This window comes from Sinohyriopsis cumingii, chromosome 1, assembly GCF_028554795.1.
Source record: "Sinohyriopsis cumingii isolate HCF-2022 chromosome 1, ASM2855479v2, whole genome shotgun sequence".
Lineage (NCBI taxonomy): Eukaryota > Metazoa > Mollusca > Bivalvia > Unionida > Unionidae > Sinohyriopsis > Sinohyriopsis cumingii.
In genome coordinates this window covers 183952743-184096921 of record NC_142961.1, presented here as the reverse complement: position 1 = coordinate 184096921, position 144179 = coordinate 183952743, and the positions used below count along the sequence as shown (strand labels likewise).

Below are 144179 nucleotides of genomic sequence, written 5' to 3'. Positions count from 1 at the left end.
AACAAAAAGGTCTTTAGAAACACTTCCTGCAAAAATAGCGGCTGCTACAACACGGAGGCCGCCACCACTCGCTATAACCGAACCACAAGAACCCTATGTTACAATGGCCGATGAAGAAGAACTAGGTGCTACTGCGAAAGAACCGGAAGAAGAAATACCAGAAGAGGAAATACCAGAAGAAGAAATACCGGAAGAAAAAGAGGGGAATATACCCCGTATTGTACTCAAGAAGAGCACAATAGATGAAATTAGAGGCTTCAGCAGCAGGGAAGAATTAATTAATTTTGCTGCCAACAATTTTGCTAAGAGCATACGAGATAAGAAGCATATCAATAGCGGTTACGAGAAAAATATAAAGTCGTTAAAGGACTGGGCAAGAATAGTGTATTTAGCGAGTAAACATAAAGAAGCATTACCACATCGTGGTGATCCCGATTACGATGAATTCCACAAGGAAGTTAAGAGTATAACACCAAAAAAAGGAAAAGGATACCCTGTTGGTAAAGAATCCTACGGCGTTACCTGTCCTAATAGTGTTCTCAGTGATATATCACGGCTGGAAGTACTAATCGGAGGAAAACGAGCCGGAAGCAGCAGAGGGGGCGAATCGGACATTTTGTCCAATCGTTATTTTGCTTAATTATTACTTTCTGCACTCAACGATCTAGTGTCGTCAGCGCCTGGTAAAAAAAAAACGACGACGTCGTTGGGGGATCGTCGCGTCGTCATTTGGTTTAATTAACACCTTCTGCGCGCCGATTCCCAGCGTCGTCAGCGTCCGGTAAGCACGTCGACGACCGCGTCGATGTCATTGCCCCCTCTGCTGCTAAGTGGTTATTTACAATGAAAATTATTTACAACTAACCGAATATTTGGTCAAGTCCGATACGATATCGTGTCCGAGGATCATGTAAATTTATCGTTATGAATCCATGTGGGGTCGACTGAGCATGACTAAAAAAGTTTCGAAAAACATTAAAGTCCATGTCACCGCCGCACCATGTCTGCCAAATATTTCGTAGCGTGTGTGTATCAACGCCGTTGAATACAGCAAGAATATTGCAGTTATCTCTGATTACTTTTGGAATCTGAGTGTATCGTTGAGTGACATATATCACGTCAGTGTTTTTATGCCTGCCTCTGGAAAATATCCTAGCTGGGTTCTTTTGATTGTCTAACATAACATCATCGTACACGACTAGATTGTTAACGTCGCCATCAATATCATCAATACCCGGTGCATCATTGATATCCGTAATAAACTCAATAACATTCTTTTTAGCGATCGCTGATGCATTCTCGTTGAAATCTTTCAACACCTCGTAGCATCGTTGATCATCTACGCTAGGAGCAACCAAATACAACTTATCCCACTTCATCCATCTCATTATTAAATTGAGTAACAATTGCGTCTTGCCGGATCCAGATGGTCCGATGATAATCATCCGGATCGAGTTTGGTAACGCTGCAACATGCTTAACTGGTTCTCTTGTTTTAGTCGCCGAAAAATCAATTATATTCATATCTCTATACATAAATTATGGATCTATATTGTGTGAAGTGTAGAGTGCGTACTGGCACAAATGATATGACAACCGTTACGACAAGAAATAACAGATCGGCGCTTACTGGTAAGTGTGTACAATGCGGTACAAAGAAATTTAGATTTATTTCTATTAGACCCGGAGATGTTTTAAAAAAAAGCGAGGAGGTGACATCGCAGCCAAATTGGCAAAACTCCCCGGAACACCGTGGGCAAAGTATCCAGGAGAAAAACACCTCCCAGGATATAACTACTGTGGCCCCGGAACACGATTAGATATTAGACTCGATGATCAAAATCAGCCCAAACCCGGTGAGTATCCAATAAACGCTATCGATAAGGCGTGTCATGCTCATGATGTTGCTTACAAAAGTAGCGATCTGCAACAGCGTCATATCGCGGATGTAAAATTAATTCACGCGCTAAATGCTATTCCTGATAAATCCGTCAAAGAAAAATTGGCCTCATGGTTGGTAAAATCGGCTATGAAAGGTAAATTAATGATTGGCGCTGGTAATTAATAACAATCATCCAAGAAAAACGATGGATTCCATCTATTATTCTCCGAGAGGATACTGGAAGGGGAAGGCCGCAATTGGTAAGCTTGCAAGCGCTGCAAAGGTAACAAAGACCACTGCGGCTAATTGGTTATCCAAACAGGCTATATGGCAAATCTATCTACCACCGCCTAAACAAATCAACTTCTCGCGCTTTGATGTCAGCGTACCTAATGAAGTTCATCAGGCTGATATACTATTTCTGCCGCATGACAACGGTTACAAATACGCGCTAACCGTAGTTGATGTTGCGAGTCGATACAAACAAGCGGAACCGTTGAAAACAAAGTCAGCAACTGAAGTAGCCGATGCGTTTGAGCGGATTTATCGAAGAGGTCCTCTGCGCTGGCCAAATCTATTACAAGTTGATCCTGGTAGTGAATTTCGCGGCGCTGTTTTATCAACGCTGAAACATCATAGCGTCGCGATACGACGAGGTCATACTGCGCTACATCGTGATCAGGCAATTGTTGAACGATTCAATCGGACTCTCGCTGAACGGTTATTTGGATATCAATACGCGAAGGAATTCATCCAAGAAAAACGATCTCGTGAATGGGTTAAAAGGTTGCCAGGTGTAATTGCAGCGTTAAATAACGAGATTACCCGAGTAATCAACATGAAGCCCAGCGACGCGATTAAATACGAGTATATACCCGGAAAATTAAAAATAAATAGCGTTTCTAAGCCGATTCTTGGCGATGTCACTGTTAGATATCTATATGAACCAGGAGAGCTTGAAGGCGGTAAAAAAAGGGCTACCGATCCTATTTGGAGTGTTACCACACATAACATATCAACGATAACACGATCAACTGGTAGACCACCGATCTATAGACTGGATTCAACTGCTCCTCAGCGCGGATTTACACGCGAGCAACTACAAGTGATACCTAACGATACTCAATTACCCCCGCGTGGTCTTAACTAGCGCCGTTGCATCTATTACACTCAAGACAGGTCAACCTCACATTGTTTTTGACATGACCGAGACTGTTATCGATCCTATCCACGGTAAATTGGCGAGTGTCTTTATCCGAATAACGCCAACTCATTATACAATTGCAACTCGCGCAGTGATTATTCTGTTGTTGTCGTAGCGAGATTATTAATTCGGCATCAATATCAAAACGCCGCTGTTTTTTTTTATCCTGTTGGCGGTAACCCGAGAGTTTTCTATCAATGACGCTTGCATCGATGGTGACTTTGTCGCCGGCTTCGTCGGTGGCTTCGTCAATAACAATTCTTCGAAGCTGATTTATCCTTCGTACTCTGGACACTGCAAGATAGACTAGATTCGACCATTCGATGCGATTATCAACTATCCAAACAATTGTGTCCGTGATGGTTAGTCCCTGCGAGGAATGTATTGTTGTTGCGTATCCTAGCGTCCACGGGGATTTATCAGCACGTAGCGCGTCCTCGACGACGCTGATATCAACGAGCACGATATCATTCAGCACGAGAATTTGTTTTTCTGTCCGGCCTGGAATTTCAACTTCAATGTTCTGCCGCCGTGTGTCCGCGGGTCTATAACATAACGGCACTGGACGCGTTGGAAACTTTTCCTTATGCAACGTAAACAACTTCCGCTGAAGTGTGTCTCTGACTATCTTTCTACTCGCTACAATCAAATCGTTTGGTCTCCATGTTTCCCAGAATTCATTTAACGGCGTTTCCGGAATCACCTCGCGAATTATTTCACATTGAATTCTATCCGGCTGTAATCTGATTAATTTCTTAACCTCGCGCAGTTGTTCATCAAGTGCTCGGTAATCAGTATCGGTTTCTTCATAATAGTCCACAAAACCCCTTAACCAATCATGTGGACCCTCGCCGACAAATGGTGGTGGTTGGCCATGGTCCCCACACATGATTACCGCTGTATTCGCGCGCAGCAACCACTCAAGAAACATTTGTAAAGTATCTAACGAAACAGTACATATCTCATCCCAGATGATAATGTCGGGAATAAATTTTTCACCCATTCGATCAGGAGTCCACTCACCGCCGCTGTATCGAAAGAAGCTGTGATAAGTAACGGCGTCAACATTTCGTTGTTTTATCTCTCGCGCTAGTCTATGAGTCGGTGTAAGCACGATTATACTTGCCCGCGTTCGAAATAATTCAATTGCCCGAGTCGTCTTTCCTGACCCGCCACAGCCGCTTAAATAAACCGTCTTGTGTCTACAAATTGGATCAGAACACGATGGTGCATTAGACCATTCTGACAATTTATCACCGCGTAAGTAGTTGTTCTCAACGGTGACATCTGCTGACGAGGAATAATCGCGTCGTATTTCATTTTTAATTCTCCATGTACCCCAACTCTCGTCCGGACTAGTAAACTCGGCTACGTTTCCCTTATACGCTACGTCAACATAAAACGAATCAACGGCTACTCTAACCGCGGTATCGGGGAATCTATTTATCATCGAGAATAAATTGATAGCGGCATATCCCAGCATAGACGCCCTCAAATGTGGATACGCCGGGCTGTCTCCATCGCTGTAGGTAACAACTGTACCCAACCTCGTTCCATTGGACAAGAAAGCTGTTTTGCAGTTCACGTATCTATTTTTTGCCACTGTGTCCTTGATTACGAAATCATATTCTGCGTCATCTATAATCAGCCGTGAGCAATATCGTTTGTAGTCGTGGTTTTTTCCACCTTGTGTGAACTTACCAATTATTCTTCTACCGAGATCTTTTGCCTCGCGGTTTCGTTGGTTAAATATCCTCCTGGACCATTCGATGATATATTCCTCGTCGGCATCAATGTTTTTTCTGGACTCGTCAATTATGCTATCTAGACGCTCCGGTTCTGGTAACCAGACTTCAGTCTGTGCCCGGTATGATATAATCGCGTCACTGACAATCAACGAAACTAGCATGCTACAATCAATCATATACCGTAGCAGCGCTATTGGCAGCCATCTCTTTTCAGCCATGTGTCTACCGATCCAAATATAGCAACAGCGATGGAGTCCTGCCGCGAATTCAAATGATACTATGCGAGCGAATCCGGTTAAATCAAAATCAGGCAGTGGTCCATTAATAGCAACACGAGTCATTTCATGACTGGGGTGTCCAAATCGTCTAAAGTACTCAGCGGCGGATCCATACCCGAGAAAACTCGCTGGATAACAGGCAACCATATCAACCGAGATCATAGCGTCGCGGTTGTATTCAGTGTTCCATAGTCCACCGTGATAGTATTCCAAACAACTGGATTGTACATCCGGTAGAAATTCCCTGCGCGTTGGTCTCCACGCATTTTTCCTTGCTGCAACACGAGCTACAACCGATGGAATTGTAAAACAATTTGTTAGCAGTTGTTCATCATGCTCCTCAAATTCTATGGCGGTTTTTTTCATCCTGTTGTGAAATGCTTCAGTGCGATATAATTCACCGTTTGGTCTTACAAACTGATCAAAGGTATCCGCATCGTTTTCAGCGCTGCGAAGTAACCACACTGAGACAGGGTCGTTTTTACACAAGTAGGCAATAGCATCAAATAGTTTCCTCTCCGCGAGAAAACCGTCCTTGGAGAATTGTTCTCCCAGGAATTCTTCGGGTATATACTTTACTGTTCTATCCCGTGGAAATATTGTGATCACGGGCGTCCATGCGTGTTCGTTATGATCAATAATTTTGATTGGGGCTCCCTTCGATTTATACTTCGATTCGTATAATACTTCACCGGTTATCGTTGTAACGGTTATTGGAAATCTCAGCGATGTTTCTAATCTCGCTATGTCGCTGATGGTTGCTCCACGCTCTTTTACGGTTAGTTCCCACTGGTTGATTTTGCTACGTCGTAAATCAGTCAATTTGTTTCCTCGACATGCATTTGTAAAATGCTCTATTATTCGTTCTGCTACACAATTTATCCCAGTTGACTGTTTCATCGGTTTCAGTTTTCCGATATCAGGTTTCTTATTTAACGGGTATATTCCATAAACAACTGCTGTTTCAGGATACGCTCGTTCATAGTATGGTTTGTCAATTCCGGTTAACAACCCCGGCTTGGAGTCGCGGCTGACAGTGACTGTTTTCTTGTCGCTGAGAACTGGTTCAAATTTATCACGCATGATCCAATCGCCTGATTCCACCCGGACAATGAATTTTACTCTGAAGAAATACCTTTTACCGTCAAGTTGTGATATTATCATTGCTGCGCCTTTGTCGTTCATGGTAGCATCAACAATGCCATCAATTCGAAATGTTGACCAACTGTGAGATGCGCCATCACGCTTGAATTCATTGATACAATCGCGTATTTTATTCAACAGGGTTTTATCGTTTATTAACGCTTTTGGTGTGTCCTTGAGGACTCTATCGAGATTGAATTTAATATTTTTCCGGGGCTTAATTGCTGCCAATCTCTCGAACTCATCCATATAATTAAAACAAGTATTTAAATGAAAGAATATAGTATAATGAATCACTGCAAATGGTTGATGATTGGGTCGACAACCCCGTGCAATAAATCATGTAGAGGTGAATTCTGCGGGTATCATTTACAAAGCGTTCGTAATGGTTCTCTTGGCCCCCTCCCGTGCTTGGTTTGCCACGTCGGTGTAAGAGGAAAATCACAGTTGTGTATCAATTGTGGCGGAAAGCGATACAGGGAACTAAAACGCTATTATGACAAGCGAATTAAAAACGCCGTCATTGACCCTACCGCAGACTTCGTCATCAAAACCCCCCAAGACTACGTTGAAAGATTTATAATTAAACCAAATAATAAATTAGACAAATAGTATTATTATACAAATGGACCAAGAATTTCAGCCGCACCCCCTGCTCGTCAATTACGAGGCATCTCGCGACGGTATTGTTAGAAACCGCAGACTGAAGAAGCCGGTTGGATGGAAAAACAATCACGGGTATTTAATGTTTACTGCTGGAGGGAAAAAATATCTCTGTCACAGAATCATCTATGAATGTTTCCACGGGTTGATCAAAGATAGTCTCGTTATTGATCACATTGATTCTAATTATCAAAATAACAGACTGTGTAATCTGCAAGCCATCTCTCAGAGTCAAAATACCAAAAAAGGCCAAACCGGTAAATACCCAAAGAAAGCAAAACCCGTAAAGTCATTTGATACAACAACTCACGAGGAAAAAATATTTCACTCCATGTATGCGGCAGGAAAATACTTTGACATTTGTATCGCCTCAATACAATTTGTTGCAGAACGAGTATGTCAAACAGCAATCTCAAAAAAGACCGGGCATAGAATTCGATTTTCATATATAACAGAAATCAGCGAGTGACGAAGTCACCGTGACAAGGTCACCAGCGCCTATGGCGCTGACAAGGCCACCGTGACGAATTGTCTGTTCCGGAAGAAAACAAAGTATGAACACCTCGGAATTGATACACGGGGGTTTCATTTTTTTTTTATTTAAAAACAAGATGTTTTATAAGAATAATGAATATCGAAGACATCAATAATATATTAACCGAGATTTCAAAATTAAAAAATCAAGGAATTGAATTATCTGATGGTCTCGACAGTGAAAAAATATTATCCGATTATGAAATTATTAACGAGCAATCAAAACGGGGGCGTTTTACCCTGGCCCGCGAGTATTTTTTTATAAAACGATTACAACATACGATCAATGAAAACTTGTACCACAATGACGCAAATGCATTCATTGGACTATTTACTGCCGTTGAAATAATACGAAAAAAACTCGGACGTGTTTATGAACGACGCCGGGAGATTTCTAGTAAGATCAAAAACATTAGAAGGATTATAGACGAAAACTCCGTGGAGCCCCCGATGGTACACTCGGCGGAAAATTAGAAAATTGCGGATCAATTTACAATAATGGTAGGCGAATCACTTACTACTCGGCTAGCCAGAGAGCGACTAGCAGCGCTTAAAAAGTTCATACCGTTACGAGACAGGGTCCGAGAACAACTTCAAACGCGGCAACAAATGCAAACTGATTTTACTGTTGGAAGCGAACAACTGTTTGCCCCGGTAACTAAAGCGACCAAAGATGTTACGGCGGCAACTGTACCCGTTCTTGGTGCGCTTGAAAAGATAGCGGCAGAGACCGAACAAACAAAAAGGTCTTTAGAAACACTCCCTGCGAAAATAGCGGCTGCTACAACACGGAGGCCACCACCACTCGCTATAACCGAACCACAAGAACCTTATGTTACAATGGCCGACGAGGAAGAACTAGGCGCTACTGCGAAAGAACCAGAAGAAGAAATACCCGAAGAAATACCAGAAGAAGAAATACCGGAAGAAAAAGAGGGGAATATACCCCGTATTGTACTCAAGAAGAGCACAATAGATGAAATTAGAGGCTTCAGCAACAGGGAAGAATTAATTAATTTTGCTGCCAACAATTTTGCTAAGAGCATACGAGATAAGAAGCATATCAATAGCGGTTACGAGAAAAATATAAAGTCGTTAAAGGACTGGGCAAGAATAGTGTATTTAGCGAGTAAACATAAAGATGCATTACCACATCGTAGTAAATCCGATTACGACGCATTCCACAAGGAAGTTAAGAGTATAACACCAAAAAAAGGAAAAGGATACTCTGTTGGTAAAGAATCCTACGGCGTTACCTGTCCTGGTAGTGTTCTCAGTGATATATCACGGCTAGAGGTACTAATCGGAGGAAAACGAGCCGGAAATAACTCTCCGGAAATAATCAATGAGGCCGCTGATATTTGCAAGCGGTTATTTGCAGGCGGTATTATGGACATTAATGCATATCGAACGCTCATAGACGAACTCGTGGATGATTAATTGGAAAACTGGTGTTTTTAATAAGGATGATCATACACTACAACCATGATAAACCAGTACTCGTCTACGTGGTAAACTCGCGATTACCTGTTTACCGCGCGTACTATGGAGATGGTCTCGGTAGCACCATTGCGGGGTTATTTACAAGAATGGCTCCAAAAGTAGCGCCGTTAGCCAAACAATTAGGAATGAAGGCTATTGATGTTATTCGTGATAGGGGAATCAGCGCTATTGGAGATGTTGCCGGAAAGGCGCTTTCTGCCGCGCGAGACAAACTAATGTCGTTGGTGAAATCCAGGAGAAAAAAACAGAAACCACCGGTGATGCCATCAACGACAGTGATGCCTGCAAATGTCAGTAAAGTAATAAATAACGCCGTGGAAGAAAAATTAGAGTCGTTGGCGACGACTCAGTCGTTGGCGACTTCGCCATCCGCCGATGCGGCAACCAACGCGCTCATGAACGCGATAGCGGGGAGTGGTTTAAATTCAAAGAATTTACGACGAAAAAATCGCAATTGAAAACATCAACATGATAAATAATAGAATGTTTGCGCGTACCGCTGATCCCGCGTTTGATATGGACGCCCCAGTACGCAGGGATGATTCTGTCCGTGATTATCAATATTATTCTTATTATGCAGCGCAACCTGACCTACGATCGCGAATTGAACTTCAAGTCCAAGATACCAGTAAATATTTTTTGCCGTGTGAAGCGTTTATCGAAATCGAGGGAGAACTCGTGACAAATGCCGCCGATAATGCACCATACGCAGATGACCATCGTGTTCGAGTTGGCTTCGTCAACAACGGTATCATGGCGTTATTTGAGAGCGCCAGATATCTTATTGACGGGCGAGAAATTGAATCAATAGAACGCGAGGTTGATGTTGCAACGACGATAATTGGGTTGGCGAGATACTCGGATGATTATACAAGATCGGCGGGCCCATCTATAATGTTCGCAAAGGACACCACTAATAACGCTGATCATATTCAGTATATCAACGTGCTAGCGAAGGAAAATATCGCAGGTGATCAGGCTGAAGCAGCCAATCCAGATCGCAGAGCAAAACCAGGCGCTGATTTCAATATTATAAAAAGTCTTAACGGTAATTACAATATGGGATTCGCAGCACGAGTAGGAATGTTGCAAGGACCACGCCGACAGTTTTCATGCGCGATTCCACTCCATCACATATTTGGATTCTGCAGAAATGTCAGAAAAGTTGTCTATGGGGCTAAGCATACAATCGCGCTGACGCGAAGGGGCGATGATAACAATGCAATATGGCGTGCTGCTGGCGTCACTGCCGGTAAAGTCGTTTTAACTAAAATGGCATTGTGGATGCCGGTGCTGACTCCATCAGTTACCACGGAAGCACGATTGTTAGCATTTATGGAACAGGGAGGGAAATCGTTGTTGAGTTGGCTAGCGGTAACAACTGATGCTAAAGAGGATAACGTCGCCGATACGTTTACATGGCACCTGGCGTCAAAACAGGGTGTTTCAGCCCCGCGTCATATATTCATAGCGCTGCAGAATAGGGAACGATTGGGTAGTCAAGAACGCAGCCATATGATATTTGATCAATTAGGAGTCAGGGATGTTTCGCTGAGAATAAACGGACAACAGGAACCATCCGAGGATATACAGCTTAATTACGGTGACAACCATGTCGCACGTGTGTATCATCGATTGCTGTCATATATGGGTCGTGATCAAAACGTCGACACTGGTTTGCAAATATCACAACTTGATTTTAAAAACCTGTATCCGATTTATTACTTTTCGTTGGAACATCTTGATTTAACGAGACAATCCGTCGTTGATATACACTTCAGAGCTCGTATAGCCCCGGCTGGTGCCAATTATAGAGCGGTTGCTGTCATTCTCAGCGATAAATCAATGCTGCTAGAAGGTGTTGGTGGACGAATGAGAATCGTTGATGCGCCAGTGGAAAACATGTAATTGAAAGCACAAAACGCGTTTACAATAAAATGTCGTATAGTGTCGTCAGTGTAGAGTTGACTGATGGTCAAGTCAAGAAATTACGATCAAAGTCGGCTAAACAATGCGGGACCACAATAACGCTGAAGCCGTCACAGATGGCGGGTGGTAATCATAAGATATCGTTGACGGCGCGTCAAATAAAACATTTCAATGATGCGATGAAGAATAAAAAGGGTGTTCAAATAGATTTTTCCGCCGCAGCAATTAAAAACATGGAAAGGACCGGTGGGATATTTCCGCTGTTAGCTGCGATTCCGGCATTAATTGCCGCGGCCGCACCAGCAGTGGCTAAGGCGGCGGCGTTAGGAGCCGTTGGTACCGCGGCGGGGATGGCATTGAAGAAGGCAACCGGGAAAGGCTACAAAAAAAAACGACCCGTGGCCGGAAAGGGTCTAAGACTACCGGGAACCCCGTATTCATGGTACTCGGGAAAGGGTCTAAGACTACCGGGAACCGTTTATTAACGCAAGAGTCTATGACTCCTGAGTCAATGACTCCTGAGTCTATGACTCCAATGTCTAATTTTGATTTAATAGACGCCGCAAACGCGCTAGCGATAAAAAACTTCAGAGGTGTTTTTATGAGGGATCAATTGCCGGCGGCACCAAGGAATATTGAAACCGGCATAATTAACCTCGATGGGTCCTCCGGAGCGGGAACTCATTGGGTTGCGTACGCGATTGATCCGCGCGCGATCGTCTATTTTGATTCATACGGGTTAGCCCCGCCGAAAGAGTTCATGCGGTATATCCGGGCGTGTTCAGCCCCGGCGTGTTCAGCCCGGGTTTTTTATTCCACGCTGCCAACACAGCAATTGAGTGACCCACCGATATGTGGCCGTGAGGTATTGAACGTACTCGCGGCGATTTCATCATCGCGGAAACCACCTCATGTGGTTGTAAACGAATACACTAGTGGGGTCGTAGAAGCTCAACGGATTTTAGAGAATAACATTTACAATAACGATGATTGATATTTGGGGACGACCGGTTTCGGCGCTGAAAGAATCCACGGAAACGGCCGCCGCCGACATAAAAAAACTAATTGAGGATGAAATCGCTGATACGTTGAACTTAACCAGTGTTGACCCAGATGAAATAGTTGTATTTCAAGACCGCCAGGGTAAATTGAAATCTAGTAATGTGTCGCTAAATGACGTTTTATTACGACAGCGTGATGCCGCCGAGAACACCATCGCGTTGTATACCGGCGACGGACTACTCAAACCGGGTAGACATATAGTGGAGATAGAGAATACGATAGAATTAATCCAAGACGGTGTTATAAGGTTGAATAGATCAATAATCGAACTCGAAGGGCATGTGAAAGCAACTATCGATAGATTTTTTGGGTACCCGATAGTATTCGAACCAAATCTTGCAACAATAAAAAATACTATTTTGGAGTTTACGACGCTGTCGGGCCAATTTTACACGTTACGAAAAAATGTTAACAGGATCGATGACAACTTTGATAAATTCCTTGGTAAAAAAAATACCAAGCCGGATGAAATCACAATAACTATAAATGATATCACTGCGTATGGACAGGAAATAGAAACAATCAAAACTGATGTTGAAGCGAACAAAAAGGGTGTGGACGCGCATGAACGGGAAATAGAAATAATCGGCGCTAATGTTGCAACGATCATAAATAATGTAGACTCGCATGGACGGAAAATAGAAACAATCAAAACTGATGTTACAACGATCATAAATAATATGGACGCGCATACACAGGAAATAGGAACAATCAAAACTGATGTTGAAGCGAACAAAAAGGGTGTGGACGCGCATACACAGGAAATAGGAACAATCAAAACTGATGTTGAAGCGAACAAAAAAAATGTAGACGCGTATTGGCGGGGAATAGGATTAATCAAAACTGATGTTGCAGCGAACAAAAAAGGTATAGACGTACATACATATGAAATAGGAACAATCAAACTTGATGTTGCAGCGAACAAAAAAAGTATGACCGAGAATACACGGGAAATAGAAACAATCAAAACTAATGTTGCAACGAACAAGAATAATATAGACGCGCATTGGCAGGAAGTAGGAATAATCAGAACTGATGTTGAAGCGATTAAAGACGGGCTACCGAGAGTAGCAGAGCAATTCGAAAAAATAAAAATCCCTCATGAGAACATCATCAACACAGTATACACAATTCGGCATGGATCATTCGATTGGACTCCTACACAGAATACAGTAAATATCACCGCAACTGTTAAGGGCATTTATCGATTGACACTGGTTTCAATGATGCAGTTTAATATATTATCGTCGAGTTCATCCGGGTTTAACAATACAATATCAACAATTATAGACAAGAACGCAACTGAACAGTTTACAATTTATGCCGTTGATAGAAATCTAGCCCGGGCAAACATTACATGGTATGTGGAATTTGTAGCGAATCTAAGTAATTAAAAACACTAGTTCTTTTAAAATAAAAATGACCACCAAGGAAATTGAATCAGAGGTATCACCGACGTCACATCAATATCGATTCGATACCGCAAAAGAATTTTCCGCGAACTTGAAAACGCTTTCCGAACAATACCGTGTAAAAATAAAAAAATACCGTCGTAAAATAACCGCCATCGACGCGGTCGTGTACTCGGTGTCGGGTATAGTAGCTGGCGCCGGTGTTATTTTATCCACGGTGACCACGATAACCCCAATCGCTGTTCCAATCGCTGTCTCCGCAATGACAACAGTTGCTGGAGTTGCCAACGCAATCACTAGGAAGATATCATCGTGTTTTCAGAAAAAACTCAACGAGTATACAGTAAAACATCAAATAGTATCCGACGCATACTCGAAATTATCCGGGTTGATCTCGTTATCGATTGATAATTTGTTCGTATCCGATGTTGAATTCTCCACGATGGTCCAGTTATATAGCTCCGCGATGTCAAAAATCGAGGATTTTCAACTGGAAGCCGAAACCACCTGGTTGTTAAAATTAGACACTAAAAACAACGAATAATAATAATGTCGCTGAACCCCGAAGGGTCTCAATTACTTCAGCGGATCGCGGAGAACACCACTCCGGTACAAACAAGTATGATATCGATAACATCAACGAAACCCGAATTCAGTGTGAACTTCCCATCACCGGTTCCAGTAAAGGAAATAGCGCTGGCAAAATTGCGAGTATATCACAGTTGGCCTAATATCCGAGCGGACGCATTTAACGGACAACAACCTAATAACTCGCTGGTTTTTGCACGGACAAATAAACCCGATGGGACCCCAAACTGGGAGGAGGTTACAATACCAACTGGGTCATACCAAATAGAGCAAATCAATAAAGAATTTCAACGCAGGATAAAATCGATCACAGGAAAGGAATCAAAAATCGCTATTACGGTTCATGAACCGACGTTATCGTCGACGATTGAAATAAGCACACCGGGGTATATGGTTGATATTTATAACAGTTCAATAAGAACCATACTAGGATGGCCTGAGAATCCACCCGCGGACACCCCCCCATCAACTATCCTCAGACACGATAACGGAGATGGTGGTAGGCATATTGCCCCGTACAACGTAAATATCGCATCAGTGATAGCGATCAATCTAGTGTGTGATGTTATCGAAGGGAGTTATCAGGTGGATACCAAGCAATCAAATCAAGCTCAACAGGGGTATATCCTTTATTCGTTTTCACCAACAGCCCCTCCGGGATTTTTGATCATTGAGAGTCCGATTAATCCGGTCTATATGCGATGCCATGATCGGTTTTTAACGAGAATTAATTTCAGACTTACCGATCAGTCAAATAACCTAATTGATCTGCAAGAGGAGGAGTTAGTGATCACTCTGTTTGTAAGATCATTGTAAATAACCACTTAGCAGCAGAGGGGGCGATGACATCGACGCGGTCGTCGACGTGCTTACCGGACGCTGACGACGCTGGGGATCGACGCGCAGAAGGTGTTAATTAAACCAAATGACGACGCGACGATCCCCCAACGACGTCGTCGTTTTTTTTTTACCAGGCGCTGACGACACTAGATCGTTGAGTTGCAGAAAGTAATAATTAAGCAAAATAACGATTGGACAAAATGTCCGATTCGCCCCCTCTGCTGCTCCGGAAATAACTCTCCGGAAATAATCAATGAGGCCGCTGATATTTGCAAGCGGTTATTTGCAGGCGGTATTATGGACATTAATGCATATCGAACGCTCATAGACGAACTCGTGGATGATTAATTGGAAAACTGGTGTTTTTAATAAGGATGATCATACACTACAACCATGATAAACCAGTACTCGTCTACGTGGTAAACTCGCGATTGCCTGTTTACCGCGCGTACTATGGAGATGGTCTCGGTAGCACCATTGCGGGGTTATTTACAAGAATGGCTCCAAAAGTAGCGCCGTTAGCCAAACAATTAGGAATGAAGGCTATTGATGTTATTCGTGATAAGGGTATTAGTGCTATTGGAGATGTTGCCGGAAAGGCGTTTTCAGCCGCGCGGGACAAACTAATGTCATTGGTGAAATCTAAGAGATTTTCAAAAAGAAAACAGATGCCATCAACGATAGTGATGCCTGCAAATGTCAGTAAAGTAATAAATAACGCCGTGGAAGAAAAATTAGAGTCATTGGCGACGACTCAGTCGTTGGCGACGACTCCGTCGTTGGCGACTTCGCCATCCGCCGATGCGGCAACCAACGCGCTCATGAACGCGATAGCGGGGAGTGGTTTAAATTCAAAGAATTTACGACGAAAAAATCGCAATTGAAAACATCAACATGATAAATAATAAAATGTTTGCGCGTACCGCTGATCCCGCGTTTGATATGGACGCCCCAGTGCGCAGGGATGATTCTGTCCGTGATTATCAATATTATTCTTATTATGCAGCGCAACCCGACCTACGATCGCGAATTGAACTTCAGGTCCAAGATACTAGTAAATATTTTTTGCCGTGTGAAGCGTTTATCGAAATTGAGGGGGAACTCGTGACAAATGCTGCCGATAATGCACCATACGCAGATGACCATCGTGTTCGAGTTGGCTTCGTCAACAACGGTATCATGGCGTTATTTGAGAGCGCCAGATATCTTATTGACGGGCGAGAAATTGAATCAATAGAACGCGAGGTTGATGTTGCAACGACGATAATTGGGTTGGCGAGATACTCGGATGATTATACAAGATCGGCGGGCCCATCTATGATGTTTTCGAAGGACACCACCAATAACGCTGACCATCTTCAGTACGTTAACGTGCTGGCGGAAAGAGATACCGCAGCTGACCCACAGGCTGAAGCAGCCAATCCAGACCGCAGAGCAAGACCAGGCGCTAATTTCAATATTATAAAAAGCACCAACAATGATTACAATCTAGGATTCGCAGCACGAGTAGGAATGTTGCAAGGACCACGCCGACAGTTTTCATGCGCGATTCCACTCCATCACATATTTGGATTCTGCAGAAATGTCAGAAAAGTTGTCTATGGGGCTAAGCATACAATCGCGCTGACGCGAAGGGGCGATGATAACAATGCAATATGGCGTGCTGCTGGCGTCGCTGCCGGTAAAGTCGTTTTAACTAAAATGGCATTGTGGATGCCGGTGCTGACTCCATCAGTTACCACGGAAGCACGATTGTTAGCATTTATGGAACAGGGAGGGAAATCGTTGTTGAGTTGGCTAGCGGTAACAACTGATGCTAAAGAGGATAACGTCGCCGATACGTTTACATGGCACCTGGCGTCAAAACAGGGTGTTTCAGCCCCGCGTCATATATTCATAGCGCTGCAGAATAGGGAACGATTGGGTAGTCAAGAACGCAGCCATATGATATTTGATCAATTAGGAGTCAGGGATGTTTCGCTGAGAATAAACGGACAACAGGAACCATCCGAGGATATACAGCTTAATTACGGCGACAACCATATCGCACGTGTGTATCATCGATTGCTGTCGTATATGGGTCGTGATCAAAACGTCGACACTGGTTTGCAAATATCACAACTTGATTTTAAAAACCTGTATCCGATTTATTATTTTTCGCTGGAACATCTTGATTTAACGAGACAATCCGTCGTTGATATACACTTCAGAGCTCGTATAGCCCCGGGTGGTGTTAATTATAGAGCGGTTGCTGTCATTCTCAGCGATAAATCAATGCTGCTAGAAGGCGTTGGTGGACGAATGAGAATCGTTGATGCGCCAGTGGAAAACATGTAATTGAAAGCACAAAACGCGTTTACAATAAAATGTCGTATAGTGTCGTCAGTGTAGAGTTGACTGATGGTCAAGTCAAGAAATTACGATCAAAGTCGGCTAAACAATGCGGGACCACAATAACGCTGAAGCCGTCACAGATGGCAGGTGGTAATCATAAGATATCGTTGACGGCGCGTCAAATAAAACATTTCAATGATGCGATGAAGAATAAAAAGGGTGTTCAAATAGATTTTTCAGCCGCAGCAATTAAAAACATGGAAAAGACCGGTGGGATATTTCCGCTGTTAGCTGCGATTCCGGCATTGATTGCCGCGGCCGCACCAGCAGTGGCTAAGGCGGCGGCGTTAGGAGCCGTTGGTACCGCGGCGGGAATGGCATTGAAGAAGGCAACCGGGAAAGGCTACAAAAAAAAACGACCCGTGGCCGGAAAGGGTCTAAGACTACCGGGAACCCCGTATTCATGGTACTCGGGAAAGGGTCTAAGACTACCAGGAACCGTTTATTGACTCGGGGGTCAATGACTCCTGAGTCTATGACTCCAATGTCTAATTTTGATTTAATAGACGCCGCAAACGCGCTAGCGATAAAAAACTTCAGAGGTGTTTTTATGAGGGATCAATTACCGGCGGCACCAAGGAATATTGAAACCGGCATAATTAACCTCGATGGGTCCTCCGGAGCGGGAACTCATTGGGTTGCATACGCGATTGATCCGCGTGCGATCGTCTATTTTGATTCATACGGGTTAGCCCCGCCGAAAGAGTTCATGCGGTATATCCGGGCGTGTTCAGCCCGGGCGTGTTCGGCCCGGGTTTTTTATTCCACGCTGCCAACACAGCGATTAAGCGACCCACCGATATGTGGCCGCGAGGTATTGAACGTACTTGCGGCGATTTCATCATCGCGAAAACCACCTCATGTGGTTGTAAACGAATACACTAGTGGGGTCGTAGAAGCTCAACGGATTTTAGAGAATAACATTTACAATAATAATGATTGATATCTGGGGACGACCGGTTTCGGCGCTGAAAAAGCCCACGGAAACGCCCGCCACCGATGACATAAAAAAACTAATTGAGGATGAAATCGCTGATACGTTGAACTTAACCAGTGTTGACCCAGATGAAATAGTTGTATTTCAAGACCGCCAGGGTAAATTGAAATCCAGTAATGTGTCGCTGGATGACGTTTTAATACGACAGCGTGATACCGCCGAGGACACTATCGCGCTGTATACCAGCGACGGACGACTCAAACCGGGTGAATCCATCTTGACGATAAATGGAAAAATAAGTACACTTGGCGACAATTATATAACCATGTCAAATTCGTTAAAGGGTTTACGTAGTGAAATTAAATTATATGAAGAACGGATCGTGTTGACGCTAACGCATTTCGACGATGTGCAACACATTGTCAATAGTTTTTTTCGGGGACCCCCGACGGCAACCGAACCAAATCTTGCAACAATAACAAATGCTATTTCGGAACTTATGGCGCTGTCGGCCAATTTACCACCGTTGCGAAAAAATGTTAACAGGATCGATGACAACTTTGATAAATTCTTTGGTAAAAAAAATACCAAGCCGGATGAGATTACAATAACTATAAATGATATCACTGCGTATGGACAGAGAATAGAAACAATCAAAACTGATGTTGCAACGAACAAAAGGAGTGTAGACGTGCATGAACGGGAAATAGGAATAATCGGCGCTAATGTTGCAACGATCATAAATAATGTAGACTCGCATGGACGGAAAATAGAAACAATCAAAACTGATGTTACAACGATCATAAATAATATGAGCGCGCATACACAGGAAATAGGAACAATCAAAACTGATATTGAAGCGAACAAAAAGGGTGTGGACGCGCATACACAGGAAATAGGAACAATCAAAACTGATGTTGAAGCGAACAAAAAAAATGTAGACGCGTATTGGCGGGGAATAGGATTAATTAAAACTGATGTTGCAGCGAATAAAAAAGGTATAGACGTGCATACATATGAAATAGAAACAATCAAACTTGATGTTGCAGCGAACAAAAAAAGTATGACCGAGAATACACGGGAAATAGAAATAATCAAAACTAATGTTGCAGCGAACAAGAATAATATAGACGCGAGTTGGCGGGGAGTAGGAATAGTTATAACTGATGTTGAAGCGATTAAAGACAGACTACCGAGAATGGCAGAGCAACTCGAAAAAATAAAAACCCCTCATGAGAACATCATCAACACAGTATACACAATTCGGCATGGATCATTCGATTGGACTCTTACACAGAATACAGTAAATATCACCGCAACTGTTAAGGGCATTTATCGACTGACACTGGTTTCAATGATGCAGTTTAATATATTATCGTCGAGTTCATCCGGGTTTAACAATACAATATCAACAATTATAGACAAGGACGCAACTGAACCGTTTACAATTTATGCCGTTGATGGAAATTTAACCAGGGCAAACATTACATGGTATGTGGAATTTGTAGCGAATCTAAGTAATTAAAAACACTAGCTCTTTTAAAATAAAAATGACCACCAAGGAAATTGAATCAGAGGTATCACCGACGTCACATCAATATCGATTCGATACCGCAAAAGAATTTTCCGCGAACTTGAAAACGCTTTCCGAACAATACCGTGCAAAAATAAAAAAATACCGCCGAAAAATAACCGCCATCGACGCGGTCGTGTACTCGGTATCGGGTATAGTAGCTGGCGCCGGTGCTATTTTATCCACGATGACCACGATAGCCCCGATCGCTGTTCCAATCGCTGTCTCCGCGATGACAACAGTTGCTGGAGTCGCCAACGCAATCACTAAGAAGATATCATCGTGTTTTCAGAAAAAACTCAACGAGTATACAGTAAAACATCAAATAGTATCCGACGCGTACTCGAAATTATCCGGGTTGATCTCGTTGTCAATTGATAATTTGTTCGTATCCGATGTTGAATTCTCCACGATGGTCCAGTTGTATAGCTCCGCGATGTCAAAAATCGAGGATTTTCAACTGGAAGCCGGAACCACCTGGTTGTTGAAATTAAACACTAAAGACAACGAATAATAATAATGTCGCTGAACCCCGAAGGGTCTCAATTACTTCAGCGGATCGCGGAGAACACCACTCCGGTACAAACAAGTATGATATCAATAACGTCAACGAAACCCGAATTCAGTGTGAACTTCCCATCACCGGTTCCAGTAAAGGAAATAGCGCTGGCAAAATTGCGAGTATATCACAGTTGGCCTAATATCCGAGCGGACGCATTTAACGGACAACAACCTAATAACTCGCTGGTTTTTGCACGGAAAAATAAACCCGATGGGACCCCAGACTGGGAGGAGGTTACAATACCAACTGGGTCATACCAAATAGAGCAAATCAATAAAGAATTTCAACGCAGAATAAAATCGATCACAGGAAAGGAATCAAAAATCGCTATTACGGTTCATGAACCGACGTTATCGTCGACAGTAGTGAATGGGGACACTTTACGTATAATGGGAATTAGCATTAAAAACACCCTTGGGACACTTTACGTATAATGGAAATTTAACATGGAGAAAAATCGTGGGACACTTTACGTACAAGGGGAATTAACATGGGAATAAATCGTGGGATACTATACGTACAAGGGGAATTTAACATGGGAATAAATCGTGGGATACTATACGTACAAGGGAAATTTAACATGGGATTTTTTTTTTTTAAAAAAGTTTTTTTTAAATTTAAATTTAAATTTAAATTTAAAAAAGGGGTAGGCAATTCAAAGACTATCTCTTTTCGAGAAATATGGCTGGCCCTGAAAAGGGCCTTTGGGTTTATGTTAATATGCCCTTAACATAGAGGGCATTTGCGACATCTTCTTTTCCTCAAACTTCGTCTTACAGCAGGGCCATACATCAGAGTCCTCTTGAGGCAACCTTGTCTCTCTATGTAGACTCTTCTTATCCACAGGCTGCTGTTGGTCCTGTAGACAACGGTCCACTTGGATCGGACATACATGAGCATGTCCGTCCTGAACATCATTGTTGACACAAGGGTTGAAGATTCAACGTCGGTCCACATGTTGAGGCTCCGAGAATAGGTGAATCAATGCAGTGAACGGCGCTTATTTATAGGGACAGAAAGGATTGAAACGGATTGAGTTCATTCACCAATCCAAACACGCGTTACAGAATTCAGTCAGCCCGCATCCAATCCGAAGAGAGCACTCTGTGACGTCACGTAGTCAATATAGATTCGCTAGCGCTTGTGTGCATTCAGTCTATGCGACAGTGATTCAACATGACGGAAACTCAGAAAACGATCCATTGGGGTGCACCAGCAGGGGAGACCGCCCAAGGGAACCCGGACTTACTTTCAGAAGAGGTGAATTGGGATTTTGTGGATTTTCTCTCCTCGCAAGAATTTGTTCCGGAACCTTCGTTACCTTCTTCATTACCGCAAGTGGAGAATTTTAGACAGAGACAGAAAGAAGAATTGGAGAAATTTATACAACGACAAAAGGAAGCGGAACAGGCTTTTCTCCTACAGCAACAGCAACAAGAAGAAGAGGTAAGAAAAAAACAACAGCAAGAAGAAGTAGCAGCAAAGAAACAAGAGGGTGAAAATCAAACGGTCACGGTATTGTTGGACATTTTAGCGGAGTTAAGAAGTCTGAAACAAATGTATCAGACTTCTTCATCACGACCGAAGAGAATACGACCTTCCCGAGCTAAACACGTCAACCCTGTGACTAAGCCTACCTTACCACCCTTAGTGATTTCAACCCAATCATTATCATCATCATCAACATTACGCAGTCCAGAAGTAGGCCTTGGCCGTGGCAAAGGCATAAGGCAGTTAAAGTTGATTGCTTAAACTCACCCTTTCACCATGAAGAAAAAAGGCCCTTTTCAGGGCCACCCACATTTCTCGAAAAGAAATACAATTTCAATTTGCCAATAACTCAAAAAATAACTCACCCATGTTACCCTTATAGTACGTGTCTGTGTATGAGTGCGTGAGTGTAGCTTCTTATTTTAAAATGAAAACTCAAAGACTCTTACCTTATATCATTCATTTATTCTTTTCTCCATTTTTTTACAATCCAATTCACAATTTATAACACAACACTTTAATCAAAAGTTCATTAATTTCTTCTTTTCTCCTTCTTTAGTCTCTCTGTTTTTTGAATTTCTTCACCGTCACACTCTTTTCCTCTTCTTCCTCCTCGCTTTCTTCCCTTCTTCTTTTTTTCTCCTGTTTCTTTTTCTTCACCTGTCTTCTTTCTTCCTCAGAAGAATCCCTCTCTTCCTCTGAAGAATCCCTCTCTTCTTCTGAAGAATTCCTCTTTTCTTCTGACTCCTCTTGTTTCTTTTTTGGGCAATCTGGAGACCAATGTCCTTTTTCTTGACAGTAATAACAGGTATCTTCACTTTTGTCTCTTTTAGTCCCTGTTTTTTTTCTTTTTTGACGGTCTGGACACTCTGAAGACCAATGCCCTTTCTTCTGACAGATATAGCAAGTATCTTGACTTTTATCTCTAAAGGAAGGAGAGTAGTCCGTAGGCTGGTCTGAAGAGAATTTTCTAATGACCCCTCGCAAAGCTCTGACGAAACGTTCCATCTGGTCAGTCTCTTCCATCGTTGTGCTCGGCTTGAGAGTGAAATGAATAGTGAAAGGACAAGACACACACCCTTTTATATATGCTGGTCTGCCAGGACTATAAAGTAGTTTATGGTGTTTGAACTTGAGTCATTTGACTTTTTGCTTTCAAGATGAAACGATCCCATTCATTCGAGAAGAAAGAAGAAGAAGAAAGTAAGAGGCAGAAACGTGATCTATCGCCTCGTACCAGGGCTGAAATCTTGGCACAAATTCATGCCAGTGACTTTGAAGAGGACATGAGTGAACCAGAATCCAAACCCTCTAAACCAAGTTCACCACCCTTTGTCAACCCTGAAAAGTACTATTCCATTCGAGAGACGGAAAAGCGCTCCTCTAGAAAATTTAGAACCACGGCTTACAAATACACGGTGAAGTTTAAAGATTTCAAGGCTGAAGTGCCGTTAGAGAAAGCAGAAGGGTTCATCACTGAGGTGTGGGATTCTTTGCTCACTGCACTCAAGCGACAATGTCAACCCAAAGAAGACGATCGTTTGAGACTTTCCATACAACACGACGGTTTGAAATCCCCTGTTTGGATCGAGTTTAGCACCCCTGCAGAATTAACTGCTTCCAAAGTCATGGACAAGATTCAACACGTACAACAATCTAATGATCAGTTTGACATCACCGATGGTAAAGCCACACTGGACATGACCCACGTCTCTCCTCCTCAAGGGACTGGACGCAAAAAGATGTTATTGGTGGACGACCTTCGCAACACCAAAAAGAGTCTCGTCCGAATTAACAACTCTCATGACCAGATGTGTTTAGCCCGTGCCATCGTGGTGGGACGAACCTATGCCGACAAGAACGACACGGTAGAATGGAAAAGAACCTGGAACACTATTCAACGTTCCCATCTAGCCAAACAACGAAACGAAGCAGAACTCCTGTTACAACAAGCCGGACTGTCCAAAGACACACCCTGTGGCATTCCTGAGATGCAAAAATTGCAAGATACCCTAGCTCCACGCTACACCTTGAAAGTGCACCCTCAAGAAGTACGCGGACCTCTGTTGTTTCGAGGCCAAGACTTTAAGGACGGAAAATACATTCATCTTTATCATCACGACGAACATTTCGATACCATTACCAGTATCACCGGATTCCTGAAATACGGTTATTACTGTGAGAAATGTGACCATGGTTATAACAATCGAGAGCAACACAAGCATTGTGGATCGAAATGCACAGGATGTTTGGCCTCTTCACCCTGTCTGAGCGAAGAACCAGTGCCTTGTTCCACTTGTCTGCGCACGTTTGTCAGCCCTACCTGTTACCAACAACATCTGAAAACGCAAGGTTCACAGAAGAAATGCGCTTGTCAACTGCTAAGATTGTGCCCCGCGTGTGGACAAGGCATACGTACCAATAGTGTCAAGGCACACGTATGTCGAGGAAAGAAAAAATGTCACATTTGTCACCACATCGTGGACTTGGAACACCAATGTTACGTGCAAAAATACCAACCCCCACCTGAGAAAGAGGACGGTCACAAGAAGAAAGGCAATTTCATCTTTTTCGATTTCGAATGCATGCAAGAAACTAGCATTCACATTCCTAATTTCTGCGTGGCTCATCGAGCGTGCGAGAAGTGCATTCAAGAACCTATCTTCAGTCATTGCCCTCACTGCAGCAAGATTCCCGGAGGGCGTGAAAAAATCTTTCGGGGACCCAACACGTTAGCCGATTTTGCCCAATGGGTCTTAGACCCCGTCGACAAGACATGGAGCCAAGAGGACATCGAACGTTACGGAGATTGTCATCGTCATGCCACGGTGATGGCTCACAATTTCTCCGGATACGATGGACAGTTTCTTTTGAGGTACTATACGGAACAAGGCACCGAGCGTCCTAAAGTGACTTTGAACGGAGCCAAAATCATTTTCATGCAAGTGGGACAAGTGCAGTTTAAAGATTCGATGAGTTACTTGGCCATGCCTTTGAGTCGAATGCCTAAAACGTTTGGAATGACAGAAATGGCTAAAGGGTACTTTCCACACTTTTTCAATACGGAAGCCAATCAACACGCCGTTCTACCCCATTTACCTGAAGCTCACTATTACGACCCCGACAACATGCGTACCGAACAACGAGAAGCTTTCTACGCTTGGTACCAGGCTCACGCCTCGGACCCTTTCGACTTTCAGGAAGAAATGCTAAAGTATTGTCGTTCCGACGTGGACATTTTACGGCGTTGCTGTGGAAAATTTCGAGAACTGTTCATGGAACACGGAGGGGTCGATCCTTTGAAAGAAGCTTGCACCATTGCCAAAGCGTGTTCCTTAGTGTATCGACAACGATTCATGCCTGAAAAGACCGTGGCTGTCATCAGCCCTCAAACGACCAACTATGTCAAACGTCAATACTCGGTCAAAGCCCTACGCTGGTTACATTACTTGTGCGACAAGGAAGACAAGTGGATTCAGCATGCCCGCAACGGAGGGGGCGAAAAGACCATCGGAACGTATTCGGTCGATGGCTGGGACTTAGAAAACCCCAAGATCGTGTACGAGTTTAACGGTTGTTTATTTCACGGATGTCCCGTCTGTTACCCTGACCGTGGCACTAAAAATCAGTTTTTGCAACGAACCATGGAAGACTTGTACCAGGACACTTGTCAGCGGCGCCTAAAGTTGGAACAGGAAGGATACCAAGTGGTGGAAATGTGGGAACACGAATACGATCACCGTATGAAAACCGATCCCGAGTTTAAACGTGCCGTGGAAAGTTACAAGCTGATGGACCCCCTAAACCCGAGAGATAGTTTGTACGGAGGAAGGACCAATGCCACCTGTTTGCTGTACCAAGCCGACGAAGAGAAAGGAGAAGAAATCAAATACTTGGACGTGTGTTCGCTGTATCCCTACGTGTGCAAATATTGTCGTTTTCCCGTAGGGCACCCACAATTGCTGACGGAACACATCGACCTGAAAAACATTCGACAATACGAAGGCTTGATCAAGTGCAAAGTTTTGCCTCCCACGAACCTCTACCATCCCGTCTTACCTCACCATTGTCAAGGCAAACTGATGTTTCCCTTGTGCCGTACTTGTGCCGAAACGTGCAACCAAGACCAACCTTGTCAGCACAGCCAGGAAGAACGGGCCTTGACGGGAACCTGGGTCAGCGTAGAATTGTTCAAAGCTCTGGACATGGGATACCAACTGTTAGAAGTGTACGAAATTTGCCACTTTCCCAAGACACAACAATACCACAAGGGTGATCCCAGTCAGAAAGGCATTTTCGCCGACTATGTGGATGCCTTTTTGAAACTGAAGCAAGAAGCCAGCGGCTATCCTTCCTGGTGTCACACTCCCGAAGACCAAATACAATTCAAAGAGAAATACCGGGAACAAGAAGGCATCACTTTAGACCACATCGAGAAAAACGAAGGCAGGCGATCGTTTGCCAAAGTGATGTTAAATTGCTTGTGGGGTAAAATGGCACAACGACCGTGTTTACCCAAGACGGAATATTTGACAGAACCTTCCCGCTACTTCCAGATGATTCACGATAAAACCAAATACATGAAACACGTGGACGTCGTTCGAGAGAATTTAATCTTGGTCAATTACGAAGAAGATCTGGACTTTGTACAAGACGACCCTTTTGGAAATGTCATCATTGCGGCTTACGTGACAGCCCATGCTCGCTTAAAATTGTACGAAGCTTTAGAACTGTTAGAAGAACGCGTCCTGTACTTTGACACGGACAGTTGCATTTACATCCATCACCCGATTCAACATCACCCTAACATCGAAGGAGACCGTTTAGGAGCCTGGACAGACGAACATCCCGACGACAAGATTCTAAGTTTCGTCAGTGGCGGTCCCAAAAATTACGGCTACGAATACCGTGACAAACAAGGAGAAGTGCACACGACGTGCAAAGTGAAAGGACTGACTCTGAATTATCGTACCAGTCGAGTGGTCAACTTTGGGGTATTGAAAGAAGCCTTGCAATCGGGAGAGGATGGAAACTTTAAAGTGACCACCTACCAACCGAACAAGATTGTACGTTTACCCACTCACCACATCGTCAGTCGGCCCTTGGAAAAAGTCTATCAAATCGTGTACCAGAAGCGAGTTCGACTTCCCAATCATTTCACCTTACCGTATGGACACGTTGGTATAAAACATTGGTTGTAAGAGGATAGTTACCCCACCAGAAAGATGACTTCGCCACAGCAAGAATCGAGTGAGAAACCCGATGAGAACTCCAAGTTCAAACCCTATCATTTTCCAGTCTTCTTACCTGACTATTGTGATTGTGCCCGTCGATTGGACACGTTTCAGAAATGGCCTACGAATAGGGAAGGATTACCTTCTTCGCATGTTTTAGCTAGAACAGGATTTGTCTACTTGGGACCTGAGTCAGGATTGGGATACGAGGTACAGTGTTTCGCTTGCGGACTGAAGTTACGAATGGATCTATGTATCTATAAAGATTCAGCTATTCTGGAGCATACTCGATGGTCTCCGCACTGCCCTTACCTTTCTATGGCCTTTCCACCCATCACACTACGGTACAATGTTGACGGTACCTTAGAGACGGTACCTTCCAGAACAGGACATAAAAAACGTAAAAAAGGAAAGATGTACAAGTTGGAGACTGCATTGAGACTAGTATAAAAAGGGGCTATGGTCAAGATCGATAGTTCATTGTGACTACCAAGACCGAACGAACAAGATGAATACTTTGAAAAAGACATCGTTTCAGTTTGGGGATTGTAAAAAAGTTGTATCTTCCTCTAGTGTGACTAATACTGGATGGATAAGACCCATGCATTGCGACGGAAAATGTCCGGAAGGAAACTGCGATTGTCCATGTGGTTACCATTGTAATTGCGTAACGGAGTTTGCAGACGAGTGCGATTGTGAGCCTTGCGATGGGACCGATGCTGTACCTTGTGACCTGAGCGATGCCGTAAAGCATCATGGGAACTTTAGTGCCCCTACCCCTGTCATGGAAAGTGATGCTGTGCGTGTCAAACCTGTGGGATGCGAAAGCGATGCTGCTCGTCCTCTTGGACATTTTACTGGGTTTCGTTTTAAAGGGGAATGTCGACCTTCACGTTTACCTCCCTACGGATGTCATCCAGCCCTGAGCAAACTCCTACCCATGTCACTCAACCCTCATCGAAACGAACCTGTGAAAAACGAATATTCGTTTCCTGTGCGTTTGTCGGAATACTGCGACTTTGAAAATCGTCTTCAATCGTTCAAAGGAAAATGGCCAAAGTATCTGGGAGGACCGACCCCCGAAGAATTAGCCAGAGCCGGATTTTTCTACTTGGGCGAAGGAGATAAAGTCAAGTGCTTCAGTTGCGGTGTGTCACTTCACCACTGGGAACCGCAAGATTCGGCCTTCGTTGAACATGCTCGATGGTCACCGAATTGTCATTACTTACCTTTAGTGGGACCGAGACATTGAAGTAACTTCTTACCATAATCATTTGTTCATGGATACTTTACAAGAGAACATTCGTGCTTTGCCTGTGGAGTTGAGAGAACGCATTTACCGAGAGCTGGTCAAAATACAAGTGAAACGTAAAGAACAATTGCATCCGATACGTCACCGGTGTTTGAACCACTGGTACCTGAAGGCTATACAAGGACTGATTCAATTGAAAGTGTTCCATTGGACAGACATTGATCAACGACCTTCTGGTTATAAAAAGGAATGGTTTGGTATGGACGATTGTAGTTACTACATTGTAAACGTATTGCATCGAATTCCAGAGGAAGAGTTAACGAATTACAAACTTTTTGAACACAATGTCAACTTGGTGAAAGAGGAAACTTCTGAACGAATTGTAATGTGTAGATTAGTGACTCAACGATTTAAATTCGACACTGAAGTGAAACCATGTTTGTGCAAAGAGTACATTTCTTGTGTCAGACCAAAGAGGATTTAGTATGACCTATTCATGGATACTTTACAAGAGAACATTCGTGCTTTGCCTGTGGAGTTGAGAGAACGCATTTACCGAGAGCTGGTCAAAATACAAGTGAAACGTAAAGAACAATTGCATCCGATACGTCACCAGATCTTTAACCACTGGTACTTGAATGGTATAAAAGAACTGATTCGTCAGAAATTCTTTCAATGGTCAGACATTGTTCAACACTTTGAGGTCGCTAATGATCGACATGTTCATAATTATGGTTACTTCGAGATTCACCTACAGCAATACATTGAGGAAGACAAGTTAAAGGATTACCAACATATTTTACGTGGAATCTACTTAGAGGAAGAGGAAACACCTAAACGAACTCTGACGTTTCGGTTACAGTATGCAAGATTTAGATTCCCTACTGGAGAACGAAGATCTCTGGCTAGAAAGTACGTCTATTGCATCCGAAAAAAAGAGAATATAAAAACAGGCTGCCATGCCACGGTTTATGTCACATGTCATCCAACAGATTCCGTGGAAGGAACTCAATGACCATATTCAAACCGTGGATCATTACCATCAATTATTACAAGAACTGTATCCATTCAATTTTGGACGACAAGTGGTGTGTGTCTTAGTGACTTGTTTTCTGGGATTTCGTTTACCAGCCGATTCCTTGTGGACTCTTTACGATCAGTACTTACCACCTCCATGGCCTTAAATGGTCACGAAAAACTCCTTTTGTTCAAAGCCTTGCGTTTTCATCTGGATACTTCTCGACCTCAACAGGAAAAAAAGATTCGTCAACTTTTAGCGACCCAAGACGTGTATGACGATGTGTGTGTAGCTTGTGACTTACACCCTCATTGGACAGATGTTCGTGATTGGAAAAAAGGGGGTTTTGAGGTTTGGACCCAAGAAGTGGCCCAGTATGCACAAGAGTTGTTCAAGGAAAAAAGTTACTTTTCAACCCGTGTTAGTGACGGTGCCAGAAGAACCCGTCACCGAGAACAACCACTCGCTTCAGGACAGGACTGTCATGGACATGCCTGAAAGGTCATTCCGGGAGGACACTTGTGTGACAATACCTCATGTAGAAACTGTAAGAACATTACACACTGTCCCTAGGACATCTTGGTTAACCAAAACATGTTGTACAGACACTTGTTTATATTTCACTTTGATCGCTTTGCTGTGTTTTATATTCCTGTACATCACTATTTGGGTTGTATTTATTTTTGTCTTTCGTATTCATGTTTGAAAAAAAAAAACATTCAATAAACGTGTTCTGAAAAAGTATATAAACTCTTGTCTTGTTTGTTTTCGTGTCACAAGTGACATTTCTCACACCATGGCTACCTCTGCTGTCTCTGCTCCCTCTTCCTCTACTGTCAAAGTCATCGACGAACACTTAGATCGTGCCAGTTGGGAGGCTTTGTATCTTCGCCATCCCTTTAACATGCTCATTGCTGGACCTAGCGGTTCGGGCAAAACCGAATTCGTCAAACGTTTGATCGAACATAAACATCATTTGATCGATCGGCCACCTCAACGGATCGTGTGGTGTTACAAAGAGTGGCAATCGGCGTACAGCCTCTTGCGAGAAAGTCAAGGCGATTCCATCGTGTTTGTGGAAGGCATTCCTAAAGAAGACGACGGCATCGTCTCTGACTCCCGTCAAACCCATTTGGTCATTTTCGACGACATGTTAGGAGAAGACGAAGAAGAAATTAAATTGTGGTTCACGCGCAAAGGGCATCACCGTAATGCCAGTGTCATTTACATCACCCAAAATTTGTTTCAACAAAGTAAAGCCCATCGCACCATCAGTCTCAATGCGCATTACGTGGTCTTGTTTAAAAGCCCTCGAGATAAATCGCAAGTGCAAGTCTTAGCCAAACAGTTAGGAACGCCTTGGCTGACTCAGGCGTACGACGATGCCACTCAAACGCCACACGCCTATTTACTCGTCGATTTGAAACCTACGACCCCCGAGGATTTGCGATTTCGTACCCACTTGTTTCACCACTGGTGCCAAGACGGAGGGCCTGTCCTGTACACGTCTCCGTCCTCGACTTCATTTCACTCCTCCCATGAAAAAAATCTATAAAAACCTCAGACCCTTTTTCGTCAGTCTCACACAGTGTGAACATGACGTCCCTTCAGTCGCATCTTCCCGTCAAATTGATTCGTGCCTTGTATGGCATCAGTCGAGAAAAAGATCCACAAACACGAGCCCGTGTCTTAGAAGCTAGTCTCAAAGAAGTCTTACGATGGTTCACGGTGACGGCACGTCAATTACTCCAAGGAATCATTCAGATTCCTCATCAAACCCAACGCTTTTTCGATCGAAACAAAGTCGCTTTGGTCCAACTGGCCGATCCCCGCATCGACACTCAAACCAAAAAACAAATCATTTTGAAACCTGGAGGGAGCGGTACTCTAGGAGGGGTCATCATTCGCTCACTCTTAAGATGGGATCCTAATGCCCCCAAAGTTATCCCCAAGACAAAAGTTCAACGAAGCCCCAAGAAGAAAAAGAAAAAGACCAAGTCCCCAAGAAGAACTTCTCCAGTGGCGGGACCCTCCTCTTACCAGACACCACCACCATCACCCCGGAAAAAGAAAAGAAGCCCCAAGAAAAAGAAACAGAGAAAAAGTCCTCAAAAAAAGAAAAGTCCACAGAAGAAGAAAACTAGTCGCAAGAGAGGCACTTCGGCCAGGACGCAACCTTACACTCGCAAACCACGACCTGCCACAACGTCTCCGGCAGCCTCACGTTTGTCCACTTCTCCGTTGATGTCACCAGGAACTGAAGAGTACTTGGAGACGTTGATCACACCAAGAACTTCTCCGTTGATGACCCCCAAAAGAACTTCCCCAGTGGCAGGACCTTCCCATTTAGCGGCAGTGGCTGCTGCTCACAAAGTACCTTCTCCCAAAATCAAAGTTCAAGAAAGATCGGGCATGTTACAAAGTTTACTGGATTTGTCCAAGCAAGAACTGGCTCGATTTAGTCCGTTACGTACCCCTGCACGACGTGTCATGCCTGTCCTCAAACTGATACGACGTAAAGACAATCAATGGCGACGCGTTCCAGTATAAAAAAGGCCTGTGACCGAGTAGGGTATCAGTGTTTTTAGGTGCTCCTAAAGACTCAAAGATGTCACCCTCCAGAAAACCCCAAGGAAAGAAAAGGAAAGGACTACCACCACGTTTAGCCAAACATGGGGACCTGTTATCTGTCCTGTCCAAAGCTTCTCCACCCCTACGAAAAAAACTCATTCAAACGGCCTCCAAAGAGGTCATCGATACCGTGTGCGAATGTTGTTTGAACGTTTTGAAAGGCACGATCCCTTTGTCCAAACACCAGAAACAATGCTTAGGCAAACATCGTCACGTTCTTCGGAAAATGGTTCAAAAGAAAATTCCCATTCGTCAAAAAAAGAAGATGTTGGTCCAACGTGGAGGCATTTTACCTCTCTTGTTAGGCCCCATACTGAAAGGAGTCTTGGGAACCATGTTGGGAGGACTGATGGGAGCAAGATAAAAAGGCCTTCGGAAGTCCCAAGATCTCAGAATTCACCCCTGACAACCCCATGGAAGGACGAAAACTAGCTTTAGTGCCTTACAAACGATGGATGGAATACCATCGGTGGCAAGAACAACGCACCCCGCATTTACCTCCCAATCCCAATTTGAGCGAGATGTCCCAGTTACAACACGAATTGCAATCCTTGATGGATCGCCAAGATTTGTCCCAAACAGAAAAATCGCAAAAGTACGGTCAACTCTTGCAACGACTGCAACTCTTTCACCAGAAAGCTTTAGACGAAACAGCTCTACCCACTTTGAAAGATTTTAAGACCTTGATGAAAAGTCCAGCACCATCACCAGTACCAGTACCAGTACCACCAGTACCCGTGACCAAGACAGAAAAAGGAAAAGAAGAAGAAGAAGAAGAAGGGTTTCAAACTCCACCAGAAAAAGTACGCAAGTTAACAACACCACCTACCTCCAGAATTGGATGGATTAAAAAGATGATGGCCACCCCTTCTTCCTCACAAGAGAAAAAGAAAGTGAAGACAGAAGTGAAGACAGAAGTGAAACAAGAACCGATATCCCCTGCTCAGACATCCTCCTCCTCTTCGACACCTATTGCTGGCCGCACACGCAAAGCCTTGCAATCCAAGAAAATACCCCAAGAGAAAAAGAGTAGCCTCTTCCAAGAGTGGGTGCCTTATTAAGACACCAATCCACACAAAAAAATGGAAAAAGTCTTAGCTAGCATTTACTACGATCCCTCCCATCCTGCAGGTTACGCAGGAGTTCAAAAATTGTATCGTGCTGCCAAAACGCGACTGAAAAGTCTCCGTTTACCTCAAGTGCAACGATGGTTACAAGAACAAGCTACCTACACTTTACACAAACCCATTCGACGCAAGTTTGCCAGAAGTCGCACCCGAGTGGAAGGTATCGATCATCAATGGCAAGCCGATTTAGCCGATGTCTCTCATTTGGCCAGCTACAATCGTGGTTACAAATATTTGTTTTGTGTCATCGACGTCTTTTCCAAATTTGCCTGGGTCGTACCCTTGACTTCCAAATCCAGCAGCGAGTTAGTGCGAGCCCTGCAACGGGTGTTGAAACAAAGCGGTCGTCGCCCTCTTCGATGGCAAACGGACAAAGGCACCGAATTTCTGAATCAAGCTTTCCAAAAAGAATTAAAGAAACGTGACATTCATTTTTTTACCACCGAGAATCCCGAAACCAAAGCCAGCATCGTGGAACGTTTTCAACGCACTTTGAAAGAACGCATGTGGAAATATTTTACGCATCACCACACTCTGAAGTACATCGACATCTTACCACACCTGGTGCAAGCGTACAACCAATCTTACCATCGAAGCATCGGACGTGCCCCGCAAGACGTGACTCCCGACAACGAAGTGCTGGTGTTTGAGCGCCTGTTTGGTACGTCCCCGACGAGGGCTGTCCCCAAGAAAAGTGGAGAGTTGACCGTAGGAGATTGGGTGCGCATTGGCAAAACCAAACGCACTTTCGACAAAGGTTACTTACCTAACTGGACGACCGAACTGTTTCGCGTCACTGGACGAGTACATGGCCGTCATCCTGCCGTCTATAAATTGGAAGACATGAACGGAGAAGTACTCAAAGGAACGTTTTATTTGCCCGAGTTACAACGTGTCACCAAAAAAGAAGACGACGTGTACGACATCGAAAGCATTCTCGAACGCAGAACCCGTAAAGTGGGCAAACGACGTGTCAAAGAAGTCAAAGTACGTTGGAAAGGATATCCACCCAGTTTCGATTCTTGGATCGACGCTTCGCAAGTCATCGACTATAAAAAGAAGAAGTGACCATCATGCCCTTTCACACAGCAGCAGACGCAGCTACGTCGACCACTCCTTCTTCCCCTAGTTCTTCTGTGCAAGATTTACAAAAACAACCCTTGTGGGTGTGGTGTGGAGAACGTGTGCCTAAAACGCAAATCGTCTTTTTCTGCCAAATCTTCGTGGTGTATTGTGTCATCGGGGCAGCCATCGCCAATTTGAGTTTGCAACAAGGAGACAAACAATTGTGGACCATTTTATTGAGCAGTTGCATCGGTTACCTGCTTCCCAATCCCTCCCTGAAATTCTCCTCGAACGGGAACGTTGTGTCCAGTGCCAGTGCCAGTCACCACTCCAACAACCACAACCAGAACCCCATTTTGGGCGGAGACACGCCTCTGACATCCACTAACCCCTCGGACAGCCACAGAACTCTAGAATTATGAGTCACCAAAACCAATTTTACTTAACCTTACCCAGTGACAGTTCCATGGAGGTGTTTCCCAACAACACGTTGTGCTGTTACACGGCCAAATTACCTCAAGCCATCCCCTTAGATCACGAAGCCCATTGGGAAGTGGCTTTAGTGGAAATGATTCACCCGACCCAAGTCCACAATGTCATTCCCAATCAAAATTATTTTAAGGTGGAAGTTCATGACAAACAATTGCAAGAGGAGTTGGATAAGATTGGCACATATACCAATAAAACCTATGATGAGAAAACTAAAACGACCACCTACAACTTGTTGATTCCCCCAGGCTATTATTTCAGTGGTCATCATTTGGTCAGCGCCATAGCCTCCAAGTTTAATGGCGTGTTCCATAAAGCTTTGAGTAATGTCCAAAAAAGTGTCACCCTGGAATACCACAAAATAGCTCGTCGCTTTCTGATGAAATTTTCTGAGGGGTCCAAAAAATTCATATCTTTCTTATTTTGTCCTGAATTGTTTGACATATTGGGCGGTGACACGGAGCTGAGGAAGATAGGAGAACAAAAAAAAAGCCCCGAATTACCAGTCATTCATGACAACGACTCTTTTGCGAGGTATTTTCGTTTCCCGGTAGAACTGAACCAGGGACTGAATTTGATCTTCGTGTACTCCGATGTGGTGGAATACAACGTGGTGGGACACACCTCCGTGCCGTTACTGCGTGTCATTCCTTTCAAAGTGGATTCTGCCACAAACGCTGACGAGGAAGGTGGAAACACTTATCACGTCCACCGCGAATTTGTCCATCCTCACTATTTGCCGGTCAGCAAGTCGTACTTGGACACGGTCAACATTACTATAAAAGGAGATTTGGGACAAAATATTCCATTCACCAAAGGAAAAGTCACGGTGAAACTCCATTTTCGAAAACGGTTCTCTCACGACTCGTAAGTCATGTATCCAGTGTACCGAGGGGTGGCTCGACAGCGAGGACACGGTTTAGGAGACATGTTAAAATCGGCCTTTCGTTCGGTGGCCCCAGTGTTGAAACCGATGGTGACACGCGGATTGCACGCCTTGAAAGATGCGGCACTGACACAAGGCAAAGAATTTCTCCAAAATGTCATCATCGACAAACAAAACCCTAAAGAAGCCTTCATGAGGGCTGGCAAAAATGTCTTGCTGCAAACGGGCAAAGACATTTTGGGCCGACGAGACACACCTATAAATGCCCTGCACGCTACCGAGTCAAGCATTCAGCAAGGACAAGGCAGAAAGAGACGACGAAGAAAACACCCTTTCACCAGACTTCAAGCGAGAAAGGCCAAGAAAAGAAGAACCGTTCGAGACTTAGACGTTTTCGATTATTGAGACACAGCAACAACAAAAAATGATGCACCGAGAGTCTTGCGCCTGTTCCAAGACGGAACTGGATCTGTTTGCCATGCCCCCCACCATGATGACCATGCAAGAATCCCAATGGGTGGAATTTCATCCCGTCTCCTCATTGACCGATTCCGCTCCCATCGAGTTTGAAATCAAAGGACAGCCCGAAGATTACATCGATCTGAATAGCAGTTACTTGTACTTGAAAGTCCAAGTTCTAAAAAAAGATGATAAAGGAGTAGAAGACGATGATAATATAGCTCCCGTCAACAATTTCATGCATTCCTTGTTCAGCTCAGTGGATTTGTACTTGAATAACAAACTGGTCAGCAGCAGCATGGATACATACCCTTACCGTGCCTACCTGGAAAATCTCTTGACGTACGGAACAGATGCCAAGACAAGTCATCTCAATGCCTGTGTGCTGTGGGTAGATGACACACCGGACAAGTTCGACGAAATAGATCCAAGCAATGAAGGCTTTGAGGCAAGAGAAAGCAAAATCCTAAATAAGAACAGTTTAGAACTGATGGATCGTTTGCATTTGGACATGTGGTTGCAAGAGAAATATTTGCTGAACGGAGTCAATGTCCGCTTGAGACTGAATCGCAGCAGTACCACTTTCCATTTGCAGGCTGCTGATCTTGCTAAGGCTCCTAAAAGCACAATTTTAGAGGCCAAACTCTACGTACGACGCGTAGAAGTGTTACCCAAAGTAGGTAACGACATCAGTCAAACGTTGAGCAGAACAACCGCCAAGTATCCCATAAGACGTGTGGAAGTGAAAACGTTCACCATTCCTGCTGGACAGCAATCCATGATCGAAGATCATCTGTTCCAAGGACAGTTACCCAAGCGTTTAATCCTTGGTATGGTCCTGAATTCAGCCTTCAACGGAGCCATCAAAGAAAATCCTTTCAACTTTCAACACTTCAACGTGAAGAAAATCGAAGTCAGTCGCGATGGCAAGACCTTGTGTACCCGACCTTTCGAACCTGACTTTGCCAACAAAAATTACTTGAGATCGTACTTGTCCCTGTACGAAGCCACCGGCCAGTTAGGAACCAACACCAGTCACGGCATTGAGTATGACGATTATGACGGAGGCTATGCTTTGTGGGCTTTCGATTTCACTCCAGACCAAGGCAGCGACGAGGGACATTTCCACCCTATAAAATCTGGCCAGATTCGTGTGGAACTTCAGTTTGCAAATCCTCTGCCAGCAACAGTGAACGTCATCCTGTATGCAGAATTCGATAATACCATAGAAATCAACAGTTTGAGAGAAGTCATTCTAGATTATTAGAAAGCCATGGAAGACTGTTATCCCTCTTTACCTAGTGGAGAAACTTTGGAGATGAAATGTAAGGAGACCGTGGAAGGAGAAGAATCTCAAGACAAAGACGAAGAAGTTTTGATGAAGTCGAGATGGCCAGAACAAGAAGCCCATTTAGTCTCCTGTTTTGCCAAACACTTGGTCGACAAAATAACGGAATTGATCAAGAAAAATTGCTATGGATGTCAAAACGATCATCCCAGTCAAATTCAACACGATAAATGCCTGATGTTAAGTCAAGAAGAAAAATTGGACGAGTATCTGGACGAAGCTTGGAGTCTCATCTCGAATAAAGACGTGTTGCACCAGTGGTATAAAGACTTGCGTGAACATTCTTGTCCAGCATTAACCACTCAAGAGATCCATCGTATCGAAGCTCTCCTGAATCAGAGTGAGGAAACAGAACGAATAACCGTTTATTCGTCAGACATTTTCAAGCAAAAAGTCAGGATCGAATTGACAACGTATTATTACCTGTGAAGAAGAAAACAAACACAAAAACAATGGATACCTGGGAACTTTATTACCTTTTGAACCACAGTTCGTATACGTCTTCTTGGAATCCTGTCGTCTGTGCTAAAGATGAACTCCCTCATCGCAAACCTAAAGACCATCAAGCTTACGTGATCAACACGGACGATAGTCATCTCCCAGGAACCCACTGGGTAGCCGTTTACTTTCCTCAAGAAGGCTGTGTGGAATATTTCGATTCGTACGGATTGCCCCCTTTGGAAGACGATATCATCGACTTTATGAGAAGAAATGCTCAGACCACCCGATTCAATAACGTGAAATTACAAGGCACAGATTCCTTGGTGTGTGGACAATATTGTGTGTATTTTCTGCATCATCGCAGCCTGGGCTATTCCTTAGAACATTTAGTGACTCATTTTGATCCTCGTTCTTCTGCTAGAAACGATGTGAAAGTAGATCGATGGTTTTGTGACCATTATGCTTATCTTTTGTCTCAAGCTAGGAAACGTAGTGTCCATCAATGGCCTAATGATTTCCAACAGTGGAAATCACAATTTCATTCACAACGTTGTCAGCCTTGTTTAAAGTAGATTGTATTTGAAGAAAAAAATGTTTGTGATTGGAAAAAATTGTTTGATGTTATAGTGTTGGATTATTGTTAAAAAATGTTAGAGTTGTTGTTTAGTGTTAAGTGATTTTTTGAATAAAAAATGTTGTGTTTAGAAAAAAATGCCTTTGTCTTTTGTTTAGCTATAAGAATGTTGGATTGATGCTCTTTAATTTCTTACTATCCCTCTCATGAACGTTGCGGCTCGAAAACCGTGTGGGGGATGTTTTCCTTCACGTCCGCGCTTTCACTTTAAGAACCGGGTTGTTCCCAGTCTAGCCATCCATTGTCGACTCATCCTCCTAAGAAGATGTGCTCCAAACTAGCTAAGCTCAACGAAGCCTACGTGAATTTGCATAGGGTCAGACACAGTCTGATACCGAAACCAGAAGAAATAGAGAATGTGAGAATGTTAAAAATCACTGAAGACCTGATAGAAGAGCTCTTCAGAGAAGAAATGAACAGGGAGAAAGAAGAATGGACAGAGAAGTACAGACTTCAGAGACAGCAGCAACAGCAGCAACAGCAGCAACAACAGCAACAGCAGCAACCTGAAGCTGACAGAGGCTTTGTCGATTGTCGTATCGACACCAAAGAATTCTTCTTCTCTTTCCGAAGAAGCAGACCTATCGCCAGAAAGTCTATCCTCAGAGGACATCGCATTCTTAGAAACTAAAAAGAATGCCATAACAAAAAAACAAAAAAACAGCCCTTTTCAGGGCTACCCAATACTCTAGAAAAGAAATAACGATCGATTTGCCAATGTGTGAAGGTAGAGTAGTGTGAAAATAAACACTAACTCTTTCTTAAAAATTTTGAGGGTATGTGTTTGTGTGATTGTAAGTGATAAAGTAGGTTGGTGTGGATAGTAGATTAAAATGATGTTTGTTTTTTGGGCTGTTTGAGGTGTATATTTGGGGTTAGATTGGATTGCTTTGCGTATGTGGATAGATTATGGGTAGCATAAAAAAAGTGAGTGAGTGTTTCTTTTAGGTCCGCGCGTTGTTGTTGTTTTTTTTTTTTTTTTTTTTTTTTTTTTTTGTCATGATCTAGGTAAGATGAATTTTATGTTTTTTTAGGGGATGTTTTCCTTCACGTTCGCGCTTTCAGTATAAATTGAAACTCGTTCGGCAGTCCAGCTACCCTTGTTGATTGATCAACACAGCCAGAAGAATGACTAGCAGAATAGTGAAACTGTTAGAACTCCAGATGCACCTGGAATATGCCAGGCGGATAGTAAACGAACTATCAGCGGAGGCTATAGTAGAAGAAGCAAGAATAAAGAAGGAAGAAGAGGAGAGAAGACAGAGGGAAGAGGAGGAAAAGAAAAGAGAAGAGATGATAGTAGTGAATGGGGACACTTTACGGATAATGGGAATTAGCATTAAAAACACCCTTGGGACACTTTACGGATAAGGGAAATTTAACATGGAGAAAAATCGTGGGACACTTTACGGATAAGGGGAATTAACATGGAGAAAATCGTGGGACCCTTTACGGACAAGGGGAATTGAACATGGAGAAAAATCGTGGGACACTTTACGGACAAGGGGAATTGAACATGGGATTTTTTTAAAAAAAGTTTTTTTTAAAATTTAAATTTAAATTTAAATTTAGGCAATTCAAAGACTATCTCTTTTCGAGAAATATGGCTGGCCCTGAAAAGGGCCTTTGGGTTTATGTTAATATGCCCTTAACATAGAGGGCATTTGCGACATCTTCTTTTCCTCAAACTTCGTCTTACAGCAGGGCCATACATCAGAGTCCTCTTGAGGCAACCTTGTCTCTCTATGTAGACTCTTCTTATCCACAGGCTGCTGTTGGTCCTGTAGACAACGGTCCACTTGGATCGGACATACATGAGCATGTCCGTCCTGAACATCATTGTTGACACAAGGGTTGAAGATTCAACGTCGGTCCACATGTTGAGGCTCCGAGAATAGGTGAATCAATGCAGTGAACGGCGCTTATTTATAGGGACAGAAAGGATTGAAACGGATTGAGTTCATTCACCAATCCAAACACGCGTTACAGAATTCAGTCAGCCCGCATCCAATCCGAAGAGAGCACTCTGTGACGTCACGTAGTCAATATAGATTCGCTAGCGCTTGTGTGCATTCAGTCTATGCGACAGTGATTCAACATGACGGAAACTCAGAAAACGATCCATTGGGGTGCACCAGCAGGGGAGACTGCCCAAGGGAACTCGGACTTACTTTCAGAAGAGGTGAATTGGGATTTTGTGGATTTTCTCTCCTCGCAAGAATTTGTTCCGGAACCTTCGTTACCTTCTTCATTACCGCAAGTGGAGAATTTTAGACAGAGACAGAAAGAAGAATTGGAGAAATTTATACAACGACAAAAGGAAGCGGAACAGGCTTTTCTCCTACAGCAACAGCAACAAGAAGAAGAGGTAAGAAAAAAACAACAACAGCAACAGCAAGAAGAAGTAGCAGCAAAGAAACAAGAGGGTGAAAATCAAACGGTCACGGTACTGTTGGACATTTTAGCAGAGTTAAGAAGTCTGAAACAAATGTATCAGACTTCTTTATCACGACCGAAGAGAATACGACCTTCCCGAGCTAAACACGTCAACCCTGTGACTAAGCCTACCGTACCACCCTTAGTGATTTCAACTCAATCATCATCAACATTACGCAGTCCAGAAGTAGGCCTTGGCCGTGGCAAAGGCATAAGGCAGTTAAAGTTGATTGCTTAAACTCACCCTTTCACCATGAAGAAAAAAAAGGCCCTTTTCAGGGCCACCCACATTTCTCGAAAAGAAATACAATTTCAATTTGCCAATAACTCAAAAAAAAACTCACCCATTTTACCCTTATAGTACGTGTCTGTGTATGAGTGCGTGAGTGTAGCTTCTTTTTTTTAAAATCAAAACTCAAAGACACTTACCTTATATCATTAATTTATTCTTTTCTCCATTTTTTACAATCCAATTCACAATTCACAACACAACACTTTAATTAAAAGTTCATTGATTTCTTCTTTTCTCCTTGTTTAGTCTCTCTGTTTTTTGAATTTCTTCACCGTCACACTCTTTTCCTCTTCTTCCTCCTCGCTTTCTTCCCTTCTTCTTTTTTTCTCCTGTTTCTTTTTCTTCACCTGTCTTCTTTCTTCCTCAGAAGAATCCCTCTCTTCCTCCGAAGAATCCCTCTCTTTTTCTTCTGAAGAATTCCTCTTTTCTTCTGACTCCTCTTGTTTCTTTTTTGGGCAATCTGGAGACCAATGTCCTTTTTCTTGACAATAATAACAGGTATCTTGACTTTTGTCTTTTTTAGTCCCTGTTTTTGTTCTTTTTTGACGGTCTGGACACTCTGAAGACCAATGCCCTTTCTTCTGACAGATATAGCAAGTATCTTGACTTTTATCTCTAAAGGAAGGAGAGTAGTCCGTAGGCTGGTCTGAAGAGAATTTTCTAATGACCCCTCGCAAAGCTCTGACGAAACGTTCCATCTGGTCAGTCTCTTCCATCGTTGTGCTCGGCTCGAGAGTGAAATGAATAGTGAAAGGACAAGACACACACCCTTTTATATACGCTGGTCTGCTATGACTATAAAGTAGTTTATGGTGTTTGAACTTGAGTCATTTGACTTTTTGCTTTCAAGATGAAACGATCCCATTCATTCGAGAAGAAAGAAGAAAGTAAGAGGCAGAAACGTGATCTATCGCCTCGTACCAGGGCTGAGATCTTGGCACAAATTCATGCCAGTGATTTTGAAGAGGACATGAGTGAACCAGAATCCGAACCCTCTAAACCAAGTTCACCACCCTTAGTCAACCCTGAAAACTACTATTCCATTCGAGAGACGGAAAAGCGCTCCTCTAGAAAATTTAGAACCACGGCTTACAAATACACGGTGAAGTTTAAAGATTTCAAGGCTGAAGTGCCGTTAGAGAAAGCAGAAGTGTTCATCACCGAGGTGTGGGATTCTTTGCTTACTGCACTCAAGCGACAATGTCAACCCAAAGAAGACGATCGCTTGAGACTTTCCATACAACACGACGGTTTGAAATCCCCTGTTTGGATCGAGTTTAGCACCCCTGCAGAATTGACTGCTTCCAAAGTCATGGACAAGATTCAACACGTACAACAATCTAATGATCAGTTTGACATCACCGATGGTAAAGCCACACTGGACATGACCCACGTCTCTCCTCCTCAAGGGACAGGACGCAAAAAGATGTTATTGGTGGACGACCTTCGCAACACCAAAAAGAGTCTCGTCCGAATTAACAACCCTCATGACCAGATGTGTTTAGCCCGTGCCATCGTGGTGGGACGAACCTATGCCGACAAGAACGACACGGTAGAATGGAAAAGAACCTGGGACACTATTCAACGTTCCCATCTAGCCAAACAACGAAACGAAGCAGAACTCCTGTTACAACAAGCCGGACTGTCCAAAGACACACTCTGTGGCATTCCTGAGATGCAAAAATTGCAAGATACCCTAGCTCCACGATACACCTTGAAAGTGCACCCTCAAGAAGTACGCGGACCTCTGTTGTTTCGAGGCCAAGACTTTAAGGACGGAAAATACATTCATCTTTATCATCACGATGAACATTTCGATACCATTACCAGTATCACCGGATTCCTGAAATACGGTTATTACTGTGAGAAATGTGACCGTGGTTATAACAATCGAGAGCAACACAAGCATTGTGGATCGAAATGCACAGGATGTTTGGCCTCTTCACCCTGTCTGAGCGAAGAACCAGTGCCTTGTTCCACTTGTCTGCGCACGTTTGTCAGCCCTACCTGTTACCAACAACATCTGAAAACGCAAGGTTCACAGAAGAAATGCGCTTGTCAACTGCTAAGATTGTGCCCCGCGTGTGGACAAGGCATACGTACCAATAGTGTCAAGGCACACGTATGTCGAGGAAAGAAAAAATGTCACATTTGTCACCACATCGTGGACTTGGAACACCAATGTTACGTGCAAAAATACCATCCCCCACCTGAGAAAGAGGACGGTCACAAGAAGAAAGGCAATTTCATCTTTTTCGATTTCGAATGCATGCAAGAAACCGGCATTCACATTCCTAATTTCTGCGTGGCTCATCGAGCGTGCGAGAAGTGCATTCAAGAACCTATCTTCAGTCATTGCCCTCACTGCAGCAAGATACCCGGAGGGCGTGAAAAAATCTTTCGGGGACCCAACACGTTAGCCGATTTTGCCCAATGGGTCTTAGACCCCATCGACAAGACGTGGAGCCAAGAGGACATCGAACGTTACCGAGATTGTCATCGTCATGCCACGGTGATGGCTCACAATTTCTCCGGATACGATGGACAGTTTCTTTTGAGGTACTATACGGAACAAGGCACCGATCGTCCTAAAGTGACTTTGAACGGAGCCAAAATCATTTTCATGCAAGTGGGACAAGTGCAGTTTAAAGATTCGATGAGTTACTTGGCCATGCCTTTGAGTCGAATGCCTAAAACGTTTGGAATGACAGAAATGGCTAAAGGGTACTTTCCACACTTTTTCAATACGGAAGCCAATCAACACGCCGTTCTACCCCATTTACCTGAAGCTCACTATTACGACCCCGACAACATGCGTACCGAACAACGAGAAGCTTTCTACGCTTGGTACCAGGCTCACGCCTCGGACCCTTTCGACTTTCAGGAAGAAATGCTAAAGTATTGTCGTTCCGACGTGGACATTTTACGACGTTGCTGTGGAAAATTTCGAGAACTGTTCATGGAACACGGAGGGGTCGATCCTTTGAAAGAAGCTTGCACCATTGCCAAAGCGTGTTCCTTAGTGTATCGACAACGATTCATGCCTGAAAAGACCGTGGCTGTCATCAGTCCTCAAACGACCCACTTTGTCAAACGTCAATACTCGGTCAAAGCCCTACGTTGGTTACATTACTTGTGCGACAAGGAAGACAAGTGGATTCAGCATGCCCGCAACGGAGGGGGCGAAAAGACCATCGGAACGTATTCGGTCGATGGCTGGGACTTAGAAAACCCCAAGATCGTGTACGAGTTTAACGGTTGCTTATTTCACGGATGTCCCGTCTGTTACCCTGACCGTGGCACTAAAAATCAGTTTTTGCAACGAACCATGGAAGACTTGTACCAGGACACTTGTCAGCGGCGCCTAAAGTTGGAACAGCAAGGATACCAAGTGGTGGAAATGTGGGAACACGAGTACGATCACCGTATGAAAACCGATCCCGAGTTTAAACGCCTCGTGGAAAGTTACCAGTTCGTGGACCCGCTGAACCCGAGGGATAGTTTGTACGGAGGAAGGACCAATGCCACCTGTTTGCTGTACCAAGCCGACGAAGAGAAAGGAGAAGAAATCAAATACTTGGACGTGTGTTCGCTGTATCCCTACGTGTGCAAATATTGTCGTTTTCCCGTAGGGCACCCACAATTGCTGACGGAACACATCGACCTGAAAAACATTCGACAATACGAAGGCTTGATCAAGTGCAAAGTTTTGCCTCCCACGAACCTCTACCATCCCGTCTTACCTCACCATTGTCAAGGCAAATTGATGTTTCCCTTGTGCCGTACTTGTGCCGAAACGTGCAACCAAGACCAACCTTGTCAGCACAGCCAGGAAGAACGGGCCTTGACGGGAACCTGGGTCAGCGTAGAATTGTTCAAAGCTATGGACACGGGATACCAACTGTTAGAAGTGTACGAAATTTGCCACTTTCCCAAGACACAACAATACCACAAGGGTGACCCTACTCAGAAAGGCATTTTCGCCGACTACGTGGATGCCTTTTTGAAACTGAAGCAAGAAGCCAGCGGCTATCCTTCCTGGTGTCACACTCCCGAAGACCAAATACAATTCAAAGAGAAATATTACGAACAAGAAGGTATCACTTTAGACCACATCGAGAAAAACGAAGGCAGGCGATCGTTTGCCAAAGTGATGTTAAATTGCTTGTGGGGTAAAATGGCACAACGACCGTGTTTACCCAAGACGGAATATTTGACAGAACCTTCCCGCTACTTCCAGATGATTCACGACAAAACCAAATACATGAAACACGTGGACGTCGTTCGAGAGAATTTGATCTTGGTCAATTACGAAGAAGATCTGGACTTTGTACAAGACGACCCTTTTGGAAATGTCATCATTGCGGCTTACGTGACAGCCCATGCTCGCTTAAAATTGTACGAAGCTTTAGAACTGTTAGAAGAACGCGTCCTGTACTTTGACACGGACAGTTGCATCTACATCCATCACCCGATTCAACATCACCCTAGCATCGAAGGAGACCGTTTAGGAGCCTGGACAGACGAGCATCCCGACGACAAGATTCTAAGTTTTGTCAGTGGCGGTCCCAAAAATTACGGCTACCAATACCGGGACAAACAAGGAGAAGTGCACACGACGTGCAAAGTGAAAGGACTGACTCTGAATTATCGTACCAGTCGAGTGGTCAACTTTGGGGTAATGAAAGAAGCCTTGCAATCGGGAGAGGATGGAAACTTTAAAGTGACCACTCACCAACCGAACAAGATTGTACGTTTACCCACTCATCACATCGTCAGTCGGCCCTTGGAAAAAGTCTATCAAATCGTGTACCAGAAGCGAGTTCGACTTCCCAATCATTTCACCTTACCGTACGGTCACGTCGGTATTGGTCTGTATATAAAAAAGGAACCCTAGGCAAGATCGATAGTTCATTGTGACTACCAAGACCGAGCAAACAAGATGAATACTTTGAAAAAGACATCGTTCCAGTTTGGGGATTGTAAAAAAGTTGTATCTTCCTCTAGTGTGACTAATATTGGATGGATAAGACCCATGCATTGCGACGGAAAATGTCCGGAAGGAAACTGCGATTGTCCATGTGGTTACCATTGTAATTGCGTAACGGAGTTTGCAGACGAGTGCGATTGTGAGCCTTGCGATGGTACCGATGCTGTACCTTGTGACCTGAGCGATGCCGTAAAGCATCATGGGAACTTTAGTGCCCCTACCCCTGTCATGGAAAGTGATGCTGTGCGTGTCAAACCTGTGGGATGCGAAAGCGATGCTGCTCGTCCTCTTGGACATTTTACTGGGTTTCGTTTTAAAGGGGAATGTCGACCTTCACGTTTACCTCCCTACGGATGTCATCCAGCCCTGAGCAAACTCCTACCCATTTCACTCAACCCTCATCGAAACGAACCTGTGAAAAACGAATATTCGTTTCCTGTGCGTTCGTCGGAATACTGCGACTTTGAAAATCGTCTTCAATCGTTCAAAGGAAAATGGCCAAAGTATCTGGGAGGACCGACCCCCGAAGAATTAGCCAGAGCCGGATTTTTCTACTTGGGCGAAGGAGATAAAGTCAAGTGCTTCAGTTGCGGTGTGTCACTTCACCACTGGGAACCGCAAGATTCGGCCTTCGTTGAACATGCTCGATGGTCACCGAATTGTCATTACTTACCCTTAGTGGGACCGAGACATTGAAGTAACTTCTTACCATAATCATCTGTTCATGGATACTTTACAAGAGAACATTTGTGCTTTGCCTGTGGAGTTGAGAGAACGCATTTACCGAGAGCTGGTCAAAATACAAGTGAAACGTAAAGAACAATTGCATCCGATACGTCACCGGTGTTTGAACCACTGGTACCTGAAGGCTATACAAGGACTGATTCAATTGAAAGTGTTCCATTGGACAGACATTGATCAACGACCTCCTGGTTATAAAAAGGAATGGTTTGGTATTGACGATTCTATCTACTACATTGTAAACGTATTGCATCGAATTCCAGAGGAAGAGTTAACGAATTACCAACATCTTTCACACAATGTCAACTTGGTGAAAGAGGAAACTTCTGAACGAATTGTCATGTGTAGATTAGTGACTCAACGATTTAAATTCGACACTGAAGTGAAACCATGTTTGTGCAAAGAGTACATTTCTTGTGTCAGACCAAAGAGGATTTAGTATGACCTATTCATGGATACTTTACAAGAGAACATTCGTGCTTTGCCTGTGGAGTTGAGAGAACGCATTTACCGAGAGCTGGTGAAAATACAAGTGAAACGTAAAGAACAATTGCATCCGATACGTCACCAGATCTTTAACCACTGGTACTTGAATGGTATAAAAGAACTGATTCGTCAGAAATTCTTTCAATGGTCAGACATTGTTCAAAACTTTGAGGTCGCTAATGATCGACATGTTCATGATTATGGTTACTTCGAGATTCACCTACAGCAATACATTGAGGAAGACAAGTTAAAGGATTACCAACATTTGTTACGTGGAATCTACTTAGCGGAAGAGGAAACACCGAAACGAACTCTGACGTTTCGGTTACAGTATGCAAGTTTTAGATTCCCTACTGGAGAACGAAGATCTCTGGCTAGAAAGTACGTGTATTGCATCCGAAAAAAAGAGAATATAAAAAGAGGCTGTCATGCCACGGTTTATGTCACATGTCATCCAACAGATTCCGTGGAAGGAACTCAATGACCATATTCAAACCGTGGATCATTACCATCAATTATTACAAGAACTGTATCCATTCAATTTTGGACGACAAGTGGTGTGTGTCTTAGTGACTTGTTTTCTGGGATTTCGTTTACCAGTCGATTCTTTGTGGACTCTTTACGATCAGTACTTACCACCTCCATGGCCTTAAATGGTCACGAAAAACTCCTTTTGCTCAAAGCCTTGCGTTTTCATCTGGATACTTCTCGACCTCAACAGGAAAAAAAGATTCGTCAACTTTTAGCGACCCAAGACGTGTATGACGATGTGTGTGTAGCTTGTGACTTACACCCTCATTGGACAGATGTTCGTGATTGGAAAAAGGGGGGTTTTGAGGCTTGGACCCAAGAAGTGGCCCAGTATGCACAAGAGTTGTTCAAGGAAAAAAGTTACTTTTCAACCCGTGTTAGTGACGGTGCCAGAAGAACCCGTCACCGAGAACAACCACTCGCTTCAGGACAGGACTGTCATGGACATGCCTGAAAGGTCATTCCGGGAGGACACTTGTGTGACAATACCTCATGTAGAAACTGTAAGAACATTACACACTGTCCCTAGGACATCTTGGTTAACCAAAACATGTTGTACAGACACTTGTTTATATTTCACTTTGATCGCTTTGCTGTGTTTTATATTCCTGTACATCACTATTTGGGTTGTATTTATTTTTGTCTTTCGTATTCATGTTTAAAAAAAACATTCAATAAACGTGTTCTGAAAAAGTATATAAACTCTTGTCTTGTTTGTTTTCGTGTCACAAGTGACATTTCTCACACCATGGCTACCTCTGCTGTCTCTGCTCCCTCTTCCTCTACTGTCAAAGTCATCGACGAACACTTAGATCGTGCCAGTTGGGAGGCTTTGTATCTTCGCCATCCCTTTAACATGCTCATTGCTGGACCTAGCGGTTCGGGCAAAACCGAATTCGTCAAACGTTTGATCGAACATAAACATCATTTGATCGATCGGCCCCCTCAACGGATCGTGTGGTGTTACAAAGAGTGGCAATCGGCGTACAGCCTCTTGCGTGAAAGTCAAGGCGATTCCATCGTGTTTGTGGAAGGCATTCCTAAAGAAGACGACAGCATCGTCTCTGACTCCCGTCAAACCCATTTGGTCATTTTCGACGACATGTTAGGAGAAGACGAAGAAGAAATTAAATTGTGGTTTACGCGCAAAGGGCATCACCGTAATGCCAGTGTCGTTTACATCACCCAAAATTTGTTTCAACAAAGTAAAGCCCATCGCACCATCAGTCTCAATGCGCATTACGTGGTCTTGTTTAAAAGCCCTCGAGATAAATCGCAAGTGCAAGTCTTAGCCAAACAGTTAGGAACGCCTTGGCTGACTCAGGCGTACGACGATGCCACTCAAACGCCACACGCCTATTTACTTGTCGATTTGAAACCTACGACCCCCGAGGATTTGCGATTTCGTACCCACTTGTTTCACCACTGGTGCCAAGACGGAGGGCCTGTCCTGTACACGTCTCCGTCCTCGACTTCATTTCACTCCTCCCATGAAAAAAATCTATAAAAACCTCAGACCCTTTTTCGTCTGTCTCACACAGTGTGAACATGACGTCCCTTCAGTCGCATCTTCCCGTCAAATTGATTCGTGCCTTGTATGGCATCAGTCGAGAAAAAGATCCACAAACACGAGCTCGTGTCTTAGAAGCTAGTCTCAAAGAAGTCTTACGATGGTTCACGGTGACGGCACGTCAATTACTCCAAGGAATCATTCAGATTCCTCATCAAACCCAACGCTTTTTCGATCGAAACAAAGTCGCTTTGGTCCAACTGGCCGATCCCCGCATCGACACTCAAACCAAAAAACAAATCATTTTGAAACCTGGAGGGAGCGGTACTCTAGGAGGGGTCATCATTCGCTCACTCTTAAGATGGGATCCTAATGCCCCCAAAGTTATCCCTAAGACAAAAGTCCAACGAAGCCCCAAGAAGAAAAAGAAAAAGACCAAGTCCCCAAGAAGAATAACTTCTCCAGTGGCGGGACCCTCCTCTTACCAGACACCACCACCATCACCCCGGAAAAAGAAAAGAAGCCCCCAGAAAAAGAAACAGAGAAAAAGTCCCCAGAAAAAGAAAAGTCCACAGAAGAAAACTAGTCGCAAGAGAGGCACTTCGGCCAGGACGCAACCTTACACTCGCAAGCCACGACCTGCCACAACGTCTCCGGCAGCCTCACGTTTGTCCACTTCTCCGTTGATGTCACCAGGAACTGAAGAGTACTTGGAGACGTTGATTACACCAAGAACTTCTCCGTTGATGACCCCCAAAAGAACTTCCCCAGTGGCAGGACCTTCCCATTTAGCGGCAGTGGCTGCTGCTCACAAAGTACCTTCTCCCAAAATCAAAGTTCAAGAAAGATCGGGCATGTTACAAAGTTTACTGGATTTGTCCAAGCAAGAACTGGCTCGATTTAGTCCGTTACGTACCCCTGCACGACGTGTCATGCCTGTCCTCAAACTGATAAAACGTAAAGACAATCAGTGGCGACGCGTTCCAGTATAAAAATGGCCTGTGACCGAGTAGGGTATCAGTGTTTTTAGGTGCTCCTAAAGACTCAAAGATGTCACCCTCCAGAAAACCCCAAGGAAAGAAAAGGAAAGGACTACCACCACGTTTAGCCAAACATGGGGACCTGTTATCTGTCCTGTCCAAAGCTTCTCCACCCCTACGAAAAAAACTCATTCAAACGGCCTCCAAAGAGGTCATCGATACCGTGTGCGAATGTTGTTTGAACGTTTTGAAAGGCACGATCCCTTTGTCCAAACACCAGAAACAATGCTTAGGCAAACATCGTCACGTTCTTCGGAAAATGGTTCAAAAGAAAATTCCCATTCGTCAAAAAAAGAAGATGTTGGTTCAACGTGGAGGCATTTTGCCTCTCTTGTTAGGCCCCATACTGAAAGGAGTCTTGGGAACCATGTTGGGAGGACTGATGGGAGCAAGATAAAAAGGCCCTCGGAAGTTCCAAGATCTCAGAATCGACCCCTGACAACCCCATGGAAGGACGAAAACTAGCTTTAGTGCCTTACAAACGATGGATGGAATACCATCGGTGGCAAGAACAACGCACCCCGCATTTACCTCCCAATCCCAATTTGAGCGAGATGTCCCAGTTACAACACGAATTGCAATCCTTGCTGGATCGCCAAGATTTGTCCGAAACAGAAAAATCGCAAAAGTACGGTCAACTCTTACAAAGACTGCAACTCTTTCACCAGAAAGCTTTAGACGAAACAGCTTTACCCACTCTGAAAGATTTTAAGACCTTGATGAAAAGTCCAGCACCATCATCATCATTACCACCACTACCATCCCCAAGGGTCACCAGAGATGCTACCCCACAAAGACCTGAGGAAGAAGAGATGCGCGAAGTGTTTCAAACACCGTCAGCAGCTCCCATTTCGAGTAAGATTGCAGCATCCTTATTGACCCCGTCCCCCACACCCCAACGAGAAGAAATGAAAGCTTGGGTTAAAAAGATGATGTCCACGCCTCCTTCGACAGAAGTGAAAAAGAAAGAAGGGAAACCAGAAGCGAAAAAAGAAAAGAAGACCAAAGCCATTCCATTGCCACCACCACTACCACTACCTTCGACTTCTACTCCCGTAGCCCATCGGACACGTAAATCCGTTTCCAAACCACCCTTTCGACCCACCCAAAGTAGCATCACCGAAGAGTGGGTGACTTATTAACACAAAAAATGGAAAAAGTCTTAGCCAGCATTTACTACGATCCCTCGCATCCTGCAGGTTACGCAGGAGTTCAAAAATTGTATCGTGCTGCCAAAACGCGACTGAAAAGTCTCCGTTTACCTCAAGTGCAACGATGGTTACAAGAACAAGCTACCTACACTTTACACAAACCCATTCGACGCAAGTTTGCCAGAAGTCGCACCCAAGTGGAAGGCATCGATCATCAATGGCAAGCCGATTTAGCCGATGTCTCTCATTTGGCCAGCTACAATCGTGGTTACAAATATTTGTTTTGTGTCATCGACGTCTTTTCCAAATTTGCCTGGGTCGTGCCCTTGACTTCCAAATCCAGCAGCGAGTTAGTGCGAGCCCTGCAACGGGTGTTGAAACAAAGCGGTCGTCGCCCTCTTCGATGGCAAACGGACAAAGGCACCGAATTTCTGAACCAAGCTTTCCAAAAAGAATTAAAGAAACGTGACATTCATTTTTTTACCACCGAGAATCCCGAAACCAAAGCCAGCATCGTGGAACGTTTTCAACGTACTTTGAAAGAACGCATGTGGAAATATTTTACGCATCACCACACTCTGAAGTACATCGACATCTTACCGCACCTGGTGCAAGCGTACAACCAATCTTACCATCGAAGCATCGGACGTGCCCCGCAAGACGTGACTCCCGACAACGAAGTGCTGGTGTTCGAGCGCCTGTTCGGTACGTCCCCAACGAGGGCTGTCCCCAAGAAAAGTGGAGAGTTGACCGTAGGAGATTGGGTGCGCATTGGCAAAACCAAACGCACTTTCGACAAAGGTTACTTACCTAACTGGACGACCGAATTGTTTCGCGTCACTGGACGAGTGCATGGCCGTCATCCTGCCGTCTATAAATTGGAAGACATGAACGGAGAAGTACTCAAAGGAACGTTTTATTTGCCCGAGTTACAACGTGTGACCAAAAAAGAAGACGACGTGTACGACATCGAAAGCATTCTCGAACGCAGAACCCGTAAAGTGGGCAAACGACGTGTCAAAGAAGTCAAAGTACGTTGGAAAGGATATCCACCCAGTTTCGATTCTTGGATCGACGCTTCGCAAGTCATCGACTATAAAAAGAAGAAGTGACCATCATGCCCTTTCACACATCAGACGCAGCTACGTCGACCAGTCCTTCTTCCCCTAGTTCTTCTGTGCAAGATTTACAAAAACAACCCTTGTGGGTGTGGTGTGGAGAACGTGTGCCTAAAACGCAAATCGTCTTTTTCTGTCAAATCTTCGTGGTGTATTGTGTCATCGGGGCAGCCATCGCCAATTTGAGTTTGCAACAAGGAGACAAACAATTGTGGACCATTTTATTGAGCAGTTGCATCGGTTACCTGCTTCCTAATCCCTCCCTGAAATTCTCCTCGAACGGAAACGTTGTGTCCAGTGCCAGTGCCAGTCACCACTCCAACAACAACCACAACCAGAACCCCATTTTGGGCGGAGACACGCCTCTGACATCCAGTAATATCCCCTCGGACAGCCACAGAACTCTGGAATTATGAGTCACCAAAACCAATTTTACTTAACCTTACCCAGTGACAGTTCCATGGAGGTGTTTCCCAACAACAAGTTGTGCTGTTACACGGCCAAATTACCTCAAGCCATCCCCTTAGATCACGAAGCCCATTGGGAAGTGGCTTTGGTAGAAATGATTCACCCAACCCAAGTCCACAATGTCATTCCCAATCAAAATTGGTTTAAGGTGGAAGTTCATGACAAACCATTGCAAGAGGAGTTAAATAAGATTGGCACATATACCAATAAAACCTATGATGACAAAACTCAAACGTGGACCTACAACTTGATCATTCCCGCAGGCTATTATTTCAGCGGTCAACATTTGGTCAGCACCATAGCCACCAGGTTTAATAGCGTGTTCCATAAAGCTTTGGGGAATGTCCAAAAAAGTGTCACCCTGGAATACCACAAAGTAGCTCGTCGCTTTCTGATGAAATTTTCTGAGGGGTCCAAAAAATTCATGTCTTTCTTATTTTGTCCTGAATTGTTTGACATATTGGGCGGTAACACGGAGCTGAAGAAGACAGGAGAACAAAAAAAAAGCCCCGAATTAGCAGTCATTCATGACAACGACTCTTTTGCGAGGTATTTTCGTTTCCCGGTAGAACTGAACCAAGGACTGAATTTGATCTTTGTGTACTCCGATGTGGTGGAGTACAACGTGGTGGGACACACCTCCGTGCCGTTACTGCGTGTCATTCCTTTCAAAGTGGATTCTGCCACGAACGCTGACGAGGAAGGTGGAAACACTTACCACGTCCACCGCGAATTTGTCCATCCTCACTATTTGCCGGTCAGCAAGTCGTATTTGGACACGGTCAACATTACTATAAAAGGAGATCTGGGACAAGATATTCCATTCACCAAAGGAAAAGTCACGGTGAAACTCCATTTTCGAAAACGGTTCTCTCACGACTCGTAAGTCATGTATCCAGTGTACCGAGGGGTGGCTCGACAGCGAGGACACGGTTTAGGAGACATGTTAAAATCGGCCTTTCGTTCGGTGGCCCCAGTGTTGAAACCGATGGTGACACGCGGATTGCACGCCTTGAAAGATGCGGCACTGACGCAAGGCAAAGAATTTCTCCAAAATGTCATCATCGACAAACAAAACCCTAAAGAAGCCTTCATGAGGGCAGGTAAAAATGTCTTGCTGCAAACGGGCAAAGACATTTTGGGCCGACGAGACACACCTATAAATGCCCTGCACGCTACCGAGTCAGGCATTCAGCAAGGACAAGGCAGAAAGAGACGACGAAGAAGAAAACACCCTTTCACCAGACTTCAAGCGAGAAAGGCCAAGAAAAGAAGAACCGTTCGAGACTTAGACGTTTTCGATTATTGAAACACAGCAACAACAAAAAATGATGCACCGAGAGTCTTGCGCCTGTTCCAAGACGGAACTGGATCTGTTTGCCATGCCCCCCACCATGATGACCATGCAAGAATCCCAATGGGTGGAATTTAATCCCATCTCCTCATTGACCGATTCCGCTCCCATCGAGTTTGAAATCAAAGGACAGCCCGAAGATTACATCGATCTGAATAGCAGTTACTTGTACTTGAAAGTCCAAGTTCTAAAAACGGATGATAAAGGAGTAGAAGAGGATGATAATATAGCTCCCGTCAACAATTTCATGCATTCCTTGTTCAGCTCAGTGGATTTGTACTTGAATAACAAACTGGTCAGCAGCAGCATGGATACATACCCTTACCGTGCCTACCTGGAAAATCTCTTGACGTACGGACCAGATGCCAAGACAAGTCATCTCAATGCCTGTGTGCTGTGGGTAGATGACACACCGGACAAGTTCGACACAATAGATCCAAGCAATGAAGGCTTTGAGGCAAGAGAAAACAAAATCTTAGGTAAAAAGAGTTTAGAACTGATGGATCGTTTGCATTTGGACATGTGGTTGCAAGAGAAATATTTGCTCAACGGGGTCAATGTCCGCTTGAGACTGAATCGCAGCAGTACCACTTTCCATTTGCAGGCTGCTGATCTTACTAAGGCTCCTAAAAGCATAATCCAAGAGGCCAAACTCTACGTACGACGCGTAGAAGTGTTACCTAAAGTGGCAAACGACATCAGTCAGACGTTGAGCAGAACGAACGCCAAGTATCCCATACGACGTGTGGAAGTGAAAACGTTCACCATTCCCGCTGAACTGCAATCCATAACCCAAGATCATCTGTTTCAAGGACAGCTACCCAAGCGTTTAATCCTTGGTATGGTCGAGAATGAAGCCTTCAACGGAGCCATCGCTAAAAATCCTTTCAACTTTCAACACTTCGAAGTGACCAAGATCGAAGTCAGTCGCGATGGCAAGACCTTGTGTACCCGACCTTTCGAACCTAAATTTGGTGACAAAAATTACTTGAGATCGTACTTGTCCCTGTACGAAGCCACCGGCCAGTTAGGAACCAACACCAGTCACGGCATTGAGTACGACGATTATGACGGAGGCTATGCTTTGTGGGCTTTCGATTTCACTCCAGACCAAGGCAGCGACGAGGGACATTTCCACCCTATAAAATCTGGCCAGATTCGTGTGGAACTTCAGTTTGCAAAGTCACTGAAGAAGACAGTGAACGTCATCCTGTATGCAGAATTCGATAATACCATAGAAATCAACAGTTTGAGAGAAGTCATTCTAGATTACTAGAAGTCATGGAAGATTGTTATCCCTCTTTACCTAGTGGAGAAACTTTGGAGATGAAATGTGAGGAGACCGTGGAAGGAGAAGAATCTCAAGACAAAGACGAAGAAGTTTTGATGAAGTCGAGATGGCCAGAACAAGAAGCCCATTTAGTCTCCTGTTTTGCCAAACACTTGGTGGACAAAATGACGGAATTGATCAAGAAAAATTGCTATGGATGTCAAAACGATCATCCCAGTCAAATTCAACACGATAAATGCCTGATGTTGAGTCAAGAAGAAAAATTGGACGAGTATCTGGACGAAGCTTGGAGTCTCATCTCGAACAAGGACGTGTTGCATCAGTGGTATAAAGACTTGCGTGAACATTCTTGTCCACCATTAACCACTCAAGAGATCCATCGTATCGAAGCTCTCCTGAATCAGAGTGAGGAAACAGAACGAATAACCGTTTATTCGTCAGACATTTTCAAGCAAAAAGTCAGGATCGAATTGACGACGTATTATTACCTGTGAAGAAGAAAAAAAACACACAAAACAATGGATACCTGGGAACTTTATTACCTTTTGAACCACAGTTCGTACACTGCTTCTTGGAATCCTGTCGTCTGTGCTAAAGATGAACTCCCTCATCGCAAACCTAAAGACCATCAAGCTTACGTGATCAACACGGACGAAAGTCATCTCCCAGGAACCCACTGGGTAGCCGTCTACTTTCCTCAAGAAGGATGTGTGGAATATTTCGATTCGTACGGATTGCCCCCTTTGGAAGACGATATCATCGACTTTATGAGAAGAAATGCTCAAACCACCCGATTCAATAACGTGAAATTACAAGGCACAGATTCCTTGGTGTGTGGACAATATTGTGTGTATTTTCTGCATCATCGCAGCCTGGGCTATTCCTTAGAACATTTAGTGACTCATTTCGATCCTCGTTCTTCTGCTAGAAACGATGTGAAAGTAGATCGATGGTTTTGTGACCATTATGCTTATCTTTTGTCTCAAGCTAGGAAACGTAGTGTCCATCAATGGCCTAATGATTTCCAACAGTGGAAATCACAATTTCATTCACAACGTTGTCAGCCTTGTTTAAAGTAGATTGTATTTGAAGAAAGGAATGTTAGTGATTTGAAAAAAAATTGTTTGATGTTATCATGTTGAATTATTGTTAAAAATGTTGTTGTTTAGTGTTAAGTGATTTATTGAATAAAAAATGTTGTGTTTAGAAAAAAAATGCCTTTGTGGTTTGTTTAGCTATAAGAATGTTGGATTGATGCTCTTTCATTTCTTACTATCCCTCTCATGAACGTTGCGGCTCGAAAACCGTGTGGGGGATGTTTTCCTTCACGTCCGCGCTTTCACTTTAAGAACCGGGTTGTTCCCAGTCTAGCCATCCATTGTCGACTCGTCCTCCTAAGAAGATGTGCTCCAAACTAGCTAAGCTCAACGAAGCCTACGTGAATTTGCATAGGGTCAGACACAGTCTGATACCGAAGCCAGAAGAAATAGAGAATGTGAGAATGTTAAAAATCACTGAAGACCTGATAGAAGAGCTCTTCAGAGAAGAAATGAACAAGGAGAAAGAAGAATGGACAGAGAAGTACAGACTTCAGAGACAGCAGCAACAGCAGCAACAGCAGCAGCAACAACAGCAACAACAGCAGCAGCAACCTGAAGCTGACAGAGGCTTTGTCGATTGTCGTATCGACACCAAAGAGTTCTTCTTCTCTTTCAGAAGAAGCAGACCTATCGCCAGAAAGTCTATCCTCAGAGGACATCGCATTCTTAGAAACTAAAAAAGAATGCCATAGCAAACAAAAAAAAAAAAAAACAGCCCTTTTCAGGGCTACCCAATACTCTAGAAAAGAAATAACGATCGATTTGCCAATGTGTGTAGGTAGAGTAGTGTGAAAATAAACACTAACTCTTTCTTAAAGAATGTGAGGGTATGAGTTTGTGTGTTTGTGTTTGTAAGTGATAAAATAGGTTGGTGTGGATAGTAGATTAAAATGATGTTAGTTTTTTGGGCTGTTAGAGGTATATATTTTGGGTTAGATTGGATTGCTTTGCGTATGTGGATAGTCTATTGAAGTGATTTATAAAAATTTTAAAATATTGATGGGTAGCATAAAAAAGTGAGTGAGTGTTTCTTTTAGGTCCGCGCGTTGTTGTTTTATTTTTTGTTCATGATCTAGGTAAGATCAATTTTATGTTATTAGGGGATGTTTTCCATCACGTCCGCGCTTTCAGTATAAATTGAAACTCGTTCGGCAGTCCAGCTACCCATGTTGATTGATCAACAGTAAAAATGAGCAGAAGACTGACTAAATTGATGGAACTTCAGATGCATCTGGAGTATGCCAGATACCTACTGAACAAGCTGACTGCGGAGGCCCTTGTGGAAGAAGTGAGAATAGAACAGGAGGAGAAGGAGAGAAAAATGAAAGAAGAGAATGAAAGAAAGAGAGCTGAACCACAATCACAACAAAGAAGACAGAGGGAAGAAGTGTTCACTATTCCGCAAACGGAGGAGTGGGATAGTGAAGCCACTCACCCACCGTCTGCTCTTCAAACAAGTCATGTGAATTGGACTAATGATTGGAGTAGACGTTGTGTCTGTGGTGCCAGACCCGGAAGGTGCCACCATTAACCAGGGGTCTCTGAAGTTTAAAAAAAAAAAACAGCCCTTTTCAGGGCTACCCAATACTCAAGAAAAGAAATAACCATCAATTTGCCAATGTGTAGGTAGAGTAGTGTGAATATAAACACTAACTCTTTATTAATAGTGGAAGTGTATGTGTTTGTGTGTTTGTAAGAGCTCAGGTATGTTTGCGTGAATAGTAGATTATGGGTTTCTTAGCAAATGTGGAGAGTATAGTTAGGTTATATTATATAAAATGAGAAAGTAGGGGGATGTTTTCCTTCACGTCCGCGCGATGTTGGTCATCATCTAGGTAAGATCCATTCTATGTTTCAGGGGGATGTTTTCCTTCACGTTCGCGCTTTTCGTATAAGAACCCACAGTATTAGTTGTTCAAACCATTCTGCAAAGAATACAAAGAAGAAGATGGCGTCAAACCAAATGGACAAATTACAAACCTTGCAAGACGTTTTAGACAACTTAGGAATAATGGAACAGATGCTAATAAGACTGGTTGAAGACCATTATTCCTATAGTCCCCATCGTGTGAAGATGGAAATTAACAATTTAAGGAAAGCAAAGGACAAGATTAGTGGTGTAATGAAAGAGATCAAGGAGGAGAAGGAGGATGAAGAGGAAAAGATAAGAATAAGAACATGGAACGAAAAAATTGAAAAAGAAGAGGAAAATGAGAAGAGGAAGAAAGAAGAAGAGGAGGAAGAGAAGAAAGAAGAGAAGGAGAAAAAAAAGAAGAGAAAGAGTGTTGGAGCTAAAATAAGAAGTTGGTGGAGGAAAAAAAGAAATTAGAAGAAGAAGAAAACCCAAAGGCCCTTTTCAGGGCCAGCCATATTTCTCGAAAAGAGATAGTCTTTGAATTGCCTAAATTTAAATTTAAATTTAAATTTTAAAAAAAACTTTTTTTAAAAAAATCCCATGTTCAATTCCCCTTGTCCGTAAAGTGTCCCACGATTTTTCTCCATGTTCAATTCCCCTTGTCCGTAAAGGGTCCCACGATTTTCTCCATGTTAATTCCCCTTATCCGTAAAGTGTCCCACGATTTTTCTCCATGTTAAATTTCCCTTATCCGTAAAGTGTCCCAAGGGTGTTTTTAATGCTAATTCCCATTATCCGTAAAGTGTCCCCATTCACTACTGATGATGTCGTTTAATATTCCTGAAACAGAGGATTGGGGTGCTGAAGCGAATCATCCTCCCTCTGCGCTCCCCAGAAGAAAGGTGAAAGAAGACTGGGGAAGAAGATGCGTGTGCGGCGCCAGGCCAGGAAGGTGCAACCATTAGATAGGTGCATCTGGAGTTTAAAAAAACAGCCCTTTTCAGGGCTACCCAATACTCTAGAAAAGAAATAACGATAGATTTGCCAATGTGTGTAGGTAGAGTAGTGTGTATATAAACACTAACTCTTTTTTAAGATAGTGTGAGGGTATGAATTTGTGTGTTTGTGTGTTTGTAAGAGCTCAGGTATGTATGTGTGAATAGTAGATTATGGGTTTCTTAGCAAATGTGGAGAGTATAGTTGGGGTTATATTATATGAAATGAAAAAGTAGGGGGATGTTTTCCTTCACGTACGCGCGATGTTGGGTCATCATCTAGGTAAGATCCATTTTATGTTTTAGGGGGATGTTTTCCTTCACGTTCGCGCTTTTCGTATAAGAACCCACAGTATTCGTTGTTCAAACCATTCTGCAAAGAATACAAAGAAGATGGCGTCAAACCACCTTAACAAAATGGAAAAATTGCAAAACGTTATGGACAATTTAGGAATGTTTGAGCAAATGTTGGTTAACCTAAACGAGGATCACTACTCATATAGTCCCCATAGAGTGAAGATGGAGATAAACAATTTACGAAAAATGAAGGTAATCATTAGTGATCTGTTGAAAGAAATCAAGGAGGAAAAGGAGGATGAAGAGGAAAGGATAAGGATGAGAGAATGGAATGAAAAAATTGAAAAAGAAGAAGAAAATGAAAAGAGGAAGAAAGAAGAGGAGGAAGAGAAGAAGAAAGAAGAGGAGAAGAAAAAAAAGAAAGAGAAGAAGAGTGTAGGAGATAAAATAAGAACTTGGTGGAGGAAAAGAAGAAATTAGAAGAAGAAGAAAACCCAAAGGCCCTTTTCAGGGCCAGCCATATTTCTCGAAAAGAGATAGTCTTTGAATTGCCTACCCCTTTTTTAAATTTAAATTTAAATTTAAATTTAAAAAAAACTTTTTTAAAAAAAAAAAATCCCATGTTAAATTTCCCTTGTACGTATAGTATCCCACGATTTATTCCCATGTTAAATTCCCCTTGTACGTATAGTATCCCACGATTTATTCCCATGTTAATTCCCCTTGTACGTAAAGTGTCCCACGATTTTTCTCCATGTTAAATTTCCATTATACGTAAAGTGTCCCAAGGGTGTTTTTAATGCTAATTCCCATTATACGTAAAGTGTCCCCATTCACTACTGTCGACGATTGAAATAAGCACACCGGGGTATATGGTTGATATTTATAACAGTTCAATAAGAACCATACTAGGATGGCCTGAGAATCCACCCGCGGACACCCCCCCATCAACTATCCTCAGACACGATAACGGAGATGGTGGTAGGCATATTGCTCCATACAACGTAAATATTGCATCGGTGATAGCGATCAATCTAGTGTGTGATGTTATCGAAGGGAGTTATCAGGTGGATACCAAACAATCAAATCAAGCTCAACAGGGGTATATCCTTTATTCGTTTTCACCAACAGCCCCTCCGGGATTTTTAATCATTGAGAGTCCGATTAATCCGGTCTATATGCGATGCCATGATCGGTTTTTAACGAGAATTAATTTCAGACTTACCGATCAGTCAAATAACCTAATTGATCTGCAAGAGGAGGAGTTAGTGATCACTCTGTTTGTAAGATCATAGCAGCAGGGGGGGCGATGACATCGACGCGGTCGTCGATGTGCTTACCGGACGCTGACGACGCTGGGGATCGGCGCGCAGAAAGTATTAATTAAACTAAATGACGACGCGTCGACCCCCCAACGACGTCGTCGTTTTTTTTTTACCAGGCGCTGACGACACTAGATCGTTGAGTGCAGAAAGTAATAATTAAGCAAAATAACGATTGGACAAAATGTCCGATTCGCCCCCTCTGCTGCTGCCCCCCTCCACTCTCTGTCAAACAAACTTGTAAAACTATCCACTATCTGTCAAACAAGCTTGTAAAACTATCCACTGTCTGTCAAATTACCTTATTTTAGCATCATAATGCTTTATTACTCACCTCATCAGCTAACCAAATTATTTCTCCAAATTTTGGGAAAGCATCGTGTTTGCGTTACATGGAAAACTCATGCTTATTAACAAAAGATGTATGATACATCAGTGATACACGTCACAAATCTACTTTGTAAGTTAAAAAATCTATGTTGCTCCTGTTTCTATTAATTATTATTTATGATTTCTTTATATATAAATAAGTATACCACACAAGCGTTGCTTTAGGTAAAATATATGTATGTAAATGTATCCTGTAACCTGCCTCATTTCGCTCTGAGTGCGTGCCTGTAGTTTATAGTGTCACATATCACATATGCTTCGTTTAGTATCGCTTTATATGTAATGTAATTTGATATCCATATGTAGCTGCCTTTCTACCATGATGTCGGTGCCACACTACTTTGCTTCGTCGGCTTGGATGTTGGCTATGCGCTCTTGATGTAAATAAGTGCGCGACGGCAACCCAAATGGATCTATCCAATTTATCTGACTTCATGTCCTTTCAGCTTTTAAAAGTAGGAAATAAAGACCCTAATTTAATTTAAAACTGCCAGTCACACTGGAATAGCAGGTAAAACTTAGGCCGATAAATCAGCCCTTCACCTGTGATGATATTGATTTTCGGGTGAGGGTCTGATATCACCTATTCAAGCTGCAATCATCTGCATGCTTTTAGGTACGATGATACAATGTATCTAATTCGGGTTAGAGAAAAAAAAAATGTGGCGAAGCATCTTTCTGGCCCACTGCTCGCCTTGAATGGAATAGCCTACCAAACGGGATTCGAAGAACGAATGTTTAGGAACTTTTACATGGTGTAGCACACGTGGGTAGAAACGACTTTATAAGCATGGCGTATGCAAATGATTCTTTCCTATATTATTACATTGTTTTCAATCTTTTAACTTTACTTAGGTCATTGTGTCGCAATTTTGTAACTGTTTACAGTACTTGCGCCAAGTTTCTAACTTAGTTTTAGTTTTATTAGTTTGTATAAGTGTTTAATTTCGCTCCTATACCATTTTTAGTCGCTGTTTTTATTTATGATCTTTCTGTAAATTACAGCATGGACACAATCCGAGGCATATCTTTGTCTCTCAGCCCAGGGACGAATAATATCCGAGGTTTTCAAGAGCGTTTCGATTGAATAAAAGTGATTACCTTGCAGAGGGAGAAAAAAAAAAAAATCTCACAGAGCCACGCGAGAGTTTAGTTGAACGAGAACAAGTCAACATTACTGACAGTTGTACACAAGTATGGCGTACTGGTTTCACCGAAACAACTTGAAGGCTACAACCCCTATAACCTTTGAATTAAGAGGGGTATCTACAAATGACCAAACGAGAAGGATATTTAGGTATATATAGAATGATACTGCTTATAGGAATTCATGCGCACAATCAATTATAATTGTAGATCACTGTCACATGAAAATGATTCATGTTTGTTTCTTTATTATTTCTTCCTTCCTTTTTTCTTGTAAGCATCAAATTCTGCAAACTTAATTGCATTTGGTTTTGTTGGTTAGGAAGTGGCAGTGTGCTGTGTCTTGACTGGATAGATAAGATCAACTTTATTGAAATAGGTTCATGCCATCAGATATAATACAGCAGACACTGACACATGTTCTTAAAGAACATAACTGTCCACTGTGATTGGAACATTTTAAATTTAAAAAAAAAAAAACAACAACATGGATTCATAAAGTTCCTAAGATTTGTAGACTACTAGCAGGAATCCATAAACTTTGATTCGGATGACAATATTTTACCGATTTCATTTTATGTTGATAAATATTTCAGACTTATTTTGTTTTCATATAGATATCTTGTGTTCGTAAATGGATAATTGTCTTTGATTTGTGCACATCAGTTTCAGTCAAGGTACTGAATTATCCAAAATCATTGATGAGGGTGGTTGAAGTAGTGTTCACTATATAGCATTGATTGTAGTATTTCAGCATTTTACAAAATTGTAAGTTGAACAAAATCTTTAAACTTGTATAATTTGGAATAAAATGTACCGTTCCTTTTTTAATTTCATAAAAGTTATTTCTTTACAGTTAAGTTTTATATTAAAAATGAGAGGATTCCATTGTAGTTTTCCTGATGGTATTTCACAAAACTTCTTAATTTTGCAATATTTGTAGTTTCATCTTGGTGTTATTTTAAAGTTGCTCTTTTGATTGGATCGGTTTATAACACCATATTGTCGTCTTTTATTTGGAACAGCTCATTTTACAACATATTAATATTTCTGATAAATTTATGACTTCACGTTCATATAATGTTTGTAATTGTTCACTTTCAACCATTTTCTGATAAATTTATGACTCCACGTTCATATAATGTTTGTAATTGTTCACTTTCAACCATTTGTCATCATTTTTATCAAGGGGAAGAAAATGTCTGGCTTTCAATATCTGGCTATGTGAGTACTCCCTCATTATAACACTGTCCATGGAAGCCATGGAGTATACCACATGATAACAAAGTGTTATACATATATAATTCTGCTACAGAATAATGAAATGGGATTAATGATAAAGCTCAGCTTATAACAGGAACTGTGCTTTTAATGAAAGGGCTTATAGTGAGGGAGAACTGTAATTATGCATTATCCGTGACTGATGAATTGCTATCTCAGCTTCCCAACAGTGAACTCAGTTATGGACCCTCGTAATGATGTACCGCTAAACAATACTCGAGATTGAGACAAAAATGTAAGGATCAAATATTTCCAAGATTACTCTATCATAGATTACTCTATCACAGGATGAAAGACTTTAAGCAAATAATTATATCAGCACCTTTTGAATATTTTGTGATTGATAATGACCATAAGTTTGCTTGTCCATACATGCATTTATCCATCCATCCGTCATTCATTTTCATTGTAACCTGAACTCCAGCTAGGCTTATTGAGGGAAAGTGATCATAATTGCAATGTTGTTTCTTGATCATGATTAGATGATAGCACATTGTTTCAGATCCTGATGCTGTCCTCAGGGAAAGAAGGGTGGGGGTCATAGGTCACAGTGTTACAACACGTATGTACTCCTTATCACAACTGGAAGTCCATCTGCTCAGTTTGTGGAAGATTGATCATATTTGCATGATATTTCATCAGAATGAGACAATAAATCCTAAATGCAATGGATGGATGTGGTGCAGAAATGAAATGTGTATTTATTTGTTATGGCTTCCATCACTAATTGAATGATTGTTGTTATAGATTCCTGACTTTAACATAATGTTGCAAATTTCATTTCCAGTGAATTAAGACAGAATAGAAACAAGCTTCTCGAGCTACTAACGGATCCCAATCATGAAAGATCGGTGATGGAAAAAGTATCTGGGGATTTCTTTTCACTTCTCTTGGGTCTGATCCAACCATTTGAACAAGGAGAATCAGAAAATAAGTTGAGACGAGCTATTAAATTCAAGTGGACCAACACATTACTTGGCAACTCACCCATGTAAGACCTTAGAATAGATGAACAAAAAGAAACAACATACCTTTCTATGTACAGAATGCCAGATTGTATGATCTCTTTTAACCTGATATCAGAGAAACGTGATAGCTTAGGTGATACAGCGTCAGACTCATAATCCAAGAATTGCATGTTCATTTCATGTTTAGGCTGCCTTGGTATGTCTGTGAGAAAGGCACTTAGCTGCCATTTCCTTGGCATTATATAGCCAGTAATGTGTTATAAGTGTTATTAAAATGTCAGTTATGTTTAAAGTTAAATTGACTTGAAATCTATGGCAAAAGGACAAAGAATATTTGAATATATTTTACACGTTTTGAATCGTAGTTATCCATCAACCTTGGTTGTTGAGTTAGATCTGATGATTAAAGAAAACAAATAAGGGAAAAGATGAAAGTAAAAGGTGTAAATTTTGGAGCTGGGGTAATTTTCATTTGACATGTCATTTGATGTTTGCTCAGGATCTATACCTGAACGGAAAATGTAAGGGAGAAATTCCCCTCCTCCACCCATTTGACAAAATGTGGGTAAAAGTTTCTAAATGCAGGGAGTGGGGTTGGGATTTAATAAAGAAATAAAAGTAGGACATGCAAATGTGATGTGCAGAAATGCATTTGGATGAATTTTTGTCACAGTTTTTGAGAAGTCAGTCCAACAGTATGTAGCTATGAACAGATCCTGCATTATTATTTTTTTAAATCTTCAAATTTACAACCCATCAGGACACCTGGCACTGAAATTATCTTTAGACCCATGGACCTCCATCTGTGTTGTGTGTGATCCTGACTGATGCAGACTGTTATCTCCATCTGTGTTGTGTGTGATCCTGACTGACTCAGACTGTTATCCCCATCTGTGTTATGTGTGATCCTGACTGATGCAGACTGTTATCCCCATCTGTGTTGTGTGATCCTGACTGATGCAGACTGTTATCCCCATCTGTGTTGTGTGTGATCCTGACTGATGCAGACTGTTCCTGACTGATGCAGACTGTTATCCCCAAGCCAATTAAGTTAACAAATAAACATTGGTGTTGGTGGCAAAATAGGGTGTGTGTGTAACAAGTTATCCACAGGACACTTGCTCTTTTCATGAAATAAGCATATTTCTTGCACAGTGCATGCTTCTCAACAACTCTGCTGTCTGACAAAGCTGAAAACGGTATATATTTATGCCACTGAATTGTGTTATTGTGGTGTAACGTACCAGACCAGATCCATTTGAATTATATTTGTTAATGGAAAAATGTATACCAATATCATTTGTAATAGTTGCTTTGATTTTTAAGTCAGATATAGCCACAAACGTTTTGACTCACATACAGTAATTCCCTTAAAAATGTAAACAAAAACAAATAAAAATAATTTTGTTGGAATTTTTTTTTACAGAGTATCCATTCTAATGATGTTTTGGTGATTTACTGTTGGAATTTACTATAAATAAAATAATCAAATTGTAATAACTGAGATGCTAAAAATTATATCATTGACAGTTGTTAAATTTGCATATATCTTTCTCTGGTGAATACATAAATATATTCTGGGATGAAAATCTATAGGGACGGAGGAAACAAGCTTGCAAAATGTATAGACTGAAAGAAGCAACATTGCCTGCATTTTATAATAAAATATAAGTCATGTAGGACCAGGAAGACCAGAAATTGTATTGTGCAGTGTGAATGAAAGATCGCATATTTGAAATAAGGTTCACAAATAATTTGATGATAGTGACAACCATGTTTGTTGATGGTAATTTTATAAATCTTAAATACTGCATCTAAACATCTTGCTAATGAACACAACTCAAAATGAATAAAAGGAAAGATACTGAAAACATGAAAAGCAATATGAAAGTAATTCCTTTGCATATATCATGTTCTCTCTCTCTCTCTCTCTCTCTCTATCTCTCTCTCTGCGATAGAGAGATAGAGACAGTCTGATTAAAATCTTGACTTATTGTAATAAGATCTCAGTTTTAATCAGATTGGAGAGCTGCATAGCTCAGGTAATTAATATATGAGTTGTTCTAATCACAGCATATGTGTTTATCACAATTAATCAAAAACAGAGGGGGTCCCGAGTGGCCGAGTGGTCTAAAGCGCTCTCCGTTACGGATCACTGCCATCTCACCTCTGTCTGCGTGGGTTCGAGTCCAGGATTCGGCCAATGTGGGTATGTGAGAAAGCTTGCCAGTAGCTTCTCGTGGGTCGGTGGTTCTTCACGGGGGTTTTCCTGGGTTCTTCCTCCACCTTTAATACTGGCCGCCATGCATAGCCAATCGTGTGCTGACAAATGGCGTTAAACCCCACAACAACAACAACAACATCAAAAACAGAGAAAGTGAGCAAGTGGATTTATCAAACTGTTTTCATATTATTGAATAGCTCAATTAACATCATAAAATGTATACTTTAAGGCATATTTTTCCTTTTAAAAATTAGTGCTCTTTCCATTTGATCTTGATTACCTTGATACATGTACTTACATGTATTTGAGTGAGTGAGAAACTAGACAAAATTTCTAAATGAAACCAGTGACAATTACATACATTTACAAGAAAGGCATAAAACAATGCCATATAGTATTTAGATCAGACTGATGAAAATATGAGAACTTAATTATTATACTTGCAGGGAACAGCAGGATACTGTATTTGAGTGTGCCTCCATGTTGGTCAATTTGGCTTTGTGGCACACCAAGCATGCCGCCAAGCTTGCAGCCCAGGAACAGTGAGTATTCTTGGAAACAAATTCAATTCTTCATCCCTGAGCACATGTTTAAATACAGTGATATTTATTTTCCCCACACATATTTTGTAAATATTTACACCTTTGTCCATTTAATTAACTGGTATATATATATATATATATATATATATATATATATATATATATATATATATATATATATATACAGATGGAAGCAGATATTTGTATTCACAAAGATCAGTGGTTGGTAAATGCAATATTTTGTTTACTTTGTGCTGTATTTCACCTTGGTAGATGGATGTATCATCAAAGTCTTTTTTAAAAATACGTTCTAAGGCATTTAAAGTATTGGTATAAAGCAATTTTATATACCAGTACTATTGGTGTATCAAATTGTGATCTGCCCACAGCACAATAATTCGTATATATAAACATTTTCGTGAGTGTCTGCAATTGATTCTAGATCAGTGATCCATTTCCACGCATTAATAATTTAGTGACATATGAAAATAACAATAATAAGTAGTAATAATCCCCATTTTCTAAATGAATTTAATATGGTACACATTTTCATCACAATCCTTCTGGGGGTCCCGAGTGGCCAAGTGGTCTAAAGTGCTCACCGTTAAGGATCACTGCCATCTCACCTCTGTCTGCGTTGGTTCGAGTCTCGGATTTGGCTGATGTGGTTATGTGAGAAAGCTTGCCAGTAGCTTCTCGTGGGGCGGGGTTTCCGGGTTCTTCCTCCACCATTAATACTGGCTGCCATGTATTGCCTATCTTGTGCTGAAAAATGGCGTCACACCCTACAACAACAACAATCCTTCTGCTTTCTGTTTCCCCCTCCTCTCTCATGCATAATGAACAAACTAGGCAGAATGGTGGATTGAGAGAGAAAAGTATCTGGGGATTTCTTTTCACTTCTCTTGGGTCTGATCCAGCCATTTGAACAGGGAGAATCAGAAAATAAGTTGAGATGAGCTATTAAATTCAAGTAATTTGAGTATATAATAAGGCTGTTATTTTATGTGTACTGTTTGATATCCTTTCTGATTGGATTGCTAATTTGAGTATATAATAAGGCTGTTATTTTATGTGTACTGTTTGATATCCTTGCTGATTGGATTGCTAATTTGAGTATATAATAAGGCTGTTATTTTATGTGTACTGTTTGATATCCTTGCTGATTCGATTGCTAATTTGAGTATATAATAAGGCTGTTATTTTATGTGTACTGTTTGATATCCTTGCTGATTTGATTGCTAATTTGAGTATATAATAAGGCTGTTATTTTATGTGTACTATTTGATATCCTTTCTGATTGGATTGCTAATTTGAGTATATAATAAGGCTGTTATTTTATGTGTACTATTTGATATCCTTGCTGATTAGATTGCTAATTTGAGTATATAATAAGGCTGTTATTTTATGTGTACTGTTTGATATCCTTGCTGATTGGATTGCTAATTTGAGTATATAATAAGGCTGTTATTTTATGTGTACTGTTTGATATCCTTTCTGATTGGATTGCTAATTTGAGTATATAATAAGGCTGTTATTTTATGTGTACTGTTTGATATCCTTGCTGATTGGATTGCTAATTTGAGTATATAATAAGGCCATTATTATATGTGTACTATTTGATATCTTTGCTGATTGTGTTGTTTAAACTTAGCTGACTTGCAAATGCATTGGCCACTGCCAAAACAATTTATCAACCCGATTTGTACTAGTACAATAACCTATAGATAGATAATGGTTAAGTTCAGTCTCTATAAAACTTGATATAAGCTTTTATCACATATTTTTGATATTATAACATGTGAACATATCACTTAATGTGATTCTGATTGGTTGAAATAAGCCCATGAAATTATTGTGCAGTATTCTCATTACTGATTGGCTGCGATCATGGGAAAACTTTTTTAACCCTGCCTTTTGGAGTGTTATGTTGCCAATGAACATTTTGTCTGCCATTTTTTTTCTTTTTATTCACGAAAGTAATTGGGAAAAAAATGGTCTTGTCTGTCAGAATATGGCCAATTTACGATCGCAGTGACTTGTTATGTCATTTATAACATATCATAACATGACAAATGGATAAAAGTCCAAGACAAGAACGACAACAACAAGTAAAACTAAGGGTATTGCTCAGTTCATAGCGAATTTGTAACATTAGGGTTGGAGGGGAGTGGTAAATCCGAAGCATGGAATCCACCCTATATATAAACTTAGTTTAAATGATAACTTACATAAGCAAAGAAACTCTACTCTGTTCACAGAAGAATGTGGATATAAACCGGTCTCCAAACTGACAGAAATTTATCCAACCACTGCATATTTAATATGTGTTGCAGATCCGACTTGAAATGAAATTTGTTTAACTTACATATTCTGTAGTCTATTGTTACAAGTCAAACACTGCAAATATCCGGTCACAAACACATTGCAGTAAATATGATAATGTATGCATCCAGGAAGCCTTCTTTCAACTGAATATTGCAACAATGTAATGTTTAGTTCTGCAAGTGACATGTTAGGTTACATAAACATGTACCATCTACTGCATTCTAACTGGTACTGCATCAGACAATGTGACATCATGAACATTGGACATTCTGTGTTGAAAAATGATTTTGTCTGTGTAAAATGTTCTGTTTAATTGGAAGGACGCTTGTTCTTTGACTTACAGATTGTAAGAAAAGTATAATCTAGTTTTAAATGTTAATACTAGATCAACTTTGTTTGGGACTGTTTTTTACACACAACAAACGAAAGGTGTAATGTCTGTCAGAATGAACAAAATTATTCGTTCTTCTTTCTATATAAATAATTTTCCACTGAAATCAAAACTACATGATAAATCTCAAATGGTAATGATTTAATATTAAATTTATGAATCTCATTGAATAATGTCATGCTTTTGCAAGCTTTGGCTTTGGCTTGCAAAAGTTGGACATTATTCAATGAGTTTCATAAATTCAGTATTAAATTATTACCCATTTGAGATTCTCTTTGTGTATTACATGTATCAAATTACGCCCAGATTGTCTGTAGCATCAGATCAAGATATGCACATTTTATATCTATGTGGCTGTACAAGCATTGTAGACCAAGATCTACTGGCACATTACGGCAAATAGATTGGGTCTACAATGTTTGAGTTGTGCTTATGTTACTCTCCTACAATTTCCTTCTTCCCGTGGTACTGATTGATTCAGGCATCCAACAATACTATAGGAACACTGTTCAGCTTAGGCAAAGCAATACTGTGAGAGAAAAGTTCCCAATGGAGAAGTCAGAGACTAAGTACATCACATAATGTCATGTGACATTGTATGACATCAGTGCAGGAGTAATGGCCATGGCCACGTATAGAAGATCCCAGTAGTGAGCCAGTCAGAACTCTGGAATTTGTAACGTAAATACCTTAGAGCTTTGATTTCCTGCATTTATGGTTATAGTACTAACATCTATGTCATTTTGTCTACCCAGACCGAATATGGATGATGCCAAGGAGATACACACATGTTTGAAGACAGCAGCTGGAATATTCTATTATGTCAAGGTAAGTAAAAAGTAAGCCTTATATATATATATATATATATATATATATATATATATATATATATACACACCATGAAAAACGTTAAGTAATTGACATAGATTTTGCTTTTTCATACAAAATGTACATGATAGAAACAGAATTTATCATGCTATACAGTTTACTGTAAATTTATAGTTAGTGAAATGGAAGACATAAAAATAACACTTCACTATTTTTCATCTGTAATTAGTTCAAAAGGTGATTTATCAGGCGCAACTCACATTCAGTGTTCCTCATTATAATAGTCTGTGGAATTCCTAGAGTGAAAATGCCATGTAATTAATTACATAAAACACACAAGGGAAGATGATGACTGATTGGATGTGGAGGCATTCCCTCCATCTGCTGGGGTAGTCTAATCACCCCCTGACACTGACCAGTTTTGTTACTATTGTAACTCATCAGAGGGAATAGTTCGGCTTGATTCATTTGTTCAACTGATCATTTTGTTATGTTATTGAGAAGTTTTTATCAGTGATCGTAAATGGAAAATGCTAAAATAAGCACCGTATATACCTTGCATGTATCTATGGTATTGATCATAGTTTTATGATGCAGGTTGGTTTAGAGTTGGAATTAAACTCCACCTATACTGTAACAGGTACTATAAAACTGTTAAGTTTACAATGGAATATTCTAAGGAAAAATCACATTCCTAGATGCTACAGTTATTCATGAAAATAACACAGTAGCATTTGATTTATACTGTAAACCTACAGATAAATATTGTTATCTATGCTATGATTCCTACCATCCATACCACTGTAAAAGAATCTGGTCCATTTAGTCAACTATTAAGAATTAGAAAAAATCTGTACTAAACAGTGTGACTTTTGAGAGACATGCTTCCAGTCAAGTTAAATATTATGAAATGAGAGGCTATTTGACTATGATTGTAACTGAAGCTTTCCTCTATTATTATAACTGAAGCTTTTCTCTGACTATGATTATAACTTAAGCTTTTCTCTGACTATGATTATAACTGAAGCCTGATAGATCATTCAGAACTACTGAAACCAATTTTTAAAAATCTCAGTACATTGCAGTGCAATACTGGCTATCTTCAGATACATTATATATTTTCTCAAACATGCAATTAAACATCTCTGGCCCTTTGTCCAATTGAGTTAACAACTGATTTCCCAAGATCAACCAATATTTGCACAGAGGATTGGTTATAAACTTAGTAACAAACTAATAAGAGCCAAGTTTTCTAGCAAACATCCAGGAAAAACAAATAAAGTATTAGATTGCAAGACTATTAATAGCAGTTTCTGTATGAAAATGGGAAAATATAAAATCTTCAGAAGCACATTTACAAATATCAAATATAAATCAAGACTAAGTGGACCTTGTACTACATGAGCAGCAGAGGGGGCAAACCCTACAACTTGATAGAAGCCTCCAAACACCGAAATAAGCCCTTTATAAAACCCGCACTTCATTGTAAACGCAATTGTCGCCACTCGCTATTGTCTGTCTTCCCCAGAAGGGGCAATCCCTACAACTTCAGTGACTTTGTCGCCGATGCCTAAATAGTGCGATATGTAAACACAGTTGTCGCCGTTGTTGCTGCGTGCTGTTGTCATCGCCCCCTCCACTGCTCTCTAGCTAAAAATTGTATCTAACCCAACTCTCTACCGTGTTCAAGGATCATGTAAGTTTATCGTTACAAATCCATGTGGTTTTGCCTGAGCACGACTAAAGAAATGTTTAAACTTATTTATGTCCATATCACCACTGCACCAAGTCTGATGTATATTTCGCAACTTGTGTGCGTCAACGCCGCTGAATAGTGCAAGAATGTTACAGTTGTCCCTGATCACTTTTGGGATTTGTGTATATCGTTGGGTTACATAAATCACATCTGTGTTGTTATGTCTGCCACGTGAAAATATCCTGGCAGGGTTTCATTGTTTATCCAACATCACATCGTTGTACATGACTAAGTTATTGATGCTCCCGTCAATATCATCAATACTTGGTGCTTCATCAATGTCATGATAAATTCAATAACATCATCACCGCCGCTTATCGATTTTGCATTCTCATTAAAATCTTTTAACACGCTGTAGCATTGCTGATCATCCACAGATGGAGCTACCAAATACAACTTATCCCACTTCATCCACTTCATTATTAAATTAAGTAACAACTGCGTCATACCGCTCCCAGATGGGCCTATAATTATCATTTGAATTGAATTTGGTAGCACCGAGTTATGTTTGATTGGCTCTCGTCGTTTTGTAGCAGAAAAGTCAGTGATCTCCATTAGATATATTATAAAAAGAATATGGATTTATACTGTGTGAAATGTTGTTGTTGTTGTTGTAGGGTTTAACGCCATTTTTCAGCACACGATAGGCTATATATGGCGGCCAGTATTAATGGTGGAGGAAGAACCCGAGGAAACCCCGGAAAGAACCACCGACCCACGAGAAGCTACTGGCAAGCTTTCTCACATACCCACATTGGCTGAATCTGAGACTCGAACCCACGCAGACAGAGGTGAGATGGCAGTGATCCGTAACGGAGAGCGCGTTAGACCACTCGGCCACTCGGGGCCCCTGTGTGAAATGTAAAACACGTACCCCAACTGCAAACATAACAACCACTGCAACAAAAAATAATCAACAAGTGCTTACAGGCAAGTGTGAACGATGTGGCACAGCGAAGTTTAAATTTATTCCGTCAGGTGGAGCGCCGGCGCCGAGTAAAAAAAAAAATAAAAAAATAAAAAAGGAGGTGATATCGCAGCCAAGTTAGGAAAATTACCAGGAGCTCCGTGGGCGAAATACCCAGGAGAAAAACATCTTCCAGGATATAATTACTGTGGTCCTGGAACCCGACTTGATATCAGACTTGATGCCTTAGATCAGCCCAATCCAGGCGAGTATCCGATAAATGCTATCGATAAGGCATGCCATGTTCATGATATAGCTTACCAAAGTAAGGATTTGCAACAGCGCCATCTCGCAGATGTGAAATTAATTCACGCGTTAAATGCCATCACTGATAAATCTTTCAAGGAAAAATTAGCTAGCTGGTTAATAAAATCCGCGATGAAAGGTAAATTAGCGCTAGGTGCTGGTAATTAAGTATAATGGAGTCGATTTATTATTCCCCAAGAGGATCCTGGAAAGGTAGCGCAGCAATCGGCAAGCTTGCCAATGCAGCAGCAGTTACACATGATACTGCTAAGAATTGGTTATCCAAACAGACAATATGGCAAATTTACCAACCGCCGCCTAAACAAATTCACTTTTATTGTGCCAAGTGAAGTTCATCAGGCTGATATATTATTTCTGCCACATGATACCATTCGTCGCCGAACATACAAGTACGCGTTAACTGTAGTTGATGTTGCAAGTAGATACAAAGATGCGGAACCGTTAGCGACTAAAACAGCATCTGAGGTTGCTTCTGCGTTTGAACGAATTTATCAACGAGGTGGTCTACGATGGCCAGATCTATTACAAGTTGATCCTGGTAAAGAATTTCAAGGCGCAGTATCGTCGCTGATGAAGCAACATAACGTTACCATCAGACGACGGCATACTGCAATTCACCGTGATCAGGCAATTCTTGAGCGATTTAATCGAACACTTGCTGAGCGGTTATTTGGATATCAGTATGCGAAAGAATTTATTCAAGATAAAAGATCGCGTGAATGGGTTGCAAGATTACCAAGTGTGATAGCAGCGTTAAATAACGAGATCACTCGAACAACCAACATGAAACCTATTAACGCAATTACAAAAAAAAATATACCTACACAACGACGTGATCTTTCAGCACAGCCAGTATTAGGTAATATCACTGTCAGGTATTTATACGAGCCCGGTGAACTCGAAGGTGGTAAAAAAAGAGCGACTGATTCTATCTAGAGTGTTACCATACATAAGATATCTAACATAACTAGATCCACTGGTAGACCAGCAATCTACAGGCTGGATTCGACTGCACCTCAACGTGGAGTCACATGTGAGCAATTACAAGTAATTCCCGAGGACACACAATTACCACCCCGATCACTTAACTAGCGCTGGCGCCTCGACATCGATTACACTCAAGACAGGTCAACATCACATTTTGTCGTGTATGACCAAGATTGTTATCTTTTCTATCTACAGTAAATTGTCTTGAATTTTTATTCAAATACTGACATAGCATTATACAATTACAGCTCGCACAGTGATTATTATGCTGTTTTAACGCGTTAATAAATTCAACATCAAGATCAAAATCGCGATTATCTTTTTTGTCACTCTGTCTGGTGCCCCAAAAAAAAGAAGAAAACATGAATAACTTACTGCAAAAAGATCAATATGTCATCGAGGAAAATAAAAATTCTCAGTTTAGAGGAGAACGTGAAAGTAATTCAACTGACGGCGGGGGGGGGGGGGGTGTCGTCAAGGATTCTTGCAGAAAACTAACGTCGGGAAGACTCAGATAAACAATATCGTGAAAGATAATGAAACAATTCTGCAGAAGTGGAAAGGTGAAATGGACGGAGAAAGGAAGATTGTTTGAGCCAGGAGACGTTTGTATCCTGATTTGAAAGACAAAAAGAAGCAAAAATTTTGTCAGTTGAACTGGGATATGACGACTTAACCGCAAGTAACGGATGGTTGCACATATTTCAAGTACGACACAATATCAAGTGTTCTGTCATTGGCGGCGAATCAGCTGATGTTAATAATGAAGTTGTCGAAGATTGGAACAAAAGACTAAACGATATATGCAGGGGATATGACAGCAAGGATATTTTTAATGTGATGAGACTGGTTTGTTTTTTAGACTGTTACCAACAAAGTGACGTGATGTGAACTGTAACATACTTATAAAGACAGTTTTAAAACTGTATCAATGGTTATTCATAGCATTCTTTTGCAAATGATGACAAAGTTTGTTTTACATTTATTTCACATCATGCATGTGATTTTTTAATTAAAATATTAAATATTTAAAATTAAATGTACTTGTGACTTTTTTCATATGTATTTACTATTCGCATTTGTCATCCCCCTCTAGAAAGGCCACCCGCATTATAAGGCCACTTCCCTGCTGCATTAGGGGTGGCCTTATAAGAGGGGGACTACTGTATACAGAATGAACCGGTGCAAGTGTCTTCAAGTTGGGTCCGTAATTCCTTGTAATAATCCTGCAGAAAAGAATTCTGCGGGAACCATTCCCAAAGCGTCCGAAGGGGGAGTTTAGGGCCAATACCATGCTTGCGATGTGGTGTTGGGGTTAGGAGTAAAACACAGTTATTGCAAGGTGCGGGGGAAAACGATACCGTGAACTCGAGCGATATTATAACAAAAAAATAACGACATTGCGCTGAAATGTGAGCGTGATTATATAACTAAGATTTTAGACAAATTATAAATTAGACAAATACATTATTATATAAATGAGCCAAGAGTTTGTCCCACATCCTATCATCGAGAATTACGAAGTGAATCGTGAGGGAATAGTCAGACATTGCAGGCTGAAAAGACCAGTTGGTGTTGTTAGTAATGCTGGTTATCTTAGATTTACTGCTGGGAAAAAGGGGTATTATAATCACAGGTTCGTGTTCGAGTGTTTCTTTGGAGAGATCAGAGACGGTCTTGTAATTGATCAGATTGATGGACAAAGACTTTTTATGGAATATCTAATCTACAAGCCATCACACCTAGTGAAAAGTCTGCACGAGGTGGTACTGGTAATTTTGTGAAAATTCCCAGAGCTGTCAGATCTTTCAACATAAGTACCTGTGAAGAGAAAATATTTCAATCGATGAACTCAGCTGCTAAGTATTTTGGTATTAACCCGCGTTCGGTTCAATGCGTGGCAGAAAATATAATCATATCATCATTTTCATACAAGCTTGATAGCTGGATCATATTTTCTTATGTAGATAACTCTGCAGCGACTGTGTAAAAGTCAATGATACATTTATTTCCCCTTGTCAAGGTGATTTCATCAGGAAGTGTTGCGCAACACTCCTTGAGATTGTGCAATACCCAGAGCGGAATAACAATTGAGTCACAGTCTATAACACTTCCGCGTTTACAAGTACAGGTATTTTTCGAATTCTGTGTTTAGATCCAACTTAAATTTAAAATCCAGTTCAGAATTTAAATTTAGTTCTGAAATGTTTTAGAATTTGTTAACTGTGTGTCAGTAGTTATCTATATGATAATTTTTAAATCCTGTACCATCAGATTAGACAGTGGCACAGTGGTAGCACGTTTGACTCTCGTCCCGACTTTATCAAATGCCATGTTCGAATCTCGTCACAGACATACTGTCGATGGTCCCAATTTATAGGGTTTTATAATAAAATGGGGGCTCCAGCAGGGGCCTTGTGTACATATCTCCTCCACATCTAATCGTGGGGGGATATGTACATGGAGCTCCCAAAAATAAACAGTAGCCTTGGATGTATAAAGCTTTACATCACATGGGTCAAAAAGAATGTGGCTAAAAGAACCGATCACGAGGATGCCGAGAAGCTATCAGAAAAGCTCTGTAAGACCGAGATAAAAAAAATCTGAAGATAAAAAAAATCACCTTGACAAAATCAAGGAAGTAAAAAATCTCAAGTCTGAAAGGACCTCGTGGAAACCCATAGGCTAATGCAAGACTCATGATTGATAACCGCTCATCAATGGCTACAGTTTATTTTTTTTCTTTTAAATATATAATATTATATATATGAATTACGAAAATATCAATGATTGTTGCTATTAAAAAATTAGAAGGGCGCGGATTTAATATATCACTAAATTCTGAAACAATTATGCGTTATATTCTTCCTGCTCAGTATCGATTTATAAAGAGAATTCAAAACAATTTGTATAAATCGCTGGCTACAGTAGAAGAAGCACAAATAAATGAATTTGTTTCATTGTCTCGTGCAATTGAAAAGATTAGGCTGAAATTAGCTCAAGAGTATGAAATGAAAAAGATAATAAATAATCGGGTAAGGAAGTTAAAGGATTGTATGTCTGTTGATGAAATCAAGGACGAAGTCAAGGAAGTAAATACCTCACCTTGACAAAGTCAAGCATCAAGGAAGTAAATATCTCACTTTGATTTACTTAGAAGTCAAGTACTTGGAAATGAAATTGAAAGTAAAAAAAATATATCACTTTTTTTTACTGCCTTGATTTTGTCCTCGTTGATTTCATCCTTGATTTCGTCAGCGAGATAGTATTTCCCTTAATCGGCGGGGTTTAATGCAGGAGTGTGCATAATTGAGAATTTGATCTCTGTCACATACAATTGAAATAATATGCTTTGTCTGAGACTATCTAACTGTTGCTGTGTTAGTAAGAAGTCTTCGCTTCCGTATTCGTCAATAATGAATTTAACGTTAATTTCTTCTTGTGTAAATGCAGCCCTAACTGCTTGCTCGAGCGCTTGTTTGTCAAATACAAAAACATTTATGTGGTGGTACATATTTGAGATTTATATAAATCTAATCTGATCTAAGATCTAAATACACGTATATATTTGAGGATTTGATGTATACCGCAATGCGCGATCACAATATGATCTTTTTTTAATACTTGTAGTTGCGTATCAGTCAGTATAAAATCGTCATTACCGTATACATCAACAATTATTTTTTCTTGGGTAACTTTTTCGACAGCTTTATCAAGAAGTTCTTTATTATGTATGAATCATTTTACACGGTGATACATTATATAATATTTGCTTAATTAATTGTCAGTAAAAAAAATATATTTTTTTTGCTTTTTACTAAATTCGCATGATTTTTACTAGTAAACACCCTATCAAAATTGAGAAATTGGTCGATTTCTGTGATTTTTACTAGTAAATTACCTTTCCAAATTGAGAAATTGGTCGATTTCTGTGATTTTTACTAGTAATTACCCAATAAATTTCAGTGAATTTGCCAGCGTTGCAGAAAATATATATATTTTTAAGATTGAAAGTCTTTAGGATTTCACCCTGATTGGAAGTCTATGACTTCACCAGGAGACTAATATGTAGTGTTTCACCTCGTAAATTAAGAAGATTCCCACGCTGGTCTGTCAGCGCGAAATTTATTCTGGTCAGCCACGGATTATGACATCGTAGATAGACCGGATTGATCGGCTCTTGTACAATCAGAAATCCAGGTGGTACATCTTTCGGAGTAAATGAATAAAGAACAAATCCTTGATGGGCTTGATTTGATACTGTTGTGTCCGTGCTGTAACTGCCATCAATGACATCACACACAAGATTGACCGCGACCACTTCGGTTATATTTACGATGCCCGGGGATACATGCCGGCCTTGCCATTCGGGATTATTGTCGTGTCTGAGAATAGTTTGCTTCGGTAGTGTTTTTCTGTATTGTGCGGGTATGTCGTCAAAGAACTCATTGATGATTTTGGTGGTGGATTTTTTTAGTTCGTCTGCGTTGTACCAGGGGAAATTATAATTTGGCAATTCAGCTTCTGTTATTTTGTAATAATCGAGAAATCGTTGTTTATTGACAAGAGTTTCATCGTTAATTATTGCTTGAATTAATCCCTGGTGATAATATTCCATGTCTGATACAAGCTGATTTAATATTTCAATTTGTTTAATGATTTCAGCCAACGATGATATGTGCGCGCCACATGGTTATTTGTGTAACTCAGTGATATATCTTCGGATGGTTCTTGCTGGCCGTTTATTCTCAGCGAAACCCCAGTGACACTAAGTTTGTCAAATATCATATGAGACTTTACCTGATTGTTTATCCGGGAAACATCCTGCAGCGCAATAAAGATATGTCGTGGCACAGAAACTCCCTGTTGTGATGCTATATGCCAAGTAAATACGTCCCTGACTCGACTTGTGACAGCGTCTGTGGTTGTTGTAAGCCATGACATCGGCGCTTTACCACCTTGGTTCATAAAAGAAAGCAGTCGTGGCTCATCTGTGACTGATGGAGTTAGCACTGGCATCCACAGTGAAAGTTTTTTTAGTGTCACCATACAAGCATCAGCAGCACCAGCTCCTCGCCAGATCGCATCATTGTCGTGGCCTTTTCTGTGAAACATAACTGTGCGCTTAGCTCCAAAGATGACCTTTCGGTAATCTCTGCAAAATCCAAAAATATGACTGAGTGGAATCGCTCATGAGAAATTTCTGGTATTTCCTGACAGCATTGCTCGGCGTGTTGCAAATCCCAAGTTGTAAGTCGCGCTGATATTTTTTATAACTTCAAAGGCAGCACCTGGTCTAGCTTCGTATTCAGGACCATCAGCAACTGGCTGTGGATCAGATGAAGTATTCTGTGGTGTCCGTAATTTAGTATACTGAATAAGATCAGTGCGGTCAGTAATATCCTTGGCAAACATCATTGATGGACCAGATGACCTTGTAAAGTCGTCAGAATATCTCGCCAGACCAATTATTGTTATGGCAACATCGAGGTCGTTCTGAATTATATTGATATTTTTCCCATCAATCATATATGCGGCGCTATCAAACAATGCCATAATCCCATTGTTGACAAAACCAACTCTGTCATTGGCGTCGTAGTTAGTACCATCTGCTTTGGTAAGTGTGCCTTCTACTTCAATAAACGCCTCAGCTGGCAAGAAATATCTGCTCGTATCGTGAACCTGAAGTTCAATACATCCCCGTTGATTTGGATCTCGTGCATCGTAGGAATAAAATTGAGAATCACGTACCGATTTATCTCGCTCGACCGGCTCATCTATATTGAATGCTGGATCAGATATCAGTTTGAACATTTTATACTACTGCGTGTGATTTCAAATGGACAATTCCGCTATCAAATTTGCTGTAATATTTCGCTGCATGTCGGATTCCAGCGCCGCTAGTTTCTGATTTGCGGCTTGATTTATTATTTTACTAACATCCGCAGGCATGGTTTCGGTGGCTGGCAGTTTCACTGGTGCACGCTGAGGTTTACGCGCTATTAGCCGCACTATTCTTTCTTTGATTTTCGAGAGTGCTTTGCCAGCAGCGCCAACAATTGCACCAGGAGCTTTTTCACTAACAACATTAATGGCTTTCATCAACAGCTGTTTTGCAAGAGGACCCAACTTTGGTGCCAATACCACAAATAATCTCTGAGCGGTATCGCCAAGTCCGTCTCCGTAAGTTGCTCTATAGATTGGTAATCGCGAGTTTACTGCGCGGATCTGTGCGGTTGTATGTCTGTTATATATGACCATGTTATGCTATTGCTATATGTCTAATCGCGGTGATCTTAGTCACTATCAACGAGCTCATTGACGAGTTCTTGATAAATGTGAGCGTCCATTATACCGCCTTGAGATAATCTCTGGCAAATATCAGAGGCTTCATTAATTATTTCCGGCGAGTTGTTTCCGGCACATCTTCCTCCGATGAGGACTTCTAGCTGAGACACTTCTAACTCTAACCCTAACCCTATTATCAGGACAAGGAATTCCATAACCACTGCCAGTAGGTGGTGGCTGTTGACTTCATAAGGTAGAAGTGAGAACAGGTTGAGATTTTTCCATCTGCTGTTTCTCCTCCTGCTGAATCTGTTTAAATGATTTTCAACAGAAAGGAGGAGATGGTGGTGTCTGTTGCATCGATGACAACAATCTTTGTGTTGCTATATCCGCCCGCGCAAATGGTGATTTTTCACTTAATTCTGGAGATGGCGGTGGAGGAGATGGATCAGGTACATCCATGTGTGGCACTATTATTACATCTGATGTTTTCTTGGGTCTTCCTCGTTTTTTCTTCTCTGTCTGTTGTAACAGCGCAGGAAGTGAAAGGTCTTGTGGCTGCGGAGAAGGCTGACATTTTTTTGCCGGTTGTGCTAATTTTTTCTCTTGTTGTTTCTGCTCTCGTATTATTTTTTGCTGTTTCTTTTTTCCGCCAGTTGCTGCTGACACGTTATTTTGTTTCTCCTGTTGTATTCTCCGATGTTCTTGCTTTTTTTGTTTTTCCAGTTCTTTTTTCTCTTGTGCTAATTGTTCTTGTTCTTCGTCATAACTTTCATCCTGCTAACAAAAAAATGGATAACCAACATCTGCCTTATCTATGGTATATTTATCCGTGGCTATTTTGTACAACCAGTCACCCCAATCTTTTTTCTTCACATTTTTGGTATACTCGGGCTTTAAATATTGATCTCGTCGGCAAAAACTTTCGGCAGCAAACCACCAAACAGACCACTGCTATAAGCATCTGTTGGCTTAAATTCTTCAATTTCTCCTATGCCCTCAGGAGTAAATCTCGATTCAAGATTAATCATTTTTCGCCTGACAGGTCCAGATTCTACTCGCAATATTTGAGCAAGACTTCTTTTTTCTTCGGGGTCCCTAATAGCAGTTAAAATCTTTTCAGTGGCCGCAGTGACGGGCTGAAATAATTCCTTTGTTTCAATTGCATACTCAGCTCGCGCTTGTTGTTGTGATTGAGCATCCCTTTTAAACTTTTCCTTCACTGGAATATATTTACTAAGTGCCTCTGCTCACTCCCTAGCCAGCCTGGCCGTATAAGATTCTGAGTGTACCATTATTTGGTATAAGTAATTTTAATTTATATCCTCGAACACGGTATCGAGTTGGGTTAGATACAATTTTTAGCTAGAGAGCAGCGGAGGGGGCGACAACAACAACACGCAGCAACAACGGCGACAATTGTGTTTACATATAGCACTATTTAGGCATCGGCGACAAAGTTACTAAAGTTGTAGGGGGTGCCCCTTCTGGGGAAGACAGACAACAGCGAACGGCAACAATTGCGTTTACAATGAAGCGCAGGTCTTATAAAGGCTTTTTTCGGCGTTTGGAGGCTTCTATCAAGTTGTAGGGTTCGCCCCCTCTGCTGCTACATGTAATGTCATCTAACTACTCACCTGCACTAAATGTGTCTAACAATATGTAGGCAAGACTAAAAGGGTATTCCAAGTGATAATAAAAGGATACTTGAGGGATATCTATAATCATAAAGATTCATCAGTGTCCAAGCATTATAATTTACCTGACCGCAACATAGATCATCTTAAATATCAGATAATAGAAATGGTAAATCTGATACAGAGCTGTCTAGTAGCACTTATTATAGGAAACATAGAGAACTTTTTTTGATATACCAATTACATACTCTACAACCAGTAGAGATTAACATCTGTTTATATGGGAGCATTTTTAACTTATATAATACACATAACTTGACTACTGAATAGTGATCCTTGACCCTACCTGCCTAATAAAAGGAACTGTGTTATAATGATTGGATTTATTGGGATGGAGTGTTGTATTGGACAGAGAGAAATAAACCTTAATATAATACTTTCCATGTCAGAACAACTGATTCATCATCATTTAAAGTTCATATCTTAGTTTTTGACTACGATATCCTGAACCAGTTCCTTGCATCAGTTGTATCTAGTGTTATAAAAACTGTTATATGCTGTGAATTCACTTTTGTTTGAGGCATATTCATTTTTGTGGATTTTGTGTTTAGTACCAACCATGAATTGAAATGTAAAATGTTACCAATGTTATTTCTGCCAGAAATGTGTTAACAAGTTCAAGTCTGTCCAAATTTTTGGGGGGTGGGGCAAACCACACAAATTAATTCTCCAAGCAATTCATTGACAGTGGCTGATAACAAAATTACCAGACTAGAGCTTAATGTGCTGGTCATCATGTAATGGCATTTAAGGGTCTTTACTTTGTTTGCAGTTGGATATAATGTATACACATGTACATATAATGTATACACATGTACGTATAATGTATACACATGTAGTTGAATATAATGTATGTATACACATGTACATATAATGTATACACATGCATTTGGATATAATGTATGTATAAACATGTACATATAATGTATACACATGTGCATATAATGTATACACATGCAGTTGAATATATGTATAAACATGTACATATAATGTATACACATGTACATATAATGTATACAAATGCAGTAGAATATAATGTATGTATAAACATGTACATATAATGTATACACATGTACATATAATGTATACACATGCAGTTGAATATAATGTATGTATGAACATGTACCTGTAATGTATACACATTTACATATAATGTATACACATGTACATATAATCTATACACGTGCAACTGAATATAATGTATGTATAAACATGTACATATAATGTATACACATTACATATAATGTATACACATGTAGTTGAATATAATATATGTATAAACATGTACATAAAATGTATACACATGCAGTTGGATATAATGTTATGTATACACATGTACATATAATGTATACACATGTACATATAATGTATACACATGCAGTTGGATATAATGTATACACATGCAGATGGATATAATTTATACACATGCAGTTGGATATAATTTATACACATGCAGTTGGATATAATGTATACACATGTACATATAATGTATACACATGTACATATAATGTATACACATGCAGTTGGATATAATGTATACACATGCAATTGGATATAATGTATACACATGCAGTTGGATATAATATATACACATGCAGTTGGATATAATATATACACATGCAGTTGGATATAATGTATACACATGCAGTTGGATATAATGTATACACATGCAGTTGGATATAATATATACACATGCAGTTGGATATAATATATACACATGCAGTTGGATATAATGTATACACATGCAGTTGGATATAATGTATACACATGTACATATATAGAGGATGTTTTCTTCACCTGTGTTAAGACTGAATATGTTTCATCATGTGATATTTTGACAAGTAGCAGAGCCACAAGTAAAAATAACTCATATTTTCATAGAACAAGATTAAATGTATATGGTATTTATGCAGAATAAAAATTTTCTTATTATTATATACCAGATTTGCTCCAGAATCAAAACTGTGGAGTCTAAACTCACTCATGAGTACAACACTCTGCCCCATATTCATATATTCACCTCACTTTCATAGGCTGATCATATAAATATCAGTGATGTAAGAGAGTGACAGGAATGGAATGAGTTTATGTTGCAATAAATTAAATTTTTGATATTTTGTAAACTATTTGATCATAACTGACCACAAAGCAAGTCAAATTCAGCAATTCATCACAGCAGGTTTATCATTGTCAAGGAAGTAAAGGGAAATATTATGATAGAGAAACCAACAGTTTCAAGTCAGACATCTTGAGCAAAATTTGTTTCCATTGGCTTAAATTGAAAAGGAATGAAAATTATCTTCATTAAATTTCTATATTTTACATTTCAGTATGTAATAAAGTCTATGTAGTATGCCTGCAAACAAGGGAGACCTATAATTTGTGATTGAGACATTTTTTTAAAAGGTTGCCCTTACTTATTGCTAATCAGTATATGTTAATCCCTGTTGTTTATTGAAAGGAAATTTGATGATTGTTAAATGTCTTACTACATTCAGGTGAAACCCTACTAAGAAAGAGCCAAACATTTATCTCACATTGCATGCTGTTCTTAATTAGCCACTCGGCTTGTCCAGTCACATGTATCTGTTGTGAATACATTTGTTGGAGATAGTACCAGATTTCATGGATCTCATGGTTTTGTACAACACAACAAGGAAAATAGCAGGATATAAGCAAATTTTTTCTTATTTCTCTTGAAAAAAATTACTAACTTTTGACTATATTTACTTACAAATAATTTTTTAAAAGTTCTTATATATATGTGTAGAGTATATATGGCTTCTAATTTTGGAATGTTATATCTAATTAGCTTGATTATCAACTCATTTTTAATCACACAGGTGTCATATTTCAGGGTTAAATTGTTCCCATAGCAAATTATATAAGTAACAACATTTTATTAATTCACTGTAACATTATTCGTCAGAATGACCTGATTGGGCGCTTGTCTAACAATACAGAGAATGCCACAGACACAGATGCCAGGGTGCTTGATGCATATATCAACCAATGTACTGCAGAGGCCCAAGAGAGTATGTTTCACTTATTTGACACTAAGACTTGTTAATTTAAAGAATTTGCATCAGTCCAACATTTAGTTGAGTTGTATCTTGGTATTTATGTTTGAAAACATTTTTACAAATATGTAAAATACTTTATGCAATGAAACTTCTTTTGCCTTTTGAGCAAAATGAAGTAGCTGTTGATGTTTACAAACTGTGTTTCTTTGTTTGCCTTTTGCTTATTTATTTTATGCTTCATCCACTTCATGGACTGAAAATAAATATAATTAAACCTATTCAGGGCCTCCATTAACATTCATATTTGGAAGTCAAACTTTCTTGGTTGGAAATTAAAAATTATCATAATTTTAATCAGGAATGGATATATGTAAGTACATTGTGTCAAAGTTGGGCTATTTGTGACTGATTCATTGCACAATCCTGGCAGTGTAAACAAGAAGTGGGAAGTAAAATTAGACGAAGTGAACATAAAAAATAACGAAGATTGTTGTACCCAACTGGTTTAGATCTATACATCATTAGATCTGAATTGTATTATTTCCTGAATATATAGCAGAAGAAATAAAAGAAATAAAGAAAAAGAAAATTGAAGAGGGCAGATAGTGTTATTAAAAATCTGTACATATCTGTAGTTGTCATAAATGGCATGCATTTTATGAAAATAAAAGAGTTGACCATAATGAATACATTATATCTGCTCAGGTGAAATAGAAGAAAAGCTGATACAAGAAATGCATCATTTAAATAAGAAATCCTTTTTGCAGCTGTAAATTTCAAACATAACTAAATCTGTCTGGACTTCTTTTATTGTTCTTGCATTATCATCATTTTCTTCTTCTCCTGTTCCATCACAAAGTCTAATGACTTATCAGGACACATACATAAAGAATGAAACATTCAACAGTAAACATTGTTTCTCCTTCAGATATGTTCTTTGATCACATTTTAGGAATATAAGCCTGCTTTCTCCCAAATCCTGCCCTACTAAAAAGACTATATTCATCTTTTCTGTCCATCTTATATAGACAAACAGCAATGACTCTTGCCCATTACCTCATCTTGAAACCACCAGGTGTCGTTAGTCTTTAAGCTTTGCTTCTGTATGGTCAGATTCATACCTTCCATAAGTTCACACTGATATATGTGCCAAAATTGACCTTCCATCCAGGAATTTGAACTTATTAGTGTAATAATCTACAGATACTTATTAGTGTAATAATCTACATATACTTATTAGTGTAATAATCTACAGATACTTATTAGTGTAATAATCTACAGATACTTATTAGTGTAATAATCTACAGATACTTATTAGTGTAATAATCTACAGATACTTATTAGTGTAATAATCTACATATACTTATTAGTGTAATAATCTACATATACTTATTAGTGTAATAATCTACAGATACTTATTAGTGTAATAATCTACAGATACTTATTAGTGTAATAATCTACATATACTTATTAGTGTAATAATCTACAGATACTTATTAGTGTAATAATCTACATATACTTATTAGTGTAATAATCTACATATACTTATTAGTGTAATAATCTACAGATACTTATTAGTGTAATAATCTACATATACTTATTAGTGTAATAATCTACAGATACTTATTAGTGTAATAATCTACATATACTTATTAGTGTAATAATCTACAGATTTTGTACATTATTTTCACATTGAATATGTCACATTCTTGGACTTTGTCTTTTGAAACCACTTATACAACACACTGTCATTGAACACATGTTGTCATTCACATTTTAATAGACATATTCTATTGTTCACTTGCTCCATTAGTAAGAGGTGTTGTATTAGCAACTTTTTAATACCGTAAGTTGTTATTTTATACATTTTGTTTCTCTTTTTGTGGTGTTTCAGTGAAAACATGTTGACCAAACAGGTTGACCAAGTGCATTAAATGTAAGAAATTTAAGGCAAGGGAAGATACACAAGTCCTTCATCTCCTCCCTTCAGTATGTGGTCTGAGGAAGCCTGGACTGCAATATTACAGAAAACAAACAAGGGAAAACCAAGAGAAGCATATCCCACCAAGATAGCACTGACATCTTAAGTGTACATTTAAGTAAGCAGCTCTTCCAGACCTTGTGGGAAACATTTCTGGGGGTCCTCCCACACCACCTAAAATATAACTTTTACAACCACCAGCTACTGTTACCTCAGCAGAATGGAGAAACAAAGCATTGAGGTTTTGCATTGGAAAGATGTTTTGTCTGGTTCAGGAGATGATGATATAGTTATTTAATTCATGCCATATTTTACCCTTGTTTCCTTGTCTTTTTTCAAAGATATTCCTAACTTGGGTGAGAATTCCTAACCCCAATTTTAGGCAGCACAGTGGGGATAAATAAATACCCCAGCATGTCCAAGCATGGCTTTTGGACCTGTAAGTCTGGGTGTGTGGGGATGTGGGTCTTTTTACCAAACCCATTTGATCCATCTCTTAATATGATTTTTCCATCCAGAACCATCCCAGCCTTCTGAGGATATTATTGATAGATTCATCTGTACTTCGGAGTCATACCCATAGGTATTTTAGTGAAAATTTTGTCTGTCCAGCCATGCCAACCAAACTCAATGCAAACCAGCGGGCTGTTCAAGCACAACACGTTCTTCATCATCTATGCCACCAGGTATAGTTTATCTGGATATTCAAGTCAAACTGCAGTACAATACTTCACACAGTGAATGATGAGATACTCCTGCACAACAACCTTACTCAGATCCAACCATGGAGTGAATTGAGTTCGGCTTCAAGGCTGCCATCGAAGAAATATACAAAGGTGTTGTTGGAATCAGAATCTTGATGATGAGGAAGAGACTCCGTCTTTCTGGCTGCTTTCACAGTCTGCAAAAATCATGGAGATTAATGATTGTTGCAAAAATCTCTGATCCGGTGAATGCAAAGGCTTCCTTTTTCTTAGAGCCAAGTACAAGCGTTGTTCTCATCTTGCTGGTACAAAACCTATTCATACACCTTTGACACTGACCTTCCAGCTCCGGTTAAAATTCTAGCAGTGATTCACATCTTCCCCACTGATTAGTAAAGTGGACAGGAATGTGTTCAGTGCTGGTTTGAAATTTTGCTACATCTTTGATGTTCAACTTGGCTTCATTGGTGATTTTACAACTTAAGAAAAATCTGGCAATGAGCACACCTTAGAGGCAACAGAAATCTGGCAATGAGCACACCTAGGAGGCGACGGAAATCTGGCATTGAGCACACCTAGGAGGCAAAGGAAATCTGGCAATGAGCAAACCTGGGAGGTAAAGGAAATCTGGCAATGAGCACACCCAGGATGCAACGGAAAGTCTGGCAATGAGCACACCTAGGAGGCAATGAAAGTCTGGCAATGAACACACATAGGAGGCGACAAAAATCTGGCAATGAGCACACCTAGGAGGTGACGGAAATCTGGCAATGAGTACACCTATAGTCTGATAATACAAACCCGTTTGTTTGTACCCCCTAACCGATTTAAATAATGGAAACATTTAATGTGATAAAAAGTGCAAGGAACTTAGTCAGTTCATTCATTGATTTATAGTTTCTAACCTGACTCTGAGTAGAATGGCCCTAACACCGTCATCTTCTGCGCGTTTCATGCTTAATGGAAGTTTTCAGTGTAATAGACGGACATGCTCGAATCCATTTCCATTTTCTGGACAAGTCCACTTTCAGCAAAGGGGTGTATCATGACAACAGATGTACATACATAAGTCGTCTGCTTCTGATATTTACAATGTTGAATCAAGCAAAAGAAAAATAATGACAGCTACAAATTTGCTTTTCATGTGGATTTAACAATTGGTTTAATTTCTATGTTCATGTATGCAGAGGAATATAATTTCAAACTCTCAATGTTATGTAATTTACACAATTATTCAGCAGTTGCCGAACAGGATGAACTATGTCATTGTGTTGTCTGATGGAAATAAACTAGCCTATAGTGTATGCAATATGGCTTCGTGTGGTCATATGGAAAGTCCGTTAAGCATGAAATGGTGTAGGGGATGCTAGCATTAGTGCCATTCTGGTCAAAGTCAGGTTAGAAATTATAAATCAGTGATTCAATTGACTTAGTTCTGTGCACTTTTTATCACATTAAACGTTCACGTTTTTGAAGTCGGTAGGGGGGTACAAACAAATGGGTTTGTATTATCAGACTATAGAAGGTGATGGCTTGAATTGCTCTGATCAGTAACAAGGCAGCTTACCATTCTGTTGCAGATGTGCTGACTGCCTCTGCGAATTTGGACCTGGTACTATATGGAATACATTGTTCAAGCCACATTCTACCCTGGCATTATGAATGACTTTGTCTGGCTCACCACTACTCAGCAGTGAAATTGAAGATGTTCAAAGGCAGGAAGCTCGGGAACTGTTTCTCCAACTTGCCTCTCAGCCTGCAGTCTTTTAGGACCAATCAGCCCCTGCCACATTGGAAGGATGATAGGTAGACCAGGGATAATGGATTTTTACATTACACATTCAGTTCAGAACCCAGCCTAATACCAAGAGGCAGCAACTTAACCAGTTTTTGAGGCATTCTTATGGGGGGGACAAGTATCTGTGCCTACAAACCTCCAAACTCTTGATGCTAACTTGTTGACCCGACTGCCCGCAGACAGCCTACCAGTGGCTCTTGAGTCCAGTCTCTCGATCTGTTTTCTCAGAATAATTGGCTTGTCCAGGTCATTTCAGAGGGGCTTCAGATTTCATTTATCCAACCCACTCTTCTTTCCCCATTTCCCTTTTTCATGGATATACCATCAGGTCAGGAGATGGAGACATCTCTGTAACAGTAGATACTGTCACTTGTCACCAAACATGCTGTTGAGATCATGCAAAACAAACAGTCTCCAAGGTTTTATTCCAGGTGAACAGCAAATTGAGGCCAACTAATGACATCAGTCACCTCAACCAAAATCATTGTGCCACTGCAATTCAAGATGGAGATGGCAAGATCAATACATCAGTCTCAATCTGATTGAGACATTCTTTTGCATCCCTATGCACCCCTTGTTATGGAAATTTCTGTTTTGCTTACTGTGATACATTTTATCAGTTTCAAGTTCTACCATTTGATCTAAACAACGGTCACTGGTTTTTAACTCCATTCATGGAATCTGGCCATATCATTGTACAGTGATGGTTGCATACTTGGATAACATCCTTCAGAAACATATGGTACCTTCAATTGTCCTCAAGGGCAGAAATGATCTATCACTTTTGGATCATCTAGGTTTTCTCATGAGCTGGGAAAAGTCCTATCTTCATTCATCCAGCATTTTGTCGATCTGGGTATGGAGTTTCTCACCAATCTCAGCCTGGTATGGCTTCTTCATGTTCACATAGTCCAAGATTGTCAAACTTGTTGAATCAGTTGCATGCAGGACTTGGATTTCAGCAAAAGAGTTCTTGCAACTCCCCAGATAATTCGTTGTGGCAGCAGACTCAACCCTAACTGGAACATCTTATAATGCATCTCTTACAGATGACCTTGCTAGACCAATGGTCAAGTCTCCTCAGTCAAAAAGTCATGATGACACTGATGCCAATATGTATGATTGGGGTACCCACATGGTGCTGGACTTAATTACTGTTAGCAACATATGGGAGCAAGGCAATTGGCCTCTCCACATCATCCTTCTCAAAATGACGTCGTTAATGCCTTTCAGTTCAGGAAGGATTGATTCTGAAGGAAAACGGTCCTGATTGTATTGGACAACTCTGTAGTGGTGGCCTAACACCTTAAATGCTGGCACCAAATCAACTGCTCTGTGTGTTCTCATTTGTCAGTTTCTATATTGGTGCAACCAACTTTGTATCATTGTACAAATCAAGCACATGTCTGACAGACTGGATGTCTTGGCTGACACTATATCCATAAATGGTCAAGTCATAAATAAGGAATGATCTCTCCATCAGTTGGACTTTCATTGGATTTGCACATTTTGGGGTCGTCTGATGATCACTCTTTCTGTGGCAGGTGTCATATCTCAAAAATTAAGACCCAGAAGCTTAGACAGTGGACACACTATCATTCAGTCAGTTGGGAGGAGTTGTGGGCCTTTGCCTACTCACCCATAGTCTTGATACTGAAAATAATCAATGAGAAATAAAATAATCTAGAAGTTGAGGGATCAGAACTGTTAGATATTTCTCATTGTCCCTCTTAGATGGGACAAGTCACTGATCTAGTCAGTGTAATGATTGACCTGCCCAGCAAGGTTCCAGCCAATCTGAATCATCTCAAACAACCACCATCACAGGTGTTCCACCCCTGCTTGGACCATCTTAATCTTCACTCCTGGCTTTTGTTTGGACAGTTATGTAAGACAGAGAATTTAAACCTTCAGTCATGGAGAGAATTTCGTGAGCAAGAAGACCATCTACTCCTTAGCTTCAACCTGCAGGGTGATGAGTTGCATGTTGTTTCCATTGACGCAAACTATCTTCACTTCATTGGTTTGGTGAACCTCTTGACACAACCAGGCTTTGTAACCAAATATATGTTACCATCATCGGCAATAAGAGAGTCATCATATGCTCCCTTTCATCCATAGAGATGTCAAGAGTAGATGCCATGCAAGACCCTGTTTGTGCTCTCAAGCATTACTTGAAGTGCATGGAGGCAAGTTGCAATAAACACAGATGACTCTTTCTCCAATGAAAGCTTGGAAGCAGGTTATTGCCACTCAAGCACTATCTTCTTTGCTGAAGTTGATTGTGTGCTTGGCTTACTGTGAGGTTTGAAAAGAACAGAGTCACCTCATAAAGATTTCAGCTCCTGAAATTCAAGTGATCTCAGCAAGCCTCATGTTTAAACATAACATTTTGATCAGAGACATAATAGAAACTGTTGGCTGGCATTCGGAGTCAACCTTCTCAAGTTTTAACTTAAATATTCAGATTCGCAGGAACAAACCTTGAATCTGTTGCCTCATGTTACAGTGGCCCAAATGACCACCAGACTCAGGCATGAGTCAGCTTGGCTTATCAACTTCACTGGATTCACCAAAAATTTTGTCAGTAAGATTTCATAATTATATTCTTAACTGGATATAAGTGTTACAGATCAAGTGACCCAAAGCTGTGTTTGTTAAATTAGGAGAATGGGTTATTGTTCACATGGGGAATCCAGCTGTTATTCTACAGAAGGATATCCAAGGTATAGGTGGGATGTTCAGCATTCCCTCCTTGTTACCTGTTCTCTTAATGTTAACGTGATTAAGGAACATATTTGAAGGAGAGAGCATATTTTTAAGAAAATTGTATTTCTCAGAGAATACATACTGGATCACATTACTTAAAAACCCTCCCAAATGCCCCACCATGCAATCATCTTCATTAGTATATCCTTCAACTTGAAACCTAGAACACCTGATAGTGGCAAAGTGATGTATTTGGCAAGAGTTATTGCCCTTTGTCTATATGAGACACTAAAGTCAGATTTTCATCTGTTTAGTAGGGCTTGATTAGGAAGGTAGCAGGCTTGCATCCCTAACATTAATGTGATTGGGTAAGTATTCTTAGAGACATATAACTCACTTAACATTTGCTTTACATTCAGCTGTAAACAAATTTTAGCCAATAAGTAACTATTCTCATATTCACTGAAAACTTTTTATTTATCTGCTTCATTTATTTTGGTTTGTAAGTTGTCTTTCTGCTTTGGAGTCTATTAAATCTTAGCAGTCATTTTGAGCAGTAATCAAAATCGAGCTGTTTACACCAGCCAATACATACTTACTGCACTCCTGAAAAGAGTCACGAATGACTTGTTAGGTTATGTGACTGTCTGTTAGGTTATATGACTCTGTTCTTTTAGTTGAGCTATATTGATTAAGGAGATGTTATCTTTACCACATGTGTAGAAAAATTATATGTCCAGATGTTGCTTTGATTGGATTTCCCATGATGCAAATTTCACAATCCTGGTCTAAACAATGAATGTATTTTACAATCCATCAATCTCTTAACGAAAGCCCTGCCTTTCTGAGGAAGTTACGGTTTATTTAAAGCTTGTTAGAAAGGAGGAAATTTAAACATTGTCCAAATTTATATAGTGAAAAATGTTTGTATCACACATTATATCTTAAACTGATTTGAATATAGAGAACTACAAATTGTTTGGGATTGGTTATATTTAAATGTGAATGCCTTTTAGGTTCTTGGAATTATCAATAAGAATGAATTATGCAATAATATTATTCATTAGTTTGCCACTTAAAACAAAGTAAAGACAAGAAGTATGCAACAAAGCAGCATTATCTCTATGCTTTTCTGCCATCACTCTCACACACACACACACACACATGCACACCTGTATACATAATTGTCTCCACACTACTACTCAAAGTATGCAAGTAGGAGATGGATCCCAATTCCCAGAATGTTCTGTACAATGAAGGTCAACATAATGTCCACTAATTATATCATGAGGTTTTAATCTGTACAATAGCAGCAGAGGAGGGGAACAGACCACTTAAGGGAAGGGTCACCCTTGTTATACAAAAAAAATAGTGACCCTTCATAGAGGTCAAATACCATGTCTACGATTATTGTTTGTCCCCAACATAATTGTAGACGAGCCTCCTCTGCTGCTATGTTATTCTGAATCTTCTTGGGAATCTTCATCTGAATCCTGGGAATTTATTCTATGTTTCAAGTAATATTCAAGTTCTGATGGTGGTTTTTCTATTTTTGGATTTATGTTTTTTCTTTTTCTGTAATATATCATCAAACTTCTGTATCGATCTCCACCGCAATTTTTGCAAATCTGATATAATCCTCTAACGCCGTTGTTACACCCAACACATCTTCGTGGACCGGCATGAGGGTTTTTCTTTACAAGATAATTATGTTTTTTGCAATATTCTCCACAACATTTTTTATCACATTTGTTAGTGGTTCCTTGACGCATCCACGCACAATTGTTCATTATATTATTGATATCAGTTTAATTTTATCATCACCCCCCGTTATCCAAATATTTTATCAAGTCCAATACGATATCTTGTTCTAGGATCGTGCAAATTTATTGTTATAAACCCGTGCGGAGTAGTTTGCGCTCGTGAAAAGAAGTTTCTGAATTTAATTATATCCATGTCACCGCTGCACCAGGTTTGATGAATATTTCGCAACGTGTGTGTGTCTACGCCATTAAACACAACTAAAATGTTACAGTTATCTCTGATCACTTTTGGTATTTGTGTGTATCGTTGAGTAACATAAATAACATCGGTATTTTTATGTCTACCACGGGAAAAAATCCTAGCTGGATTTGACTGTTTATCTAGCATCACATCGTCGTATACAACTAAATTATTAATAAATCCGTTTAAAACATCAACGGACGGTGCTTCATCAATATCTGTTATAAACTCTATAACATCATTATTTTCGTCCAGTAATCGCGCGTTTTCGTTAAAATCTTTAAGTACTTCATAACATCGTTGATCATTAGCGGATGGTGCTACCAAATACAACTTATCCCATTTCAACCATCTCATTATCAGATTAAGTAATAATTGCGTCTTACCCGATCCAGATGGTCCCATGATAATCATTCTGATGGAATTCGGTAGTGCAGGATGGTGCCTAACTGGCTCTCGCTGCCGAGTTGCTGAGAAATCAATTATATCCATATATATCATAACATGAATTTATATTGTTTACGCTGTAAAGTTAAAACTCCAACCACTGATTTAGCTACGGTTATAACAAAAAATAAAAAAATAGCGTATGGTGGAAAATGTTCTGTATGCGGTAGAAAGAAATTTTCGTTTTTACCTAATAGGCGCGGTGGTGATATTGCTAATTTGATGTCAAAGTTTCCAGGTTCTCCATGGGTTAAATACAGCGGAGAAAAACATCTACCAGGATATAATTATTGCGGTCCTGGTACTCGACTCGATATCAGGCTTGATAATCAGGATCAACCAAAACCAGGCGAGGAACCAGTAAACACCATTGATCGAGCTTGTCATGTTCATGATGTAGCTTATAAGAGTAAAAATCCACAAGATAGGCATATTGCAGATGTGAAATTAATTCATTCATTAAATTCCGTAAAAAATAAAAATATCAGAGAATCATTAGCTAATTGGTTAGTAAGATCCGCGATGAAAAGTAAATTAGCGCTAGGGGCTGGTAATATATAATGGAATCGATTTATTATTCACCAATTGGATACTGGAAGGGTAAATCAGCAATTAGTAAACTCGCTGATGCAGCAGCGGTTAAACATTCTGCCGCTAGCGCGTGGTTGTCCAGGCAGGCAATATGGCAAATTTATCTACCACGTCCTAAACAAATTCAGTACGCGTATTTCAGTGTCAGTGTTCCTAATGAAGTTCATCAAGCTGATATTTTATTTTTACCATATGATACTGTACGTAGAAAAATGTACAAATACGCGTTAACTGTCATTGACGTTGCAAGTAGATATAAAGAAGCAGAACCGTTAACGACTAAAACAGCCGCTGAAGTAGCTGACGCATTTAAACGAATTTATCAACGAGGTGGTGGACCACAAAGTGGTCTGCAATGGCCACAGCTGCTACAGGTTGATCCTGGCAAGGAATTTCTTGGTCCAGTATCATCGTTGATGAAACAACATAATACCAAAATACGACGAGGGCATACTGCAATTCATCGTGATCAGGCGATTGTTGAGCGATTTAATCGAACACTCGCTGAGCGGTTATTTGGATATCAATACGCGAAGGAATTGATTCAGGATAAAAGATCTCATGAATGGGTGGCAAGATTACCAAGCGTGATAGCTGCATTAAATAATGAGATTACACGAAAAACCAACATGAAACCCATTAATGCAATTACCAAAACAAATATACCAACACAACGAAAAGATATTGAAAAACAAAAAATATTGGGTGATGTTACAGTTAGATATTTATATGAGCCCGGCGAACTTGAAGGCGGTAAAGCAAGAGCGACTGATCCTATTTGGAGTGTTACCACGCATAAGATATCCACCGTGACAAGATCGCCAGGTAGACCCGCAATCTACAGACTAGATTCGGCTGCTCCTCAACGCGGATTTGTGCGTGAACAATTACAAGTGATCCCTACGGATACACAATTACCACCAAAATCACTTAACTAGCGCTGGCGCCTCTGTGTCGATTACATTCAAGACAGGTCAACATGATATTTTCTCGTGTATGACCAAGATTGTTATTTTTTCTATCTATGGTAAATTGTCTTGGATCATTTTTCAGATACCGCCATAACATTATACAATTACAACTTGCACAATGATTATTCTGTTGTTGTTTTAGCGCATTAATAAAATCAACATCAAGATCAAAATTGCGTTTACTTTTTTTATCACACTGTTTATAACCAGATAATTTTTTTCTTATTATATCACCGTCAATATCATCACTAATCACTGACGAGTCCATGACGATTCGTCTCAATTGAGATATTTTTCTAACTCGAGACACTGCGAGATAAACCAAGTTCGACCATTCGATGTGATCATCAACGATCCAAACAACTGTATCAGTAATAGTTAATCCCTGAGATGAATGAATCGTCATCGCGTATCCGAGTGTCCACCGGGATTTATCAGCACGTAGAGCATCTTCAACAACATCAACGTCGACGGCAACAATATCATTCAATACAAGATTCTGTTTCCTCTTTGACTCTCCTGGTATATCAACGTCAATATTTTGCCGTCGCGTATCTGCTGGTCGATAACATAGTGGAACTGACAACGTTGGAAACTTTTCTCGTTGCAACTGAAACAACTCCCGCTGAAGTGTATCACGAACTATCTTTCTACTTGCAACTATCAAATCGTTTGGTCGCCACGTTTGCATAAAGTCTTTCATGGGTGTTTCTGAAATTATCTCACGCATTATTTCACACTGTATTTTATTCGGTTGCAGTCTGATTAATTTTTTTAATTCCTTCAATGCTGCATCAAGTGCTCTATGATCATCAGCCACTACTTCATAGTGGTCGACAAAGTTCTTTAGCCAATCATGTGGAGATGGTCCAGCTACAGGTGGTGGTTGACCGTGATCGCCGCACATTATCACAGCAGTATTTCTTGTTAACAACCAATCAAGAAATGTTTTTAATGTTTCTTGCGGTACAGTGCATATTTCATCCCATATTATAATCCTTGGAATGTATTTCTCACCCATCCTTAAAGATGTCCATGTAAGTACAGGAATTAACACCGCGTTGTTTCATCTCTCGCGCGAGTCTATGTGTGGGTGTTAGCACGATCATATCCGAGTTCTGAAATAGTTCGATAGCTCGAGTGGTTTTACCACTGCCGCCAGGTCCGTTTAGATAAACCGTTTTGTGTCTAGTTATTGGATCGTATATCGATGGTAACAACGAAGTTGTCAACGTTTGATATTTTTTACAGTAAATATCTTTAACCGCAACATCAGCGGATTCGGAATAATCGAGCATATATTCATTTTTTATTCTCCACGAACCCCACGATGCATAAGTGCCTATGTTTAATCCTTCTAACAGCATTGAATGTTTTTTGCTTATATAAAACGAATCGGTAGCAACTCTGACGGCGTGCGTAGAAACCTTATTTATCATCGATAATAGATTTATTGAAACATACGCGAGCATCGATGATCTTAAATGAGTATACTGAGGTGACTCACTGTCCATGTAGTTCACAATGGTACCTAGTTTATTTCCATTTGACAAGAAAGCTGTTTCTCGACTTACAAAAGTGTTCTTGTTCGTTGTATCAGCGATTATAAAATCTAACTCAGCGTCGTCCATGATCAATCTTGTACAATGTTGTCTGTGATCATATGCTGCTCCTTGGGTAAATTTGCCAATTATTTTTCTACCAAGATCCTTCGAATCGGTTTCATCCGAATGTGGTAACCAAACTTCGGTTTGTTTTCGATATGATATAATTGCTTCGCTGATCATCAGCGATATTAACATCGTGCAATCAAGCATATACCGTAATAGTACTATTGGTGTCCACATTTTTTCCGAAAAATGTTTTCCAAACCAAACATAACAAATTGCATGGAGTCCTTTGGACATTTCGAATGACTCGATAATAGTAAATCCAGTCAGATCAAAATCCGGTAATGGTCCATTTATCGATACTCGCGTCATTTGGTGCGTGGGATGACCGAATCGCTCAAAATACACAGAACAATCTCCGTATCCAAGAAAACTTCCCGGATAACACGCAACCATATCAACTGAAATAACATCTCTATGATCGTATTTAGTATTCCGTAGTCCGCCGTGTCCATATTCGACACAACTGGATACTATGTCATTGAGAAAATCAAACCGAGTTGGTTTCCACGAATTTTTCTTTCTAGCAAAATGAGCCGCAACGGACGGAACAGTAAAGCAGTTGGTCAATAATTCGTCAGTGTCATCAGTGTATTGCAGCGCAAGATTTTTCATTTTCTCGTGAAGATGATTTGTTCGATAAATAACACCATTTGGCCTCACAAACTGATCAAATTGATTATTTTCTTCCACGCAAGAATGAAATAACCATACTGACACAGGATCGTTTTTACTTATTTCGTTAATAAAATCAAACATGCCTCCGGGATAACATTTAACAGTTCGATCTCGTGGAAATATTGTTACTGCGTTAGTCCACGCGTGTGAGTTATGATCAATAATTTCGATCGAAGCTCCTTTTGATCTATATTTTGATTCATACAAAATTTCTCCAGTTATCGTCGCTACGGTTATTGGAAATTTTAATCTTTTTCCTAACTCAGCGACATCTTTCATAGACGCACCAGTATCTTTAACCATTTCTCCCCACGTGTTTATTATTTTACGTCTCTTATCCGTTAGACCGTTTCCACGAGTCAAAACGGTAAAATGTTCTGTTAATCATTCAGCTACACAATTTATTTTTGAAAATTTCATCGGCGCTAGTTTATCAACGCTAGGTTTTTCATTTATCACATAGATTCCATAAATAACCGCGGTCACAGGATATGCTCGTTCATAATACGGTTTGTCAATACCTGTCAATAGACCTGGTTTGGAATCTTTACTTAGTACGACAGTTTTTTTATTACCATGGACAGGATCATATTTGTCGCGGATAATCCAATCATTTGTTTCTGTCAACACGACGAATTTTATTTTGAAAAGATACTTGCGATTACCTTGATGAATATCAAAGAGGTAGTTAATGATAATTGCTGCTCGTTTGTCGTTCATCATTGCGTTAATGGCGCCGTTGCGTATAATCTTGAAAGTTGACCAGACATGAGATGCACCATCTGTGTGAAATTCTTTCTTGGCGTCGTGAATTTTCGAGATCAAACTTTTATTTTTCGGATCAACCAGATCTCGTACTGGTAAGTCTGGAGATATTCTGTCGAGGTTGAATTTATCCACGCTCCAGGGCTTTATTCGGGATAATCTATCGAATTCGTTCATACTATATTTCAGACAAGTATTTAAATTAAAATATTATGTATACAATGTCTCAATGCAGATGGCTCATGGTGGGTTCATTGACTCGTTGTAATAAATCCTGTAAAAGGGAGTTCTGCGGACAACACATGCAGTGCGTTAACCGTGGAAGCTTAGGACCAATACCATGTCTGCGATGTGGTACTGGAGTGCGAGGAAAAACAAAATTATGTGGAAAGTGCGGGGGAAAACGGTTCAGAGAACTTAAAAGATATTATGACAAAAAAAATAATAATAGTGAAAATGCTATAAAATCCGTGGAGGATTATCTAACTAAGTTTTCAGACAAACAATAATTTAAACAAATAATATTATCATATATGGAGCAAAATATATTTATCCCACATCCTGTCGTGACAAACTACGAATCAAATATTAATGGTATCATCAGAAATTGCATGCTTAAAATGCCGGTTGGTTTTGTCACTAATACTGGTTATCTAATGTTTACTGCTGGAAAGAAACATTATCTGTGTCATAGATTTACCTATGAGTGTCATAACGGATTGATCAATGACGGTCTTGTTATTGATCATCTTGACGGGGATCCTCAGAACAACTCCTTATCCAACCTTTGTGTTGTCACGCAAAGCGTGAACTCTGCACGTGGTAATACTGGAAGATGTAAGACAGTTTCTAGAAGGGTAATCAAGGCTACAAACACAGAAACCGGTGAAGAAATTATATTTCAGTCTATGAACGCGGCTGCGAAATATTTTGATATTAACTCGCGTGCGGTGAAATACGTCGCAGAAAATATAACCAAATCTGCTTCCTCAAAGAAATATAAGCAGAAAATCACCTTTCAATATTGTTAACTATCATTACCACCTCGAATTATATTTAACCACATTGAATTATATTAGTTGCTTTATGTCCCCCTTATACTACTGAATTTTTAATTATGCAAAAGGGAGATTACTTGGTAATATATAGTTTTCTTCGTAAATTTCCGATTTTTATGGTCAGATTAACCATTTACGTCGTAATTAATTACTCGTAGAAGTATATTTATGGTTTCTAACTTACAAAATAGAAATTTCCCATCATACAACATAGCGAGAAACTGAGGTAACTTGACCGTTGTTATTGATCCGCAAGTAGCTGTATATGCTGCATTTACAAACCGTTGTTATGCATAAATCGATATGCAGTGAATCACTGCACGCAGGTTTATATTTGCAGTCTGTTACGAAAAACACTGTTATATTCAGAAACCGTTTGTTATATTCAGAAACCGTCATTTTAATGTAGAAACAGTTGTTTAAATGTAGAAACTACTCCGCTGTTTTAATTCAGAATTGCTGTAGCTATATATTAACTTCCGAAACATATGTTTGTAATAAGATTTGATAGCTCAATCCGTATCGAATTGGACTGTGACGCTCGCGGTCCAGGATCGAATCCCATGACTGACAATTGGTCGGTGGTTACGCATATTAGCGATTTTTATAATTAATTGGGGCACTGCCAGCCTCTCTCCGCTCTCAAAACCATCCAAACCACGTATCACCGGTGGTTGATACATGTTTTGTACCACCCACGGGTTGATTATTGGGGTAGGTGGTTCTGTTGAGCGGAGAAAATGGCCATTCATTCATTCATTACATCTCATTATATATATTTCATTCATTCATTACATCTCATTACATTCATTCATTCACTACATCTCATTACATTCATTACATATTTACTGAACCTGCTAAAAGACTCGAATAGAGGTTCATTCATAATATATGTTTGTGCCGTCCCCCTTCTTGGGCCTCTAGACCGTTGTTTGACGGGTTAGAAGCTCTCGTAGAAGGAATATTTCATGTGCCTGGTGAACTTGATAGAATGCGATGGCAATCTATGAGTTCTTGGCTGTACTGTCTTTCATTATATGTTTGTACTGTCCCTGAAACATCCCGACGAACTCGCTAAACACTCGATAGGTGTTCTAGGGATATTTTTTTTTATTTTAAAGATTTATATATTATATAATGAACCATGAAAATATCAAAGACATTATTTCTGCCATCAAAAAACTAGAAGAAAACAGAATTAATATATCTGATGAACTAAATCCTGAAAAAATAATATCTGATTTTGAAACGTTAGAAGAGCTTAAAAATGAAAATAAGTACGTTCTATCATCTCAATATAAGTTCATAAAGCAGATTCAGGCAGCTATGTTTCAGTCGCTAGCTACCGTAGAAGATAATCAGGTGAAGGAATTCGTTCCTCTCTCCGCCGCAGTTGAAAAAATTAGATCGCTGTTATCCCACGAGTACGAGGAAAAGAAAACAATTAGTACTCGCATAAGACTATTAAGAAAAATTATGTTAGCGAGTAACCCCGTCCAAAGTAGTAATTTTGAAGATGACTGAGATCTTTGATGGGTTAGTTGGTACTTAGATTTATTATTTTATTTCTGAATTATTATTTTATTTATTCTGAATTAATTTGTTTTTTTTACTGAAATTTAACAAAATTGTACAAATTTCTTAATTTTGACTACCATTTACCCCATCAAATTTACAAAATTGTACAAATTTCTTAATTTGAGTACCATTTACCCCATCAAAAACATAAAATTGTACAAATTTCTTAATTTTGACTACCATTTACCCCATCAAAAACATAAAATTGTACAAATTTCTTAATTTTACAAATTATTTATTTCTGAATTATTATTTTATTTCTGAATTATTATTTATTTATTTACTGAATTAATTTGTTTTTTTTACTGAAATTTAACAAAATTGTACAAATTTCTTAATTTGAGTACCATTTACCCCATCAAAAACATAAAATTGTACAAATTTCTTAATTTTGACTACCATTTACCCCATCAAATTCACAAAATTGTACAAATTTCTTAATTTTGACTACCATTTACCCCATCAAATTCACAAAATTGTACAAATTTCTTAATTTTGACTACCATTTACCCCATCAAATTCACAAAATTGTACAAATTTCTTAATTTTGACTACCATTTACCCCATCAAATTCACAAAATTGTACAAATTTCTTAATTTTACAAATTATTTATTTCTGAATTATTATTTTATTTATAACTCTGATGGGTGAGTTGGTACTCAGATTTATTTATTTATAACTCTGATGGGTGAGTTGGTACTCAGATTTATTTATTTATAACTCTGATGGGTGAGTTGGTACTCAGATTTATTTATTTATAACTCTGATGGGTGAGTTGGTACTCAGATTTATTTATTTATAACTCTGATGGGTGAGTTGGTACTCAGATTTATTTATTTATAACTCTGATGGGTGAGTTGGTACTCTTATTTATTTATAACTGATGGGTGAGTTGGTACTCAGATTTATGCAATTTATAACTCTGATGGGTGAGTTGGTACTCAGATTTATGTGAAAATGATCAAATTTTCGGAAAAAAATAAAACATTTTAAAAAAGATGAATTACCTCATCAGATATATTTATTCGACTTTGATGCAGGAGTGCGCCGGAGTTCATTGTGTTAATAAGAAATCCTCGTTTCCGTGGCTAAATTGTTCTATGTTTTGTGAAAACGCGCGTTTTCAAGTGTATAAAAACCCTCACGTGCTGGATCTTTCTACGACTTTACATACAGATTTATTACAAGCTCTTCTCCACGTAGGTCAATTAAGCGATTAAGGTGGTCTGTGAGTTTGAAATTTATTCGTGACAAATACTGATTATGTGTGCGTAGATAGACAGGATTGGTTGGTACTTGCACGATCAAATCGCCAGGGGGAACTTGTGGTGTGAACGTGTATAGGATGTATCCTTGTTGAGCCTGATTTGATCTTCCGAGATCTATTTGATAACTGCCATCAATTACGTCACAAACTAGGTTAACCGCGATCGTCGATGTTATATTAACGATTCCCGGAGATATGTGCCTACCGCCTCCGAGTGGATCATTATCATATCTAAGAACAGTTGCTGGTGGTGTTATTTTTGTCCACATAGCTAGTATTTCAGAAAAGTTTTTCGCGACAAGATCATTGAGTGATCTTATCAATTCGCCAGTTTCAAATCCTGGTAGTGTAAAATTTAATAAATCTGCTTCAGTTATTTTATAATGATCAATGTATGCTTGTTTGATACTTTTTCTTCCTGAATCTATATAATTATTAGCATTTATTACCTCAATAATGGTCTGATTAAAATATTTAAGATCTAATACAATTTGATTTAAATGTTGCATCGTTGCAATGATCTGATGTCTTAGATCATCATTAGGATATTCCAGGATATAGTTTTTAAACAACTGTGCTAGTGTCGTTAATGTAGTTGTGTATTCAGTTCTAATTTCGCTAGCCCTTGATCTGAATTCTCTTTCATAAACGATATTAGTTGATGTTTTTGCATCAAAATCAATGATAGAAAACGGAGTCATAGGATAATATTTTCCATCATTAATAATACGAAAATCCCTACCAGTCCATGGATACAAATTTCGGTATTCTGGAGTTGTTATAAACCCGGCACTGCCAGCGATAAAATCAATTAATTTTGGTTCTGGTGGTCCTTCATGCACTGACACGATATCAGGCCAGCCTAGCACGGATCTTATCGTGGACTGATAAATATCAACGACGTAATCAGGCGAGTTTATTTCAATCGTCGAGGACAGGGTCGGCTCATGAACATTAATTGATATTTTTGATTCTTTTCCTGTTATTGATTTTATTCTACGAGCAAATTCATCATTGATTTGTTCGACCTCATAACTACCAGTTGGTATTCCAACAACAACCCAGTCAGGTGTTCCATCGGGTTTGTTTTTATCAGCAAATATGAGCGAATTATTTGCTGGTGTACCATTAAATGATTTTGATCTGATATTTGGCCAGCTGTAATATACTCGTAATTGTGCTAGTGCAATTTCATTCGCGCGAATTGCTGTTGGAAAATTGATGTTAAATTCAGGATTAATCGAACTTAGCGAGATCATCGTGGTTTTGTGCGGGGTTGTGTTTGTCACGATCTGCTGCAGTAATTCCGTCATTATTGATACTCGTACCTTTAATACCGGCGCAATTGTATACGCTGATCATCATTGAAAACTCAAAATCGGATATAATTCCATCATTGAGACTCGCTGATAACAACGAGGATAACCTCGTGTATGCGACAGTTGCTATGTGTAATTTTATCTTGTAATCGGATAATTTTTCGTTCGTGCAAGTACATATTTTTTTTGCAACGATATTAAGCACACCTGCAATTGTCGTAGTTGCACAAACACAAATAGTCACAGCTACTGGTGCCATCATTGTTACCGCGGATAATATTATTCCACTTCCGGCAACAACAGCGGATACCGAATAAACAACAACGTCGATGATAACTAATTCATGCGCTTGATTGTACCTAAATCCTTGAACGTCGATAGCGCTCATTATATTTTATGCCGTAACCAATTGAGGTGTTCCAGCTACAAATTCCAAACACCACCAGAAGGATGTTGCGGTTAATTTCTTATCAGCTGCTTCCAGAATAAATATTTCTTCGGTTCCGCTATTCAATATAACAGATACAACCCCGGAAAACCTGTCGGTGGAATGACGCCATGGAAACGTTGTAAATATTTCAAATTTTGCAGCACTAAACACAGACAGCCTGTACACGCCAGTGACTGTTGCGGTATATTTGATAGTATTATTTTGCTGCGACCATGTTGCAAATCCCGATGATACCGTGCATACGATGTTGGTAATATGCCCGGAAGTTATTCCGGCTGGGATTTTAATCAGACTTGTTTTATTAACGATTTCAGGAATTCCCGCTACGATGTCTTGCTGTGTTTGTTTGATTGTGTCGATGTTGGTCTTGATATCCTGCTGTGTTTGTTTAATCGTGTCGATGTTGGTTTTGATATCAACGAGTTTTATGTTGACGATAAGCGGAGTTCCGAAGAATTCTTCTGATGGTTTCTGCGAAATCTTCCAAAAGCGCCTACGTGAACATCATACTCGGCTCTCAGCGTGGATAATTTATTATCTACGGTGTCAACATACCTTTTTGTTGCAGCATCTTCGTCGGATGTTGGATCTCTTAAAACTACTATTTTGTTTCCGTTCATGCTAAGTTCACCCGTCATTGTGTCACCGGTGTTTTTCATGCAATTAGCAACGCTTCTTCCAATTTCATCTCTAATGGTTGTAAACGATATACTTGAATCCCTGATTTTGCCGCTGTCGGTAAACATGGGTATATTATCCGCAACTGCACCAAGTACTCGTCGAACTATATCATTCCATTTGATATTGCTGCTTTTTAGTTTACCATGTCGATCCTGAAAAATAACAACCTCATCTGGGTCAACTCCAGCCAGGTTCATAATATCAGCGAGGTCATCCTTAGTCGCGTACTTCGATAGATCAACGTCGCCGGGCTTTTTCTTAACGCGTGAGGAAGATCTTCCGTAAATATCAACCATTATAATAAGACCTGTTGTTTAAAACGAATCGGTTGCTTGTATAATCATGCACGACTTTATGTGGCGGCCTGGATGATTTTGATATAGCATCGAGTACATTAATTACTTCATGGCCGCATATTGGCGGATCTGTCATTGTTTGTGTGGGTAGCGTTGAATACCAAACTTTGGTTGTTGCGTGAAGTGGTGCAACATACTTGATAAATTCAACAGGCGGAGCTAACCCGTATGAATCAAAATAAACGATTCCACGTGGATCAACCGCGTATGATACCCAATGAGTACCAGGTCCGGAACGTTCGTCGAGATTAATAATACCTGTTTCGAGTTTGTTTGGTTGTTTTGGTAATTGATCTCACATGAAAACACCTCTAAAGGCAGATATTTTTAATCGTTTAGCGGCATCAAGTAAATCAAAATTTGATGCTGGAACGTCTAACGTGGAAGCCTTAGACCTCTTCCCCAACGAGATCCTGGCAATCTTAAGCCGCGTCCCTTTTTTTTGTATCCTTGCCCTGTTGCTTTTTTTAGAGCCATTCCAGCAGCTGTTCCAACAGCACCTAACGCGGCTGCCTTTGCTACGGCTGGCGCGGCAGCAGCTATTAACGCTGGAATAGCTGCAAGAAGTGGAAATATACCGCCTGTTTTAATTGAGTCTTTAACCGCACCCGCAGAGAGATTGAGTTTGACGCCTGTTTTTGATTGTTTAGCGTCGTTGAAATGTTTAAGCTGGCGTTCCGATAATGATAGCTTATTTTGACCACCCGTGATCTGATCTCGCTTTAGTGATATTTTCATTCCGCAGTTTTTTGCTGAATTTGATTGAAGGTTTTTAATCTGACCGTGAGTCAGACTGACACTAACGTGTTGATATGGCATTTTATGATAATACTCGTGTTTTTAAATAACACGATTAAAGATTTTCCACTGGTGCATCAACGACTCTCATTCGACCACTACCACCTTCAAGTAACATGGCTTTATCGCTGAGAATAACCGCGATTGCTCTATAATTAACATTACCTGTATCTAATGTTGCTTTAAGATGTATATCAACGACAGATTGTTTTGATAGATCAAGATGCTCCAGTGAGAAATAATAAATCGGATACAAGGTTCTGAAATCATATTGTGATATTTGCAACCCAGTATCTACATTTTGATCATGTCCCATAAATGACATCAAACGATGATATGCACGTCCTACATGATTTTGTGCATAATTTAGTTGTATATTTTCTGTTGGTTCTTGTTGTCCGTTTATCCGTAAGGAAATATTTGTGAGACCTAGTTGGTTAAATATCATATGAGAGTGAGTTTGTGAGTTTAAACGATTAGTTTCCTGAAACGCAATAAAAATATGCCGTGGTGCAGAAACACCTTGTTGTGATGCTATATGCCATGTAAACTGACCGTTAACGTTAGTTTGCATACTATCTGTGCTTGTTATCAACCATGACAACAAGGATTTACCACCTGTGTCCATGAAAGAAATCAATTTTTGTTCTTCTGCGATCATTGGAGTCATTACCGGCATCCACAGTGAAAGTTTCGATAATATTACTTTACCGGCGTCACCAATAGGTCTCCACAGAGCATCGTCATCATTAATTTTTCTTACAAGAGCAACCGTGTGTCTAGCTCCAAAAATAACCCTTTTAACATTCCTACAAAATCCAAAAATGTGCGATAGTGGAATTGTACATGAAAAACTTCTGTTGTCTCCTAACAACATATTTTTACGCGTTACAAATCCCAAGTTGAAATTTGGGTTAGCACCATGAACCACCGGCCACACAGGAGCATCAGCGGTATTGGTTTCGTTTCTTGGTCGTCTTATATTATACGGATCGCTTTCAGGGTCATTGGAGTTATCTTTCACAAACATCATTGTGGGACCTGCTGATCTTGTATAATCATCAGAATATCTTGCTAGACCAATTATTGTTGTAGCAACGTCTACATCTTTCTCAATCGATTCAATATTTTTTCCATCAATCATATACGTGGCACTATCAAATAATGCCATGATCCCGTTGTTGACAAAACCAACTTTTACTGCACCTGCGTAATTAGTATCATCCGTTTTTATAATTGTACCTTCTACCTCAATAAACGCCTCAGCGGGTAAAAAGTATCTACTTGTGTCATGAACTTGTAGTTCAATTCTTCCACGTTGATCTGGTACTCGTGCTTCATAAGAATAAAACTGATAATCACGTACCGATTCATCCTTAAGGACAGGTGCTTCCATGTCAAATGCTGTGTCGGATACGCGCTTGAACATTTTATTATAATTATTTCGTCTAACACGTTGATTACCGCGTTCGGAAAATTCCACCTCGGGAAGTTCCACTTCGGGAAGTTCCACTTCCTGATATCAAACTTGAGACATTATTTCCCGATTCACCGAGTCCCTGATCTGCTAACGCTGCTAGTTTTTGATTTGCAGCTTGATTTATTATTTTACTTACGTCCGCGGGCATAATATCAGTACTTGCCAGTTTTACTGGTGGTTGTCATTTTCGTCGCAATAATCGTGATAGTCTGTCTTTGATCGCCGAGAACACCTTACCAGCAACATTGACAATTGCTCCAGGAGCTTTTTCACGAACAATATCGATAGCTTTCATCGATAATTGTTTTGCAATAGGTGCTGCTTTTGGAGCTATCCTTGTGAATAATCCCCGAATGACATCACCAAGTCCATCTCCGTAAATAACCCTATAGATTGGTAATCGTGAGTTTACCGCTCTGACCGATACGGGTTTACGATGATTATTGTGTACGATCATCTTATTTTATTTACCATTTATCTAATCGCGGTGACTAATCATCAACGAGCTCATCAATAAGTTCTCGGTAAACGCCGATATCCATGATACCACCTTGAAATAGTCACCGGCAAATATCAGCTGCTTCATTGGTTATTTCTGTTGAGTTATTTCCTGCACGTTTTCCCCCTATAAGAACTTCTAACCGTGAGACGTCATTGATAATATTATCAGGACAAACAAAATTATTTTCTCCTGATGCAGTCAAAAAACCACTTCCTACAGCGCCAGGAGGATCATCGTCAGGATCTCTTTCTTCTGTTGTCTCTGTGTCTTTAGATAAGGATCTTCTTGCTCTTTTAAGATACTTCTTTTTAAGTTTCGGCAAAGAAGACTGTTGTTGTTCTATCTGTTGCGGAGGTGGAGAAGACTGTTGTTGTTCTATCTGTTGCAGAGGTGGAGGAAGTTGATACTGAGAGAGTTGTTCTTGTTTTAGTTGTTTCATTCTCTCTTTATAAAGTCTTTTTACTTCTTCATGAAGACTTTCGTATTCTGGGCCTCTAGCTTGTTTTTTGTTGTAATATACACGATATATCCATTTAATAAAATTATCATCATTTACTTTTTCATGACTGGTTTTTAAAATACCAGATTTATTAAATATACCAAATAATATCATTTCAGGTAATTTTTCTCTTTCAGTATTTCTAATATCTTCAACAACCCCTTCGTTAAATCTTGCAATCAATTCTAAGTTTTCTCCTACTGGTTTGGATTCAGATGCATGTTTTTTTCTCACGTCGGCGACTTCAGTACGAAGTTTTCCAATACCTTCAAGTATTTCTTCACCGACAGGTGGAGGTTGAGCTGCAGCTATATCAGTTGGAAGATCTCGTAAAATCTTTTTTGTCTGTTTAGTTCTTCTTGCTATTTTTTCAGTCTGCGCCGCAGTTTGTTTTGATACCGGAAGAAGATCTTCTTTGATGACTGTTGCAACTTGTTCAGTAGCTGCAGTGACGGGCTTAAACAGTTTTTTAGTGTCCTCTTCGTACTCAACTTGTGCTTCTTGCTGCGCTTGTAGATTTTTTCTAAATGAATCTCTAACAGGAAGAAATTTTTTAATTGCTTCTAATCGTTCTCGAGCTATCCTTGCAGTATGAGATTCCGGATGTACCATTTTATTATAACATAATGATTTAATTATTATAACAGCAAAGGGGGTGATGATAAAATTAAACTGACATCATTAATATAATGAACAATTGTGCGTGGATGCGTCAAGGAACCACTAACAAATGTGATAAAAAATGTCGTGGAGAATATTGCAAAAAACATAATTATCTTGTAAAGAAAAACCCTCATGCCGGTCCACGAAGATGTGTTGGATGTAACAACGGCATTAGAGGATTATATCAGATTTGCAAAAATTGCGGTGGAGATCGATACAGAAGTTTGATGATATATTACAGAAAAAGAAAAAACATAAATCCAAAAATAGAAAAACCACCATCAGAACTTGAATATTACTTGAACCATAGAATAAATTCCCAGGATTCAGATGAAGATTCCCAAGAAGATTCAGAATAACATAGCAGCAGAGGAGGCTCGTCTACAATTATGTTGGGGACAAACAATAATCGTAGACATGGTATTTGACCTCTATGAAGGGTCACTATTTTTTTTGTATAACAAGGGTGACCCTTCCCTTAAGTGGTCTGTTCCCCTCCTCTGCTGCTACAATGAAGGTCAGCGTAATGTCCACTAATCATATCATGAGGTTTTAATCTGTACAGTGAAGGTCAACATAATTTCCACTAATCATATCATGAGGTTTTAATCTGTATCTCCAATGATGACGTTGGAGTTATGTTAAATTACATTTACAGTGAGCAGGATGATATAGTTCCTATCTATTCTTCACAAAGACTGGAAATATTAAAATCACACTGTAGATAGTGAATGACCCTACATGTTATTAAACGAATACAGTTCTTTTTGCATATGCCTCATGGTTATCTGCTTTCAGATTGTTGAATTTATTTGCTTTGAATTCTGTCAGTACTTATTTCCACACACTGGAATTTGCTTGAGGTAGGGCTTCATTGTAAAGCTGTTATGTTCTCCTTTCATATGTCATTACAGTAACATTAGCAAGGGCAGTAGAACTGAAGCACTCATCAAGTCTTATTGCAGCTTTGGCCAATGAGACCTCACAGCTGTACAAGAGAGCAGGTGGGTTATAACAGATTTAGAGCATTTTAGTATCTTGTTGTAGTAGCACCTGTGATGATGATATTGACATGTTTATGTTATTAACACTGAGCATATTTAATGTACTTCACTATGTACTCCCTCATTGTAAGGTACTCAAATAATGCTTTCCCTTTTGTAAGGCAGAGGTGGTAATCAATTCCTTTCATTATTTAATAGTAATATTAGGTATAAAATACCTCAGTATAAGATAACCTCACCAAATAGGCATTCCAATTTTATTGCTGCCATTAATATTATCATAGTAACTGCTGTATAAGTTTATGTCACATACTTATTGGTGTTTTATCCATAAACCTGGCACGGAAACATCAGTGTTGTATTGTACTTCTTCACAAGTCCAAATAATTACCTGGATATGCTACCAGCATACCCAGCTGCAAACAGAGAACTAGGTCTGCCATCCCATAATGCATTGACAGATCAGGTTTTATGCTGTAGGCCTTGCATCACATAAATGGAATAGACACTGATCTGCTGGTACGCTATATAGTTTAGGTCAATGCTGCATCATACATGAGTAAATACAATATATCACAAGTAAGTATGTTGTTAAAGGAAGCTGATACTTGTGGTTATTTAGTGAGAATGATGATAACTGATGCTTTACCTAAGTTTGTTGATGTGAACAAGAGTTCATTTTTGTTAAATCACATCGTAAATAACATATGAGCTGCCCAATTGATTAGGATGGAACATAAAAACTATAGTTTTTAGTTCAGATATCTTCTGCTTTGGTTCCAATTTCTTCTACTTTGCTCTTGTTTCACTATTTTAATTCCCTGAATACACTATTTGAATACCCAGAATTCAGAATTTTAATACCCGAATTTACTATTTTAATACCCAGAATTCACTATTTTATCAACCTGAATTCAACATTTGCATACCCATTGTTCATTATTTTAATAGCCTAAATTCACTATTTTAATAGCCTAAATTCACTATTTTAATACCCAGAATTCATTATTCTAATACCCAGAATTCACTATTTTAATACCCGGAATTCACTGTTAAAATTAATACCCAGAGATCACTATTTTAACACCCAGAATTCACTGTTTTAACTCCCTGAATTCACTATTTTAATACCCAGAAATCAGTATTTTAACATCCAGAATTCACTGTTTTAATACCCAAAATTCAGTATTTTAATACCCGGAATTTACTGTTTTAATACTTGGAATTTGCTGTGTTAATAGCTTAAATTCACTATTTTAATACCAGGAAATTACAATTTTAGCATCCTGAATTCACAGTTTTAATAACCATAATACATTATTTTAATACCTAAAATTCACTATCTTAATGCCCTGAATTCACTATTTTAATGCCCTGAATTCACTATTTTTCATCAGGCACTGATGTTCATGAATTTCATAGATGCTACAGACCAGAGAATTAATAGATTTATAGACCAAAAAAAAACAATGATTATTGCGTGTAAATAATAGGACCCTGTCCATAGTCTTCAATTTTGAATACATCTAGCAACAAATTTTCATTTTTCCCAAAAATCACAATTGAATGCACACTGGTGATCAAAAGTATGGTTATTAAACATTGATCAAGATAAAGTCTGTCACAGTATTTTTTCTCATAAAAGAGTTACATAGGTCCAAGATTAAATTCATGTTATCAGGACATGAAATATTGAATTTTCTTCTATGAACGGTAATCAGTGATTATATTTTGGGGCATGTTAACTATCCTCCTTAAGACCACAATCATCAATACTTTCAGATGATGCCCTTGCAAGTCTAGATGCTAAGATAGTCACAAAATGGAGGAAATACTTTCAGCTGAAGAGTGATTTTTATCTGGCCTATGTGAGTATTACCCAGCAGTTGCATTACTGGCTTTATAGCAGGAGTCTGAAGTAAGGTGTTACACACAATATTTTAGCTTGTCAGGTCCTGAGTGAGCTTTTGCTATGGTCCTTTGTTGTGTCATTCATTCTACATTATATGTTCACAGTTGTTTTTTACAACTTCTATTTGCACATGATTTTACATCAAGCATTTTTGCATCATGCCTTTTGAATTTGTTAAATGAATGCCATCCAATATGGCCACTGTTGCCAAAAAGAAACATTCCTTGAAACAACTTTTCAAAATCAACTCAATGAAAAGTGATCAAATATGACAGAAAGCTTAATGGGATAAAGGTTTTTCAGTTATTAGACAAGATATTGATCTACCTTTAAATATGGCACTGTTACTAAAAATAGACAAATATTCAACCAATATCTTCTCAAAAACCATTCAACAGAATTTGACTAAATGTTATAAAAGTACCCTGGCATGGAGGCCTTTCAAATTTACAACAATACCAATATGTTGACTAACAACAATACCAATCTTCTCAAAAACCATTCAACAGAATTTGACTAAATGTTATAAAAGTACCCTGGCATGAAGGCCTTTCAAATTTACAACAATACCAATATGTTGACTAACAACAATACCAGTCTTCTCAAAAACCATTCAACAGAATTTGACTAAATGTTATAAAAGTACCCTGGCATGAAGGCCTTTCAAATTTACAACAATACCAATATGTTGACTAACAACAATACCAATCTTCTCAAAAACCATTCAACAGAATTTGACTAAATGTTATAAAAGTACCCTGGCATGAAGGCCTTTCAAATTTACAACAATACCAATATGTTGACTAACAACAACAATACCAATCTTTTGACTAACAACAACAATACCAATCTGTTGACTAACAACAACAATACCAATCTTTTGACTAACAACAACAGTACCAATCTATTGAATAATATATCCAATGTTACTAAAATCAGAAAAACTTTTGAACAAGTTCTTTTAATAATCCAGAACATAACCAAATTTTACAGAAAGCATTCTGTCATGAAGGGCATTTAAATTTTTTTTCCCACTTATGTTGATCTGCTCATAGATACAGTTATTTTTACTAAAATCATAATACCCTTTCAATCAGGTGCTTTGAACCTTTTTTGGCTTGGGGCCAAGACAGATATAATGCTTAAGGTTGCAGGCACCATTAGCAAGAACAGTTCTTTATTGCCAATTATGCTTACTAATTAAAAGGTACATTTTCAAAAGGACTTCCTACATAGCCATGCTGTAAAATGTGAGGGACCGAAACACTTGGTCACATGTGCTTGAAATGTTTTAGGGTTTTTTCTTAAAAAAGAATTTGACAAAATTTGACAGAAATCACCCTGGCACAAAGGTAGTGAATATTTATTAAAGTCGTGCATATCCAACATCAAATGTTGCCAGCATTGCAAAAAGTAGAAAAATCTTTGAGAATAATCTCTCAATAACCATTAAACAGAATTGGACCTAATTTGACACAAAGTGTCTTAGCTTAAAGTCCTTTCAGATGGATATAAATCATCTGCTATGAAATATCATTGTCATCACTAACCATACAAAATCATTTGGCATCTTTATCACGAGGATCCCTCGAGAAGAATTTTACCAACTCTGGAGAGGATTCTGGCATAAAGTTCTTTCACTTTTGGACAAATCCAATAAAAATCAAAATATATTAAATAGAGAAACCTTCTTACAGTTGTTTTCGTAACATATCCATTTAGTAGTAATGGAAGAAATGCCTGTTTAAGCATGCTTCTGTCCCTTATTTCTTAGCCAACTACTCTTCTATTTGCTATCAGGCAGACATCACTAGGTGAGTGATCATAGGCCCACTTGCCTTACTTTTAGAGTCAGTCCTATGAATTACTGTTGTTTCATCTAGTTTTGTGGGTATCTGAAGAATTTTTTTATTAAGTACATTATTTTGGGGATTGGAAAGGGGTCTGATCTTACCACAGAAAGAGTTGGGTCTTTATATTCATGGTTTGTAATAACACAAAATCCATAAGAACTGTTGCTGATAAAAAGTTTGATTACATGGCAACTCTTTTGGACCTTCAATTTCATCCCTCAAAATCCATGGCATGGTTTCTACTGTTAATTACTAAGATTACTTTCTGTTTCTAATAGCCAGACTTTTTTCTTATTTATCACTTCTGGCCTTTTGACCTTGAAAGGCCAGTCAAGGTACGTAAATGGACATAAGTCATATTACTCCTGAAAAGAAATTATTAGTTAGTGTGGCTTCCTTCATTTATATAATTTGATAGCTCCAGTGCTTATACAATAATGAATGATTAAAACAGAAAATGCTTACCAGTAGGAACTGCTCATATATTTGCTCAGACTTCTCTGTAAAGAGATAATGAGGCAGAAAAACTTAAAACATTTACAATTAAGGTAGCATATGTTTAGATGGAAATTGAGTTTTGAAAAGAAACATGATTATCTGTATCTCACAAGTTATGCTAATCTTTTTCATCCATCTGATGTAGTAGAATTATCTGAACCCTCCAGGTCATCTGTATTATTATTACTTTATTTTATTGTTACCAATTTTCAGAAATGTTGTTGCTGTTAGACACCACACATTGAGGGATTCAATGGATATAATAGGGACCCTTTCCCCAGTTTATAAATTTAAAAACTGACAAGCATATCTTTCCTAAAGGTCATGAAAAATCATAAAAATGAATTGACAGTAAAGCAACATTTGAACTATACTTTGTGTTTTACAGGCATACAGTTACCATGGAGAAACACTACTGACTCAAGACAAATGTGGAGAGGCCATTCGAGGACTCCAGGAGGCTATCAAATGTAAATGTCCACAGCAGGCAGTCTTTATCATCAGCCAAAATTCATGCAACCATTAAACATTTGAATTTTGGGGTTACCCTGAACTTTATAAAAAGTTATTTTTCTCTAGACAAATCCTTAACTTCTTAGAAAAACCCAGCACAGACTCTTTGAATATATCTTGGGAAACACAAAAATTAAAACTGAATAAAATTGTCACTTTTAAAATAAAGAATTTTGGTTTCAACATATTTTCCAAAACAGTGAATAGATAAATAAAAAATTGGGTGAGTGAAATTACAGGGGTAGGTACCAGCTGGAGGAAGTAGGACTTTTTGGAGCCATGAGCCAGAAATTGGTGCAAGGGTTATATACTAAGCAATAAATTAAAGAACATAGGGGAATCTTTTCCAGTTCCCATTTTGTTTTCTTTTCTTTTTCTCCTTGCTGAGGACATCCTGAATGTAAAATTGCTAATCTGAGATAAATGCTCAACTTTACAAGGTTAAGATAGCCCCAAACAGTGCATTGTAAACATAGAAAATAGAAAGACAGAAAGGAGAAAAATATTTGCTTTTATTATTTCTTAAAACAATTGCACATTGACATTTTTTAACATGCCCCAGTGTGTAGTATGGTAATGTTACCTACAATAAACAAATTCTCACCAAACACAGTCATGTATTGTCAGTCCATAAACAAATTATGTGATAATCCTCGTATATTTTACTCATTATTTTATGCAAAAAGCAGATTAATGTGCTTGCAGATTAGGGTATGCACTGATCATTTTACTCATTATTTCATATGTGTAACATAGACTGTGATCAACTGCCACATTTTTTTGTGCTGAGTCTCATTGAATCTGTACTCGTCACAGCTATGCTTCTGTTATACATTGATAATTGTAGGAATGTTTTGAAGACAAGTGATTTATCTAACATGTCTCTGCATTCTCTCAGGTTATGACAAGGCTGCAGTAACAGCCCAAGAATATGCCTCTGCCAAGGGTCCTGGAACAGTTGCCAAACCTTTAAACCACCGCTTCTTCAGGCAACTCGGTCCAGTATTGAAGCGCACGGTGGACAAATGTGAGAGAGAAAATGGTTTAATGTAAGCATAACCATTGCCTGGCTTTTTGACTTGCTTGCATACATAAACTGTTATAACAGTGATAGTTATCAATGAAAAGAATTGGTATTATATAAAGGTTTTGAAAGATTTTAATTCAGCAAAACAGAGTTGGTATGAACATTGTTACAACAAATGTACAGTTAGTACATAGAACAAATTATATGCATTATTATCTGGTTAAAAAGCAGTTTTGATTTTTCCAAGATGTTCATCATAAACTTATTTTATCCTGTGAATTTTGTAATAAAATTCTTTTCAGCATAAATAAAAAATTAAATTTCATGAGAAGAAATTGAGTTTAAAAATACATTGAGTGAGGACTCTGACAGTTATTTTTATTTCAGTTCACAATAATCTTGATAAGCTCACTCTTTTTAAACAGTTATGTTAAACATCCACTATGCACCAAAGGTTTTTAGAAACCTCTCTGATCATAGACACCTAGCCTGACACCAAATTAGCTCACCTAGACAAAAGGCCAAGTGAGTTTGTGGTATTACCCTCTGTCATCGTGCATCATTTGTTTTGCATTAACAACTGCTGTGAATATAATTCTCGATCACATTCCATTAGGACATAAGCTTGCTACTTCCTGAATACAGCCCTACTAAGAGATGACAATTTTCTGTCCACATCATGGAGGCAAAGGGCAATGATTCTTGCCAATCACCTCCCCTTGCCAGCACTAGTTGCCAGTTTTTAATCAATACTTGAGTACAGAATCATTGTACAAGACACATCCTGTCCAAACCAAACTGGTGTTAACTTCAAACCATCCATACAGGATTTTGGATTTGTTTTGATTACTATTCATTCCTAAACAGGTAAATATTTTTTTAAAATTTTACAAATATTTATGACATTTTTCACTTTCTCTGACATCAGTTTTAAACCACAAGGTATGACACACTGTTATTGTTATTCACAGTTTTGCACACACTGTCTATAGCTATAGCTTCACTGATTATCAGCTTGATATTGGCTGTGAGTTACATAGGTGATGGCATTACATCATTGTTGTGACAGGTAATGATTTATCCTGAAAAGGAAGCAAACCATGAACAGGAGACTTCACACAGCGAGTATGAACAACAGCCCTACCCTGATCTGCCATGGAGAGGACACAGTTTAGTTTTAAGGCCATCATTGAGGACATGTACACTGATCTGCCATGGAGAGGACAGAGTTTAGTTTTATAGCCATCATTGAGGACATGTACTCTGATCTGCCATGGAGAGGACAGAGTTTAGTTTTAAGGCCATCATTGAGGACATGTACACTGATCTGCCATGGAGAGGACAGAGTTTAGTTTTAAGGCCATTATTGAGGAGATATACTCTGATCTGCCATGGAGAGGACAGAGTTTAGTTTTAAGGCCATCATTGAGGACAGGTACTCTGATCTGCCATGGAGAGGACAAAGTTTAATTTTATAGCCATTATTGAGGACATGTACTCTGATCTGCCATGGAGAGGACAGAGTTTAGTTTTAAGGCCATTATTGAGGACATGTACACTGATCTGCCATGGAGAGGACAGAGTTTAGTTTTATGGCCATTATTGAGGAGATATACTCTGATCTTCCATGGAGAGGACAGAGTTTAGTTTTATGGCCATCGTTGAGGAGATATACTCTGATCTGCCATGGAGAAGACAGAGTTTAGTTTTATAGCCATTATTGAGGACATGTACTCTGATCTGCCATGGAGAGGACAGAGTTTAGTTTTATGGCCATTATTGAGGACATGTACACTGGTCTGCCATCGAGAGGACAGAGTTTAGTTTTAAGGCCATCATTGAGGACATGTACACTGATTTGCCATGGAGAGGACAGAGTTCAGTTTTAGGGCCATCATTGAGGAGATATACTCTGATCTGCCATGGAGAGGACAGAGTTTAGTTTTAAGGCCATCATTGAGGACAGGTACTCTGATCTGCCATGGAGAGGACAGGGTTTAGTTTTATAGCCATTATTGAGGACATGTACATAGCTGGCAACCCTCACGAATTTGGTGTGAATTTCACGACTTTTTCAGCGATTCATGGATTCACGCCGTAAGTAAAAAATTCACGAATTTTCCGATCCTCAATTATTTTAAATCTTTAATAAAATAACCGATTTCCCGTTAAGCGCTAGTTGTGATATTCACAGTTGCCAAAACGGTCCGGTACCGCTGGTCACGATATTAGTAGACCTACAGCCGATTAGTACAGTTGGCCCGGTCGCAAGCATTTTAGCCTATTTTAATCTATATGTATAAGAGTAGTTTTACAAGTGCTTTTGAGAGAAACTGGGGCCTAACCAGAAATTTGCTCCGCGCATGCGTCAAAACACTGATTCGAGTTACCGTTCAGCATCGCATTTATGATTTTGAAAATGTCTTCACCACCAAGGAAAAAAAAATGTATTACTCAAAAAGTGAAGTTAAATTTGGAATATATCAAAAATTGGCCGTGCATTCTGCCATTAAACATTGATATTCATTCATGCATTTTGCACTCAGTGTGCCATCGCAGAGACGATGTGAGGAAGAATGTCAGTTGCAAAAAGCATGTAGAAGTTGGGAAAATTAAGAATTCGCAGATTTCAGCTCTGGAATATTTTAAACCATTGGCAGAAGACCCGCATGCTACCAGCGCTTAAGCATTATTTGTGAGTTTTCTTGTGTCAAACACAATCTACCTTTATCAGCTGGAGACCATGCTAAACATTTGTTCTGACAAATGTTCCTGTGGAAGAACCAAAAATACTGCAGCTCCTGTACATTCCTCACAGCAACAGTGACAGCAAAAGAGTATTTTCTTTAGTGAGAAAAAAAAAGACAGACTTTAGGGCCTCCTTAGCTACAGAAAATTTGTCAGCAATTTTAGTCCCCAAGATCAACCAGCAGGCAAGAAGTCAGAACTGTATAGAAAACAAATTTACAATCAAGCAGTTGAGGAAGTTCAAGTCTGCCACAATATCATGCCTAGATAAATAAATATTTCTGCATATATGTAGTGTTTTATTTTTATTTTGCGAACTTGATATAGTGTAGTATTGACGGTCGGAGTAGTCAGAGTGGATGGAGTTATTGTCATGGTATTTTTCACGAATTCGTGTCCAAATTCACGACTTTTTATCCCTATTTTCACTAATTGTGAGCCTGGAAGGTTGGCAGCTATGCATGTACTCTGATCTGCCATGGAGAGGACACAGAGTTTAGTTTTATAGCCATCATTGAGGAGATATACTCTGATCTGCCATGAAGAGGACAGAGTTTAGTTTTATGACCATTATTGAGGACATGTACTCTGATCTGCCATGGAGAGGACAGAGTTTAGTTTTATAGCCATCATTGAGGAGATATACTCTGATCTGCCATGGAGAGGACAGAGGTCAGTTTTATGACCATTATTGAGGACATGTACTCTGATCTGCCATGGAGAGGACAGGGTTTAGTTTTATAGCCATCATTGAGGACAGGTACTCTGATCTGCCATGGAGAGGACAGAGGTTAGTTTTATGGCCATTATTGAGGACATGTACTCTGATCTGCCATGGCTGCCATTGAAGGGACAGAGTTTAGTTTTATGGCCATTATTGAAGAGATATACTTTGATTTGCCATGGAGAGGACAAAGTTTAGTTTTAAGGCCATCATTGAGGACATGTACTCTGATCTGCCATGGAGAGGACAGAGTTTAGTTTTAAGGCCGTCATTGAGGACATGTACTTGGATCTGCCATGGAGAGGACAGAGTTTAGTTTTAAGGCCATCATTTAAGGCTGCTGATAAATTAGAAGGAGAACTCATGTTCTTCATGTCTATTGATAAATTGTGAGCAGTAGGCATGCAAGATCCTATCCATACCCTCAAGTACTGCTTACAGTGCACAGAGACAGTCATGGCAGCTGCAAATGACTCTTTCTTCCACTTCTGAAGTCTGACCTTTAGGTGAGTTATATGCTTGGTATACTCTGATGGCTCAAAAGCTCAGAGTTGCCCCATGACGATTTCAGCTCATGACATTAGAGCAACACTGCAAGCCTCACTTTTGAATATATTTCAATCTGAGACATCATAGAAGCTGTTGGCTGGGAGGTAGAATCAACCAGTGAGCATCCTCATTGATAGTTTGCACAACTTAAAAACTGGCAACACCAAGTGGTTGAAAGGGGAGGTAATTGGCAATAGTTATTGCCTTTTGTCAATATGATATAGACCAGGGGTCGACAACCAGTTTTACATAGTGTGCCACTTTTTCTTAGATTAAGTAAAAAATGAATGAGCGCATGCCACCAGTAAGAGAGTAACACTGTTACAATCAAGACTTTTGACTGCACTTTGCATGCTACACAAAACATCGTGCTGTATTTTGCCAACCCCTGATACAGACAGGAAAGATGAATTTTTGTAGGGCTGGATTTGTGAGGTATAAGGCTTTTATCACTAATAGTAATTTGATCGGATAAATGTTCTCAGAGAAACATAATTTACCAGAAAAATTTGGTTTATACTCAAGAAAGCACTAAGCCAATTTCAGCCAGACTTGGTAGACAACATCATGGCATAATGGCCTTTCAGCTTTGTTCAAATGATGCTTATCCACTATAAAATTTAGCCACCATTACTAAACATATAAAAACTACATCTTTTCAAAAACTGCTTATTAGCTTTTAAGCATTTTGACTGAAAGCATCGTGTTATTGAGGGCTTTGAATGTATACGACTTATGCACTTTTAAATATGGCCACCATTACAATGAACCTTAAATGCCTTTTTCTGCTCACTAGAATTGGACCAAATTCAATACGATTCATCTTGGCATAAAGTACTTTCAAGATTTTACAAATGATGCCAATCAAATATGGCTGCTATAACTAAAAAATAAATAACCCTAAATGCATCTTGTTCAATAAGAAGCAGACAACAGAATTTGAGAAACATTATTGTGGCACAGAGGGCTTTCAAGTTTGTACAAACGATGTTGATCCCTTCTCAGATATAGGTGCTGTTAATAAATAGAAAAGCAATCTTCAAACTGCTTCACAGAATTTGACCAAATATGACAGGAAGTATCTTGGAATGAAGGACTGTCAAGTTTATACAGACCAGTCTATATAGTCAACATTATTATACAGACCAGTTTATATAGTCAACATTATTATACAGACCAGTCTATATAGTCAACATTATGGTGGCGCTCTGCAGTTTCGTATTTTGCATAGGGTTAGGATTTTAAAGAAAAAGAATTTCCCCGGCTTTCCTCACTGGTTATAATGGCTATTTAAAAAAGACCTTGTATATCTTAGGTATAATTCAAAGAACCTTTAATTCCCTTTATTTTGATGTATGATTGATGGGTGTAATATGGGTTATAGAGTATACAGCTTTGCCTTACTTCAGACGTGCACCTTTAAAAAAGTGCTAGCTCTACTTGGTCATTTTCGCTTCCTGAACTTCAGAGATAAATTGCCTAAAAAAGAGCCGATAATGTTTTTTACATTTTATATATTTGGTAATTCATTCATTGCACTTTCAGAAGCTGTATTGTCTAGTCTGGCAAAATTAATTTTCCCTATTTTAATAGCTGCTATGTATAGTGTACTTTAGACTAATTCAGGCTGATTTTTTAACACAAGGGAGCAGACATTTTAGTTATCATATTAACTGGTGAGCACCCCCTATACAGACCAGTCTATATAATGTCAACATTATTATACAGACCAGTCTATATAGTCAACATTATTATACAGACCAGTCTATATAGTCAACATTATTATGGTGGCGCACAACAGATTCATATTTTGCATAGGGTTAGGATTTTAAAGAAGAGAACTTCCCTGGCTTTCCTCACTGGTTATACTGGCTATTTAAAATAAACCTTGTATATCTTAGGTATAATGCAAAGAACCTTTAATTCCCTTTATTTTGGTTTATGATTGATGGGTGTACTGTGGGTTATAGAGTATAAAGCTTGGCCTTACTTCAGATGTGCACCTTTCAAAAAAGTGCTAGCTCTACTTGGTCATTTTCACTTCCTGAACTTCAGAGGTAAATTGTATAAAAAAAGAGCAGATAACTTTTTTTACATTGTGTATATTTGGTAATTCATTCATTGCACTTTCAGAAGCTGGTATTGTTTAGTCTGGCAAAATTCATTTTCCCTATTTTAATACCTCTATGTATAGTGTACTTTAGACTAATTCAGGCTGATTTTTTAACACAAGGGAGCAGTCATTTTAGTTAGCAGTGTGCTTAAATCATGTAAAATTTCCAAAAGTACAATATCCAAAAGAAATATCATCCACATTACATTAATGTAGCATAGAGGTATGCCAACATTCTCTCCATTGTGCATGTTTTAACTGCGAACTACTTCACTTTACATACGTCACTCTCTCAAAAGTACATTTTATCTGATAAGCGCCCCCTATACAGACCAGTCTATATAGACAACATTATTATCCAGACCAGTCTATATAGTCAACATTATTATACAGACCAGTCTATATAGTCAACACTATTATGCACACCAGTCTATATAGTCAACATTATTATACAGACTAGTCTATATAGTCAACATTATTATACAGACCAGTCTATATAGTCAACACTATTATGCAGACCAGTCTGTATAGTCAACATTAGTGTACAGACCAGTCTATATAGTCAACATTATTATAACTTGTTTTCTTAATTGCTTCTTAAAAACTGTTCACCAGAATTTAACCAAATTTACAAAAAAGCATTCTGGCATGATTGATTTTCAAGTTTTTAGAGATAATACAGATATTCCATCTAATATGGATATTATTACTAACACTACAAAATCTTCACAACTGCTTCTTCTCAGAAAGCAGTTTTGCATGAAGGGCTTTCAGATTTATACAGCCATTCTGCCATCAAATATGGTTTCCATTAATATAAAAAAAGAAATATTTCAAAATAGAAATTATCTATAATTAAGAAAACACTAAGCACAATTAAACCAATTCTGAATGAAAGCATCTTTGCATAAAAGTCTTGAATATTCAGGTCATATTACGCTATGAAGTTCTCTATCTGTAATTTTGTTAACTTTTGGCATGACATATTATAATATGACTGTCTGACTGTAAGTTTGTTAAAATGTCCATTTCCACACAGTAGTTTCAGTGAAAAGGTCAACAGTTAGGGTCTTTGTGACTGAAAGAAGTATTGTTTCTGCATAAAAGTTCTCAACCATGTACCTTCAAAAAAAATTGTGAAATACATGTTGGCTTTTAAAAAGCCTTTTTATTCTTGGGTAAAAATGTAAAAAGATCAAGGTTGCTGTGACTGAAAGAAGAAAAATGGTTTTTGCATAACTTTTGTTTTAGAACATTTATCCTTCCTAAAGTTTGTGGAGAGCTTGCACTTAAGGTATGGAAGAAGCCATTTGATTTTGGGGACAGAAGGTCAAAGGTCAGGTCATTGTTTCTAAAAGAAGAAAGTTTTTTGCAGAATGACTTTTGATCCCAAATGGTAGTTTGTCCTACCTCTAGTAGAATCAGATGTATGTTAAAGCCAAGTAAGCAGTAATTATAGGTGACCCATGCAATATGTTCCCATTTATAGGTCACATGTGTTGATTTGTACACAAAGTTGACACCTTTTGATACAAATATGTTAAGTCAACAATCTTCATAAGGTGATATATATCAGGATAAATATTAGTAATATAACACTAGTCTTTCAACATCTTGAAAATAAATTTCAGCATTCAGTGCAATCTAAGTGTACTGAGGCAAATTACATTTTTTTTTCAAAAAACTCAACAGGCACCTCCCTTAGAAAACAGGAGGGAACTGATCTGAAATTAGATGACCCCTGGCATTAGGCTATCAGATTTGTTAGCACTTGGTGTATAGTGTGCCATTCATGGTAGTTTTGTAATTGCCATAACAGAATGCCTCATAACTGTTGGATTTTAATGCTTGCTTTGGCAAAATACACTTTTAGTTGAAATCATGTTCTTGGTCATTTTGCATATAAGAACTGCTCTCATAATTTGGAAGCATCTTTGTCCTATCTGCATAACAATTTGTCAGATTAAATGAAACATAAATAAGTAAAGGAATAAAATAGCCATGGTCCCAGTGTCCAAAAATTGAAATAATCAATGCAGTAAACAAAAGTTCATCAAGTTCTATGCATAAGAAAATAAAAAATCATGCGCAAAAGTTTCAAATGTTGAAGATTTCTGGGATATGTTGTGTGATGAAATGGGTCCTATGTGTGCAGAATCTTTTTAACCGGTTCATTCTTCATTGTTAGCTGACCAGTTAATTTTTCACCATTAGCTTCTAATTCCCATTAAACAATTCATTCTTGACTATTATTGTCCTGTAACTTGTTCCTACTGACCAGTTCATTATTGACCATTAGCATCTTGTTCATTTTTCACCAGATAGCATTTAGTTCCTATTGACCAGTTCATTTGTCACCATTTGCATCTAGTTGCTATGGAACAGTTTATTTTTCACCCTTGCAATCAGTTCCTATTGACCAGTTCATTTGTCACCATTGGCATCTAGTTGCCACTGACCAGTTCATTCTTCACCCTTGGCATATAGTTACTACTGACCAGTTCATTATTTGCCATGAACATCTAGTTCCTACTGACCAGTTCATTCTTCACCCTTGGCATCTAGTTGCCACTGTCCAGTTTATTCTTCACCCTTGGCATATAGTTACTACTGACCAGTTCATTCTTTACCCTTTGCATATACTTACTACTGACCAGTTTATTTTTCATCCTTGGCATATAGTTACTACTGACCAGTTCATTATTTGCCATGAACATTTAGTTCCTACTGACCAGTTCATTCTTCACCCTTGGCATCTAGTTACTAATAACCAGTCTTTTTTAGACCCTTAGCATCTAGTTCCTAATGACCAGTTCATTCTTCACCATTGACATCTAGTTGCCACTGACCAGTTTATTTTTCACTATTGGCATATAGTTACTACTGACCAGTTCATTATTTACCATGAACATCTAGTTCCTAATGACTAGTTCATTCTTCACCATTGACATCTAGTTGCCACTGACCAGTTTATTGTTCACCCTTAGCATCTAGTTCCTATTGACCAGTTCATTCTTCACCATTGGCATCTAGTTATTACTGACCAGTTCATTCTTTGCCATGAGCATCTAGTTCATATTGACCAGTTCATTCTTCACCATTGGCATCTAGTTATTACTGAGGTGGCGCTCTACCGTTTAGTATTTTGCATAGGGTTAGAATTTTAAAGAAAAAGAGTTTCGCTGGCTTTCCTCACTGGTTATACTGGCTGTTTAAAAATAGCCTTGTATATCTTGGTTATAATTCAAAGAACCTTTAATTCCCTTTATTTTGGTGGATGATTGGTGGGTGTAATATGGGTTATAGAGTATACAGCTTGGCCTTACTCCAGATGTGCACCTTTCAAAAAAGTGCTAGCTCCACTTGGTCATTTTCACTTCCTGAACATCAGAGTTAAATTGTATAAAAAAGAGCAGATAACTTTTTTTTACATTTTAAATATTTGGTAATTCATTCATTGAACTTTCAGAAACTGGTATTATCTAGTCTGGCAAAATTCATTTTCCCTGTTTTAATAGCTGCTATGGATAGTGTACTTTAGACTAATTTAGGCTGACCTTTTAGCACAAGGAGCAGTCATTTTAGTTAGCAGTGTGCTTAAATCATGTACAGTTTCCAAAAGTACAATATCCAAAGAAATATCATCCACACTACATCAATGTAGCATATAGGCATGCCAACATTCTCTCCATTGTGCATGTTTTAAATGCAAACAACTTCACCATACATACGTCACTCTCTCAAAAGTACATATTAATTGGTGAGCACCCCCATAAAGAGAACATAGGTATTATTTTTGTATGATTTAATTTTGATTGTATGGCTGAAACATTTAGGTCGCAAGCATCAAAACAGTCCTTTTGAATAATTCTCCTGTATTTCCCCCCACAGAACAGTATTTATGATTGTCAGAGTCTCTAACAAGTCCAGCCCCACCCCCATGATAAAAAGTGAGCTGTTTAAAAATGCACATTACATTTTGTAAACATAGCAGCCAGTGTTATGTTGAAAGACAGGAACATGAAACTAGCCAGAATTATTCCTGAGATGTCAACAATAAATTTTACAGTTTGAAAAGAGATGGAACAGATGAGGTTCACAAAGGTCAAAGGGTAAAATATTTGCCTATTGTTTGATATGGAAGAAGCGAATTTGCTTTCTCATCATCTATTTCCTTATTTCATTGCAAATAAATGAAAAGAAACATTTTCACTATATATTTCTTTTACTTATTGCAAAGTTTTAAATTTAAGTTGACTCTATTCCTGTATTATAAGACTTCTAATTTCCCCATAATTAAAGTCACTACTCACACAAACATGCCTCATGGCAAATTGTGTAAGCAAGAGCAAAATGAGCATAATTAGCTTATTTTCAGGCTAAACATCAATATGAATGTACCATTTTATTCAGAACATCATACATAATGATATGAAAAAAAAATTTAAAAAATTGCATACATTTTTATATTTGCTTTAAGGTGGTGCTCTACAGTTTTGTATTTTGCATAGGGTTAGAATTTTGAAGACAAAGAATTTCACTGGCTTTCCTCACTGGTTATACTGGCTATTTAAAAACAACCTTGTTTATCTTAGATATAATTCAAAGAACCTTTAATGCCCTTTATTTTGGTTTATGATTGATGGGTGTAATATGGGTTATAGAGTATACAGCTTGGCCTTACTCCAGATGTGCACCTTTCAAAAAACTGCTAGCTCCACTTGGTCATTTTCACTTCCTGAACATCAGAGTTAAATTGTATAAAAAAGAGCAGATAACTTTTTTTACATTTTAAATATTTGGTAATTCATTCATTGAACTTTCAGAAGTTGGTATTGTCTAGTCTGGCAACATTTATTTTCCCTATTTTAATAGCTGCTATGGATAGTGTACTTTAGACTAATTCAGGCAGATTTTTTTGCACAAGGGAGCAGTCATTTTAGTTAGCAGTGTGCTTAGATCATGTACAGTTTCCAAAAGTACAATACCCAAAGAAATATCATCCACATTACATTAATGTAGCATATAGGTATGCCAACATTCTCTCCACTGTGCATGTTTTAAATGCAAACAACTTCACCTTACATACGTCACTCTCTCAAAAGTCATAATAGCTGGTTAGCGCCCCTGACCAGTTCATTCTTCACCATTGGACCGCTCCGGTGGCCTAGTGGTTAGAGTGTCCGCCTTAGATGCGGGAGGTCGTGGGTTCAATCCCCGGCCGAGTCATACCAGAGACTTATAAAAACGGTACTAACAGCTGCCTCGCTTGGTGTTCAGCATTAAGAGATTAGTGTTAGGACTGGTCGGCCTGGTGTCAGGATAATGTGGCTGGGTGGGACATTATGCTACATGTCTGTGGCATGATGCCCCAGTGCTAGACATCACTATAAACTGCCACACTGCAGACATTGTAGCGATATAACTGAAAAATTGTTAAAGCTAAGTTAAAAATCAAAATCACATCACACACACTTCACTATTGGCATCTAGTTCATATTAAGCAGTTCATTCTTGACCATGAGCGTTTTGATATATCTTGCTGTGAACACTTTTTTTGTTGTTGTTGCTTCTAGCTATCACCAGAAGGTGGCATATGACCCTCCCCAGTTGGAGCTAAAGGCCACATATGGACTAGTCAAACCAGAGGAGTATCAATTCCCCACACTCAACAGCCTCTGGACTATTGATGTCTACATGAAAATGGATGCTAAAATGGCCCCCAAACCTGAACAGGTAAGGAATATGATAAAAATCTAAAATGAAGCATCATTCTGAAAAGCCAAAACAAAAAAAAAACAAGAACAACAAGCAACAAACTCCATCCCACCTCCAACCTTATGGAATGATAAAAGTTGTATTTTAAAATTCTTAATTTTAGCAAACGTATTCTAACACAATTTATTCATAACATGTCAAGCTTTATTTATTCTTTGCTACCTGCTTCTTTCTCATGAAAATTAAAAAGGTAACATTTTGAGGCTTGAAATTATTTTCTTATTTTGGTTATTATACCCACCCACCCCAATGCTTCTATGTGGGAACATCTTGATTTGGTCCTGTCTGTATGTCCAAACCAAGAAGCTTATTAGCAAGATTGGATTAGGGTTTTAGGGTTTTGGGTTAGCAAGATTGCACTAAATTCACTCATTAAGGACAAAATGAAACTTGTTAGACATGTTTATATGTATATGTTGATAACCTGCGTAGATTCTCTTGGTCATTAGAGCAACATTTTAATTTTTTACACATTTGTAATTTTTGATACATGTTTTGGCCCAAACCTAGATGGCAAGATTAAGCAAATCCCACTTGATTCAAACAAACCAGATCTAGTAGGCATGTTTTTATACATATGTAGATTATTAGGCCTGTTTTTCACCAACAGCATTTGCATCAAGATTTAGACAAAAGTGTATAATCCAGTAATCGGATTGAGATAAATTTAAATCTAACATAAAAGACTGTTTGAGTTGCAGGGATGAACCACAGTACACTTGCTTCTCAATTTGACAGCATCTTGTAAATCACATCCAAGGTTTTATTTTCCACATCATGGTCACTGATAAATTATTATCAACTTTTTGCACTTTTTTCATATGCTCTTTGAGATAGGGCAATGAAACTTTCCATGTCTGCCCAGTAGAAGGGTCAAGGGCAATGAAGCTTTCCATGTCTGCACAGTAGAAGGGTCAAGGGCAATGAAACTTTCCTTGTATGCACAGTAGAAGGGTCATCATCAGATTTCTTTACTACTTTGATCATTTGTAACCTCGGGAGGTGGGGGGGCAAAAATTCACTAAATTTGCTTGGTACTTGTTTATTGTCATAATGTACTTCATATTTCACTTATAAGGGAAGTAGCAAAGTGTGTCCAAATTGATGTTACTATGCACTGTTGGGAATCTAAGATATTAATAACTGGCACAGGAAAATAAACTCCAATATACATTTACATTTTTGTATTGTGAGGCTCACAGGTTGATATTTGCTGAAAGGTAAATGTGCAAAATATATAGGCAGATATTTTCAAAGTGTGCATAGTGGCAGAGATTGCATAAGGGAATACAATAAGTCTGACTTTTGTTGTGAATTTGGGTCCTAATTAGATTTTCAGGTCTTTGCAGCAGTTATTCAAACAAATTATTTTTTGGACTTGCAGAAGCATTTGCAAGGTTTTTAAAGAAAACCTTGTTTGCTTCAAGAAAAATGAACTGTTTGTAACAAACAGGTTTTTTTATTAAATGCAAAATCTGTAGAAAATTCAGTTTTTGCTTCTTAGCACTATGAAAGGGATAATATTTCACTTTTCTGTAACTGATGACTTTCTCGATGCATAGTTTATTATCTTTTTTTATAAGCTCTTCACATGTGAAAGCATTAAAAGTTTACCATGGAATTGCTTAATCTGTTCTGGTTATACCATAGATTGTCAGTTGATATACCATAGATTGTCAGTTGTTATACCATAGATTGTCAGTTGTTATACCATAGATTGTCAGTTAGCTGAAAGTGATTCCAATGTTTTTGCTAATGTTAGAAAGTTTGGGGATAACTTGGATATAATTTGATTTCATCTTAAACAGTAAATGTCTTAGCAGTATCTTGGAGCATCTCCACTACCTGCATTCATTTTCATTGTTTCATTAAAATTAAACCTCATTCTTTTCTGTTACCTTTTATTGCAGGATTTGCAAAATAATTGGTAGACAACTGTATTGATAATGGCAATTCTTTTAGCCCAGACTGTTGATACAAATCTTTAAAATTAATTGCTGATATCTGTAATACTGATAAGTGGATTAAGCAAAATGTGTTTCTATTGGCATTCATTTAGTATGTTCATTCAAGGGACATATTCAGACTAGTTTTTGTTTTAACTTAAGTAGCTGTGTAAGTTTGTTAGACCTTCATGCCATTATTACAAATTTTTTAAATTGTCTGCATTTCTGAAATTTTGTTTGCTGACTTTTTAGTCTGCATGAGGGCATACATGTTTTATAAACAAATCTTTTCTACTAAAAAGTAACCCGTAAAGGTGCATTTTTCAAAATGTTAAAACAACAGTACATGTTGTCTTGTTTAAGTGTTGCATTCATCATTTTAATGCAGTAAACATTTACAACTGTCATAAAACATTTACATTTAAATTTAAATATTAGGTGTACATGTATTAGCATATAAATTGCAAAATTAACTACGGTAACATTTTATTTATCCTGTCCATAAGTTATCTTCACAGTCAATACATTTAAGGAGTTCAAATGAAGCATAAGAATTGCCGAGTTAGCTACGATAACACTTATTGTAGTGTATGAGTTATTAGTTTTGATCAGGCTTGTTAATAAGCAAAGGGTGTAAACAGCTACACCACAGTAAATAGATGATGACCTCAGTGTGTGTGTGTGTGTGTGTGTGTTTTTTTTAATAATGGTAACAAAAAAGTAACAAATAACACAAACATTATACAAAGGATAATCATATCTTGAAAACAGTAATCACTTATTAAAGACAAAGACCACTCTCAGCCCAGGTATCATTGATTGACTCCATTGACAATGTACATGGTCACTGCAGTGAAGATCTTTAGATATGTCTGATATTGATGGTATTGGGGTTATACAGTCTTGATTCCATTGAAAATGTACTTGGCCACTGCAGTGAAGATCTTTAGATTTGTCTAATATTGACATTATTGGGGTTGTACAGTTTTTTCTAAAGATGAAGAAACAGCATAAACCATTTAATTATTTTGTTCATCCTTGACTGCTTCATATTAAGAGGGGTTGGTTTATTGTAATGTGGATTTACATGATTGCAACACTACATTGTAATGTGGATTTACATGACTGCAACACTATATTCTAATGTGGATTTACATGACTGCAACACTCCATTGTAATGTGGATTTACATGACTGCAACACTACATTGTAATGTGGATTTACATGACTGCAACACTACCTTGTAATGTGGATTTACATGACTGCAACACTACATTGTAATGTGGATTTACATGACTGCAACACTACATTGTAATGTGGATTTACATGACTGCAACACTATACTGTAATGTGGATTTACATGACTGCAGTACTACGTTGTAATGTGGATTTACATGACTGCAACACTACATTGTAATGTGGATTTACATGACTGCAACACTACACTGGCAGTAAGTGAATGTACTTTACTGTGGTTTATGGTCTCAGTGTGTCCCCCAGGGGTGTAAAATTGAGGGTTAAAAAAAACTTTGGTGTCAAAACTGGGGGTCAAATAAAAAATGTTGGGGTCAAAAATGTACTGACACATTTTCATGTGACTCATACTTTTTCAGCTTGAAATAGGATATTACAACTTGCACTACTCTCTCTCTCTCTCTCTCTCTCTCTCTCTCTCTCTCTCTCTCTCTCTCTCTCTCTAAACATATAAATACACCAACATGCACAATTAACAAACAAATGCATTGTCGATTCAAAGAATAATTTTATTAGTTCATTTTTCTTATAAAGTCGTACTTTTAACAGTCTCCTCAACAATATTATAGCCCAACACATCACATATAAGCCAATACAAAAAGCCAAATAAATCTTTTTAACCAAATGGGAGTTAATTTACTGCCTTTCATCAAATGTGTACTATCATAGGTTTCATTGTACTTCGTCCTAGAACACATTTATCCAAATATCAAGGAGGATACTGATTCGTCTTCTTTCTAATAAGTTACACTTGAACTTTAAGATCTTTCTTTTATTGCAGTAAAAGTTAAAAACCAACAAAATCTGCAATGACCCGCTGACTTTGTAATCCAAATAACTCATTTGTCTCTGCAAGTTTACTGATTTCTATGTTGTGAAATAATGTCTTAGGTTATACAGTGTTCTCCAGATATCTTATGGCGAACGAGGGCCTATTTTTAAAAATTCTAAAATCCTGTCACGAAAGGATTATTCACTTTTGCAGTCTTTGCAATCACACGATCAGAAGTCACACTGGTAATCATAATGAATATTCCAGTCAAGGGAATAATTTTCCCCATTTTTCATTAAAGTTAGATCCACAGTTACTCTTTTGTGTTCTGCTTCTTTCACTTTCTTCGCTAATGCTTTTTAGTGCATGACGTTTTAATCTGGCGATCACTTTATAGTGCAGCGAGCCTTGATGTTAAATATCTAGAACAGCTTGCTGAGCTCGATGGAAATTGCAAGAAGCTCGCAAGATTAGGGGAAGCTACTCCGTCATAACATTGCCTATGCTAGTCTGGTTCATTGTTTTATATGTTCCCTGTGTTGCACTTTGCTATACAAATACAGAAGCGCAAGGCAGGGAGCAAACAAAGCGGGGAACCAGTCAATGCCTATATGCGAAGTATATACGATGCCATCCATCGTCCAATGCATTGGGTATTAAATAAATCTTGATCATATTATGAAAATCCTTTGCGTCAAAAAAACGCACGGTAACAAAATGTGTGCATCAATTTTCTCCAGCGTGCGTCCCTGACGCACAAATGTGCGTAAAGGGAAACACTGTGGTCTGTAGCATACGATGTTACCTACTTGACCTGTATGTTTTAGCGAGACCCAGCTTTTGTTTTGTTTAAAACCAACCCTTCTAAGTGGTTGTGTTCACAAAGGATTAAGTAGAATGGTTACTGTGTTCATCTCCATTCTTGCATTGCAGTCATTCATAACAATGTTGGGGCCCCGAGTGGCCGACTGGTCTAATACACTCTCCGTTATGGATCACTGCCATCTTACCTCTGTCTGCATGGGTTTCGAGTCTTGGATTCAGCCAATGTGGGTATGTGAGAAAGCCTGCCAGTAGCTTCTGTCGGTGGTTCTTTCCGGCATTTTCCCGGGTTCTTCCACCACCATTAATACTGGCCGCCATGTATAGCCTATCGTGTGCTGAAAAATGGCGTTAAACCCTACTACAACAACAACATAACAGTGTTGTTTGGAACAATCTGCACTTTGGCTGCAGACCTTTCTGAGCAATCATGTTTGTAATGATTAAATAAAGATCAGAGGCATTTATCTCTGATTTTGCGTGTGATCATTCATAACAGTGTTGAATCACTTTTTTGGCCCAGAAATCATGGTCACAGTTGGTCACTCATGACAGTGGATTTATATAATAAAATTGATTTGTGTATGTTATTGTGGTCATAAAAGGTGGTCACTCATAGCAGATGTTGCTCAAGACAGGTTTTACTGTATTGTTGATAATTTTGAGTTGTACTTTTTCAGCCCCTCCCAGGAACTTCTGATGAGAAGAAAGAAAAACCAAAAGATCTTCCTCCAGTCAAAGAGAAAGAAGCCCCGATGTCAGAAAAAGACCCAACTAACCACAGTGGTTGTATCATATCATGAAAGTCCTAAAGAATTATACACTTGTGACCAGCTCGTTAAAAATGTACATTGTAATATATATACATAGATATATTTATCATCATTTCATATTTTTACTTTGTAAATTGTATGCATGATGCGAAGCACATTTCATTGCTCTGTGAATTCATCTGTAAATTAGATCAACTATGTATACATTGTGTAACTTTTTTATAGTTCTTTTATCACTTGCTTGTCTACAGTCCTATAAAATCATGTTTAAATGCCCTTGTATCTGCGTAATTCCTTAAACTTTATCAGAAAATTGCACCGCATCACAAGTAAAATAAATTGGAAGACAAAATGATGCCATTTTTGTTTGTATCAGGTGGGACTGGCAGGTGTAATCAGCAATTTAATCATTATAACTTAGCAGTTGGTTGTGTCTTTAGTTATCAACATACGTTGAGTACATAAAAATAATATTTTAAATTATTTCCCAAACTAACGTAAAATCCAGCTGACGTGTTATAGTGAGGGTAAGCAGAGAGAGATTTTCTGCATTTTTACCATCATTTTGTAAAAATGTATAAATTTGTTTCAAGGTGAAAATCAGCTGATGAATATACAAAAGTAGTACAGTGTAATTAGGTCTTTGTTCCTTGCTTTGTTTTGAAGGGATTCCGCCAGCTGCTGAATACACAAAAGTAGCACAGTGTAATTAGGTCGTTGTTCCTTGCTTTGTGTTGAAGGGATTCAGCTCCAGATTGCTGGTGTGTCATTACCAATCTTATATCTAACATGGTGGCCAGCTTGAAGATTTTATTATTGCTATACTTCTTCAAAATGGATGGTCAAAACAGCATGGTGATTTCACTAAAAGATTTATTATGATGTCTAGTTGGTCTGAAATGAAAATGGTACAAATCTAATGTCCAATATCACAAGCACAGCAGCCATCTTAAAAAATTTGTTTTTATTGCTACTTCTGTGAACGGAAAGTCATATCAATGTGGAGTTTTCACTAAAAGACTTTTTATCATGTCTAGTTGGTCCTCCATGAAAATGGTGCCATTCAGAAATTCAGTAGGCCTGACATAGTGGCCATCTTAAAAATCTTGTTATTACAATTTGTCCTGAATTAATGATCATATCAGCATGGGGTTTTCAATGAAAGACATATTTAGTTGGTAATAAATTAAAATGGCACTGATTTGCTTATAATATGGTGGCTGCAATGGACATGTTGATGGCCAGTCATATCAAGGTTCTTCAGAAAGACTTATGATGTCAGATTGGTCCTAAATAAAAATGGTACCAATCTGACATCCAGTATGGCCACCTTGCACCCATCTTGAAAATCTTGTCATTACTTCTCCAGTCAAGAAAGTCATATCAACATGAGGTTTCCCAGAAATTTCTTATTGGTCCTAAATGAAAATTGTGCCAATCTGACATCCAATAAGTTCACCACAGCATCTATCATAGATGGTTTTAACACTAAGCAATTAAAAGAAAGAAATGGTCTTGTCCTGAATTCCTGGAAATTCTTTTCAGACAGTAGAGTGTCAGTCCCATGAAGAGAAATTCAGTCACTAACAAAGCAGATATGAGCCTGAAAACTGAGATAGTAACAGTAAACTTATCACAATGTGCACATTGGAATAAACAAAAGGTTATGTTATTTTGTTTTTCAAAACTGTTTATCCATGATCTTTTCAATATTTCTGATAGAATCCATTGACATGTTATCAAAACATTATGGACTTTTTGTAAACACAAGCTATAAAGATTTCATTTTATACAGCACGAGTCTTACTGAGGTTGATTATTTTCAATTTTGCTTCTTTTATAGCATATAACAGCCTTATCTGTGCACTACTTGTATCATAAATTCACCATGTGCTGACATTGTGGTACATTTTATAACATATAACAGCCTTACCTGTGCACTACATAAATTCACCATGTGCTGACATTGTGGTACATTTTATAGCATATAACAGCCTTATCTGTGCACTACATAAATTCACCATGTGCTGACATTGTGGTACATTTTATAGCATATAACAGCCTTATCTGTGCACTACATGTATCATAAATTCACCATGTGCTGACATTGTGGTACATTTTATAGCATATAACAGCCTTATCTGTGCACTACATGTATCATAAATTCACCATGTGCTGACATTGTGGTACATTTTATAGCATATAACAGCTTTATCTGTGCACTACATAAATTCACCATGTGCTGACATTGTGGTACATTTTATAGCATATAACAGCCTTATCTGTGCACTACATGTATCATAAATTCACCATATGCTGACATTATGGTACATTTTATAGCATATAACTGCCTTATCTGTGCACTACTTGTATCATAAATTCACCATGTGCTGACAGTGTGGTACATTTTTAGTTTGTTGTTGAAAAACTTTGGCTGATTTCAATTGATACATGCATGGTAATAATGATCTACATTTTGAGTTTCTGCCAAAACTGTGGTATGGGGTTAGGGTTTAGGATTAGGATTAGGGTTATGTAGTCTTAGCTATGTCTATCTGTCACATCAGTTTATATCCACTACACATTTTGTTTCCACTCAACGTTTAAAGGACTTAGTGGATTAAAACCAAGTCTAGAGTGAGACTTCACTTCTAAAAACTAGGTCAAAGTAAATTTTCTGACAACTTATTTAGATTTTTGACTTGGAACTTTACCTTTAAATTGCATCATATTGGCTGGACATGTATCATATGGACAATTTCAGTGTATCATATGGACAATTTCAGTATATCATATGGACAATTTTAGTGTATCATATGGACAATTTTAGTGTATCTTATGGACATATTTCAGTGTATCATATGGACAATTTTAGTGTATCTTATGGACAATTTCAGTATATCATATGGACAATTTCAGTGTATCATAATGACAGTTTCACTGTATCATATGGACATATTTCAGTTCAAATTTTGATATTAACTTTAATGCCTATCTTATAGCTTACGTGTATTTCACGAGACTGTATGGTATTTTTTATCACATTTATGTTTCCACCATGCAATAGAGATATCATGACACATGATCCATTGACTGAAAGAAGAAGTAAATAAAACATGAGAGGATATGTATCAAATCATGTTCTTTATACATATTGCCCAACAGTTTGGTGATGGGAGCATCTATGGAAATAAATGACAATGTATACAAGCATATGTGCTGTAAAACATATACATGTATGTAATGTGAAACAAACACACAAAGAAAGGTGCAGATAAGCAAATAAATTGTGCCCAAGAGTGCTTGTTCAGATGCTTTTTTACATATCAGATTATTTTAACATACAATATTGGAATTTTAATTGTGACTTTCTGAATTTTATTTCCAGATTTTCAGCACATTTTGTTGTTGGCTATTTTTCTTGTTTCATTTTGTTTGAATCTTGTTAATAAAGTTATTTATTAGCTTACGCTTTCCTAAGCTCTCTCATTTAAAAATGGAATAAAGACATAAACAAAAACTTCAGCATGACCATTACAGATAACATGGTCACCGATGATGATGACTTCACAACCTGTTCAATGTGACCCATATTTCATGCAGTGCACATTCCATGAAAAGATGCATGAAATTCCATCTTTAGCTTTACTGGTCAGGGACCTAAAGAGTTTATGTGACTGTCATTCATGTATTGTCTGGTGTCCACAAGTTTATTGTCAATATTCATCCTAAATATCTGGGAGGATTGCCTTGAAAATTCATTCCCTGGTCCTAAATGAAATTGGTACTCCTTAGTATGGTCACCGCATAAGCCATCATGAAAATCACACCACTACTAGACAGTCATAATGATATGAGGTTTTCAATGAAAGGCTTTTTATGATGTCTAGTTGGTCCTACTTGAAAAGGTGCCAGTGTAACAGAAAATGTAACTGCCATGGTGACTATTTTGAAATCTTTGTTATCACAGCTTCTCCTGAATAGATGTCACATTGTCATGGCAACTGCACTGAAAGACTTCTCGTGTCTGGTTGGTCCTCAGTGAATATGGTGCTGATCTGACATCCAAAAGAAGCCAACTTGGTATCAACTTTAAAAAATATTTATCGCTACTCCTCCTGAACAAATGGTCATATTGACTTGGGGATTTCACTAAAGGTTCTGCTGTACAGTTTTTGCACAAGAAATTGTCCTTTTGGTACTTGACATATTTTATTGAAGTTAATTTCATGTTCAAAAATACTGATATATAAATATTGACCAGATTTACAGTTCTAAGCTTCATTTTGTTCCTGTTATGTTGCTTTGTTTTTAATCCAGGGATAGTGTTATATAATCAGTTGTGCAAGCCTCTAGATGAAAATTTAAACAAATCTATGGATAATTTAAGATATATCTAAATCTTATTTCTTTTAACCCAGTTTGATTTGGGAATTTTCATTTCATCAGAAGCAATAATTTTCTATAACTTGCAATTCACATGATCAAAAACATAATATGCTAGTAATGAGGAATAGAAAAAAACATCAACAAAGTTAAATTATGCAGTTCACAAGGGTGGTTGTTGAGGTGTATGCACTTCACAAGGATGGTTGTTGAGGTGTATGCACTTCACAAGAATGGTTGTTGAGGTGTATGCAGTTCTCATGAGTGGTTGTTAGGTGTATGCAGTTTAAAAGGGTGGTTATTCATGTTTATGCAGTTCACAAGGCTGGTTGTTATGGTCAATACAGATTACAAGGGTGGTTGTTCAGGTTTATGCAGTTCACAAGGCAGGTTGTTGAAGTTAGTGCAGTTCACAAGGCTGGTTGTTGAAGTTTATGCAGTTTACAAGACTGGTTGTTCAGGTTTGTGCAGTTCACAATGCTAGCAGTTCAGGTTTATGCTCAGAAGTTTCAGCAATAAACAAACAAATCCAATTCACTCTAAAACTAAGTAAATGCAACTCGCACCGAATTTGTAATTAATTTTTTTTTTACTACACAGAAATGCAAGTGATAAAAAAGATAAATATACCATTTATTTTTTTATTTTGATTAGAGTTTCCTTTGTATCATGTCCCATCAGAAAAGAATAGTAAAGTCACTTGAGGTCATGTTTGAAATCTTCACCAAAATACATTTTCATGACTTCTCGTTGGTTGGTGGTTCTTCCCTGGGTTTTCCAGGGTTCTTCCTCCACCATTAATACTGGCCACCATGTATAGCCTATCTTGTGCTGAAAAATGGCGTTAAACCCTAGAACAACAACAACAACAACAACAACATTTTCATGAAGACAAATCTTGATGTGTGTGTATGTATGTGTGCATGTATGTATATATATATACACATAGTGCTCTAAGTAAGAATTTAATAACGAGTATTTTATTCCATGATTTGGAACTAATTTCCATTTTTCAAAATCTTTTGATGGTATATTTTGTGAACATTGCAAAATGCCAAGTTTGAATAATAGCTGAGTCTTAATCATCAAGACGTTGATAATGCCTTTTAAAATAGATTAAACAGCTTACTGACCAAGACTAAATTGAAGTGCATGTGATGATATGGCTTTATTTGAGTCTGTGTTCTCTAAGTGATCAAATACAGTGCATGAAACAACTTGAACTTAAATTGATATAATTAATGTTTCCTTTTTAAAAAATGGACTTTACTTATGGCTGGCACAGTACATAGGCAGCTTTGGTCTAAATGTTTAAAATAAATTGTTTTGTGTAATTTTAATGATTTAAAATGATTTTATGCATTTATCGTCCATTTGTTTGTGTACAGTATACAAATATACTGTATGTCATGATGTATAGTATATAATTTTATGTTGCTGTCAAATTAATTTCATCACAACGTTCTTTTCATTTGTACCTTCCAATCTTTGTTAGTGTCTGCTTATAAATGAAATATTCTTTACACAGTTGGACCTCACAATAAAGCTAGAGGAATTCCATGTTACTCTGTACATGTGTCTTTCTGTCTGTCCTCTCCCATAATGACAGCAATCACAAACACTAAATCACTTTCTCTATTTACTGTATGCACTTGCTTATAAGTGGGGTCCAATTGTAATCATCATATACCCTGATCTGCCATCTTCTGAAGTGACCACAGATCATGGTCTGTGTTCTTCATTCTACTGATTACTCCTTACATATTGCATAGACCCTGATCTGCCAGCATTTGGACTCTACTAATAAACGAGTTTATATTATGGCTTCATTTTGTGTTTTTGATAAAGATTTTGGAATTTATGCCTTTTAAATTGATGAATGTTTTTAACATAGAGCATTGAAATTGAAGATACAAAGGTCATCTTTACTACAGTATTGTTAACTTAAATTCAAATAATTATTTAATTGTTTGAAGAAATTGAGATTTTGTATTTTAAAAAATCAAGAGGAATAAATCTGCTCAAATTTGGGAACATGTGCTAATCTATCTTGTAGAACTGCTACCCATCTCTTTAATTCTGTTATTGGTGCTTTATTGTCCGAGTTAATTTTCAAGGATCTATGTCCTAATTTTAAAAAATTCAGCAGAATATTGGGTAAAAATGGCTGCCAGTACAGCAGGCTGTTTGTCACCTCTTCAGCGTTTACATCTTTCTTTTGTGTTGCCAAAGATGTCACAGCTAAGTAGGACTAAGTGATTATGGTTTGTGCATCGATTTTGAAAACGATCCTTCGTAAATTTTGGGGCATATTTATGGTGATAAGTAATTGATAACTCCACAGTGGACAGGGGACCATTCACAAAGTAACTTTATTACATTTACCAGACAAACATGAAAATCAAAATGGAACTATGCCTCAGTGATAGTTTTTGTGTAGAATCTACTAGAAAAAGCTATTTGTATGTATGTGTATCAGACAAAACACAATCTACATATACCTCAAATTCATCATCTGATTTGTCCAACTTTCCTGGATTCCCACAAGACAATATTAAGGCATTGAGGCTCCTGTATACTCTGCCAAGTTTCAGGCTACAATTATCTTTTCTTCTCCAAACATATTACCTTAAAAGGAGTATGACACCTACCTTGCAATTCCATCCCCCTCGAGCTAATTTTTAAGCTATTATCTGTCCTCATGTGGGAGTCGGACAAGAGAGAGAGGTTCCCGTGGATATTTACTGATACCAGATCCATTCCAAAATAGGGTTACCATATGTCCTCTTTTTTTGGTCCTTAGATCTTGTTACAGTTACTGATGCAGATACACTTTCCAGAGTGTCCTCTTTTTTTAAAAGTTCATATATGGTATCCCTAATCCAAAATTCAGTATCTACTTCCACTCCTGCTTATATGGTATCCCTAATCCAGAATTCAGTATCTTCTTCCACTCCTGCTTATATGGTATCCCTAATCCAAAATTCAGTATCTACTTCCACTCCTACTTATATGGTATCTCTAATCCAAAATTCAGTATCTACTTCCACTCCTGCCTATATGGTATCCCTATGCCAAAATTCAGTATCTACTTCCACTCCTGCTTATATAGTATCTCTAATCCAAAATTCAGTATCTACTTCCACTCCTGCTTATATGGTATCCCTAATCCAAAATTCAGTATCTTCTTCCACTCCTGCTTATATGGTATCTCTAATCCAGAATTCAGTATCTACTTCCACTCCTGCTTATATGGTATCCCTAATCCAGAATTCAGTATCTACTTCCACTCCTGCTTATATGGTATCCCTAATCCAGAATTCAGTATCTACTTCCACTCCTGCTTATATGGTATCCCTAATCCAGAATTCAATATCTACTTCCACTCCTGCTTATATGGTATCCCTAATCCAAAATTCAATATCTACTTCCACTCCTGCATATATGGTATCCCTAATCCAAAATTCAGTATCTACTTCCACTCTTGCTTATATGGTATCCCTAATCCAAAATTCAGTATCTACTTCCACTCCTGCTTATATGGTATCTCTAATCCAGAATTCAATATCTACTTCCACTCCTGCTTAATATATGGTATCCCTAATCCAGAATTCAGTATCTTCTTCCACTCCTGCTTATATGGTATCCCTAATCCAAAATTCAGTATCTACTTCCACTCCTGCCTATATGGTATCCCTATGGCAAAATTCAGTATCTACTTCCACTCCTGCTTATATGGTATCCCTAATCCAAAATTCAGTATCTACTTCCACTCCTGCTTATATGGTATCCCTAATCCAGAATTCAGTATCTACTTCCACTCCTGCTTATATGGTATCCCTAATCCAGAATTCAATATCTACTTCCACTCCAGCTTATATGGTATCCCTAATCCAGAATTCAGTATCTACTTCCACTCCTGCTTATATGGTATCCCTATGCCAAAATTCAGTATCTACTTCCACTCCTGCTTATATGGTATCCCTAATCCAGAATTCAATATCTACTTCCACTCCTGCTTATATGGTATCCCTAATCCAAAATTCAGTATCTACTTCCACTCCTGCATATATGGTATCCCTAATCCAAAATTCAGTATCTACTTCCACTCCTGCTTATATGGTATCCCTAATCCAGAATTCAGTATCTAC

The 144179-nt window shown here is 39.2% G+C and overlaps 1 protein-coding gene across 1 annotated transcript; it reads left to right on the top strand.

Annotated features, from left to right (window-relative positions):
• Nucleotides 1-62835: 62835 nt before the first annotated feature.
• LOC149808517 (BRO1 domain-containing protein BROX-like) lies at nt 62836-141593 on the top strand. The gene is made up of 11 exons (XM_089978382.1): nt 62836-62990; nt 64908-65111; nt 67759-67854; nt 71329-71401; nt 86293-86398; nt 112272-112361; nt 114144-114229; nt 117013-117094; nt 118036-118186; nt 129875-130034; nt 135550-141593. Exons 1-11 carry the CDS (start codon nt 62890-62892, stop codon nt 135670-135672), a joined length of 1272 nt encoding a protein of 423 aa, XP_089834508.1. The 5' UTR covers nt 62836-62889; the 3' UTR covers nt 135673-141593.
• The last annotated feature ends 2586 nt before the right edge of the window (nt 141594-144179 follow it).

Bases quoted from the DNA above. Each gene is read 5' to 3' on its own strand.
- LOC149808517 (XM_089978382.1), top strand. From the start codon at position 62,890: ATGGCGTACTGGTTTCACCGAAACAACTTGAAGGCTACAACCCCTATA. The intron at 86,399-112,271 runs GTATGTTTCACT...ATGTCATTACAG, and splicing joins TACTGCAGAGGCCCAAGAGA to TAACATTAGCAAGGGCAGTA. The intron at 118,187-129,874 runs GTAAGCATAACC...TGTTGCTTCTAG, and splicing joins GAGAGAGAAAATGGTTTAAT to CTATCACCAGAAGGTGGCAT.